The following is a 129,238-nucleotide window of genomic DNA, read 5'->3' as shown; positions in this document are numbered from 1 at the left end:
GTTAAGATATTGCATAATCTCAAAAGAGATTTTGAACTTTTCAGCATTGTTGAGACTGTTAAAGACTATTAGTTGCCTGTATTTCTTTGTCTAGGGTGGGACCCTATGATGTTTTTCCCTTCATATCAACATGCCTGTTGATACTGCTGCTGTTCCAACCCGGTTTCTGCAACCATTTCTAGGAAGGACAGTTTCACTGCAGACTTCCAGCTCTCACAATCTTTCTGCCCCTTCTCCCTGGGTGTTCCTGAGCCACAGATGCAGGGGAGCTGATGCAGGTGCATTCATCGGGGCTGGGCTCTGCAGAGTCCATCTGTTGATCTATGCATTGTGTCTCCATTCGCTGTGAAGAGGTTTTGATGGGTGGCAGCTGCATGAGCCGGTGGCCTGAGGATAGGATTAGAAAGTGGCATCTACTGTCCCCACTTGGCTGGGTATTCTCCTCCCTGTGTCTCTCATAGGTCTGAGATAACATGGTCCTGTAGGAAGTTCTGGGTTTGGGGTTTGTCAGTGTGCTAATTTATCCTTAGAAAATACAAGAGGTAAGTGCTAAGGATGTAGCTCAATGGTAGAGTGCTTGTCTGGCATGCATAAGGCTCTGGGTTGAATTCCTAGCAACACACACACACACACACACACACACACACATTCACACCACACACACCACACACACAAGCCAGGTGGTGGTGGCGTACACCTTTAATCCCAGCACTCGGGAGGCAGAGGCAGGAAGATCTCTGAGTTCGAGGCCAGCCTGGTCTACCGAGCGAGTTTCCAGGACAGCCTCCAAAACAATACAGAGAAACCCTGCCTGGAAAAACCAAAAATAAATAAATAAATAAAAAAGATGACAATACAGGAGTGATTCATCTGCCTCTCATTAGTGTCAGTGGATAGTGGATTCATGATGACAGCCTGGTCCTTCCAATTGCTCTTTCACAATCTGATTTTTTCCACAACTTTTTTTTTTGGCAGATCTCTTTGTATTTCTTTTGAGGCAAGGTCTCGTGCTGACATTATGGGTGAGTGCTACCACACCAGACTAGAAATTTTGACCCTTGGGAAAGAAAGAATCAAATATGGGTATAATTTTGACTATCAGGTTAATTGGAAGAGGGGAGCAGTCATGTTGAGGGACCCCACATGAAAGCGTGAAAGAGCTACAAGAGAGCACTTGCTTACCCAGGATGTGAGAGCACTTGCTTACCCAGGATGTGAGAGCACTTGCTTACCCAGGATGTGAGAGCACTTGCTTACCCAGGATGTGAGAGCACTTGCTTACCCAGGATGTGAGAGGCCTGAGCTCAATGCCTAGACCTCCCCATGAATAAGAGATGGGGTAACAGTAGAGAAAAACGGACTAGTGCTGGGGCTGGTTTGAGGTGTCCTTATTCAGGGGACTCCCCTGTCCTCATGCTGAGCCCTGCATAGCTCAGGCCTTGTAGACAGACTGGTGTGAGTTTGAATCCAGGTCAACCTTTTCATTAGTGCTGGTGAGTTTTAGTACAAGACCTGTCTGGATGTCTTCATCAGTGCTGAGGGAGTGGATTGAGCTGGTCAGGAGTATGGCAAGGGCCTGGTAACTTTTGGTGCTCAACGGGAGCCTTTGACCAAGAGTCTACTGCCCAGCCCAAGGCCAGTGCTGGAATGTTATATGTTCATCCCAGGCAGTAGATGGACAGCGGGTGGGTCTCAGCCCTTCCCTATGCAGCCTGACTTCTCAACTGGAACCCCTGGCATAGTCGAGAGACCCCTGCAATCTCTGGTGCAATCAGCAGGAGCTGGCTCAAACTCACCGAACTGTTGGGGGATCCAGGCGTGACAAAGCCTGAGCAGGCTGCCTTTTAAGGACTTGGGGCCTTCTGAGTTCTTTGGGGACAGGGATGGGTGATTCCAGGATTCCTCCTTCACAAGGAATGAAGCACGTGTGTGATGATTGAATGTTGGAAGATCTGACTTCCCTCTGCCCTCAGTGGGAGAGAAACAGTTTACCCTGGAGAGCAATCTGTCTGAGTGGGGTGAGGAGGGTGTGTTGGGCATCTGCATGAATTCACAGCTGATCCAGGATCTTGGGAGTAGTGGGGAGACTACCAAATGCTCCAAGCCCCACTTCCAGACTGTTTCTCCTGAGCTGGCCCAGTCAGCCCGTCTGTCTTTGCTGCAGCAGCCCAGGCAAGCCAATTGAAGCCCCCAGTAGGACGCCTGGGGTGAGGGGGCAGCTCTCGGCCCCAGACTCCCAACTACATTCCCACAAGGCTAGTGCTGGCTCTCCTGCCAGTGATCTGTGCCGATTCCTTTGGCTGGAGAGCCCTGCGGAAACCTCCACCTGGCCTTGAGAGACTAGCCAGCCTGGCCTTAGCCAGGTCCTCCTCTTAGGGAGACACTTGGCTCCGTTCAGCCCAGCCCACACACCTGCTTGAGGCTTCCAAGTTTGTTTTTTTAATCCATGTCACATTACCTGTGCCTGCTTCTTGTTTTGTTGACTTCGGAGCTGTTTCTGTTTGCTCTGGCTAAGCCTACAAACAGCCTCGGGATGAGATCTTTGAACTCCCAAGTGTGAGAGCCTAAAAGGCTAGTGAGGAGGTGGGGAGGGAAAGAAGGGAGGGAGAGATGCTAGTCCAGGCTCCTCAGTCAGGGGAGCACTATTGTTCATCCCCCCCCACCCCAGGGCCTAGGGGCAGGGATGGGTGGGGAGACTTTCCCAGCCTCAGTACTGGCATGTCTTAACCTGTCACATTGCTAATTTGTTTTTGAAGCCCAGCCCCAGAACGCTAACATTTCACATTTCCAAAAGGCTGAACACATTGTTCGGCAGAGAACAAATCCTCTGGTGATTGCTACCTGCTTGTAGCCCCTAAATCCTTCAACTAAATGACTCAAGGGATGCCACTGTCCACCATGGAGGCTCAAGGACTCACTCTTCCTAATTTCCCGTGTGCCAGTCACAGCTGGACAGGACTGCATGGCGACCTGAAGGGATTAGCGCCTCTCTAGTTTTTAGAGTGGAAACTGCTGACAGCCACTGTGTGACAGCCTGGAGTAGTCCATACTTCCTGCTTCCTGGCCCACACTCTTTGCCCCACTTTCAGATCACAAAGCAAGACAGGAAGGCAGAACCAGGCCCCAGGCACTAGGGCAGGGGCCAGCCGATCCACTCGTGGTATTTGCACATAGCGCAAGCCAGTGCAGAAATCTGGCTCCAAGCCGTGGAGCATGGGCAACCTGAGGCTCTCTCTGTATCCCCACAGAACAGACAGTCTCTGCAGAGGGGTAAGGTGGAGCACTGACGTGTGTGCCCTCTCGTGGACAGGGTGCAGGGGCCACCACAACCGCAGCTGGGGGCTCAAGGAATAAACAGGAAAGATGCCATCCTTACCACAGACTTAGGCGTTCAGCTGTGCCAACTGGGTGGGCCCTTTGAGAAATAAGCTATCATTGGCGCTCCCCTCCCCCCATTACTCCCTGCCACCACCCAGGCTCCTTCCCCTCTTTCAGTGAAATACCCACACCCCTGCCATGTACTCAGGGAGGTATCATTTGCCCACCCACAATGCCTCTTTCTTACCTACCCCTCCCAGCTGGGGCCACACTGCTGCGTGCGTGCGCGGTGATACCCTGTGTGTATACAAACATAGGTGGGCAACACAATGTATCTGTCCACAGAGAGGAGCACGGATGCTCCTCCACAGACCTTTGTCCCTTCCTGAGCAGGGTCCTTTTAGGGTAAGACATGAGTCACCTGCTAGTTTTTGTGACCTGCTGAACTGTCGAGACAGGAAGTTCCAAGCTCAGTGCGACACCCCCAGTCCTCTGCCTCCACATCTCCAGCCAGGTCTCCTAGGAGAAAGGCACCTCTCTCTTCTTTAAAGGTCTTTTTTTATTCTTTAATTTCACACATGTAAACAAAGGCACTCTGTTCTTTTAAAGCATGCATCTGATAGTTAAGGTGTAGCTCCGTGGTATAGCACAAGTTCAGTGTGTACAAGGTCCTAGATTCAGTCCCCAGTGTACAAACACCCACACCAGGGAGGAGCAGCTAAGTTATTCGTCACTATGCCTCAGGAACTGTCATCCAACTTTTGCTCAACTCAAGTGCTCCGGAGGAAACACCCTCAGGATAAAACATCCCACAAGCAACAGGAGAGGAAGGTTTTAGTTCACGATTCTCTCATAGTCCATCACCACAGAGAGGTTATGGCGTCAGTAGCCAGAGGTGCTGATCACACCATATCCACAGGCAAGAGTAGACAGAAAGGAGCCCACGTTGGCTCGCTTGCCTGGACTTAGTTTATCCTCTTCCGTAGTTCAAGACACCAAGTCTAGGGAACTGTGCAACCCACACTGGATGGCGTCTTCCCATATCAGTTAAAGCACCCAAGACAGTTCCTCACGGACCAACCTGATGTAGACAATTCCAGGAGATTCTATTGTGTCAAGTTGTCAGACTTTACCACCACACTGGCCGTGGTAAGTACCCTTACACATTTCCTGTGGCTCTCCCTTCTTGCACTAATTTAGTCCCTCATAGTCTGTCCACAGAAATACAATCTTCACACAGTTGTTAACAAAACCTTTCAAACAAAGATGAGATGAGTTCATCTATTCCTCCCTCAGTTCTTCACGGCTTCAGAATGCTGACTGTCTCCTTACCTGCTCACAAGCCCCCTTCAGGATGCTGACTGTCTCCTTACCCTGCACACAAGCCCCTTTCAGGATGCTGACTGTCTCCTTACCTGCTCACAAGCCCCTCCACGTCCGTCCATCTCCACGCACAGTCCTAACACTTCCCGTGGTTACCTTGAACAACCCTGCTTCCCCTTACACTCTTTTCTAGAGCCCTTTGCCTCATAGTGAATGCTTTTAGTACAGACATGTACAGATGTTTGTGTTGAAATTTTGCTGGCATGAAGAATATAAAATTGTGAGCGAGGTGGTGGTGGCTCACGCCTTTAATCCCAGCACTCTGGAGGCAGAGGCAGGTGGATCTCTGTGAGTTCCAGGCCAGCCTGGTAGAGCGAGTTCCAGGACAGCTAGAGCTGTTACACAAAGAGACCTTGTCTCGAAAAACAAAAACAAAAAATAAAACAACAACAACAACAAGAACACACACATATACTCGTGCATAATTTACAAGAATGCTAAAATATCCAGTGTAGTTTAAGGGTTTAGAGTCAATTGCTTTGCGGATACCAGTTGGTGGTGAGTAACTGTAACTCCAACACTCGGGAGCAGGATCACAAGTTTGCGGCTGCCTGGGCCACATGATGAGGTCCACCAGCCTGGACTTCATAACAAGACCCTAGACAAAAACAAACAAACAAACAAACAACAAAAGCAATACTCTATAGAATACTTTCTTTAATTTTTGCTAGCCCTTGTTTCTGCAGCCAACCTCTGGTTTGACATAATCAAACTAGGAACAAATGCTGGATTATAGTAAATCCGACAATTACTCATGACACCAGTTGAGCGTAGTTCAGTGAATACAATGAATACAGGGTGATACCTTCATCGACATGAAAGTAAGAGAAAAACAATTTAAGAAAGGCCTGTTGAAACTTAAAAAATTACTCAATGATGTGACTTTTTTTTTACATTTATTCTTATCTGTATACATGTGCCATGGTGTCTGCGGGTCAGAGGACAAACTTTTGGTAGCCCATTTTATCATTTGAGTTCCTGGGACTGAATGAAGGTAGTTAGATTTGGCAACAGGCACCTTTAAACTGAGCCATTTTGCTAGCCTATAATTTTTTTCTGTGACGTGTGTGTGTGTGTGTGTGTGTGTGTGTGTGTGTGATTTGTGCTACAACACACTTGTGGAGGTCAGAGAACAATTCGTTGGAGTCACTTCTTTCTTCCATCATTTGGGACCCAGGAATCAGCCTCAAGCTGTCTGACTTGACAACAAGCACCTTTTGGCTCTTTGGGGAATTTATTTTTTTTAAGATGGGATTTGTTATGTAATGCTGGCTGGTCTGGAACTTGCTAAGTAAAGCAAACTGGCCTTGAACATGTAGCTAGGTCATCCTGCCTCTGCCTCCTGAGTGCTAGAATTACAGCTGTGTGCCTCCATACCTGGAAAATCTCTTTATCTGTGTGTGTGTGTGTGTGTGTGTGTGTGTGTGTGTGTGTGTCTTTTTAAATCAGGGTCTCATGTAGCTCAGACCAGCCTCAAACTTACTATGTAACCATGGCTGGCATTAAGTTCCTGATCCACCCACCTCTACCTCCCAAGTGCTAGCTAGGTACCACCATGTCCAGATCCTCTTTTTTATTTTGGACTGGAGATAGGGTTGGTATTGATGTGTGTCATACATGTGGCAGTCAGTCAGAGAACAGCTTTGGGGGTCATTTCTCTCCTCCCATCTTTACATGGATTCCAGGAGTAAAAATCAACCGGTTTATCAGGATTGTACAGCAAGAACTGTCATTGCCCGGTGAGCCACTGAGCCATCCTGCCAGCCCATTTCTTTTATTGTATTCCTTTGTGTGTCTGTGTGGTATTAAGGACTCAACCTAGGGCTTAATTCATGCTGGATAAACAAGTTCCCTGCCACAAGGCGATCGTCCTAGCCCACTTTTTATTTTATTTCGAGACTAGGTCTCACCACATTGCCCAGGTTGGCCTTGTACTCACTCTGCAGTTCAAGCTGGTCTTAAGCTATCAATCCTCCTGTCTCAGCCTCCCGGGTACCTAGGATCACAGACCTGTGTCAACAGGCCCAGCTAAAAGCCTTTCTTAGCTTGGAGGCTGGATTTGGCCTGGGGGTGTAGCTTGACAGGCCCTGGACCTCAGCCAGTTAAGCTCTGTCATGTAGTGATAATAGGTTTCACCTTGGCCTTTTCCAGATGCCAATGTGATATCACTGAACAAAGAGTTGGAGAGAGAGGAGCAGCCGTGCTCAATTAAGTGCTCTCTCCCCCTTGAAGATACAGTAGATGTCAGTGCTTTGAAGAGCACAGATAATTAATAACAAAGTGTAGTAATAGTTAGCAAGTGACTATATATCACCTTTGTTTTTTAAATAATTTAGTTAATTATATGTTTGCATAAGTTAACTTTTTAAAGTATGATATAAGCAGTCTTGCAGAGTCCCTGCAAGTGTAACAGGTGGCCTCCTTTGAGCTGGCTGGTGTGTCTCATGGCTCTCCCTGGTAAACGCCAACCAGCTCTTCCAGCTCAGGAACCACAGATCCTGCCTCCCCTGGAATGGGTGTGATGCCTTTTGTGGGTTCCTATAGCTGTATGGGCTTCCTTGCTGTGCAGTCAGGGCTATTTCCATTGTTTCTTTGTCAGCTTTCTTTTGGAGGAAGGATGGACACGAGGACCCCCAGTTTGCCCAGGAATGTGCACAGGAAATGTATTGTGGCAGAAACCCTTGATAAACATGTACAGTGACTTGGGGGCAGAAAGATGGGATCTGAGATTAGGAAGGTAAGGTGGGGAGAGGGATTTATCCCACGGCAGTCAGATGGCCCTCAGTTATTGTGAGGGCCTTCCTGCAGGTGGGACTCGTCAGTCTGTTGGCACCCTCAAGTGCCACTGTGCCCCCACGTCCAGGCACCCCCCTTCCACTCCATTCAGCTCATGTCACACCTGTGTTTTCTCTCAGCTCTGAAGGACCCGAGCAGAAACACCTGTGAGGAGTCGCCAGGCTTCATATTTGGATTGTCATAGCCAAACATGGGCGAACCAAGGCTCTCCCCACGCCATAGAGGAACACCCAGATATGGCCTGGGTGTTTGCCTTGGCCGTGAGCTCCCCAAGTCCTAGCTGAGACCACAGTTGTCCCCAGTCACCTCCCCTACTTCAAAGTCTCTGGGGCAGGGCTGGCTGCTGTGGCTTTCTCCTTCTCTCCTCAGGAGCAGCACAAATAAGGAGACCGCTGGCTCACGCTCCCTGATCTGCCATTACCTGACTTCCCTGTCACCTGACATGAATCCCTCTGCCTTTCCTTCCCTCAAGCAATGACCTCACAAGGGGGCTGTCTTGGCCGCCCAGCTCTTCCCCTACCCCATGCATGGCAGAGATGTGACCCAGCCCAGCCCAGCGTCTGTCTCCACAGTTCTTGGAGGCTATCACCTAATGAGAGCAGCCAGTCTGCAGGAGCCCTTCTCCACTCCTTGACCTTTAACGGGTTCCGCCTCTGCCTCCACTCCCTGTGACTAGTACGCACACCCCACCCTACAGCCCAGGCTCCCCTGTCCACCTGTCCAGACTTGCCTTCTATCCTGCTACCCAGTCCTGTGCCCAACCCAGGCCGTCCCCCGTGGTAGACTGTCTCACTTAAATCAGAAGACAGAAGACTCTGAAGGGAGCACTTCCGTTTGTTGCCTCCGTGGCAGACATCTCTTCCCCAGTTGGCCAGTTTTATGAAGGCCTCTGAGGCCTGGTTCTATTAGGCAAAATAATGATCTGAGAGTTGGCTCTGATCTCTGAGATTTGGTGGCAGGACCAAGCCACATCCCACAGAGCTCCTACCTCTGCCCAGAAAGACCTTCCTCCCACAGCCAGGAGACTCAAGGGGCTCCCCTGATGATCTCCAGTGCCACAGCTGCTGGGATATGGCCCTGCACTGGAGGACACCCTTGCCCGGCAGTGCTTGGGGAGGCTGGATCCTAGTGGGCAGGAAAACAGAGCAGGGCACCTAGCAATCAGGCGTCTTAGCACCAGCATGCTAAGCACGGAGGGAGGGGTCGCCCACGTAGCCTGGGGGCGGGACTGCAGCAACCCCAGAGAACTAGAAACCACTACAACCGCTGATGAATCCGCTGGACTCGGGTTGATCCTCAGCACCATGACCAAAGTGTGTGCGCGCCCAGGTGTCGTGGGGGAGCTGACTAAAAATTAGTCTATCCCTATTTGTCATCGCAGACAGCAATTTAAAACCATATCAGAGATAAGATATACAAATGGGGCGGACCACTCCCACTGTCTCACTCGCCTTCCGCTTAGCCTGTAGTCAAGCCCGTTTCAGTCCATCAACCCCACGCTGTTTCTTTTCTGTTTGGTCGGTTCTGGGTTCTGAGACAGGGTCTCAAGTAGACCAGGTTGGTCTCAAACTCCATACGTAATTGAGAATGATCTTGAACTGATCTTCCTGCCTCCACTTTCCCAAGTGCGGGGAGTGGGTATGGACACCACATTTGACACCTAGTTCTTTTCTCATTTTTCATTTTTGATTCACATTAAACACCTCGTACTGTGACCCTGGAATTCGAAAAGCAGCCTGACTGCCTGCAGCTCACATGCAGACTCTGCTTCTGCTCTGCCTCCGGTTCTGCAGGATCCAACACCTACGGATGGAGCTGTGCTGGTGGTCCACCTCTGCGGTCTTCACGCTACGCACACTCGGGACCCAGGCAGGAATTTTGGCTTCTAGTGTGAGGTCATCCTGAGCTACCGAAAAAGCAAAACAAGATGAAACATACATTTCCACTTCACATGTATGTCCACATTACCTGTATGCCCGTTCTTAGCTCCTTAGGAAGTGCTAACAGTTTTTTATTGCTTTCCACGGCTGAGGATTAAGCCGGGTCTCTCGCAAGCTAAGTAAGTGCAGCTGTATCCCCTGTCCCAGGCAGTGCTCACCTACTGTCCTTCCTGTTGTCACTCATCCGGTCATTCAAGAGCAGTGCAGGGCCTCCCAGATGCTGAGAGTTGGGTGCCTGTAGGAGAGGGGTCCGCCTCAGCCTAGGACGGGCCTACTGGGCACACCCGGAAGCTGTTGCATAAACAAGGAGTTGCAATAAGGACAAGCACAGGGCCTATGGGAGTTTCCAGTGGGTACTGACCCAAACGTGGGGTGGCAGACATAAAGGGCACTTTCCTGGGAGAGGGAGCATACACTCTAACAGCCGTTAAGACGAAGTCGGACAGGCAAGGGGGTGGGCACAGAAAAAGGGCGGGTCTCCCGTTGCTGAGAGTGGTGGGGAGCCTCTAAAGGTCTAAGAGTAGACTTAACCTTATAAACACTTCTAAAGCATGGCTGCGGCTCCCTCACATATCGGGCATGCACAGCGAGTGGAGCAGAGGAACCAGCTGATGAGAGAGAGGCAGCTTGAAGATGAGGGAGGAGGGTGACTGCAGCATGGTGATGGACTGACTGTGCGCCTGCAGGGACAAGAGGACACCCCTGAGAGACTGGCTGGACGGTCCCGTGATTGGTGGCTTCCCTAACCCTAACCCTAACCCTAACCCTAACCCTAACCCTAACCCTAACCCTAACATAACCTAACCTAACCCTAACCCTAACCATAACCCTAATCTAACCCTAACCCTAACCTAACCTAACCATAACCCTAACCTAACCTAACCCTAACCCAAACCTACCTAACCCTAACCATAACCTAACCCTAACCCTAACCCTAACCCTAATCTAACCCTAACCCTAACCTAACCTAACCATAACCCTAACCTAACCTAACCCTAACCCAAACCTAACCTAACCCTAACCCTAACCTAACCCTAACCCTAACCCTAACCCTAACCCTAACCAAACTCTAACCCTAAGCCTAACCCTAACCTAAACCTAACCTAACCCTAACCCTAACCCCTAACCTTAACCCTAGCCCTAACCCTAACCTAACCCTAACCCTAACCTAACTCTAACCCTATCCTTAACCCTAACCCCAACCCTAACAGGAACAAAGGAAGAGTGTGCTTCATGATTGGGTCTCACAGTCACATCTGGTGTGACTCTCTCAAGTTCATCAAACTGTTTCAAGAGTCAACAGTTAGGCAGGTGCAGGTTGGGGTTTGGAGATTAAGGTAGCCCCCAAAACAGTCTGTACAGTGAAATATTACTCTAAAAGCTTAAGGAGTCAGTTGTGGTACCTCACCAACCCCACAGGCTGAGACAGGAGAATCTTCACAAGTTTAAGGTTATCCCTGGTTATATAGTGAGTTGCAGGTCGTCCTGGGCAATGTAGCAAATCCCAAGATAGCATTTATAAACAGTGAAACACTGCACTTTGGTGGGAAACAGGCAAAGATCCTGTCCTCATGGGATTTACAGTCCAGTAAAACAGAAGATAATGAGGGACGGAATTATAAAACACTGACACCTTTACATAAAGAATCATTTTTACCTCTGTTTGGGAAGGCATAGCCTTTTTATTATAAATGTAATGATGCCCATCAAAGGAAATGAGAACTGTAAGAAGTTACTCATACAATGCTTGCATTCCTGTTCATTCATTAGTTTACCCACTCTTGACATCACCAAAAATAATTCCCTATAAGCCTGCGTGTATAATGCCTTTTTCACTTGACACATGACATGTCTCTAGAACAACAGTTAACTCTTCAGACCCAAGATCTGAGTAACCAAGATGCAACATAATTTGTGTAATATAGTCTACTTCATACACTGAATATTTCATTTACTTTCAATTTTTTTCTTTCTTTCTTTATTTTTTTTTTGAGACAGGGTTTGTCTGTGTAGCCCTGACTGTCCTGGAACTAGCTCTGTAGACCAGGCTGGTCTCAAACTCACAGAGATCCCCTGCCTCAGCCTCCTGAGTGCTGGGATTAAAGGTGTGCACCGCCACCACTTGGCTGCTTTCAACTTTTCAATGTAGCATTTCTTTTTTTCTTTCTTTCTTTTTTTTGGGGGGGGCGGGCATTATTTTGAGACAGGGTTTCTCTATGCATGCCTGGCTGTCATGGAACTCACTCTGTAGACCAGGCTGACATTTATAAATATGCATTTGTGAATTTAAATATTAAAAGTAACATGATGATGTAATCATGAAAAATTGCAACTGGCAAAGGCTTTGTCCACCCCTCTAAGCATTTTCCCAAGGACAAGTTCTCAGAAATAAAGTGGACGGAATAAGTCACATGGGAATATCCAGGTTAATTTAGACCCTATACTTACTTCTTGGACACATCGGTTTCAAGGTATGAGGTCTGACTCTGCTTCCCATTCTTCAGATGTCCCTGATGCCTTCCAGCTCCCTGGGAAACAGAAAGATGAAGTCAAGTGGCAATGTTACAAGCTGAGGTGTTCTTTGCCCCAATTATGAGAAAGTGCTCTGCTTGTTCTGTGAGTAACCAACTTTTGCTTTACCTCCGATGAGTAATTGGAAAGAGGCTTCCCAACTCCAGAGCTTTGTCAGGGTCATCTGTGCCAGATCATTTAAAAAGACCCTCAAAGACTCCAAACTGGAAAAAGATAAAGACACGTGACAAAACAAGACAAACTGATAGCCGCAGGATTTCAAGTTTGAGGCCAGCCAGAGGACCATAGCGAGAGAGGGCTACTTACTGTGACTCTGGTTCAGAGAGGGGAAAAAATAATTTCAGAGCCATGTTGGGCAGAGGCAACTGCCAAGTGCAGTAGCTGAAGGAAGGATTCAGGGTTCCTGGCAGAGAACCCAGAGCCCAGACAGCCCATGGTAGACATTAAACCTCTTCGCCAGGACACATTGCAAGGGCAAGGACCTGAAAGGTCTGGTCAGCGGCTCAGAGGTGGGCACGCTATGTGGCATTTAGGGACCTGGGTGAGGAGCCAAGATCAAGGAGGAGGCAGAGATGGTTCAGTGAAGGTAAACTAACAGCAGGGTGGAGACGGGTGGTGGCAGTCCAGGGGACTTAGAGGTGACGCGGCCTGAAGCGGGCGGTTGAGAGCGGAAGACTATGCTGGGGAATGTATGACAAGGACGGGCGATGACAATAGGTGACAGAAGGAATGGGAGTGGAGCTGACAAGTGACAGCAGCAGGGTGGAGGCAGTGAGGGATGCCAGGGTTGACTGAGTTAGTAACCACCGTGGGCACAGGGCCCGAGAAGGCAGGACCGTGATGGGAACTAGGTCATGTGACTACCTGGGCATGAAAGGAGCAGGGACTGTGATGCAGGGATGACGCAGGGTGACAAGTAAGTGACAGGATCAAAAAGGAGTGACGGCCATCAAGGTGCCCAGGGTGACTGGAAATGAGCGTGGCAATGATGTGTATGCTGATGGAGTACTAGAGATACTCATCCTCCCCCTCCCCTGGACCTGTTCTGACACTGGCACTCTTTCCTAGGCCTCGGGTCCTGTGACTCAGTACCATCTATCAGCTATGTCACCGATAAGATCTCCAGGCGCAGCCACAGCCACGAGGGCAGGCGGAGTGCTCGCCCCGGCTGTGCCCAGGCCCTTGGAGGGATTCAGGCACGGAACCTCACCCTCCCGTCTAGGTCCAGATCCACCTAAGCGACGTCCGACCGAGGTCCTCTTCTGTTCAGGCAGCGCAGCTTTTGCCACATTCCTGTCTATTCTTCCAGGCCTCGTCCCAGCTCACCCTGATAGACGCTTTCTGCCTTTCAAAAGCTTTCTTATGATCACTAGGAGAAAGAAGAGGGGGTGGGGGGAGGGAGGGAGGGAGGGAAGGAGGGAAGGTGGGCTTTGGGGGTGAAGTCTGAATAACTTCATCTGTTCGTCCCAACGATTGAGCCCCTTGTAGCATACTGAGGGTTGGTTTTTTTATAGCCAGGCCCTGTTTCCCCACAAGGCTGCATCTGGAGGGATAGACTCTTAAATGCAGCTGCACCGGGAGTGTGTCATTTACCTGTAATTGAAGGACAAAGCTACTCTTTATTGGATTTTGACACAAGGTCTCGTTCAACAGCTATGGCTGGCCTAGAGTTGCCTGTGTAGAGCAGACTGGCCTCGAACAAACCTGCAGCAGGTGTCCCGCCTCATCTCAAGCACTGAGATTACAGGCGTGAGCCACCACGTGCAGCAAACTGCTTCTTAAACCTGGAAGAGAATGACAGAGACCTCAAACCATGCTCCCTCGGCTTGGGCAAAGGAAGGGATGGTGGGCCACCCCTGCAAATTCAGCCCTGGAAAGGCAGAGGCAGGAGTTGCCGTGGTTGGGGCTGAAGAGATGGCTCCCCAGTTACAAGCACCGACTGCTTTTCCAGAGGACTCAGGTTCAATTCCCAGCACCCAGATGGCAGCTCATTACTGCCTGTAACTCCAATTTCAGGATTTCAGGGGGTCCACACCTTCACACAGACATACGTGTAGGCAAAACATGGATGCACATGAAATAAAAATAGTAAATTAGAGCTGGGCAGTGGAGGTGGTGCACGTCTTTAATCCCAACACTCGGGAGGCAGAGGCAGGCAGATCTCTGTGTGTTCGAGGCCAGCCTGGTCTAAAAAGCTATGTAGAGAAACCCTGTCTTGAAAAACCAGCATAAAAAAATAAATAGCTTTTAAAACCAGAGTTGCCATGGTCATGGTGTCTCTTCACAGCAATAGAAACCTTAATGAAGACGATCTTAATCCTCATTTTATTTTTTATTTTACATACACAGGTGTTTTCCTTTCGTGTATAACTGTGAACCATACATGTGCCTGTTGTTCATGGAAGCCGGAAGAGCACATAGGAACCCTGGAACTGGGGAGTAGCATACAGATGGCTGTGAGCTGCCATGTGGGTGCTGGGAACCAAACCTGGGTCCTCTAGGAAGACAGTCAGTGCTCTTAACCACCGAACATTTCTCCAGCCTAAACCTTCCAGGTCCTTGTCACAGACAAATCCCTCCTGAGGCTGCTCAGTCACCTTGCCCCCTTCCCTTAATCTAAGCATGTTAGAATCCCAGAAAAGAATTGGAGATTAAGCCAAAAGGAAGTTAGGAGTCAGATCATCTCATGGAACACCCTTGTGGTGCTAAAGGGAAACTGAGGCAGAGTGGTGGTAGAATTTCCCCTGAGTCTTAAAGACCCAAGGGGTCCTGACACTCAGGCCCTCACCATATAACATTCATCTGCTCTCTGTCCCCAATGAACTGGTCCTCGACAGCCCCTTCCACCTCACCAGCTGGGTGAAGGATGAAAGCTCACTAAGTCACACAAGGAGGCTTAGGCTTCCTTCAACCTCTGCAGCCCGGATTCCGGCAGCCTGGCCTCCCTTCTTTCCAGTCTCAGCTGGTGTTCTGAGCTCAGGCAACACTGAGTCTTTGCAAGTCTTCCAGGGCACCTGCTCTGTGTGCAGGCCCTGACGCAAGCTGTCACCACTTGGAATAGCCTCAGCGGTTTCCTTCTCCACCTTCAGATCCCTCCGCACGATCTGGGAGAAGAGCGAGTTTCATGGCAGGGGTTTTTGGGCCTATATTTAATTGAATGCTAAACTGTCTTTTCTTTCCAACTTTATTTAGAAAACCAAATCCAGGTTCCAGGGTCCCTGTCCCCTCCCCACACCCTCCCTTTAACTGTTTTGTTTTGAAACACTGAACTGTAAGGAGTTTGCCAGCTTCCAGCTGATTGCAGCTCGTGTCAGTAGGAACAAAGTTATTTAAAAAAATAATAATTGTATGGTCTAGTCTTCAACAATAATAAAGTCTGTGAGGGTAAAAAAGAGTGAGGGTAAAAAAGAGAGAAAATAATGTAAAAGTTTTAATATTTTCAAAGCTATTTAGTTGAAAACAGACAAAATTGAGGTGGATACAGTGAGAACTGAATGTTGTGAAAAGGGGTAGTGGATAAGGTTGGGAGGTGTTTAACTAAAGCCATGAACGCACTTCAAGCCTCCAAAGAAGAAACAGAGAAGTCTTTTTTTGTTTTTGTTTTTGTTTATTGAGACAGGGTTTCTCTGTGTAGCTTTGGAGGCTGTCCTGGAACTAGCTCTGTAGACCAGGCTGGTCTCAAACTCATAAAGATCTGTCTGCCTCTGCTTTCTGGGTGCTGGAATTGAAGGCAGGAGCTTTCACCGCCCAGCCAGAGATGCATTATTTTAAAGTTTTATTTCATATGTACTGGTGAATGTATATATGGGTCTGCATGTATATAACTGCAATTCCTGCATGCCTGGTGTCTGTGGAGGCCAGAAGAGGGTGTTGGGTTCCCTGGAACTAAAGTTACAATGGCTCTGCCCCTGTGTGGGTGCTGGGAATTGAACCTGGGTTCTCCGGGTAAACAGGAAGGGCCCTTAACCACTGAGCCCTCTCTTCAGCCCCTACTTTTCTTGGTTTGTTTGTTTGCTTTGAGAAAAGGGTCTCTCTGTGTAACCCTGGCTGTCCTGGAACTCTGTAGACCAGGCTGGCCTCGAACTCACAGAGATCTGCCTGCCTCTGCCTCCTGAGTGCTGGGCTTAAAGGCGTGCACCACCACTGCCCATCTTAGAAGCACTGAGTGACCTCCTCAGAGCTAAGTGTGACAGTCATGATCATATAGGATAATTTCTAAGACATTTCATTGGTTTCAGCCCTACTTAAGTAAGACCTCAAGTCTCAGGACTTCTTATAAAATAATTAGTTTGGGGGCTGGAGAGATCCGTGGTTAAGAGTACTAGAGTCCCAGATCCCCAGTGGCGACTCACAACGATCTGTACTGCGGTTCCAGGGGACTCTTCTCCTCTTCTGACTTGCCTGGCCATCAGACATGTGCATGGTACTCACACAGACATTCAAGCACACACACAGACATTCAAGCACACACACACACACACACACACACACACACACACGTACACAAGACAATTGATAGATACATTTTAAAAATAATTGCCCATTTATTTAGATTCTGTAAAAATATTTTGTAATTGTTAAAATAATTTTCTGACAAGAAAGGAAGGAGAGAGGGAGGGGGAGGGAGGGAGAAGGGAGGGAGGGAGGGAGGGAGAAGGGAGGGAGGGAGGGAGGAGGATTGGCTCTGTAGACTCTTCCCATCATCTAGTCTGAGCTGGCTTCCAACTTGCTGTCCTTTCCCAAGTGCTGAGACTGCAGATGTGTGGGCCACACCCAACTTTAAACATTTTGAGCAAACACTCTTTTTTCGCAATCTCTTTCTTTTTAAGGCCATTGTTATTTATGTGTGCATGTATGCCACACATGTGCAGGCGCTTTCCAGAGGTCAGAGAAGGCGCTCGATCCCCTGGAGCTAGATGCTGTGAGCCAGGTGCTGGGAACCACACTCGGGTCCTCGGGCAGAACAACAAGCCCTTTTAATTGCTGGACCACCTCCCTAGCCCTGAGCAAAGAGTCAACGGCACCTGCAGAGACAGTCTCCTCCCCCTACCCCAGTACTGAAGGTTGACTTCAGGGCCTTGAGGAGCTAGGCAAGTATTCTACCACCAGTGACATGTCCAGCTCTCCCAGTGTCCTCTGGCTGGTTCCGTCTTCAGTCCACTAAATAAAATTGACACTCAGGTGGCTCTCACGTCCCTTTCCTAACCCTGCTCAGCTTCCATCTGGAAACCCATTTTGTCTAGAGGGAGCTGACGGACATCTCTTGGGGCCAGAAGGAGGCATGGTATTTAGACTAATCCAACCAGGTCAGGCCATCGTGTGCCTCTGAGTTAGGCATGTGGCCAAGCTGGTCCAATCCGAGCACAGTTGGAGAGTTTGCCAAAACAACTGTGACAGAGATGGGCCCTGCGACATTAAAGGAAGATGGTAGCCTGAGAACTACCACCAGCTGCCATGAAAACTTAGCATGAGGCTGGCAGCATGGAAGGTGTTGTAATTTAAAAAGCAATGAGAGAGAAAAAGACACCGTTTGACAGAGCCCACATAGAGGGTTTTGTTTTGTTTTAATTAGGGGAAAGGGAATGGGAAATGGGGGGAGGAGAGGGAGAAAACTGGCCTCTGTAGACAGGAGAAACAGAAGAAAGAAACAGAGAGAGGTGCGGGGGAATAGACAGACAGAGAGAGAGAGAGAGAGAGAAACAGAGAGAAAGAGAGGGAGGGAGCAAGGTCGCCTTTTAAAGGGGACATGGTGAATATGCAGAGGTGATGCTCTTAGTGGCTGCAGCTGAGGGTGTATCCTGTCAGGACCCCAAGGGCAGGCCAGTACAGGTACCTGAATACTAACAGAAAGAAAAGGCAGAGACAGGAACAGGTGGATGCTGGATTTGCGGTTTTGATCTAGATTTCTCAGTTCTCTTAGCTGACTGTCATTATTACCTAAGGCATGCTGGATTGGATGTCTTTTTGCATCCAGCAGTTGCTAGATATCCTGCTAGATATTGTTGTATGTATCTTGCCCATCATTATCACCAATCCTGATATTTATCATAGTCTGACATTAAAGGATACTTGAGCTAGAGATGTAACTCAGTGGCAGAGTGCATACCTAGCCTGCATAAGGCCCTGAATTTCATCCTCAGCAACACACACACACTCACACACACACTCACACACACACTCACACACACACACACACACATACACACACACACACACATGCTTGGCCTGGTGATATACACTTGTAATACTAGCATTGGAGAAGTAGAAGCAGGAAAATAGGGAATTCAAGGTCAGCCTTGGCTACATAAAGAGTTCAAGACCAACCCGGGCTACATGAAACCCTGTCCCCAATCCAAAAACATAATGTCTGAAGAATGAATAAACGGATGAATTAGTCCTACTCTCTGCCAGAAAGGCCAATGGGGACGGGGCAGCACGATGGCTCGGGGTGTAAAAGTCTGAAGACCTGCATTTGATACCTGGAATCCATGGTGGAAAGAGAGAACTAACTCCAGAATTGTCCTTTGACCTCCATTTGTAGCACGTGTATAGACACACACACACACACACACACTAATAATAATAAGACTGAAAAAAAAGCCTGGCGGTAGTGTAGCATGCCTTTAATCCCAGCACTGGGAAGGCAGAGGCAGGCAGATCTCTGTGAGTTCGAGACCAGCCTGGTCTACAAGAGTTAGTTCCAGGACAGCCTCCAAAACAATACAGAGAAACCCTGTCTCGAGGAAAAAAAAAACTGAAAAAAAAAATAGGGGGCTGGAGAGATTGCTCAGTGGTTAGGGGCACTGACTACTCTTCCAGAGAACCTGGGCTCAATTCCCAGCACCCACATGAGAGCTCCCAAGTGTCTGTAACTCCAGTTCCAGGGTACCCAATACCCTCACACAGACATACATACAGGAAAAACACTAATGCACATAAAATAAAAATAAATATTATTTTAAAAACTGAAAAAATAAAAAGGGTCACACATGAGGGGGCACACCTTGGAGCCAAGCAAGCACTTAGGAGGCAGAGGCAAGCGATCTCCATGAGTTTAAGGCCAGCTTGGTGTATGTAGTGAGCTCCAGGACAACCAGAGCTTCATAATGAGACTTTGTCTCAAAATAAAAAATAAAATAACAAGCCGGGCGGTGGTGGCGCACGCCTTTGATCCCAGAACTCGGGAGGCAGAGGCAGGCGGATCTCTGTGAGTTCAAGGCCAGCCTGGTCTACAGAGTGAGTTCCAGGACAGCCTCCAAAGCCACAGAGAAACCTTGTCTCAAAAAACCAAGAATAAATAAATTAATTAATAAATTAATTAATTAATTAAATAACAAGTCTTACATCTTCTTTCCTAGCTAGGCCCCAAGGCACTCTTTTTGCATTCACCCAAGTCAGCGTTGCTGGGAGGAGTCTCTCAGAAATCATATACCCTTGGGATTAGGAGGCACTCAGACCTGGACTGGCCACTGCCCACTTAGCAGCTGCATGCAGTCCTCTGTGTTCTGAGGCTCACCTTTCTGCTCTGTGGAATGGAAGCAAGGGTACAAACAGGTGACTTCAGACTGTGCCTGCCTAGGACTCTACACTTCGGTGTGACAGGGCAGTAGCTCTTCCTGTTGAAAGTTGAGGATTTAGTCAACCCTGCTATTTGCTTATCCAGCAAGTGTCTACTGATAGTTTCTGTGTACCCCACCCAGACAGTGAGACTCAGACTCCAGAAGCTAGGTGTGGCAGTAGAACCTATAATCCCAGCACCTGGGAGGTTGAGGCAGGAGGCTCTCAGATTCAAGGCCAGTTTGGGCTACATAGTGAGGCTATTTCAAATGAAAGAAAGTCAGTCATTCTGGCCCTTTCTCTCTTGCTCTGAAGATCTTAATTGTAATGTCAAAATCTAAAGACTTCCCCAATGCCACTTCTTTTTGTTTTTAATAAGTATTTGTTTTTCTTTTATGTGTACAAGTATTTTCCCTGCAGGCGTGAAAATACATCATATGTGTGCAGTAATGACAGAGGCCAGTAGGGGGCAATGGTTCTCCTGGAACTGGGATTATACAGCAGGTTGTGAGTTCTGGGAATCCAACCCGGCTCCGTGGAAGAGCAACAGTGAGTGCTCTTTAGCTGTGAGCCATCTCCCCAACTCACCAAAGTCCTCTGCGACTTAGCCACAGTGTCACACCCCTCCTCTCTTCTTGCTCCACACTTCCAGACACTCTCAGTCACAAATGGGTGGCTTTGGGTTCCCTACAGGGAGGAGTGTGGGTGTGTATTTGAGTGTGAGCGAACCTAGGAGTCTCTACACGTGCTTAAGCATGAATGTAAGGACGTCAGTGTGCAAACCTATGAGTGTGGGCATGTAAGGGTGTTGGTGTACCTGAGTGTGTTGCCGCAATCTGTCTGAATCTGAGTATGGGAACGAGTAAGCGTGATTACCCAGTGATCTTCACAAGATTGAAGCCCCTGGAAGTGGGAAGGCATGCGGCTCTGCTCCCTCCTGAGGATGTATAAATTGGGACTTTTCTTTGGTGCTGTTGCCACCTATGAGTTTCCCGTGCTCCTTCAAGTAAACCAATAATTAAATAAACTCCAGCAGACCCAGCTTGGCTTGGGTGGAATTGTTTCTTTGGTCTGTCCTTGGCTCTGTCCTTTGATCTGTCACTTGTTCATGTCCCCCCAGGAAAAGTCACACAACACTGAGTTGATGTCAGGGTGCTGCAGCTGGTCTTGGTGGCGCACGCCTTTAATCCCAGCACCCAGGAGGCAGAGGCAGGCAGATCTCTGTGAGTTCGAGGCCAGCCTGGTCTACAGAGTGAGTTCCAAGATAGCCACAGATAGTCGGATAAACTGTGTCTCAAAAAAAAATGGAAAAGAAAGAAAGGAAAAAAGAAAGAAGAAAGAAAAGAAAATAGATGGGCCAAGTGTAAAGAATGAGCATTGGGAAGGGTTGAGGAGTGTAAATGCATCAGGGTGAACATATACACACTCCCAGTTCTTCATTAGTCCCAGGAGATACATTGTCTCCTGCATGTGGACACACACACACACACACACACACACACACACACACACACACACACACACACGACTCACGACTCCAAGGGCTGAAGGTGTTGCAAGCTATCCCTTTGTCTGATAAAAGGATGACTTTGTCCATGGGTCAGGGGTCAGACTACTCTTCCCAGCCCTGACAGGAAACCAGGGATCTCTCTGCTAAAGGTTACCTCTATAAGGAAGGAGCAGCCATAGTCTGGGAACTGCAGCTTTGCTTCAGGCCTGACACCTCCTCCCCTACCTCAGCAGGTTTCCAGGCCAGGCTTGGCAGTAGCCTGACCTGAGAAGCAGAGGAAGGTGTAGCTTGACATTCCAGGTGCCTCCTCACCTATGGGGGGGGGCGCATTTCCATAGAGACAAGCGGTGAACTATAACCAGATGATTATCAGGCCTCCAGAGTCCTCTCCCTCCCTAACCTCTCCCAGCCAACCTCATCAGCTCTGAGCAGTAAAGAAGCAAAATGAGAGCTCAGCACAGATCACAGGAGCCTTCTCACAACGTGGCTCCTGTGGGTGATAGCAGGAGTGAGGTGCTTACACACACACACACACACACACACACACACACACACACAAGGCCCTGGCTTCCTTTCCTAGCACCACTGAGAGGGGCGGGGGAACAGGGACCGAGGGAGGGAGACTCGTGCAAGTGTATTAAGGCTGTACCCAAAAGGCTTCTTCAGAGCAGGGGATTGAATTCAGAAAAGTTGGTCTAGGTTTCCCACCCAGAGAATCCTGAAGGTGGGGAAAAGTCCCACTCATCCCTTCTTCTACACCCTCTCTCGCGCTGAGCTAGCGCTTTGACAAGGATAGTGAATGTGTGCAACTAGGGGACTGGAGATTTCAGGTTAGACCATTCTCATGCAAGCTCCTGGTGCTGGAGGAATGGGTGTCTCACGTCCAAGCCCAGCTGCATTGTCCCTTTTTAGTAAAGTGGAAGAGGGATGTCATTACCCATTACCGTCATCGCCCCTCTGGCATTGTCCCTTGTCCCAGTGCGGTGTGTGTTAACTCAATTCATCCTCAGCTCATGCAGCCTAAGGATGTAGTAGGTACCATGAGGGTCTCCATTTTACAGATGGAGAGCCGAACCAAAGACAGGGATTCATCAGAAGCACATAGGATCCTTACTGGCCTTCATTAAGAATGAAGGGCAGCAACCATTGGCCCTCATTCAGACGGAGCAAGATGGGCAACATTGTAGAACTTGGAGGATGGATTCTTGGAACAGGCACAAATACTTCCTCTCTCACCCTCCTTGCCCTCTTACTTCCTAGATATGCCTCCTACTTGCCAAAGTCAGCTGGAAAGAACTGGTGACGTAGTCACGGGTGTTAGAGCAGAGATTGGAGCCAGGCTAACAAAGCCTCCTGCCCCTGTCCTGTTGCTGGCAAGGGGGTTGCCTTGCAATCCTAGAGATCTAGATGTCTGGATTGGGGTCTGCTCTTCTGCTACGTGATCCAAAGAGACTTTCAGGACCAGTTCTTGCTTTCTTCAGAGAGTAGGCAGGTGCTCCTTTGACGCTGCCCTGAAGCAACATGCCTAAACCGGTCTCCATTTCGGCTGCTACCCTGAGGCCTGAGGCCTTAGCTCCAGGGAATGCGGACCCTCCATGGGTCCCTGAGGGGGTCCCTCCCAGACACTGGGCAGACACTCAGCATCTCTGTGCCTCGTTTCTTCACGCTTTCCCCTCCCCGGGACAGCTCAGGTGCTTTCCTGAAACACAGGCCCCTTCCTCCCTTCCTCCGCCAGGGACTCCAAGCCTCCTCTAGCCTTTAGGGCCATGGTTCTCAACCTTCCTAATGCTGCAACCCTTTAATACAGTTCCTCGTGTGGTGGTGACCCCCCGACCATAAAATTATTTTGTTGCTACTTCATAACTGTAATTTTGCCACTATTATGAATTGTAATGTAAATGTCTGACATGCAGCTACAAAGGGGTCATGACTCTCATGTTGAGAACTACTGCTCTAGGGCCTCTATGCTGGGTGGAGTAGGCCCTTTCCTTGTCTTCCCACCCCACCCAACTCTACCTCACCCAAGTTTCTCCAAGCTTAGGGATGCCCCACCCAGCTTTTTCAGAAAAAAAAAAAAAAAAAAAACAAGCAGAGTTAGCAGCAAGCCAGCACTCATTACCAGGAATTAAGAAGACATGCCCTGGAGCACAGATGGTTGTCTACCGTCGCTTGCACTTAGAGATATTCACCAAGTACACAGAGAAACGGACCCGAGTACATGCAATGATGCCTCTTCAGAGGTACACGAAGAAGTAGGCACCAGTCGGTGGTGGCGCACGCCTTTAGTCCCAGCACTCGGGAGGCAGAGGCAGGTGGATCTCTGTGAGTTCGAGGCCAGCCTGGTCTACAGAGCGAGTTCCAGGACAGCCTTCAAAACAATACAGAGAAACCCTGTCTCGAAGAAAGAAAAGAAAAAAAAAAAAAGAAGTAGGCACAGAGAGCCAAAGATAAAGAAAGCCAGAGACAAACAGCCTGGCTTGGAGAGAGAAATGCAGGCCCACAAGAAGTCCTGAGGAAGCGCCTTTGCTTGTGTGCACAGACACAGAACCAAGTACCCAGACAGCAGCCAAACTCAAGGTTCAGGGAGCAGATTGGAGCAAATCAGTGCTTTAAGAAATTTGGCATCCCTGGCGGTGGTGGCGCTCACCTTAAATCCCAGCTCTCAGGAGGCAGAGGCAAGAAGATCTGTATAAGTTCAAGACCAGCCTGGTGTGCAGACCAGCCAGGGCTACACAGAGAAACCTTGTCTCAGAAAAAGAAAAGAAGATGGCTTCTTTAAAGGGGCATGTGGAAAGGTCTTGACCCACAGAAGAAGAGCCCTCTGCAAACCCTGAGATATGGCTGCTCTCCCATGGGCCAACTCTCCCAATTCTCCCTAGCTTCCCTGAAAATAAATTCTGTGAAACAGAAGAGAAACTTTCTTATAAGAAGTAGAGCATTTTCCTTCCAGAATTTGCTAGTATCCATGAGTGGCGTATTCATGGGGAGTTCCTTGCCTGCAGGGCTCGCAAGGTGACTGACTGCCTCACTCATGTTCCTACTCATCGGTCCTGGCTTTTACCCGGGTCTGACAGCCCATCCAACACGTGCTCTCTTACCCACCTCGGCCTTGCACATGGTGTACCGGTCTTGCCTCTCATACCCATCCCAAGAGCCTTGTAGCACCTGGCCATAGAAGAGCAAGTCACCACCTGCTTCCTCCTCCCCGCCTCAATAGATTCATGAGTGTGGAAGGGATCTCAGGCGAAAGATGTTTGTTGAATTCAATGACCGATACAAAACAGCTCCCAGCATCCTTTCTGCCCCTACTTTCCCAGCCCATCCTGGTACTCTGCAAGGAAAGTCATGACGGGCCATTTGCTGAGTATTTCCTTATTTCTGGCCACTGTTAAGCCCACTTATATTTTTAGTTACATTATTGTTGCAAGTGTGTATGTATGTGTCAACAGGCCAGGTGCAAGTGTGGAGCTCAGGGGACAGCTCCAGAGGATTTGGTACTTCCTTGCACCTTTTGGGTTCCAGAGACGGGACTGACCTTGTCGGGTTTGATGGCAGGTGCCTTTCACCTGCTGAGCTGCCGAGTCAGCCTACGTTAAGCCATTTCCTATTGTTTGCTCCTTTTATTAACCCCAGTGTCACAGATGAGGAAACTAAGGTCTAGAGAAAGAACACACACACTAGAGAGGCCTGTGACAGGCAGGTGTGGATCCCAGGTTCCATTATCTTCTAGTCCCGGCACCTGAAGACCCTGTCACCCCCTGGCTTGCTGGTGGGATTTGAAAGGAAGGACGGTGGGGCAGGGTCATGGACGGGAGGGGTAACCAAGGAGGACTGCTGTGGATGTTGAGTGAGTGGCCTGGTATGCTGAGTGAAACTCAGTAGGCACCTTCTCCTCCCGAGGTTTACCAGCCTTCCCCTCAGGCCTGGGAATGGGACACTCCCTTTGGCTCAGGTCGCTCCAGCGTTCCACACATGCCTCTCGTTGGGGACAAGGAAAGGATAGAGATCGTGGAGAAATCGTCTTCTACCTGTTCCCGGGCCACAGTCCTAGCTGTGGGGTCTAAATCCTTTCTGGGCCTGAGTCTCGTCTGTGAAGAGGGCAGGGAGCAAGAACACCACAATTGTGCAGGCCCAAGAGCTTCTGGCTCCTACAGGATCAACTCTGCAGGGAGGCTTCCCTCATATTCCTGGTGAAATTTAAGTCAGATAGGTAAGGAAGCCAGAAATGAGGCGTACTTCCTGGGTCCAGGTGTGCCAGGCTAGTCACACAACCTGTGCCTTGCTGGGCTCGGACATGTCCCGGACTAGTGAGGCAGAAGGGGATTCGAGTAAGAACAGCAGAGGTTCTTGGTTCAGGCACGTGACTTTGGACTGGACGATGAAGTGGAAAAGCTCAGGGCCCCAGAAAGTAGCCAGGGCTGGGCCAGGACAGGGACAGGTTCTAGAGAACCTGGGTGCAGATGGAAGACTTGGAGCATTCTCAGATGCAGTGAGGACCAGGCAAAGAGCCCTGCTCTCAGGAACGTAGCCCTGAGGAACCTGTGTTGCAGAAAGCCTGCTAAGAGTCTGGATGGAGCTTAAGCAGCTGCAGAGGACAGTAGAGGTCCCCAGGCTGATCGGCCTCTTCCAGCCACAGGGGACTTACACTCTCAGTTCTCTGGGCAGTTCTGCCTCCTGGGGAGGGGGAAGAGATGGAAGAATTTGGAAGAGGGTGGGAGCTAGGGATCATTGAATAGAAGCTGAGATTTGACTCTAACGTAGACAGACACCTGGGAGTTTGTGGTCAAGTAACACCAAAGGTCAAATACTAGTTCCAGAAAAATAGCACGTTCTGATGTGGGGAGCATATGATTGATGCCAGCAGGGGATCTCTGTAAGTTCAAGGCCAGCCTGGTTTACCGAGTGAGTCCCAGGACAGCCAGAGTTACATAGACTCTGTCTCAAAACAAACAAGGAAAACAAGCAGAAAGGCACAGCTCCTGTTTTATGCATACATTTTATTCTTTTTTATATAAAAGGCAACAGTACATTGTTGATTTGAGGGTTAAAGGAAGGAAAAACCCCCTTTAAAAAGGAGTCTCCCTATCCCTAAGACTGTAACTGTAACATATATGTACGTATATATTTATATATTAAAAAAAACAGAAAATATGAAACTTACAGTATGGACTTCATCCCCACCCCAATGCCAATCTTATGACAGAAACACATTACTCAGTTCCTACTCAGGGGTCACAGCTCCAAATGTGAGCTATGCCCCTCTTACCCTTCCCCCCTCCCAAAGCCTAGAAACCCACTGTAAAAAAAGAGCAGACACACACATGCTCAGGAGCACACATCTGGGTCCACGTCACGTGGAGCCCTTGAAGTCGCTCACTCCCTTCCCCCGGGCTCCCTTGAACTGCTAGGGTCTGTTTTGAAAACTTGGTCCCTTGCCCTGAATGCCTGGAAGACAGCGCGCACGCACGCAGGTACACACTGCACACTTTTTTTCCTTTTGGGAAACAAAAGGATGTTTGGTCCTGCTTACTATCCTACCTTGGCTTAAGGGTGGGGACCTAAAGTCTTTTTGGGCAGAGTTCAGTAGGAATTCTGGAAGGGCCATCCAGCAGGGGAAGGTACAGGGAGAGTCTTAGCCTGTGAGAGGCATCACAAGGGGGCTTTCAGGGAGTGGCCCCCACAGTCAGCGGACACTCCAGAGAGTGGAGTGGGGATGGCGGGTGGCCACTCAGACCTGTTCCTTGGGCTTCAAGTGCGCCAGTTTCACGTTCTCCGCCTCAGTGGAGGGTGGGGCCTGCTCCAGGTGGCAGCCAATCATGAGCTGGTACACGAAGACACCCGCAATGGAGCCGAGGAGCGGAGAGACGATGGGCACCCACCACCAGTGCCGGCCGGTCCTGGAGGGCAGATACGGGTGATCAGGGGCGCGTAGGCAGGGCAGAGGAAAGGGGAGCTAAGCCGAGCTGCAGCTATACTCACGTGAAGACTTCAGAGCCCCAGCCAGCCAGAGCCGTGAAAAGACGTGGGCCAAAGTCACGGGCAGGGTTGACAGCGTAGCCAGAATTGAAGCCCATGGAGGTTCCAATGACCAGGACCACAAGGCCCACCGTGAAGGCTTCCAGGCCGCGGGGGACAGGGTTGTTATAGGGGTCAACAATGGCCAGAACACACACGATGAGGGAGGCCGTGCCTATGAACTGGAGAACGAAGAGAACAAGATGAGGGACAGCTCCTTCCCCACACTCCCACCCTTCCCTTCCCCTGCCTAGCCCTGACTGGTCCTAGGATGCTTGCAGGCACAGCAATCCAGTGAGAAGTCCCATGCTTTATATAGGACCTGCCTCCATGTTCTGAGCTTGGGGTCCCCACAAATTGAGAAATCCTGCTACAATCAAGGAGTGTTGTCCGATGTCCAAAACAAGTCTGTCACTCTGAATTCCCCTCAAATGTCCCCAATCCATACCTGATCAAAGAAGCCATTGACCATGTCCAAGTGTCCAGAGGGATAGGTGGCAAAGATGCCAGCTGTGCCATTGGGGCCGGAGACGATAAGCTCATTGTTGGCAAAGGCCCAGATTGCATCTGGTAACAGATTAGACCTATTGTGAGTAAAGGCAGCGCCTCCCCTCGAAGACCTGCCCTCCCCACCCTGCCAGGGGTCATGGGTAAGCGTATTACTCTGGAGGCCCAGGGTGGGGAGGACCTGGGACTCTGTTGTTGCCCAACTTGTTTCTTTCCCTCTGAGCCCCCAACCTGGGCCTGCATGTTGATGAGTCATGAGCCCTGGGCCCGGGCAGGCCTCAGCTGTCATCCACAGGACTGGTGCCAAGTGCTTGAAGGGGGAGAGTGAAGTGGGGGAGGGCAGGATGGGGAACGCTTACCGTAGTACAGCCCAAAAACGATCCCGGCCCCCAAGAAGGCCCCCAGCGTCTGTGCCAGCGTGTAGATGGGCAGCTTGATCCAGGGCTCACGTGCCAGGAAGCACATGGCGAAGGTCACAGCGGGGTTCAAGTGGGCTCCTGAGGAGAGGGGATGGAAACATCAGCTATTGCCCAATACCATGGGGAGGCCAGGGCTCCCGTGTGCTCCTCCCTCCTGGGGTGCAGGAAGGTTTTCTTGGCCTGCATGGCAGTTGGACTATGTCACAAACTGACTGATAATCTATGATTCCAAGATGAGTCAAAGGTTCTGTCAAGTGTCAAATCTCTTCCACCCTTGTCTCCAGGACTTGGGGATGTCCCTCCGTCTCTGCTCTCTAGCCAGAGTCGTTGGCAATGCCAGCAGGGGCTGAGGCTGAGGCTGAGGACTTACCAGACACTTGGCCGGCCACCAGGATGGCAAGGGTGACAGCAAAACCAAAAGCCAGGTTGATGGTGAGGAAGCCACCATGGGTGCCCCGGCTGAGCACCACCTGAGCCACGGAGCCACAGCCGAACATCTGTGACAGAGAACAGGACAAATGAGAGCCAGCAGCACCTGCCACCGCAGAGGACTGAAAGTCCTTCCTAGAGTGTAGCCCAAACCCTTCCTCCTGCAGTCTCAAGCCCTTCACCTACATGTGTACCATCTTTTTTGTTTTTTCTTTTTTGGTTTTTCGGGGCAGGGTTTCTCTGTATTGCTTTGGAGGCTGTCCTGGAACTTGCTCTGTAGACCAGACCTGGAACTCACAGAGATCCGCCTGCCTCTGCCTCACAAAAGTGAGGGTGAGGCCGGGCGTTGGTGGCGCATGCCTTTAATCCCAGAACTTGGGACGCAGAAGCAGGTGGATCGCTGTGAGTTCAAGGCCAGCCTGGTCTACAGAGCGAGTTCCAGGACAGCCTCCAAAACAATACAGAGAAGCCCTGTCTCGAAAAACAAAAACAAAAAAACAAAAAAAAAAGTGAGGGTGAATCTGCTCCTGAGTCTGGCCCTCATCACGTTCCAGCCTTACTGTCCTGGATCTCCTCAGCACCCCCCAGGCCAGTCTTCCTCTTCCTTCGCCAGCCCTCTGCCTCAGGATTCCCACTCAGACTGGAGCGTCCTAAATACGAGGCTTTAAGAGGCTTTCCTCTGACACCAGTGAGGTGTGTTCTAACCTTCCTTCTGGGGTACAGGGACTAAAAGGGACTAGGGTCCCTCAAGTTCGGCATGTACAGGACGGGATATGTGTCCAAAAAGGAAAATACTCTCCGCCAGCTGTAAAGGGCTGTAGTCCTGAGTCTGTAGTATCCCTCAAAGCTCCTGCAGCCCAGCCGGAGACTCCTTCCTCATTTCTCACTAAGTGCTCTGCTGAGCTGGACCTGATCCCGGCACTCAGGAGGCAGAGGCAGGCCAGGGCAGCGATGCAGGGCAAAGGTGTACAGTCAAGACAAGCAAAGGCCAGGGACTGGAAGGGTCAGGGTGGACGCCTGTGGAGGTCGGGGACACTGCCCAGCCAGACCCTGGCCTGAGCTCTTTGCCTGCCTGAGGCCCAGACCGGGCTTCATGCCAAAGAGGCCTTGAAGGAGGAGCCATCAAAGCCAGTTCCACCACCCTGGGGCTAATCTTCCTCTTCCTTCTCCACCCCTACCACCCCACCACACCTCAGCTAGCCCCTCACCCCATCCAACTACATACCTTGGAGAGGGGGGCTTTTCCCTTCCCCAAAGACAATCTGGATTCTGACACTGCAAGGTTCTGGGTGTCCTCAACATCAGTACACAAGCAAGCCCTCAGCCATCAAGGTATCCCCTAGATCAGACCTCCAGACACCCTGGCTCTGCATTTCACAGACACCTGATCCCTCACATCACCCTGAGCCTGAGAACCTTCACCACAGTTCCAGCACCCTCTTTTTGGGGTCCACGATAAGCCAAATGAATGATCCTGGGGCTCAGGGAAGGAGGCCCTCAGTGAAGTGGAAGACACCTCCCCTGCCCTTGTTGCTCCAAAGCAGGTGGCTGGACTCCCAAATCAAGATAGAGAACAGTGGAGAAGGGTGATAGGCCCCCTCCACTCCCTTTTTGGCACAGGGGAGAGAAAGAATGGGGACAACTGATAGGCCACTGGTCTATGAAGTCAGAGGCAAGTTTGGGACCTGTTCTCTCTGTGAGGCCTCCCGCCACCCCCTCTTGTCATTTAACTGATGTGTATTACTTAGGACTCAGGGGCGCTGGAACTCAAGTAACCCACCCATTGTAATGGGGCAGTGGTGGCTCACACCTTTAATCGCAGCACTCGGGAGGCAGAGGCAGCGGATCTCTGTGAGTTCGAGGCCAGCCTGGTCTACAAGTGTGAGTTCCAGGACAGCCTCAACCTCCAAAGCCACAGAGAAACCCTGCCTTGAAAAACCAAAAGAGAGAGACAGAGAGAGAGAGAGAGAGAGAGAGAGAGAGAGAGAGAGAGAGAGAGAGAGAGAGAGAGAGAGAGAGAGAAGCAGGGGAAACAAATGTAAGGAAACCGGCATCAATGGCTGAAAAAAATCAGAGTAACTGGGACAGGAAATGAACATAACTGCCTGTCAGACCAAGAAATAAGTACACCCAGAGTTATCCAGAACTACTCAGAGCAAAACCGCAGAAGCCTCAGCAAGGAGGCTCTGGAGGACCATGAGTAACTGACAGCAGAGGAAGGATCAAAAGACCACAGTCTTCAGCAAAGGCTGGCAGCAGATGAGCAGGAGGGAAACATTTAGAGACACACAACATTTGGAGGCCTCCGTTCCACAATCACCTGGCTTCCATTTCTACCAGTTTTGCTGCTTGCAGCGCAGGAGACCTGCGCCCTCTGCCCCCACCTGTGGTGACCTGTCCTCACTACTGCAACTTTTGGACTTCTGAGGTTTAATTATTCATTTGTGGCCAGACACCCAAGACCCAAATAACCTAATACGGGGTCCGTTTGCCTTCACTGTGCCCTGAGGCTGGGGCTCGGGGAAGCTGGAAGACTGGGAACTAAGAGAAAGGGCTGAAGGTCCCTAACGGTAGGGGTGACCCTTCTGACAGCCGGTGGTCTGGATCTCCAGTGGAAAGGTAAAGAAGCTGGGTCTCTCGCTGAGTAACACGTTCGTCCTCGAGTCCGGGCTGTCAGGAACTGAGTTAGAACTGGGAATCCCAGATGAGGGCTCTGGAGGTCAGCTTGACCCTGAGGGCTAAGCCTGGAGAGCAGAGCGGAGCTGGGAGATTGGTCCGGTCTGCCTTGAAAAACTGTCCCTGCGGTGAATAAGGAGTCGGGGAGCGCGGGAACTGGAAAGGGAAAGGGCTCGTTCACTTCCCGGCACTCACCACAAGGATGAGGGTCCCCAGGCACTCCGCCAGCGCCTGGCGAAGCAACCTGTAGCGGATATGGAGCATCTCCCCGCAACGGTTCACCAACTCCTTCTGTCGACCCATGGCAAGGCAAGCAGCGACGCGGTAGGGCGTGGGGGCGACAAGCGGCTAGCGGCGGGCACCGAGAGCGGTGGCCCGGAGCCTAGGTGGCGCCCTTTATATGCACGGGAGAGCGGCCCCGCCCGCGGAGCCTCACCGCAGAGCCCTGCCGGGGCGGAGTGCGGCCACCGCCCACCGCCCACCGCCCACCGCCCAGCCTAAGGGCACTGGTGGGGTGACCCGAGCTGGTGAGGAAGGTCCCCAGGAGTTTTAAGGGTGGGTTGACTCTGGAGGGCACTTAATGGAGGGAGTCAGTGTAGGTGAGGACAAAAGTACTGTGAAAAGAGACCGGAGCAAAAAAAAAAAAAATTCTCCTGTGTTCACAGTGAATCTTGTGGGCATCGTCTCACGCTAGGGGTGGAACCTGTCATCATGGAGAGGAACCAGCTTGCTACAAGATGACCGGACAGAGCAGGTCCTCCATCAGGCGGCTGAAGAGGAGGCTATTGGCCCCAAGTGGGAAGAGTCCTCCCCGATAGGCACATCCGTGCGCTGAGTTCCTTCTTGCGCTCTAGGAACATGTCACTTGTTGAATGTGTTGGTCGACTATGACCATAGCTGTGTCAACACGGCATATGTCCTGTGTGCCTGATCTACCTTCGCTGTGCACATGCTGGCTGGGGTACCCGAGCTTTCTCTTGTCGGGCATGCTGCACTATACCCATGGCTCCTGAGGCTGAGCGGCAGTTGTCCCGACATGTCACATCATCATGCCAGCAGGGTGAATTCCAGCTGGTTTTTAACTCCTTTCCCCACCTGGCTGACCTACCATCGAAGTGAATCTATCCTTTTAAGTAATTAAACTGGGGGCCAGGCAATGGCTCAGCAGGAAGAGTGTTTACCATGGTAGCTTAATAATCTGAGTTCAATCCCTAAAATCACATGGAGGCAGGAGAGAATCCCACACATTCCTAGTGGTGCATGTGCCTAAACATACATCATAGTTTTTCTGGAGACAGGGTCTTACTGTGTAGCCCCGACTGACCAAGAACTCACAGAGATCTGCCTGCCTCTGCCTCTCAGGTGCTGTGATTAAAAGCGTGAATAAGAACATCTGGCACAATTAATTAATTTTTTACAATTCATTAATTTTTCAAAGAGATTAAACTGAGTCAGGTATCATGGCACATACCTGCAACCCCAGCACTCAGGAGACTGAGTTAGGAAAACTGTGGCTTTAGAATCAGTTTCGGCTTCATAATAAGACACTATCTCAAAAAGAGTTCACCAGTGCCGGGCGGTGGTGGCGCACGCCTTTAATCCCAGCACTCGGGAGGCAGAGGCAGGCGGATCTCTGTGAGTTCGAGGCCAGCATGGTCTACAAGAGCTAGTTCCAGGACAGCCTCCAAAGCCACAGAGAAACCCTGTCTCGAAAAAGCCAAAAAAAAAAAAAAGAGTTCACCAGCTACTCAGGAGGACTGACAGGAAGTTTACTAGTTCAAGGCATGTCTCCCTCCCTCCCCCACCCTACTCCCCAGACAGGGTTTCTCTATATAACAACCCTAGCTGTCCCGAAACTCAGGCTGTAACCAGGATGGTCTTAAACTCACAGAGATCCTCCTGCCTCTGCTTCCTGAGTGCTGGGATTAAAGGCATGCACCACCACCATCCGGCCAAGGCATGTCTGCCTTAAAGGCCAGCCTGGACAACTTATTAACAGCCTGTCTCAAAACCAGTGTGGAGGTGGGAGACCTGGAGAGATGGCTCAGTGGTTAAGAGTGACCTATTCTTACAGATGACCAGCACCCACACCAGGCCGCTCATGACCAACAACTCCAGGAGAGCCTATCTGTGTCTCTGGCCTCTGTGGGCTCCTTCACTCAAGTGGGCAAACCCACATACAGACACACAATTAAAAATAATAAAAATAGCCAGGCGCTGGTGGCGCACAACTTTAATCCCAGCACTCGGGAGACAGAGGCAGGCGGATTTCTGTTGAGTTGGAGACCAGCCTAATATACAAGAGCTAGTTCAGGCCATCCTCCAAAGCCACAAAGAAACCCTGTCTCGAAAAACCAAAACAATAATAATAAATAAATAAATAAAAATCTCTGAGTTTGAAGCCAATCTGGTTTATAGCCTGAGTTCCAGGACAACCAGGACTGACTATTCATACACACACACACACACACACAAAACCCAACAAAATAAAAAATAAGATGATGGTGCTGGAATTTTATTCTAGCACTCAGGAAGTAGAAGTAACTAGATCTCTGTGAGTTTCAGGACAGCCTGGTCTACATAGTGAGACCCTGTCTCAACCCCCTGCCCAAAAAAAGGGAGACTATGTCTCAAAAATCTAAAATATGGGGAGAGAGAGATTACATCACACAAGCTGTAAGAATGCCTGATCCACCAGTCAGGGGAACATCAGGCAATATTGCTCTCAGTGCTGCCTGCCTGCTTTTTCTTTCTTCATTTTCCTCCAGTGCTCAGGCTTACAGCTCAGGGCCTGCAGCACAGCATGCTGAGCCTGTATTCTGCTATTGAGCCCCACCCCCACCCTGAGCTGCATTTATTTACCTGTTTACCTTGGGTTGGTTTGTTTGGTTGGTTGACTGGTTTGTTTGTTTTTGAGACAAAGTCACTCAAACTGTAATTCAAACTGGCCCTGAACTCACTAGGTAGCCCAGTGCTGGCCTCCAGCTCTTGACAACCTCTTGCCTAAACCTCTCAAGTGCTGCTGGGGTTATAGGCATGAACCACTCTCCCAAGTTTCATTTAACGATTGGAAAACTGGGCTGAGGGTTTAGTTCAATGGTAAAATACTTACCTAGCATGCCCAAGGTCTTGAGTTTGATCCCTGGTATCAAAAAGATAAATCAATCAACTAATCAACTAGAAACAGATTTAGTGGACTGAGAGTCTGTACATTTATTGCCAGGGGAGACCAAAGAAACTACATTTTTCAGGGCTTAATCTGGGTGAGCTGAAGTCCCTGGGGACTTGTCCTCTGAAGAATGGCTGTCCTTGAGTGAGGCATACCTATAAACCCAGCACTTAGAGGTGGAGGCAAGAGGATCAGGAGTTCTAGGTCATTCTTGGCTTCATATCGAGTTTGAGCACGTGCTGGGCTACAAGAGACCTTTGCTCAAAAAAAAAACGAGAGCAGTGAGATGACTCAGCTGGAGAAGGTGCCTTCCTCCAGGCCTGGTGAGCCGAGTTCAACTCCAGCGACCCACGTGGTGGAAGGAAGAGAACCAACCCTATAGGTTGCCCTCTGGCCCTCACACATGCACTGAGGTATGTGTCCTGCCCCCATAAATGTAAGAGCAAAAATACCAAGAGAAAGAAAAAGTCAGACACAATGGTGTGGAGAGCACTTTTAATCCCAGCTCTTGGAAGGCAACTGCAGGCAGATTTCTGTGAAATTGAGATCAGCCTATACACCAAGTTCCACCTACCTCAACAGGAAAAGAGCAAAGGTGTTGGAGAGAAAATCCTACTGTTGAGGATTAGCAATGCATAAGGTAGATTCACAAATGCTCAGGCACATAGCTGCATTTATATGTACACGCATACATGCACACATACAGCTTGTAGTTACATTCTTACCTACAGACACTTCACTTTGCTTAAGGGATTTCATTTGCATAGAACCTGCCCATAGGCTCACAGGTATATGCAACCACTACATAAAGCTTCTCATAGTCCTTGGCCCAAAGAGAGGCCCCTTTCCCAGACACCCCCTCCCCTCTGGGCTGGGAGGCTCCACAGTGAATCAGGCAGCCATCACCGAGTGCCTGCCTGCTGGCCCTGTTGCCAGCCTGTGACTCAAGGCAGAACACAAGACTCCTGGTGCCAGAACTCCAACTGTGGTTTATGGGAGTGGGGACCACCTCCTGCCAGGATGCCCACAGTTCTCCACCCTTCTTGTGCTTCTAGGCCTCTCATTGCCTGGGGTAGAGCTGCAAAGATGGCAGAGGGCAGGGATTCCTCAACACAATAGGAGACGAGATTCTGGCAGAGTGGTGCATGCCTTAATCCCAGCACTTGGGAGGATCTCTGAGTCTGAGGCCAGCCTGATGTACGTAGCATGCTCCAGGACAGCCAGGACTACATAGAGAGATAATGCCTTAGAGAGAGAGAGAGAGAGAGAGAGAGAGAGAGAGAGAGAGAGAGAGAGAGAGAGAGAGAGAGAGAGAGAGAGAGAACTCAGTCCACAGCACCCCATCCCCTCCTTGCCCATCCTAAGCCTGCTGCTAGCAGAGCCTGGCCTACAACCAGAGCAAAAGAGAAAAGCAGGTGCACACATGTGTGTTGGTGTGTGTGTGTGTGTGTGTGTGTGTGTATTTGTATAATGGATATATATCCCAGAGCCATGAGAGCCCCAGAACATGAATTTGTACCCAGCTCACATAGGAGGGCCTGAGGGAGGGGGTAAAAGTATGTCTTCTTATTCTCCTAGAGCTCCATTTACTTCTATGTAGGAAGTTCTACACACTCACTGTATGCCTGTGTATGGATGTGCCTGTCTAGAAGCCTGGGGCTGCAGATCAATATGGAGCATCTTTGTCTCAAGGCCAGGACCTTGAGGTCCTAATTCCCCCTTGTCTTCTCAACCAGGATCAGCAAATAGAACTAAGATGCCATGTAATTCCACCAAACTCATCTGTATCCGTGACCATGGTATACACTCATATCCAAACATAGGCCCATTGGAATGGCTAGGGTCAGAATTACGACAGTATGGATGGGTAGACCTTCCTACTCCTTAATGGGTGAAGGAGGAGCCGGGCGTTGGTGGCGCATGCCTTTAATCCCAGCACTCGAGAGGCAGAGGCAGGCGGATCTCTGTGAGTTCGAGACCAGCCTGGTCTACCGAGCGAGTTCCAGGACAGCCTCCAAAAGCCACAGAGAAACCCTGTCTCGAAAAACCAAAAAAAAAAAAAAAAAAAATGGGTGAAGGAGGACCCTACTTGAAGGAGAGGAAGGGCACCTTCCAAAGGCCCCTTATTCCTGTCAGCTCCTATGCACCTGGGATAGAGAGGATGAAGGATGCCTGTCCACAAGTACCAGGCTGGCCTGAGGGTGGAGTAGAAGGGGGGGGTCCCTCATTCACTGCTGAGTAACTCCGGGGCACCATTTTCAGTATAGTTAATGTGATTGGTACCCCCTGGTACAAAAGCAGAAGACAGTCACAGAGAAGAGACACCTTGATAAAGTCCCATCCCTCTGAGTCATCACACAGCTTACCTGGAGCCCTCGGGGCTCCCTCTGGTACTTTGGGAAAGAGAGCCAAGATCGAGGGCAAGTAGCCAGCCAGCTCTGAGGAGGAAAGGAGGAAGTGAGGCCTCTTCCTTGGGCATCTTGAGCAAGGCCTATGTCTCACCCAAGCAAGAGGTTGAGTTAGGGACAGGGCCTGGATGCCCATCCTACTGTGGGAGGCCATGACTCCTTCAAGGTCAGAGCTGGAGGAGGAGTGGGTCCCCAGCCTAGGGATGGGCTGAAAGATGCAAGTTGCAGCCTGCTGGACCAGAGGCTGGCTGGGGCCCTCCAGGGGGAAGGATGATACATCTTTCATTTCCTGCCCCCCACCCCAATTTTTTTGATCTGAATGAGAGCAACCCAGGGCCTGGAGAGACGGCTCAATGGTTAAGAGTGTTAGCCTGTTTTCCACAGGACTTGAGTTCTGTTCTCAGCACGCACATTAGGCAGGTGTCTCTCAACAACTTGAGCTCCAGCTCCAAAGGGTCCTACACCTTTTCATGGTCTCCCTGGCAGGGCACCAGCACTCACATACATATATACATATGCATGGATACACTTGCATGTAAAAAATAAAGTGTGTTTGTTTTTCTCTTGGCATGGTGACATCCCAGCTATTCCGGACAGGGAGGCAGGAGGATCATTTGAGTGCAGCAGTTCTGATCTGTAGTGCACTATGCTGTGTCCTCACTAAGTTCAGTGACCTCTTGGGAGCAGGGGACCACCAGGGTGCCTCAGGAGGAGGGAACTGGCCCAGGTCCAAGACAGAGCAGGTCAAAATAAGTGTTTGGTTTTTTCCCTCCCTTCCTTCCTTTCCTTCCTTCCTTCATCCCTCCCCTCCTCTTTCCCTCCCTCCCTTCCTTTCTCTTTTGAGACAGGGTCTCACTATGTAACCCTGGCTGTTCTGGTGAAGACTGGCCTTGAACTCACCTGCCTCTGCCTCCTGAGTACATACACCACCACGTCTAGCTTCAATAGATTTATATTTACTCACTCTCTATGTATATGGGTGTATGTCTGTGTACCACTTGTGTGCCTGTTTGCCCTGAGCCCCTAAAATAAGTCTTTAAAAATATATTTATTTGGCTGGGCGTTGGTGGCGCACGCCTTTAAGCCCAGCACTCGGGAGGCAGAGGCAGGCGGATCTCTGTGAGTTCGAGACCAGCCTGGACTACCAAGCGAGTTCCAGGACAGCCTCCAAAGCCACAAAGAAACCCTGTCTCGAAAAAAAAAAATATTTATTTAACTGGGCAGTGGTGACGCATGTCTTTAATCCCAACACTCAGGAGGCAGAGGCAGATGGATCTCTGTGAGTTGCAGGCCAACCTGGTCTGTAGAGTGAGTTCCAGGACAACCAGGGCTATACAGTGAAACTCTTTTCATAAAACCAAAAAAAATTTTTTTATTTTAATTTTGGGCTGGAGAGATGGCTCAGCAGTTGAAAGTACTGACTGTTCTTCCAGATGACCCAGGTTCAAGTCCCAAAACCCACATAAAATTAACAATTGTCTACAATTACAGTTCTAGGGGATCTGGAACCCTCAAACACACATATATGCAGGCAAAACATCAATGCACATAAAACAAAAACAAATAAATCTTTTTGTTTTGTTTTGTGATGGGGAAGTCCTGTGTATCTATCAATAAAGCACTGTTGGCCAATAGGGAAGCAAGATAGGTGGGACTAGGAGTCCAGGAGGACTCTGGGTGGGAGAAACACATGAAGTCACCATGTAGCCACATAGGGGTAAGAAGTCCAATACTTAGAAATACTTAGAATAACAATTATGGGGTAAATACTTAAGTCAGAGCTAGCCAGTAAGAAACAAGCAAGGCCAACAGCTTCATAATTAATATAGCATCTTGTGTGTTATTTGGGGACTACAACGTGGCAGAGCCCAGGCGACTGGTTGGGAAAAACCAAAGCAGCTGGCAAGGAAAAGGCTTCTCTCTACAGTTTTGTTTGTTTTTCCAGATAGGGTTCCTTTGTGTAGCCTTGGCTATCCTAGAACTCGCTCTGTAGACCAGGTTGGCCTTGAACTCACAGAGATCCCCCTGTCTCTAGGACCTCAGTAAGAGTCAGATAGTACTAAGAAAGTAAGAAGATTATTTCAGGCTTAGTATGCCACATTGTCATCAAGGATCACGCCCAAAAACTGGATCTTTAGCCACATGTGCTCATGTGTGAACATCCATGTACATCCAGGTGCATGCTTAGACATGTGTCAGTATTTATGAGGATCTATGTGTGCATATTGTATCCATGGGCATATTTGAGTGTGTCCTTGCCTGGATCTGGTCTGGTGTTTAGAAAGCCTCAAAAGACAGGTGAGGTGGAATCTGTTGAAAGTTCTGGAGAAACTGCTGAACATTTTGCCCTACCTCATGCCAGCCACTGAGGAAAGAAGGGTTAATATATGGAGCTGCCATACCAGGCCACCACTGGGAGCAAGCCAGGGATGTCTGGAGGGCTCCAGCTTGCCTCTTAGAACCAGATTCCTGAAGGCCCGCTTTCTGATTTCCCCTCTTCCTTCTCACTGACAGAAAAGCCAAGAGGGCTCTTCCAGAAGAGGAGGTCAAGACCAGCAGTGAAGAAGATAGGAATACTAATACCCTTCCTACATCTAAACTAAAGAGAATTGGCTCAGTCCCCATCCCTGTGGCCAGGAAATGAAGGATTGGACTATTTGGTGGGCTTCCTGCAGAAGAACGCATGGGCTTCTAGGTGAGAGATAATGAATGGTCGCCTGTCGAGCGAGAGAGAGCAGCCATGGAGAAGCTAGAAAGGGAGATAGGTGGTTTGAGAAGCACTTTGGGACTTACACTGCAACCCTGGATGTCATTCGGGCACAAGGATGTATTGAGCTGGGCTTATTTAAGCTCCCAGGCTCTGAGGGTGTGAGACTAATGCAGCTGGAAGGTGGGGAGCAGGAAAGCCAGAAGGCCGAGCCTGGACCTCTGGCAGATGTTCCACCCATCAGAACAGTGGTTAATGGAAGTTTGCACAGGGAGGTTGGAAGAAGAGGGACTGAAGCCAGGAGGCCTAGGAAGAACCATAAAGAAAAAGAGGTCAGATGCATGGAAATGGCTTGGGGAATGGAGGATTCACAAGGCAGAATGAGGAGGGCAGGTGGGCAGGAGTGGAAAGGAGTTGGACCTGAGATCTGAACCTGGGACCAGATAGACCGCGGTCTATGAAGGAGCTCAAACAGTAGGTGCATTCATAGGGACTTCGCAAAAGGAAATATGTGACATGCCGAAAGGCTACCCATGTGCTGCATGAGTCCCAGTCACTCTCTCCTCATCCCAGCCCATCGCTAATTACAAGGTAGCAGCCTCCTGCCTAAAGGGAGAGGAGTCACAGGGAGGGCTCTAGGGAAGGGACAGGGTGTATCAGGAGACTCTGCAGTTAGGAGTTCTTCTAAGGGCCTCCAGATCCGGGGTCAGTGGGCTGAGAAGTTTGGAGATCACAGTGGGCATATTGTGGAGGGAAGATTAGAGAAAGACCAGGATGCCATGTCTGCATATAGAACAGGGGGTTGGATCTCAGTGCTGCCCTTGAGTCAAGGCCCAGTCGACTTCAATTCTTGGGAACTTCAAGTTCTGTCTTGCTTTTGAGGAGCAGAAGTTTGGGCCTGAGCTGGGGTGCAGCCGAATACTCGTGTTCCCGTCCCGTCCCTTGTCCCTGCCCCTCTAGGTCTTGGCTATAACAGCTGCACTCCAGGGCCTGGAAGGGAGCACTAGCAAGCCAGAAGAGAAGTGGGTCAGGGGTTTCCCTCCTTGTCCTTGCAGGTCTGGACAGACCTACAGCCCAGGCCTGTCTCTCCTTTATCTCCGTCACCCCATCTCCTCTCCTCACCCCTTGACCCAAAGGGCAGGCTCAGCACAGCCAGAGCAGCTTATAGCCTCCCCGCAACTCCATGTCTCCCTGGACAAGCTCCTACATGGCTGAACCTCATAGAAACCAGAAAAACCGTGTTCCCCACCCTCCTCTCAAAAGTCGAGGAGCAAGAGGATGTCTCCCTCTGTAACGCCCCTTTACTTGGTCCCACTTAGTTCCCTGGGGCAACCCAAGGGTAATGGGCAGAATGGCCTTTCCCGTGAAGAGTATGGATGACTCAGGCCCCCAAGCTTCCCCTCTCCCTTATCACTCAACTGGATTAACCCTGACTCACAAGTACCGGATGTGGACGGGTGACATGTATGTATACTGGGGAGAGGCTAATTAGCCCAAATCTGACTCCAGGACTCCACTGAGTGTAGCCTGATTCACAGACCCCTGGGTTTGGGGAACACTACTTTTTCTTCCAAAGTAAGGAGCTGGGTGGAGGAAAACAGGGGCTTCAGCTAAGATTCGAACCGAGAAAAGTTGACCGTATTGTGGCCAGGGAGGTGGAAACTGACTTCAGAATTCACCACATTGAACAAAAGAAGATTCAAAGATCAGAACTTTGAAAGTCTGAACATCCCCTCTCCTAAAGGGAACAGTTTTTCTCAAAGCCACGGGAAAAAGTCCAGGATTCCCGCATTCTAACTTGTTACTTTTTCTTTCTCCTGACCTGAACTCCAAAACTCTGTGAACTGAGACCCAAACGGCCAAGCAAGTGTCACCCTGTACTGTCGTAAAGAGCCAGGGTAGCCATCTCTTTTCTTGCCTCCTGGAGATCTGAGGAAAACAGGTTGGAGCTGCCATGTGAGGGATTTAAATGAAAGCTTAGGCTTCCCGCCCCGGGTCAGGCAAGGGCAGTGTGCATGGAGTGGTGTGGCTCGTTGGGTTTCTGAGATCTTAGCCTCTTGTTTTTTTTGCCACTTGGGCATGCAGAGGGCCCTCAACAAAGCCATGGTTGTATGCCTTATTATAGATGACAGGAGTGAGCCACGTCAAAAGAAGGCCCAACCCCTGATGGGCTCTGGTACCTATGCCTCCTAGGGCCACCTGCTAAGGACCTGCTTCTGACGGCGCACACTGCCCACCCCTTCCTCCAGCTGGATTTGTACAAGGGCCTGAAGGTTTTGCCCAGCCAATCCTGGCTTTCCTTAGAGCCGCAGAGGAACTGTCCCAGAAACAGGCCAAGGGCAAAAGGGGCGGAGACAAGGCAACAGCAAGCTTAGCGCATGAGCTACCTGGCTTTGTAAGGGGAGTTACAGCACAGACGCTTCTTCACAAATGACTACAGAACACAGGTGTAGACTCCAACCAACTCAATTCCCTGTGCTAATGTCAAGCCCGGGCTGAGCTGTCTAAAGACAGGTGGAACAGGGTAATGTCCACAAAGACAAAACTATAAGCGAGAGTGCTTTCCTTTCTGTGGTTTCTCATCACGATGGAGCTCACTGGTCATGCATTCAAGTTCCTGTATAACTGGTAACACTCAGCACTCAGCCTGATTCAGAAAGGAGCTAAAATACTTTCTTTTTTTTTGGGGGGGGGGGGAGTTCAAGACAGGGTTTCTTTGTAGACCAGGCTGGCCTCCAACTCACAGAGATGGACCTGCCTTTGCCTCCCAAGTGCTGGGATTAATTAAAGGTGTGAGTCACTGGCCAAGTACCTCCTTTATAGGGCTGGTATGATTATATAACCAAATTCTACACATAAAATATGAAAGTCAAGCCAAGCATTACATACACCCATAATCCCAGCACTTGGGAAGTAGAAGACTCAGGAATTCAACACCAGACTCACCTATACAATGAGTTCAAGGCCAACCTGGGCTATAGAGGACCCTGTCTCAAAAAACTAAGAAAAGGTATGGAAGCCAACACCTGGCAGTTAACAGTGTCATATATGTATGTTGTTGTTTAAGACCCATTTGTCTATGTATATGGATCTGATAATGCTTTGTCCGCATTATCAGAAGAGGGAGGGCATCCTATCCCACGGGACTAGTTACAGATGGTTGTGAGCCACCATGCGGATGCTGGGAATTGAACTCAGGACCTCTGGAAGAGCAGCCAGTGCTCCTCAACCTCTGTTTTTCATTTGTTTGTTGGAGATAGGGTTTCTCTGTGTAACCTTGGCTGTCCTAGAACTCATTCTGTGTAGACCAGGCTGGCATGAATAAACTCAAGACGTCCGCCTGCCTCTGCCTCCCGAGTGCTGGGATTAAAGGCGTGCGCCACCAACGCCCGGCTCGAAGTTAGCCTTAGGCTAGCTTTCTCTCACCACCACCACCACCTCACCTGCTCTAGGCATAGTCCACAAGTTCTGACGCCTTGTGGCCTTCTGGTGGTGCCTGGTTTCCACCTGCTTGGGCTAGGTGCTCCTTTTAAATCTATCGTCTCCTCCCAAAGTCCCATTCTAGGTGCCAAGAGGAGCACCAAGTCATCCGAGTTCAGCGTGTTCTCTGTCCTCACGGAGCTTTCTCACAGAGCAGGCGAAAACCACAAGAAAAGACAAGTCAGGTGCCCAGAGAGCAAAAAGACAATAGGAGGTGCGCACTGGTATACATGCCTGCCAAGTAAACTCCACAAGGAGCAACTGCATTCCCACTTCACAAGAGGGAAGAAGCATCTCAGGCTGGGGTGAGGGCAGAGACTAGGAGGGGCGCTATTTGAGCTGAGTCTAAAAAAATAAACCAGCCAGGATTAGGGGAGAAAAGCAGGGAGTGGCTGCCAGAAAGGGGTGTGGACCAGGCTGAGGCTACATCCGGCCTCCCTCAGAGCTCCTGCAGTGAGGTGTGTAGTGCAGTAATGGGGACTAGAGGCAGCCGCAGAGGATGGCAGGACTCACACTGAGAGGCTGGGCAGCAGTACCCAGTGCTTCACGTGCCTCCTCTGGGCTGGGGGGTCCCCTTAACTCCATACACCCAAGTGCTGTCTGGTCTACGGCTTTCTCCGCTGCTGGATGCTGAGAGGCGACAGCACTCACACAAGGAGGCACTGCGCTTGTTCAATGGGCTCTATTCATACACACACCCCTTCCCACTGTTCGGTGCTGGTACCTCGACCCTCAGTGAGGGCCGCAACTTCTTTGGGTCCTATCTAAAGGACACACTGCATACTATCTGGGCACGTATGTCCTGCCAGTGCAAGGAGGACCTGGCCTCTACACCAGGCAGGTACAGGCTCTGCACTGTTTTGGGAAGATGAAGACGAAGAGAAAAACAAAACTGAGGCAAACAGTTGAGGCTGACTCAGGGCTCATAGGCACATGGGTCTCGTGGATTCAGTTCAGTTTGAGCTGGCTCCTCCTCTTCTGCCGAATTCCATTGGTCAGGTCTAGGGGACACAGGACACCATGGCCCCTGCCCCAGGGCTAAAGCACCAGACAGAAAAGTCTGGCAGGGCTTTCTCCGGGGATGATCAGTGTGTTCCGGTCAGTGGGCGTCCATACTGCTGCCCACCGACATGCTGCTCCAGAGGTCACAGTCCCATGGTGCACCCACTGCTTGTCAAAGTTGGAATCACACAGTCCACCTCTCGCTTCGAGCCTCTACAGACTGCACCAGGCCCTCACCCAACACAGCAAAGTCCTCCAAGATTGCTTCTACGTTGGGCACCATCACAAGCTCCCCACCTCGAGACACCACCATGTGTCCCTTTATGCTGGAGGCCTGAAGAATCAGAGAATAAATTTGAGTTGAAGTGTCACAAAGGCACACACTGAGATGCAAGGCTGGTGGCAGTGCAGACCCAGGGCCACACAGAAAGGCACACCCAGAGAATCACATGTACACACTCAGCAACACATGACAGTTACCAGTCAGCATACCTTAAAGGGCTGGGGCTGGAAGCTGGTGGGCTTCCAGAGGACACCGATCACCTCCCCACCATGCTGGTCATAGAAGAAAAGAGCCAGATCTCCAAAGGCCTCCTAGAAAGGGGCAGAACACAGCAAGATTACAACAGGCACCTAGGGCCTCTTCCAAGGCTTTAACTCCACTGACCACTCCCCAGGCCAGCCAGCCCTTCAGAACTTACCCTGAGCTGGGCCAGATAGAGCTGAGGGGGATCATAGCCTAGGACAGGCATCAGCGATGAAGGCCCTGGCTCACTGAGCAGACCACGACAGAAGGAAGCAGCCGGAGGGTCCACAGCCTGACGGTGCCGGGGAATGTGGCGGGGGGTCAGGTGAAGTAGTACATCGTACATGTCGAGGGGTGGCCGGAACACCGTCTAAGGAAGTCTGAAAGTTACCCTTCCACACACCTCGTTCCCGTGAGCCCACAGACGAAAGCAGCCAGGACAACCTTGAGCCCAGAAGCAAAAGGATGCCCAGGATTCCCACCAGGCTCCACCACTGCCAGGCACCATGGTGGCTTCAGAGCCTGCTCTGTACTGTCTCACCAAACAGCAACTGGGTACCCAGAGAAGCCCTTAAACTGCGGACTTGCAGCCCTAGGAGTTACCCTGAGTCTGATGCTTACCCTAATGTCCCCAGGGCCCCGGGGATCCATCAGCTGCTTCTCTAGGACGGGGAGGGCCTCAGCAGCCAGGATCACAAGCTGCTGAAGGATCTGGGACACAAAAGTCACAAGATTGACCATACTTCTCCTAGCAGAGGCTGGGCCTTTCTTCTTAGTATAAATGAATTTAGAGACAGGTATGGGGTTAAACCTGGGCAGAAGGTCTATCCTGCGTCCACACAGAGCTTCTGCGGTCCTGGGGGGTCATGATGACCATGACTGGGAGTTGTGCCCGAGCTGCCAGGAAACTACGTCGAATTTCTACCTGGTCCTCAGCTAGAGATGACAGGAGATGCTACATCAGCCTCCCAAGACCGTTACTGCACCCCAGGTCCTCCCGCTGTGTAACCAGCAACTGCCCATCACAGGGATTTTCCAATGCCCCTCTCACAAAGGACAAAGGTTACAAAGGGGACACCACATGGGCCTTAACTGGGTGGGGTGTTAACCTCCCAGCTTCAGCCCACAGGCAGATTTTTCCACTGCTTGTCACCCCCAGACTAGTCTCCGGCTCGCACAAGCTGAGGCCTGCCCAAGGCCCCCCTCATCCTACATTCTCACACACACCTGGAGAATTAGGAACCCGACACCCTGCTCTCTGCTGAGACCCAGAGCTCCTAAGATTACAATGGGAAATCAACAATCCCACCCGCAAGGTGTGGGTACCTAGTCTAACTTCCTGCCCCTCCCCCGCACAAGACCTCTCACCTAGTACACAAGAAACCTTCCTCTCCCCTCTCCACAGTCCCTGGTGACTTGCTGGCCATGCCAGTCCATTTTGTCATGGACCACCGTAAGGGCAAAGCTCTCTAAGCAAGCCCTGACACAGGCCTCTTCCTCCTGACAACTCTCTTCCCTAAGACAGTTAAGCTGAGACCTCTGGGATGCGGAGGCTTCCTGACAGAGTTCCGGGGAGACCTTGCCTGCCTTACTGTGCCATCTATAAAGGGGAGTTCCTCCAGTGGTCTGACCTGAGTCTGACCACCTACCCGTCAGTTCACTGTTGAGGTTGACAATGAGAGGGTTGTTCTTCCAATCAAAGGTAGATACCAGGTAAAGAAACCGAAGGAAGCCAACCTGCGGGGAGCTGAGAAGACAGAATGAGGAAGAATCTGAGGCCTGATGTCCCCACCAAGCTTCCCATAATCCCTTAGTGCAGCTTGTGTGAGGTCTAGGTGACTGAGAATGTCCTCTATCAGGTGCACAGCCACCCTCCCCCATTTAGAGTAAGGACTGCATCAGGAATTCAGCTTCCCTAGGTAAGGGAGTGTTGGAGGAATTACCTGGGAGGGGTGAAGGGCTCAGCGTGCAGGAAGAGGGCAGCAGCCAGCAGATCCAGGCTCTCATCAGTGAAACCCTCACCCAAGAGCTGGGCACGTACCCACCGCTTGGCCAGGCGAGCCACACCTGAGAAGGCGGGGTGCTGCTGCTGGAGTCTGGGAGAGGAGGGGATGGTAGTGAGACCCAGGAACTCTGTCAGAGCCCCAGTGTGTCAGCCTCACCGCCAGTGTCATTCAACCTCTGCCCAACACTGGCCTCCGTGCTAATGTGTCACAGGTGTGCACGCACGCACGCTCTCACACACACACACACACACACACACACACACACACACACACACACGCACGCACGCACGCACGCACGCATGCACGCACGCACGCTTTCCTAGCAAATACCCGGGAGGCTGCTACTAATGTTATCACCATTTCACAAATGAGACATTGTTCCCTAGCCTCTCAGACAGCCTGTTAGCCAGGAGAGCAGAATGGAGGCAGGAGAAGCCCCACATCCAAGAAGAGCTTATGCATGTAGCCTTACCCATGCAGGGCACTGGTGAGCAGGGGCAACAGCTTGGTGTCTCTCTCAAGGCGGAGGGAAGCAGGTGTGTCTCTCATAGAGATCATCCCCTCAGGACTCCGCACCTCCCTCAGGATCTGTGGCTCCCGTTGGTAGGCCACTCGAATTCGGAACACAAACCCATCCTGTGGGAAGACGTGGCACAGGAAGTGATGTCAACACTTGGCGGTGCTCTGCTGCCTACCTCCCTGGGCCCCCAGCACACTATCCCCTCATGCGCCCTGGCATCCCTGGAGCCCATTCTTCGTGACTTCCCACCCTGCATCAGCCTGACCTTGAGGACGTCAGTGTGTGTGGCCGTGGCACGGCACTGCAGCCCATGCTGCTCTGTCAACACTTCTGCCAGGCGCAGCTGGAAGGCAGCTCGGACTCGCTTCACGGCTTCCGCATCCTGAGGCCACTGCCCGCTGCCCTCCAGGTGACAAACCACTGAAGAATAAAAGGAGTGACAGACCTAATACTGCAGCCTGCTGCCCTTCCCACTCCCTCCCAAAAACCCTCTTACCGGTCATAGGCTCCACGTAGGCTGGGCAGGGCTTATCCGGCCGGGGTAACAGTGAGGCCCGCTCTTGGAGATGCTTATAAAAGGAATAGGCAGGCCGAACGGGGGCCGGAGGGAACACCTGTAGAAGAAGCGAGGATGGTAATGTTAACATGGGGGACAGCCCAGACACAGGAGGTAAGAGGGAGGAAAACTGAGTGTGGAAAGGACGCCACACCTTACCTCGGTATAGCGCAGCACTGGGTGAGCTCCCTGGACGGCAGACACAGTGAGCGGGAGACCCTCCAGTCCCCACAGCAGGCGGCTGAGGTCATCATAGCAACGCACCGCCAATGCCAGGGCCTCTTCACCTGTGTTGGAGATCTGATGAAGAGAAGACACTCAGGAAGAAGTCTAGGTCTTACAAAAGCCCAGCACCACCTAGGATCCTGCCATGACTCAGGCAACTGAAGGACCAGTGCACCCCCTGCTGGACACAAGATGAAGCCTCGCTGTGGTGGAAAGGGTTCTTCCCAGTCTTGCCAGGTTACTGACAATCACTGGCTTAGATCCCATTTCTTACCTCTTTTGGGCCTTGGATCAATGCATTGAGGAAACCACCCACGTAGTGGACACACGTATCTGGGATGTCAGCATGGCTGAAGAACACAGAATAAGGTCATCAGGAACTATGCCCATCAAAATAGCTACCCTGACCACAGCAGCCTCTGGCATGAAGACCTAACACTCACAGTGCCAGGAGGTGGGTGACCACTTGTTGAGGAATAAGGTGCTTCTCAGACATAGAGGCTGCCTCCCAGACCACAGCTTCCCGGATGGCTCCATCCTGGAAACGTCTAAGTTCTGAGCGGGATCCCCAGAACTGACGGAAGTCAGCAGCCTGGGGAGCAGAGGATGGGGGGAAAGATCAGGAAAGACAGACTTGAGTTGGGGTGTAGTTCAGAGGCCTCGCCCAATAACACGCTCACAGCCCTAAGCTCAATTCTAAGCACTGAAGTAAAAACGCAGGCCGACCCGCCCACGCCTTCCCACCGGCAGGCTGGGGTTCCACACCTCAGGCTGGTCAGCCTCAGGACCAAGATCAAGAACACTGGTCAGTCCCTCAGGCCGGAGGAGCAATCCCAGGGTCAGGGTCCCAGAGTCCTTATGCTTCGGTGGCTCTTTGTTGATATCCCACTGTAGGGTATAAAAAGTCTGTCATCAAACCCCAAAGTCCCCCAGCCTGGTCTGGAAACTAACCAGCTGGGCAGCTTGTCTTTTGTGTCCCTTGGGACCCCACGAACTCCCCCGTTTAACATGGTCTCACCTCTGGGACTGGGGGCCGAGAGTGAGCCAGCAGGTGCAGTCGGGTCCCCAGACCCTGCTCCAAAATCGTGGTTAGCGGGCCCAAAGCTGCTGCAACATAGTCCCCACCATTGTCCTGCAGCTCTGGCCAAAGCTTTAGCCGGTGACAGGCTGCCTGCAGACGACTCAGTGGGCGGAGACTGGAGGGCAGAGGACAAAGAGGACCAATCAGGACCCACCAGGTTCTTGACGCCTCCTCCCTAATGACCCAGGCCCAAACTCACTGGACAATGTGGTCGAAAGCCCGTATCATGGGTTTGGGTGTCATCAACAGCAGCTGGAATCCATCGTCAGCTTTGCTGTCCAGCAAGGCCATGGACAGCTGTGCCTCGTGCTGCACCTGGGCCACGGGGTAACGGAGGGAGCACAGCTGTAACCCCCAGTGGCTGAAAGGGTCACATCTGACCTCACCTCTCTGGAGAGGTGTGTGAGGCTCCGATACCGACAAAGCGAGGGTCTGAGCTGGGACCTCAGGAGGATGCAGGGACAGAGCCCATCGGTACCTGGTGGTAAGTGGAAGCTGTGACATCAGCACAGAAGTTGAGGCGGCCTGTAGAGTCCAGGAACACAACTGGGAAAACTCGGTGGAAGTCAGCCAGCACGGGCTGGGAGGAAGAGAGAGGCCAATCAGGGCTGAACTTTACCTCCAGGCCTCCTGGCACAGACCTGCCCTTCCCCAACTCACCAAGGAGGGATCTGAACTGAGAGATAAGCTGATTCCATTGACCGTCAGATCTGTAGTGGCTAGAGTGAACCAGAGAACGTAGGTGTGTTAGAAGGTTCCTCGTGGGATCCAGCCACAGTGACAACCTCCCTCCCTCAGACTGGGTGGCTACACCTGCATGTCTCAGATCCAGTTTTGTCATCTGTCTGGTGACAGGGAACTAAAGGAGCTCTGACAGAATGAGAGGAACCCCGGCATTAGCGGAACCCCCGGCCTTTCCAGTCTAGCTGCCTTACCCAGAAACTGCAAGACACTTCTCAGGACCTGGTAGCCGCTCATGGTAGCATGGATCTTGCGCTTAGACACGAGGAAGGCAACCAGCATGGAGATAAGGAACCCATTAAATCCACCCAGACCCTGAAAGAAACACGACAGAACTGAGTTCAGAAGCACCCACCACAATGGAGTTAGGAGACGGGGCACCTCCAACTCACCTTGTCCAGCTCGCGCTGCCTCAGCCAAACCTTCAGAAGTGCTATCCCATCCTTCAGCCCCTGGGCAGAGCCCAGCACAGTCGCCAGCAGCTGCGTTTGAGAGTCAAGAGCTGTATCCTGCAGGATCCATGTGTTATAGTGGGGTGTCGGGGGCTCTGGGCTAGCTGTCGAGGAAAAAGAAATTGAGGCCGCGAGCAACGAAGCCTGCACCACACCCCTGTCCCCCACCACATCTCAACACCAGTGTCCACTCACCGCTCTCTGGAGCACCCTGTCCTCGGTACCAGGCAGATCGCACATTGTTCTTGGTTGGCAGCAGGCGGCAAGGGCGGAAGAAATCTACAGGCGGGCACGGGTGCAGGCGTACAGTAACCAAGCGCTCATCCTTCCCTGGGGGGAGGAAAGGGACACCGATGTTCTACAACTCCTGGAACCAGAGGGAACCCCTTACAGCCCCCTCATACCTGGGGGCCCATGACTTCCCACCTCAGAATCTGGGACCAGTGCCTCTCACCGTGGCCTTGAGGCTTCTATTTCTACTCCCCCTCCAGGTTTGCCATCCTGGACTGTGCACTAAACCCAGTGTGTGACTCCCACCATGTGGCCGCAGCAGCAGCGAGGGCTTCAGGTGGCAGCCGTTGGTGTAAGAGAAGCGAACGCTGCCAAAGAAGGGCTCCCGGGCCAGGTGGTAAGCTAAGTGAGCGAGGTAAAGGGCTCGCTTGCGGAAGTATCGCTGGTTCAGCCCGTCTTTGTCCTGTAAGATTTCCTGGAGGAGTCGGGGAAGAAGAGGGAAGTCAGACACACAAGAGCTTACAGGCTACGGGCTAGGTTGAAGTCCCAGGGCTTCTTCTCTGACTCAGGAGTGCCTAAACCAACAGGGGCAACACATCCAATTTCCAGACAGCGCAAAGTCCCAAAAGGACAGTAACTGGCCCAAGGGTCCGTCCAGCTACCCTTAGAGCCCTTTATATCCCCCAAGCCACGGGCCTTACCCTGGGCATGGTCAGGGCCACATCCACGTTGATATCTGGTCGGATGCAAGTACCCAGAAGGTAGCTGCCTACAACAGTGATCTGGGACGGAGGCAGGAAGCGGAAGGAACCCTTCACAGCGTAGGGAACTTGGTGGAGGGGCACTCGAACCCCAGCTGGGAGCCATGACTGGTCAGTGAGCTGTAAGAACAGAGAGGAAACACATGGATTCTACTGCCTTCCTCACAAACCCCCGAACTCTATAGACAACACACACACCAGTATGTTAAAAACAAAACTCTCAATCTTCCATAGATACCTTCTCCAGGAAGACAACGTGTCTGACAAAAACATTTAAACCACCATGATTGACTTTTTTTTTTTTTTTTTTTGAGACAGGGTTTCTCTGTGTAGCTTTGGAGCCTGTCCTGGCACTTGCTCTGTAGACCAGGCTGGCTTTGAACTCACAGAGATCCACCTGCCTCTGCCTCCCGAGAGCTGGGATTAAAGGCATGCATCATCAATGCCCAGTCATAATTGACTTCTTTTTTTTGTTTTTTGTTTTTCGAGACAGGGTTTCTCTGTGGCTTTGGAGGCTGTCCTGGAACTAGCTCTTGTAGACCAGGCTAGCCTCGAACTCACAGAGATCCGCCTGCCTCTGCCTCCCAAGTGCTGGGATTAAAGGCGTGCGCCACCAACGCCCGGCTCATAATTGACTTCTAATATTACTCATTTTTCAGATCAGTAATGGTGACACACACCTATAATCCCAGCATTTGGAAAGGCAGGAAGATCACAAGTTCAAGATCACCCTTGACTATACAGTAATCAAGTTCAAAACCAGCCTAGACTATACCAGACCCTGTCCCAATAAATAACTACATAAAATAAAACGTCCATATTTGGTTGAATGTTAAGGTTCACAACCACAATCCCAGCACCCACGAGGCTGAAGTAGGAGGACTGCCACCAGTCTGAAGACTACATGGGTTACAGAGTTAAGACCCCATGTTGGGCTGGAGAGATGGCTCAGAGGTTAAGGGCACTGGCTGCTCTTCCAGAGGTTCTGAGTTCAATTCTCAGCAACCACATGATGGCTCACAACCATCTGTAATGAGATCTGGTGACCTCTTCTGGTGTGCAAGCATATACGCAGGCAGAATACTATATACATAATAAATGAATAAATTAAAAAAAAAAGACCCCATGTTAAAAAACAAAATCTGGTCAGGTGGTAGTGGCATATGCCTTTAATCCCAGCACTCATGAGGTAGAAATAGGTGGATCTCTATGAGTTCAAGGCCAGCCTGCTGTACAGAGCCAGGACAGCCTCCAAAGCTACAGAGAAACCCTGTCTCAAAAAAACAAAACGTCTCAAAAACCCAAAAACCAAACCAAAACAAAAAACAACAACAACAACAAAATGTGGCTCAGGCCCTCAATCTCAGTGCTTGGGAGTTGTAGCAGGACTGTTAGGGGTTCAAGGCCGGACAGGGATACATGAGACCCTGTTCAAACAAGCTCCTATAAAATTTGTGCAAGGCATACATACGGCTGTGGAGTGATTAGCACACCGATGGCTGGTGACCTACTTCAGTTTCCTTGCAGTGAGAATGACCTCGCCAGCGCCCCACGCTCTTGGGAGGGCAGCAAAGTGTGTCAGATGCCTTGCTGTTCCCTGGCCACCAGCTCACCTCGGCTTCGGGGACAGAGGGCACTCTCTGGATCCGCAGGCTGACCTCCTTCAGGAAAGCGTCAATCCTCTCTTTCTTCTTCTCTGAGAGCCTCACTTCCTTCAGCAACTCCTCTACCTGTAAGAGAGGGAAAGGGGAGGCTGTCAGCCTCGGGACCCCCAGGAAGCCCCTCCAACCTATGCCCTGGTCACCCAAGCACCTGCAAACGAAGCAAGCTGGAGTGGAACAAGATTTCAGTCTCGCGCAGGCGATTCAGCTCCTCATTTGTGGGCTCCTTGTACAGCTCCTCCCGGCTGAGCTTCACGGGCTGCAGGAGGCCGTCTGCAGGACGCTCGGCTTTTGCTCGCTTTCTTGAAGTCGCCTTCTCCTTGCTGACGCCTTCTAGGGCAAGTCCCGAAACCTACGGCCAGAGCGGGAAAAGCCAACATGAAATCGTGGGTATCTACATCAGTTGGCTACAGGCTGTGTGTGGGTAAAGGCTTCATCTGCTCGAGTTCCCCCCTTCCAGTGTGAAGTTTCCGCACCCCATAAGCTTCTCCAATGACACAGCAACCCAAATCAGCCCAAATCAAACGGATTTGGAAAAGGCCCACGTTTAATGATAGAGCACACTCCTGGATGGCCTTCCAACCCCCAGAGTTGACAGGAAAGAGAGACTGGAAACCCACACGTCTATTTGCTGGGGGCGGGGGCAGTTTAAATACCCTGTGGGACTGGTCTTGAGCACCTCTGGGGGAGGGGTCATCATTTGTCGGTCTTTCTGAGATGCAGCAGGATTTGGAGGGATAGGGGAAGGGGGCCTGGGTAGAACCTCCATCACTAACATCCCAGTCTTTTTGGGTATATGGATTCCAGTTCGTGTCTGGCTTCTTCCGGCTAACAAGGGATGATGTGGGGACAAAGTCAGAAATTGATGGGTTCCCACTCTGCAGGAGGTGTGGGTGGAGAAAGCAGGTTGCTGGAGAAAAATAGATCATTAACACCTGTCCTAATTGTACTGACAAAGGTGACTGTGTCAGGAAGGAAAACAGATAGGCCCTTTATTGTGACATCCTGGAAAACCGGACAGTAGAGGGTCCCAGCAGCTGGACTGACCAAGTATCCTAAAGAGGTGTGGAAAGGTGGTACCAGTACAGACGCCCCGCAGCTAATGCAGGGGCTGGCTTTATCTGGAGGACCCTCTGTGGGCTCGCCTTGGCCCAGGCAGGAAGGCCATCTGGGAACGTTGCATGCATGAAACGTTGGTTTTCTTCTAATTTGGTTTGATCTGGATTGCTGCATCAGCGGAGAAGCTTATCAGGGTGCGGAAACTTTTCACAGAGGGCGTCAGATTTTATAAAACTCGGGATGTCCGACACCGGGGTGAGTCTGACAGCACGAACCTGCAGTCCTGCTTGGACCTGGCCGAGTCAGTTTACTGCTCACCGCCGTAAGAAGTGCCCAAAAGTCTTCCTGTTTCTAGATACCACAAATCTTAGCTGAGACAGGCTTGGGGCTGTTTAAGTATCATCTCCACTCCTGCTCTATTCAGATCTTGTTAGGCCAAGCTTCCCTAAAAATCTTTCCCAATGATCTAGGTTGGAAAATAGTGGAAACACGGTTCCTCCAGAATGGGCCGCCCTGAAGTCCCTCACAAGCTAGCTGTCAGGCCTGACTATCTCAGGCACTGTAGCCAAGACAGCACATTTTGAGACTCTCTTCCACCTTCTGAGATCAACGAACCTCTGGCTCCCCAGCTGCTCCGCGTAGCTGCTCTCCGGCGGGGGCCGGCCCCATCTCCACTGCAGGTCCCTCTCCCGCACTCGGGATTCAAGCCGGATCTACCGCGTAGCTCCCCACGTGGACCGAAAAGCCAACTCCTGGGCTCAAACCCCTATCACAGGCTCCACCCACTGCGGGACCATTGGGCTAGCGCACGCTGTCTCGCTCACTATTGGTCAGATGTTCGCAGGGGTCCCGCCCATTGTGGGAGGGACCAAAGGAGGCCCTAGGATTTACAGCCTCTTCGGGCACCAGACCGGAAGCGCGTGTGAGTCCTGCTGGTCGCGTTCTTTCCTCACTTCCCTCTCGGGAAGGGAAGGGTGGAGCTTGCCTTGACTTCCGGTGGTTTTTATTTCTGGTGGGTTTTTTTTTTTTTGTCTGTTTATGCTGGTAGTTCTCAGCATCTAACTTATCAGTCTATGAGCAAGTCATGTGATTTCTGCTTCTAAAATATATCTTGAATTTGTTTTTCTGTTTAGTTCAAGTAGCTAGAATTCTAACATAGCTTCTCTCCAGCTTTTCCTTCTTAAAATATAAGTTTTTCAAACACTGAAAGTTTAAACCCAGAATCATCGTAAGAATGAATCCCTAAATACTTTTCATCTCCATTCAGTGTTAATATTTCGCCAAATTTACTTTACCTTTATTTACATATTATTTTACAAAACCACTTAGAACTGGGCATGAAGGCTCATCCTAGTAATCCTCTTCACAATGCTGAACCTGAGTTACTATGATGGAAACTCACAATAACACTATGGCATCTACTTTTAAAGCCCTCTGATCAGCCAGGCGTTGGTGGAGCACGCCTTTAATCCCAGCACTTGGGAGGCAGAGTTCGAGACCAGCCTGGTCTACCGAATGAGTTCCAGGACAGGCTCCAAAACAATACAGAGAAACCCTGCCTCGAGGAAAAAAAAAAAGCCCTCTGATCTAGGTGATGCATATAGTATTAATCCTAGCACTTAGGAGGCAGAGGCAGGCCAGTCTCTTTGAGCTCAAGACCCAGCTGGGAGTTTCAGACCAGCCATTGCTATATAATGATACCCTGTCCCAGTAAATACAATAAATTGGGCACGGTGACACATATCTTTAATCCCAGTACTCCAGTGGAGTAAAAGAAGTCCTCAGATCTCTGAGTCCAAGGGCAGTGTAGTCTATACAGGGAGTTTCGGGACAGCCAGGACTACATTCTAAGATAACTAAATAAGATAGAGCAGAGGGGAATAACAGAAAAGAACGGGAGTCAAGAGTTGGCACCTTAGGACATACCAGACCACAAAGTAGGTAAAAGCACCTGCCACGATGTCCTGGGGACCACACGGTGGAAGGAGAGAATGGTTCCTACAAGTAGTCTCTGATCTCCACATTCATTCGTGTGGTGTGTGTGTGTGTGTGTTTGTGTGTGTGTGTGTGTGTGTGTGTATGATTAAGGGAGGAAAAAAGAACTTTGGAAAGCAACAACGAAAAGATCGCCCTTGAGACATGGCTGCTTAGGGATTGGAAGCACTTGCTACTCATGCAGACCTGGTTTGGTTCCCAGAACCCACGAAGCACTGAGGCTTACAACTGTTGCCTATAACTCTAGTTCTAGGAAAGCAGTGCCCGCCTTTGGCACCAGGCCCTCCCATGGTACACATACCTACATACAAATACATCTTTTTATTTTTTAAAGATTTATTTATTAAGTATTCTGCTTGCATATCAGAAAAGGACACCAGATCTCATTACAGATGGTTGTGAGCCACCACGTAGTTGCTGGGAATTGAACTCAGGACCTCTGAAAGAGCAGTCAGTGCTCTTAACCTCTGAGCCATCTCTCCAGCCCCTTTTTATTTTTGACACTGTCTCACTCTGTACCCCTAGCTGCCCTGGAACCCACAAAGATCCACCTGCTTCTGCCTCCTGACTGCTGAGATTAGAGACATGGGCCATGCAAGTAATTTGATTACATATATATATATATATATTCTTCCACATATATCTGTGTACCATGTATGTACAGTGCTAGTGGAGGCCAGATGAGCTCATTGGATCCCCTGCAACTGGAGTAGCGGATGGTTGTGAGTCAGCATGTAGATGCTGGAAATTGAGCCAGGCCCTCTAGAAATGTGGCCAGAGCTCTTAGTTCCCGAGCTGTCGTTTCAGTTTTGAAAGTAAATCTTCTAGGTTTATTTTTGTGTATGCATGTGTTTGTGCCTGGGGCAGTTTCTGGGCACCACGTGTGTGCAGGAGCCCCTGGAGACCTAGGAGGGTATTGGATCCCTTGAAGTGGAGTTACAGGCAGTTGCAAGACCCAGTGTGGGTGCTGGGAAAGAGCCCAGCCACTCTCCAAAGCATTAAGTGCTTTCAATCCCTGATGCATCTCTCCAAAGCAGTAAGTGCTTTCAATCCCTGATGCATCTCTCCAAAGCAGTAAGTGCTTTCAATCCCTGATGCACCTCTCCAGACACCTATAAGGAAATCTTGAAGAACAAAATAAAAGAAGCATGTGCCTGAACTTTGTGATAGAGTTTGTATTTCCAGTCAGGAGGTCCTGAGTTAAAATTATCCAAAAAAAATGATAGACATATAAGAAATGTCACCTGAATTTGGTGTCCAGGAGATAGTTTCATAAATCTTGACCATAAGCCAGAAACCTGCAAGAATGTTCTTGCCTTTCTATTTCACAAGTTAGCCCCCCCTTTTTTTTTTTTTGTTTTGTTTTATGAGACAGGGTTTCTCTGTATTGTTTTGGAGGCTGTCGGACCAGCCCGGCCTCGAACTCAGAGATCCGCCTGCCTCTGCCCCCCCCCAGTGCTAGGATTAAAGGATTAAAGGCGTGCGCCACCACTGCCCGGCAAGTTAGTTCCTTTTACCCAGTTATATATAACTTCACAAATTCTTTCCACCTCTTCCTGTTCTCATTTGTAACTGTGTCTTTTCCTACCTACTTTTTTGTTTCTTTTTGAGATAGGGATCTTTCTTCACTGCCTGACTGGTCTTCCATCTTAGACTTATAGACCTAAGAAGGGCTCCTGCCTCAGCCCCTTCAAGTATCTGGAACTATAGGCATTACCACTATATCTGGTATTTTTATTGTTCCCCACCCCCAGATAGGCACTCACTATGAAGCCTTGGCTGGTCTAGAACTTGCTACAAAGACCAGGCTGCTCTGTTGTCATTTACTCATTCATTCATTCATTTCATTCATCCTTTCATTCATTTAAAATGCAAGGCTTCTAGCATAGTAGGCAAGCACCTTGTTTGGGTGTGTGTGTATTTGCTGTTCTTTTTTGTGACAAGGATGGTCTCAAATGTGTTGTGGCGATAAGGATGACCTGGAACTCCTAACCTTGCCTCTGTCTCCCAGGTGCCATCACATAATGGCACAAATCAATTGTTTATGTTTTGTCTGTTTTTAATTTTTCCCGTTTATTCTGTGCCATGACACACATGTGGAGGACTTGCAGGAGTTGGTTCTCTCCTTCCATCAGGCTTGCTGGTGAGCCAGTGCCTTAAGATGACTCTTGTTTCCAGGCAGTGGTGGTGCACACCTTTTTTGTAAAGATTTATTTATATTGTTCATACAGTGTTCTGGCATACAGGCCAGAAGAGGGTATGAGATCTCTTTATAGATGGTTGTTAGCCACCATGTGGTTGCTGGGAATTGAACTCAGGACCTCTGGAAGACTAGCCAGTGCTCTTAACCTCTGAGCCATCTCTCCAGCCCAGTGGTGCACACCTTTAATCCCAGCACTTGGGAGGCAGAGGCAGGCAGATCTCAGTGAGTTCTGAGGCCATCCTGGTCTACACAGTGAGCTCCAGGACAGCCAGGATTGTTACACAGAGAAACCCTGTCTTAAAAAACAAAAAGATGACTTATTTCCTTGCTTCCTTCTTCCCTTTCCTGTTGAGTAATCCAGAATGACCTTAAACTCAGTGTGTCGCTGAGACTGTCCATGAGTTTTTTATCTTTCCTGTCTCCCTCTTTCAAGTGTTAGGATTATAGATACCTGACACCATGCCCAGGAAATCTCTGTCTTATTCATTGTTGTATTTCTGGCAATTAGCACGAGGCCTGTCATGCAAGAAGCATTCACTACATATTAGTTGGATGAAAGAATGGATGAATGGCTTTCTCGAGAGCATCTTGATGGCTGAGAGGAAGAAGTAAACAACCTCAACTGTGTGGGTGGTGCTGTGATGTGCACAGATTGCTGTCAACGTATCACACTAAGAACATTACAGCAAGGCAGTTAATAGCAGTCCACTGAAGTGGGGTGGTTGAAGCTGGGTGTCATGGGGCACACCTGTAATCCTAGCACTGTGGAGACTGAAGCAGGAGAATCTTGAGTTCAAGGACAACCTGTGCTACACAGCAAGAAGACCCCATTGTAAAGGGAAGTCTTCCAGCCAGCCTGGTTCTAGAGCCGCATCAGTCCCAAATAAACACACAGGAAGCTATATTAATTATGAAGTGTTGGCTAGCTCTGACTTAAGTAATTACCCCATAATTGTTAATCTAAGTATGTCTCTTACCAGAGAAGTTCCCGGGCTTCCTACCCCATGGCGTTACATATTGACTCCCTGTGTTTCTCCTTCCCAGAGTCCTCCTGGACTCCTAGTCCCACCTATCTTGGTTCCCTATTGGCCAACAGTGCTTTATTGACATATACACTTGACTTCCCCCATCACCCCATCCCCTCCAAAAAAAAATTCTCGAAGTGGGGTAATTGAGGCTAACTTGAGGTTCTGCCATTTGCTCATTGAGTGACCTTGGGTTGCTTGTTATTCAACCTCTTTATTTTTTTATTTTTATTTTTTTTGTTTTTTGTTTTTTCGAGACAGGGTTTCTCTGTGGCTTTGGAGGCTGTCCTGGAACTCACTTTGTAGACCAGCCTGGCCTCGGACTCACAGAGATCCACCTGCCTCTGCCTCCCGAGTGCTGCGATCAAAGGCGTGCGCCACCACTGCCTGGCTAGACACATTCCTAACCCAATTTTTGTTGTTGTTGCTGTTTATGAATACAGTTGAAGAGGGCACCAGATCTCATTATGGATGGTTGTGTGCCACCATGTGACTGCTGGAAACTGAACTCAGGACCGCTGGAAGAGCATGCAATGTTCTTACACCATCTCTTCAGCCGCCCTAACCCAATCTTTTAAATCAGAATTGGCACATGGGAAATGTGCTGTACACAGGCAATCCCATAACTTGATAAGTAGAAGCATGAAGGACAGCCTCAACTACACAGCAAGTTTAAAGTCAGCCTGTGATACTCAGCCCTTATCTAAAAGAAAAAAGATCACAGTTAAATTTTCTAAAAGGGACACATCAGCACAAACTTTTAATTCCAACACGTAGGCAGAGGTGGAGGCAGGAGACTCCATCTAGTTCAAGGCCACTCTCAACTCCACAGCTAGTTCAAGGCCAGCCAGGGATACTGCAGACTGTTTTAAATTTTTAAATATCGCAAATGAAATGCTTCTTCTGTTTAGATTATGCCTGCTCTCATTTGGGGAAAAAAAAGTTAATGAACTCTACAGAAGTCCCCTGCTTGTCACATACCAGGTGATGCCTTAGGTTGTGAGTTGGTATTTTGGTTTCTCCACCACAAGAGGGCACCAATCAATCAATTCAAGTCGGCTTCTGCCATTATGAAAGGGAGACTGTTGTTGTTTCTGCCACTCATGCTGGGATGTTTGTTTCTCAGTACCAGACCATGAACCTAGGGCCTTACAAGGTGTACAAATGCTCTACCACTGAGCTATATTTTCCCAGACTTTTTTATTTTGAGATAGGGCCAACTTTCCTAGACTGACCTTGAATTGATCTATAGCTGACTTTGTACTTGGGTCCCCCTCTACCTCTATCTCTTCCATCTCCCTGCATTTCTAGGTCTGTCAGCTTTTATTTCAGAACCTAATATGTGAAAAACATTAGAAAAAGTGATTATGAATTTTCTTGCCTTGAATACCTACTATGTGCCAGAGACAGAGTAGCCATGGAGGTGAAAGGTGGGGTCCAATGTGTTATTTTATGATACTGATTATCTTCTTGACTCTCTCTCCTCCCTCTGTCTGTCTGTCTGTCTGTCTGTATGTATGTATGTGTACACAGAATCTAGCTGTGTAGCCCTGGTTAACCTGGTACTTACCAGATCGCTCCAATTCAAGGTAATCCTCTTTTTTTAGTCACCCAAATGCTGGACCTCCTGCTTCAGCCTTACCAGTCAGCGCTGAAATTATAGATTATGCCACCAAGTCTTAAGTATTTGAAGACAAATACTTAAGTGGCTTGAGCTACAAGGAAAGAACCTGCCTCAAAAAGCAAAAAAAAAAAAATGGTTGAAATGGTAAAGACACTCACTGCTAAGCCTTGATGACTGGAGTTCTTTTTTATTTTTTTAATTGTTCGTTATGTATAAAGTGTTCTGTTTGCATGTATTCCTGCAGGGGCCTCAGATCTCATTACAGATGGCTGTGAGCCATCATGTGGTTGCTGGGAATTGAACTCAGGACCTCTGGAAGACCAGCCAGTCTCTTAACCACTGAGTCAACTCTCCAGCCCCTGGTTGTTTGAGACAGAGCTTCTCTGTATTGTTTTGGATTGGGATGAGTGCAGTTCTATCCCATGAGATCCACACAGTGAAAAGAGAGAACCTTTTCCTATTCCTACAAGTGGTTCTCTGACTTCCACACTCCACTCTGGTGTTGTATTTGGTCCCCCACACAAAACAAATAAATGCAATAATAATAAAGCAACAAAAAATCCAAATACCAAGTTTCTTCTTTGTATCAGATGTGGTGCTTTCCTTGAGATACAGACATGAATAAGAAACAGTTGCAGTTTACTGAAAGATAATGTCTTGACTGGCTGGAATAAAACAGGAGCTAGCTTGGTGGGGCTGCACTTCTATACTTACAATGGAGAGACTTGAGAACAAAATCCATGAAGCCCAGAAGATGCCGGCCTTCTAACTGAGGGCCATACCCGGAGTAGATACACAGTGTATGAGTTTGTGAGTTGACCTGAGCCCAGGATTGCGGTGTATGTTTCAATGGATAAGGCTAAGGATCTATAATCCTATAGGTCAGGGTGGGGCTACGGTGACAGTGTGTGGTTGAAATGCTTTGAAGATGATCTTTCTGACTATTTGTCTACTCACAGATGTGCTATTAAAGGTGTCAACATCATCTCTCAGGTTTCTAGGTCAGCAATCTTCTTCTTAAATTGAATAGTGGAGGAAAGGAAGCTAGACCTGGACATATGTCGTCATTTTGAGAGGAAAGGATGCTTTAATTAGGATAGTCTCCTTCCTTGAGGGGAGTTCTAATTCTAGTGGTTGAACTTGGTCATGACCAAGACAGGATTGGGAGTCTACCAATTATCCTTTAAAAATGTTTTGGGACAGAGTCTTTTTTTTTTTTTTTTTTTTTTGAGGCAGGGTTTTTCTATGGCTTTGGAGGCTGTCCTAGAACTAGACCAGGCTGGCCTCGAACTCACAGAGATCTGCCTGCCTCTGCCTCCGTAGTGCTGGGATTAAAGGTGTGTGCCACCGCACTCGGGAGGCAGAGGAAGGCGGATCTCTGTGAGTTCGAGGCCAGCCTGGTCTACAGAGTGAGTTCCAGGACAGCCTCCAAAACAATACAGAGAAATCCTGTCTCGAAAAACAAAAATACAAACAAAAACAAAACAAATCTTAGGCCAGCTCCAGCTACTGAGTTCTAAGTCAGCCTAGGCTATACAGCAAGAACATGCCCTGCCTATAAATAAATAAATGGCTCATTAAGTAGATTCTTGCACAGTGACTTCCTTCCAAACGACACAGTAATGAAAGGGTGGGGAAGCAGAGTGACTTTACAGTGGAGAGACTTGACATACTACCTTAGCCAGGTGACCAAGGTCAACATCAACAAGGCTACTAATCATGTTGTTCTATTCCGTGTCCTTTGTATGATGTCATGCAAATGGTATTTAACTCTGTGATCATTCCCTTTAGCAAAACAAAACAAAACAGTCCTGCTTATGATAAAAACATCACAAATCCCAATTTTTAGGGATTGTCAACTAAATACTTGATCTAGGTAAGTGGGGCAGGCTACCCTATAATCAAGCATTCTGGAGACTGAGGCAGAAACTGCTAGTTGAAATCAGCCTGGGTTACCTAGTAAAATCCCATCCCCCAAAAAGTAAAACAGAGGATCAGCAAGACATAGCTCAGTGGGTAAAGGTACTTGGTGCCAAGCTTGAGGGCTTAGTTTGATACCCAGGACTCACATGATGGTGGGAGAGAATCCACTCCAGAGAGTTGTCCTCTGACCTCCATGAATACCCTGTAAAACAATAAATAAATAAAAGGGGACTCCTGTTTGAAAAAGAAAGAAAACAAAGAAGCAAAATGGCTGAGGGCTATATCTCAGATGTAGAGGCTTCCTTAGCTTGGAGGCTGTCTTAGGGTTACCATTGCTGCTTCCTTAGCTTGGAGGCTGTCTTAGTTAGGGATCCACTGCTCTGTTCTTAGCTTGGAGGATGTGTGAGTTAGGGTTACTATTGCTGTGTTGAAACACTATGACCAAAAGCAATTTAGGGAAGAAAGGGATTGTTTCACTCTCAGTTCCATATGACAGTTCATAGTCAAAGGCAGTGAGGACAGGAACTCACACAGGACAGGAACCTGGAGGCAGGAGCTGATGTAGAGGCCATGGAAGGGGCTCACTGACTTGTTCAGCATGGCTAGCTCAGTTTACTTTCTTACAGATCTTAGGACCACCATCCCAGGGTGGGCATCATCCACCTTGGGCTGGGCCCTCCTCCATGAATGAAGAAAACACCCGATAGCTGGATCTTACAGAGGTTTTTCTCAGTTGAGATTCCCTCCTTCTGGATGACTCTAGTTTGTGTCAAATGGACATAAACTAGCCAGGACAGTTTTAATCTTCAGCACCACCATAAGAAATAAATATTAAAAATAGGGCTGGAGAGATGACTCAGTCATCAAAAGTACTGGTTGCTCTTTGAGAAGACCTGGTTCAAGTGCTTACACTACACCCACATGGCAGCTCACAACTGCAATCTCTCCACAGCGGCAGTCCAGGAGAGCTGACCCCCTTATGATTTCTGAGGGCAGCAGGGATGCACATGTTGAACAGACATACATGCAGATAAATCACTCATGCATATCAAATAAATAAAAATTTAAAAAGCAAAACCCAATATATATAATTTTGGTTTTTCGAGAAAGGTTTTCTCTGTGGCTTTGGAGGCTGTTCTGGATCTAGCTCTTGTAGACCAGGCTGGTCTCAAACTCACAGAGATCCGACTGCCTCTGCCTCCCCAGTGCTGGGAGAAACCCAATATTCTTAAAAATTGTTTTTTGATCATTCCTTTTTATTTTTAATATCAGCCTATATTTGACTTGCATGTATGTGTGAGGGTGTTGAATCCCTGGAACTGGAGTTACAGACAATTGTAAGCTGCCATGTGGGTGCTGGGAATTGAACCAGTGTCCTCTGGAAGGGCAGCCAGTGCTCTTTATCTCTGAGCCATCTCTTCAACCCCCCCCATATTATTATTTATTTGTTTGTTTATTTCATGTGCATTGCTGTTTTTGCTGGCATGTATGTATAAGGATATCAGGACTTGGAGTTACAGACGGTTGTGATCTGCCATGTGGGTGCTGGGAATTTTCCCTGGTCTTCTGGAAGAACAGTCTGTCCTTCTAACCAATGAGCCATCTCTCCAGTCCCTGTTCCCAATATTCTTTAAAAGTGTCAAAGTCATCAAAAGGAAGAAAAGTCTAAGAAACTGTACTAGTTAAGAATGGATGGGATGCAGAAATAGAAAAATGACACTAATCTTTGAGTTCGAGATCAGCCTGGTCTACAGATACGGAATAAGTTCTAGGACACCCAGGGCTACACAGAGAAACCCTATCTCAAACTGTGCCCCCCCCCCTCAAAAAAAGAAAAAGAAAAATGACATTGGTAAAAACAAAGACAATGCGAGCTGGGCGTTGGTGGTGCACGCCTTTAATCCCAGCACTCGGGAGGCAGAGGCAGGCGGATCTCTGTGAGTTCGAGGCCAGGCTGGACCGACAGCCTCCAAAACAGAGAAACCCTGTCTCGTAAAACCAAAAAAAAAAAAAAAAAAAACAAAGACAATGCGAATAAAACTTGAGCTTCATTGCTAGCAATGCATCACTGTTTCTTTGGTACAGGTTAGTTGTTGTGAGTGCACTTCTTGTGGCAGCTGACTAGACCGCACCTGGGTGCAGCACTTAGAGCATTTGTGACAGATCATCTTGTCCTAGATATGCCTCTGGATGAGCTGTCTCTATGATGCCACCACACAGGTGCAGGGAACTCTCTGGATATTGTAGTCTGACCAGGTGTGGACATGCATGCTCCAGCTGCTTCCTAGGGAACGTCAGTGCAGCTGGTTGTGCCAGATGCCTTCTTTATCTTGGATTTTGTCCCTGAGAATGGTGTCACCAGGCTCGACCTCTAGGGTGATGATCCCTTTCCACAGGTCTTCATGAGCTGCATGTTGGGGTCTGCCACTAGGCCACTGTTTAAAGGGAAAGGGTGGCAGAACTGGAAAATTTGGGGCTTAATAAAACTTTATTATAAGTTGCCAGGTGTGCTGGGCTGTGGTGGCCAGCTTGGTCTACAGAGCAAGTTATTGAAAAACAAACAAAAAAGAAACCCTGTCTTGAAAAACACCCATACATACGCATCTTTAAGCCCAGCACCCGGGAGGCACAGGCAGGTGGATCTCTGTGAGTTCAAGGCCAGCCTGGTGTACAGAGCTAGTTCCAGGACAGTCTTCAAACCTACAGAGAAAATCTGTCCCTCCCCCCCAAAAAAAAGGACTTGGGTTTCTCTGTGTAGCCCTAGGATTCACCAAGATCCACCAGTCTGTGTCTTCCAAGTGGTGGGATTAGAGGTGTGTGTTTGTGTGGGTGTTTTACCTATGTGTATCTCTGCGTACCGTGTGAATACAGTGCCCATGGGGTGAGAAAAGGGTGTTGAATCCCTTGTAAGTGGAGTGGGTGCTGGGAACTGAATCCAGGTCCTTTGCAAGAACAGCAAGTACCCTTCTTAACCGATGAACCATTTCTCCAAAAAGTTTCTTGCTCTTTTTAAAAAGATTTAACTTATTTTTTTTGTGGTTTTTGAGACAGGGTTTCTCTGTGGCTTTGGAGACTGTCCTGGAACTAGCTCTTGTAGACTAGGCTGGTCTTGAACTCACAAGGATCTGCCTGCCTCTGCCTCCTGAGTACTGGGATTAAAGGCGGGAGCCACCAATGCCCTACTATATTTAACTTTATTCTATGTGTTGGTATAAAGGTATCAGAACCCCTGGAAGTGGAGTTACAGAGAGGTGTGAGCTGCTATGTGGGTGCTGAGAATTGAACTCTGTCCTCTGGAAGAATAGTCAGTGCTCTTAACTGCTGAGCCATCTCTTCAGCCCCTCCCTTTTTATATTAAGAATTACGTGTACATGTGTATGTCTATGTAGATAAATACATGTTGAGTGTGGTGACTGTAGAGGCCAAGATCATCAGATTCCTTGGAGCTGGAGCTGTATGTGGTTGTGAGCTATCTGATGTGAGTGCTGGGAACTGAACTCAGGTCCTCTGGAAGAGAGGTACTCACTTTTAACCACTAAATAATCTTGCCAGCCCCCAGGCTTGAATATACGAAGGCATCCCTTCCCACACATACATCTAAAGAAGTTAAACAATTTTTACATCATTTATTTTTTTATTTTTTGTTTTTTTCGAGACAGGGTTTCTCTGTATTGTTTTGGAGGCTGTCCTGGAACTTGCTCTGTAGACCAGGCTGGCCTCGAACTCACAGAGATCCACCTGCCTCTGCCTCCCGAGTGCTGGGATTAAAGGCGTGCGCCACCAACGCCCGGCTACATCATTTATTTGGTGTGTGCCATTGCAAGCACTGAGTGTAGGTCAGAGGTCAACTTGTGGGACTCCTCCGTAGTTCCCATTACCCGCTGAGGCTTCTCACAGGCTCCTTGTTTTTGAGACAGAGTCTTGTAGCCCAGAACTGATCCTCTTGATTCTATTCCCAGAGTGCTGGGATTATAGGTGAGTAGTAGTACCATGGGTTTTAAGACAGATTCTTCTATAAGTCAGTCACGGCTAGAATTTGAAATGATCCAGCTTTAGCCTCCAGAATCTTGGGATGTCAGGCATGTAGTCAGTGGTCAGTATTGTTTTATAAATCACAATAATTGCCTTATACTATGGAAGATGTCATAGTAGGGAAGCTGGGTGCTTCCTACTTTACTGTCTCTATAAATCTGAAACTTTTGCAAAAATAAAGTCGTATTAGCTGTAGATTAAATTTAACCATTACAATTGTTAGGTGTAATTAATCTTTTACAGAAACTGATCAAACAAGGAGTTGGAATGCAGCTTTCTGAACCCAAAATGGTATGTTTGAAACCTGTCTCAGTGTTCTGGTTTCTGTTTTTTTCAGACAGGGCTTCTCTACACAGCTCTGACTGTCCCGGAACTTGCTACGTAGACTAGGCGGGCCTTGAACTCAAATCAATCTGCCTATCAAAGGCGTGAGTCACCATGCCCAGCAGTGATCCTGGTTTGTTCTGTAACAAACAATCCTTGAGTACCCTAACCCCAGGGACGGAAGACCATGTCTCTCTATCTCTCTTCAGCCATGCCAAGTCCAGGAGATCAAGCAGAAAGGATCTGTAGGAGGCAAAAGTTTTTAGACATAGGGTCTCACTATGTGGCGCTGACTGGCAAGGAACTACCAATTCCTTGACCAGGTTGGCCTCACACTGACCCTTCTGCTTTTGTCTCCCCCTTCCTTTCCGAGCTCAAACCAGGCCAACCTCAGTGTTTTGCAATCAGGTACTGTAAGGTATAAGCAGCACTCTTCCCCAAATCTCAAGAGGACCTGGAATCAGGTTCAGCATTAGTTTTTTAGTCTTTCCACACACCCTTCTCCCGGTAAAAGGAGCGGGAGCTAGCTTATCTGCTTTTCTCTAGTTCTCCTTGGGGAGCCTGCCTTCCCTAAGGTGGGCGACTTGCCTAGGGGCTCCATCAGCGAGAGACGCCGCTTATTCTGGCATCTACTAAGTGTGAGGACCACAGGCTGGTGTCGCTGAGAGGAGCCCTCAGGGGTCCAGGGTTCCACACAGGAAGCCTGCCGAGGCCAGGGACTCCCAGGGCGAGAGCGCCGAGAGCCTTAGGACCTGAGGTTCCTTCCGGGGCACGCCTCTGGAACCGCGGCGTCCCGCCGCACAACCGTCACTTAGGGCCCAAAGCGATCCTCGGCGGCCCGCCCTTGATCCCCACCGCCGCTTGGCTCTTTGAGGGTGGGGGACACGCGCGGGCGTCACAAAGCGCCGCCACCGTGGGGCCCGGCGGGGGGAGAAGCTGGCAGGCGGGAGCCGGAGCCGAGCCGAGCGGGGAGGGCGGGGGAAGGAGGGGCGCGCGCACGCGCACCGGGCCGCTGCCGCCGCGAGCCGCCCCGCTCCCGGCGCGCGCCCCTCCTCCTCTCCCTCCCCTCCCTCCCTCCCTCTCTCCCTCCCTCCCTCCCTCCTCCTCTGCTCTGTCGCTCCCGCGGCGCGAGGCGCTCTCGCTCTTCTCCTCCGCCCCTCCCCCCGCGCAGCCGCCGCCGCCGCCGCCGCCGCCGTCCCGAGACCCCGGCGCACGGCGCGCCCTCCCTCGTGCGCCCCTCCGGCCCCCGCGGAGAACGAGAGGGCGAGCGAGCACGGCGCTCCCGGCCCAGCCCGGCCCCCCTGTCCTCACCGTCGCCTGCCCTCCGCCGCCTTCCCTCGCTTCCACCTCCACTCCCCCCCCCCAAGCAGAGGCCCCCTCCGGGGGGGGGAGGCCCGGCGGCGGGAGCGGATTCCCCCAACTCCCTCAGGCCCTCCCCCCGCCCGGCCCGAGCGTGAGGAGGGCCCGGGCCGGTCCGCGTCGAGAGCGAGGAGGACCCCGGGCGGGCCCCGCGGGCCGTCTGGGGCCTGATCCGGCCCCGCCAGGCGTGCGAAGTCAGGGGCCCGGCCCGAGGGCGAGCGGAGGGGAGGGGCCTGGTCCGGCCCGGCGGGTGCGCGAGGACTGGGGCCGCGGCCCCGCACGGCCGCCGCCGCGATGGCCCAGCAGCAGATGACCAGCTCGCAGAAAGCCTTGATGCTTGAGCTGAAATCCCTGCAGGAGGAACCCGTGGAGGGCTTCCGGATCACCCTGGTGGATGAGTCCGACCTCTACAACTGGGAGGTGGCCATCTTCGGACCCCCTAACACCCTCTACGAAGGCGGCTACTTCAAGGTACCCCACCCGTTCCCGGACCGGCTCCCCGGGCGCCCGCTGTCCGCCGCGGGCCGGGAGCCTGAGCGCGGGGGAGCCGAGGGGGCCCCTCACCTCGCAGCCCCCTCCCCCATCCGTGGAGGCAGGAAGGCCTTGCTCACCAAGTGCCTTTTCTTTGTCATGGGGCGGGGGCGGGAGGCCAGGCTGCACCGGGAAATAGGAAAGCCTCTGTGGTTGGGGTAGTGGCTACCGGGAAGGAGGCTGCCTTTGTTTTGTTTCTCCAGCTGAGGGTGTGTGGAAATAGAGATGGTCTATCTTCTTTTTCTCGACCCATCCGAGCCTTCTCTGCGCAGGCTGGAACTGCCCCAGAGGGCAGGGTGACCTGCACTTAGTGGACTGGACTTTTCTCTTTTTTGGGGGGGAGTGTGGGGGAGGGACATTAGCCTGTCATCCCCGATGTTGCTAGTGCCCTGGAGGATTTGTTGGTCTTGGGTAGGAGTAGTCCAACTTTTGGTTCCAGTAGGTGGTAATAAGGAAGAGAGCGTGACGGGGGGGGGGTTGGCCATAAAAGAGAGGGTGGTAAGCTGGCGTTGTCTTGCTCTTCTGCTTGAGGAGACTTTAATTTAGCCCTCCTTCCTGCCCTCATTCTCCATTTACTTCATAGTTTTCCCTGCTTTCAAAATGCCCTTTGTCCTTTCCTAGCAAGTTTACTAGCACCCCCCCCCCACACCGTGTACAAACATTCACAAAGGGTGGAACGTGTCCGTCAGAGAGATTGATAGTTTCCCACTTTAGGGAGAGGAAATTGAAAGCTTTTGCTTAGGTGGTTAGCTTCTACAAATGGGGTCGTCCCACAAATGAGAAGCATCCGAGGTGAGAGGGTTTCCTCGCCGTGGAGTGGCTCCTTAGGCAGCCACCATATAGACATTGTTTCCATTGTTTTTCATGCGTTATTCCTGAATTCAGTGCTTGGAGACACTGAGGTTTTGTTTTGTCTTGATTGGACTAAAGCGTTTTTTTGGAGGTGGAATCACCGAGTGAAGATGGAGTAGGGGGTTTAGAGACAGAAAATGAGTGTTTAGGAATCCATTTATTTCTTTATCTTTAATTCCAGAATTAAGTAAAATAGGGCAGTGAGTCAATTTTAGTTTGTTTTGAAGGGAGGAGTTATCTTGGCACAAGTTTTAAACGAATATCTTAGTCATGTAGTTGTGATGTGTATTTTTAGGATTACCCAATTACTTAACTCTTACTTTCTATCGTTCAAAAGCCTCAATTTCAGGCCTTAAACTGGGTCAACTTTGTTGAAAATAGGATTGATAGGGAATGTTCAACATTCATGCATGTGACAGTTGCTGAATACTTAGTAAAAGGACATTTTTAGAATATTATGTAAGAGTGGTATCCTTACCAACTGTTAGCTTTGTCTTTTGTGGTCAGTATACACTGTACTTTTTAGATGCAGGTGCTTAAAATTACTAAGTAAAGGCTCAAGTTATTAGTGACAGATTGGAAAGGGTATTATTGTGTCCATGCTGAGGTGTGTCATGTACTGTCAAATATAAGCATTTCTTTTGTAGATATTAGAAGTATTACACAAAGTGGAGTTCATATGATAACTTTCCTAGAAAATACTTTGAAAGCAAACTCCTGGTTAATTTTAAAGGATACAGTTTGTTTGTTTGCTTCTTGTTTTCCTTGAGACAGGGTTTCTCTTTGTAGCCCTGGCTGTCCTGGAAAGCTCTCTGTAGACCAGACTGGTCTTGAACTCATAGAGATCCACTTGCTTTTACCTCCTGAGTGCTGGGATTAAAGGCCTGTACCACCATGCCTGGCTTAAGGATACAGTTTAATTTCCAAAAATTACTGGAATATTACTGGAACAACCAGTAATTATGGTAAATGGATTGTAGTTAATCTCCCTCTATTGAAATTTTGTTTTTAAAAAAAAACTATGAAAGAAAGTAAATACTTCTGTTTACTAATAGGGAACAGAGTGTGTCGCTCTTGATTTGGAATTGATAATATAGAGATATTTCCTGTAGCATATACTAATTTAAAGTAAAGACTTTGGGCTGGGAATATAGCTCAGTGGTAGAGTACTTGCTTAGCATGCATGAAGTCCTGATTTTAAATTCCAACAACAACAACAACAACACCACACACACACACACACACAGCAGAATAAATTATATAGCTTCAGTCTTGGTGACAAGATTGGTTTGGGGACTACCAGGGGGTACCTCAGTGGTAGAGGACTTATCTAGCATGGTTAAAGCCCTGGGTTTCATCTCCAGTACTGCCCAAACCCAGACATGTCCCTGAAATCCCAGCAGTCAGGAAGCAAAGGTAGGAGTTATACAAGCAAGTTAGAGGCCAGTATAGTCTACATAGTAAGTTCTAGTCCAACCGCGGGAGGAGAGAAAGAAAAAGGGCTTTATTTCCTATTTAATGTGTTTTTTTGTTTTTCAAGACAAGGTTTCTCTTGTGTAGCTCTTGCTATCCTGAATCTAGCTCTGTAGACAAGGCTGGCTTCAAACTCAGAAATCCACTTGTCTTTGCCTCATGAGTGCTGGGATTAAAGTCATGTGTCACCAAGCTCAGTTCCTGTTCCCCCTTGTAAACTTTCTTTTATGTGTATCTGTTTTGCATGTGCATGTTTGTGTATGTGTGCGTGCTTGCTTACTTGCTTGGTGTTTTAGGAGTTCAGAAGAGGGCATTGGATCCCCTGAAACTGGAGTTACAAATGGTTGTCAGCTACCTTGTGGGTGCTAGGAATTGAACCTGGGTCCTCTGTAAGAGCAGCAGATGTTCTTAACCACTGAACTAACTCTTCAGCCCCTGTTTAAAATTTTTGGAGGGTGGTTTTCGAAACAGGGTTCCTCTGTAGCTGTCCTAGAACTCTTTGTAGACCAGGTTTGCCTCAAACTTAAGTGCTCTGTCTGCCAATGAGTGTTGGAGTTAAAGATATGCTCTACCATGTTCAGTTTAAATTTCTTAATATTAGGATATGTGTGGCCTTTTTTTTTTCTGTCCTAATTAAATTTGTGTGTGTGTGATGTGTTTGTGAATATGGGTGAGCACAAGCCATGGCTTGTTTGTAGAGCTCCGAGGACAGCTTTTGGGTGTAGTTTTCTCCTTCTACCTTTGTGTGGGATCTAGGAATTAAACTCACATTTACAGGCTTGTATGGCAAAGAGGTTTACCTGCTGATCCATCTTGTCTGCCCTGTACTAATTTTTTGATGCTGGAGTTTGAACCTAGGGTTTCTCAAAGTCTGCCATTGAAGCTTTGTCCTCAGCATTTTTATCTGTAGTTTTGTTTAAGAAAAATGATACCCATTCCCCACCCCTGTCCAAAACTCCTTACTCCCATGGTTCAAGTGTAGTGTCAGTGTCTGCCTGTGCTACAGGATGAGACCCGCCCTGGTAATGTAGTTTATGACGTCCAGGAGCATGCTCTGCCTCATGCTGACTTCCACCTCACACTCCTCTTCTCAGGCCTCTGAGCTGTCAGGGTAACAGGTTTGTGCTACCCTTTTCTTTCTTTTTCCTTTCTTGGTTTTTTGAGACAGGGTTTCTCTGTATTGTTTTGGAGGTTCTCCTGGAACTCACTCTGTAGACCAGGATGGTCTCGAACTCACAGAGATCCACCTGCCTCTGCCTCCTGAGTGCTGGGATTAAAGGCGTGTGCCAACAATGCCCAGCCTCTCAGATTGTTTTTTTGGGGGGGGAGGGTGATATTGAAACAGGATTTCTACAAAGTCCCCAATGTCCTAGAACTCAGTATGTAGACCAGACTGACCTTGAACTCAATGCACCTGCCAAATGGCAAGATTAAAGGCGGTTGCCATCACTCATGGCTCTCAGAAATTCTTTAATATTAAAATTTTTTTTATTTTTATGTGTCTTGGTGTTTTGCCTATATGTATGTCTGTGTAACATGTGCATACCTGGTATATGGAAGACAGAAGAGGTCACCAGATACCCTGTAACTGGTGTTACAGATGGTTATGACCTGGTATGTGGGTGCTGGGACTTGAACCCTGGTCCTTTGGAAGAATCATCTGCACCTCCTAGTTTTTTCTTTACAGCCAGAGCTATATAGAGGAACCTGAACTCAAAAAAACAAGATAATTATTGTTTACTTTTAATTTGTGTGTATATGTGAGTGTTTGTGTGTATGTGTGTCATCATGTGGCCTGGTGTTTGAGGAGGCCAGAAGAGGACATTGGATCTCCTGGAGCTAGAGTCACAGATGGTTGGGAGCCCCTAAGTGAGTGCTAGGAACTGGATCTGGTTTCTCCTCAAGAGCAGCCAATGAATGGTCTTAAAGCTGAGCCGGCTCTCCGGGTCATGTTTTACCTTTTTGTTGTTTTGAAACAGGGTTTCAGCCGGGCGTTGGTGGCGCACGCCTTTAATCCCAGCACTTACAAGGCAGAGGCAGACGGATCTCTGAGTTCGAGGCTAGCCTGGTCTACAGAGTGAGATCCAGGACAACCTCCAAAGCATTACAGAGAAATCCTGTCTCAAAAAAACCAAACCAAAACAAAAAACGAAACAGGGTTTCTCTGTGTAGCCCTGGCTGGCCTTGAACTCACAAAGATCTGCTTGCCTCTGCTTCCTGAGATCTGGAATTAAAGGCGTGCACCACCACCTGGCTGCTTTTTTTTTTTTCCTCATGTAAGTGCCCTGCTTTTTTATGAGGGGGAGTGTTGAGACAGGTTTTCTCCATAGGTTTGGATACTGTCCTGGAACTCTCTTTGAAGACCAAGCTGGCCTCCAACTCACAGAGATCCGCCTGCCTCTGCCTTGTAAGTGCTGGAATTAAAGGTGTGTGCTGTTACCACCACCTGGCAAGTGCCCTACTTTTGTGTATGTCTACATGCCACAGATGTGCCTGGTGCCCGAAGAGATCTGAAGATGTCCACCTGTGAGCTACCATCGAGCCCTGAATCTTACATTTAGGTGTATCTGTATGCTAACATGATCCATGGTGCACAGAGTTAATTCTGTGCTTTTGCAATGTGGGTACCAGAGATGGAGCTCAGTTCATCAGACTTGGTAGCAAATGATGTTTTTTACCTGTTGAGCCAGATCTTTGGCCAAGTATGAAAACTTTTTTTCTTGAGACAAGGTTTTCTCTGTGTACCTTTGAACCCTGTCTCTTGTAGATCAGGCTGGTTTCAAACTCATAGAGATCTGCCTGCCTCTGTCCCCCAAGTGCTGGAATTAAAGGTGTGCGCCACTGCTGCTCAGCTCCAAAGCTCTTAACAGGTTTTTTTTTTCAGTCTTTTTGAGAAATGTTCACTGGCATTTTCTGCTGTTCTTCTTATTATGTTACCTGATTAGTTCCTCCTCAGAGAAAGGTAAATTTGTGATCATCATTACTACTATTTTTTTAAAGATTTATTTAATTATTATATATACAGTAATCTGTCTGCCTGTCTGCCTCCAGGCCAGAAGAGGGTACCAGATATCATTATAGATGGTTGTGAGCCACCATGTGGTTGCTGGGAATTGAACTCAGGACCTCTGAAAGAGCAGTCAGTGTTCTTAACCTCTGAGCCATCTCTCCAGCCCTATTACTACTATTTTTAAGTTTTAGTGCTTTTGTTTTAAAAAAAGGTTTTTGTTTTTTTTAGAGACAGGGTTTCTCTGTCTTGTTTTGGAGGCTGTGCTCGAACTCTCTCTGTAGACTAGACTGGCCTCGAACTCACAGAGATCCGCCTGCCTCTGCCTCTACAGTTTTTAGTGTGTCCCTCTACAGTTGCAGTTAAAAGTTGGCACAGGATGGCTCAGCTGGTTGAGGGTGCTTGCTGCCAAGACTGAGGACCTGTGTATGTTAGGTACCCTACCACTGAGTTCCAGTTCCAGCTGAAGCTACTCTTGGTTCCTTGTGACCTAAGTTGAAGAGGTCACTTAATAAACACAGTAAGTGGTGAACTGGCATGGAAGCTACATGAAGACTACAATACTGTATTTTACGGGATCTTATCTCCAGCTCTGAGGGCAGCCTCCTCTTCTCTCTTGCTGTGGCTCTTTCTTCCTCAGGAAAGTTTCATTTGTTTTTTTAAGAAACACTTCACGCCTGGCGTTGGTGGTGCGCACCTTTAACTCCGGAGGCAGAGGCAGGCGGATCTCTGTGAGTTTGAGGCCAGCCTGGTCTGCAGATCGAGTTCCAGGACAGTCTCCAAAGCCACAGAGAAACCCTGCCTTGAAAAACAAACAAAAAAACACTGCACTTAGCCAGGTGTTGGTGACACAGGCCTTTAATCCCAGCACTCGGGAGGCAGAGGCAGGTGGATCTCTGTGAGTTTGAGACCAGCGTGATCTACAAGAGCGAGTTCCAGGGCAATCTCCAAAGCCACAGAGAAACCCTGTCTCGAGGGGGAAAAAAAAACCAAAAAAAAAAAAAAAAAAACGCTTTACTGGGGAGGCAGAGGCCAGCCTGGGATTCACAGGGAAACCCTTGGGAGGGCATGCTTTCTTGCTGAGGACATACTTCAGTGACAGAGGTCTTACCTAGCTACACTCCATGGGTTCAGTCTTCACTTCTGCAAAAACAAATTTTCCAATTTTCTTTATAGTTAGTAGGCATGGTAGCTCACACCTATAATCTCAGTATAGAGGAGGCTGAAGCAGGATTGTCATAAGGTTTTGAATTACTGAGGCCAGTCTGTACTCTACTGATAGTTGAGAGAGACCCTGTCTCTCTTTCAAAATAACAGTTTTTTTTCTAGTGAGCAAAGCTTGCCAGTAGTGTGCAAGTCTGTATAAACTCTTCAGGGTGTGGGCTCTTTGCTCTATTTATTTCTTGTTTTATTTATGTATTTTTATGTAGATGGATATGTTGTCATGTATATGGAAAAAGGCATTGGATCCTGTAGGACTACAAGTATAGACAGTTGTAAGCCACCATGTGGGTGCAGGGAATTGAATTCAGTCAGTGCTCTAAACTGCTGAGCCATCTCTCCAGCCTGTGTTAATTCATATGTGTGCACCTTGAGGTCAGAGGACAACTTTTGGATTCATTTGTCTCCCCCCACCTTGGGGATCAAACTCAGGTCCTTAGGGTTAGAGGGGAGTGTCTTTGCTTGCTGAGCCATCTTACCAGCTTCTTGTTTGAGTTGTTTTTGTTTTGTTTGTTTTTGTTGTTTTGTCTTTTCAGACATGGTTTCTCTGTGTAACCTTGGCTGTCCTGGAACGTGCTCTGTATACTAGGCTGGCCTCGAACTCACAGAGATCTGCTTGCCTCTTCCAAGTGCTGGGACTAAAGATTTGCAACACCACTGCCCATCTAGCAAGTTGTTTGATTTTTTTGGAAACAGTATTTCCTGTACCCATGTTAGATTTTAAGTGAATTCCTGTTCTTGCCTTCACGTTGTTACCACACTTGGCTTTTGCGATTGTGAGCTGTTTATGAAATGCTACTCAGCCAGAAATTAGCAGTTTAATTCTATTTCTCTCCTCCCCTCTCCCCCACCAGACAGGGTCTGTATATAGCCCTGGCTGTCCTGAAATTTACTATGTAGAACCAGCTGGCCTAGAACTCATAGAGATCAGCCTGCTTCTGCCTCTGGAATTCTGCAAATAAAGTCCTGTCACCACACTTGAAATCTTTTTTGTTTTTCTGGGAGAGGGGTCTTACTATGTTATCCAGGCTGACCTCAAACTTCTGGGCTGAGCTGAGACCAGCTTTGTTACTTTCTCTTACTTTTTGAGTGCTCTCTTCTCTCTCCTCATCCCCCTTCCCCTCCCCTCCTCTCTTTTCTCTTTGAACTCACTCTGTAGACCAGGCTGACCTTGAATTTACAGAGATCCACCTACCACTACCTACCAAGTGCTGTGATTAAAGGTGTGCACCACCACTGCCTGGTTCACTTTAATTTTTTATTTTTATTTTTTAACAAACTCAGGTGGTTGATTTAAAATTTCAGTCTTATTTGGACTGTGAAGTTCCTTTGGTTACATTTTTTTTTTCTCCTAGGAAGAAATTAGATTTTATTTTAGAGTTTGCTTTCTGTGACATTTTATCTAGTTGCTGGGTTGTCTAATTTAGAGCTCAGGCTCCTAATGACTGAAGGTTTGGCTAAACAACAAAAGAAGATGATTGTAATCTTGATAATATAGTCAATATAGCAAATTAGCATCTTTGTACATAGGGGCAAGGCTAAGAATTCTACAACAGTGATAATGAGGGACATTAGCAAAACCTGCTGGCAATAACAACCCTTGACTTCTGTGTTCCCATGAAGATAAAGATTGTTTAACCTCATTTGGAGAATCCAAGGAACAAAACTTGTACAATATTAGAAATTAAAAGCCAGGAGTGGTGGCACATGCCTTTAATCTCAGCACTCAGGAGGTAGAGGCAGGCAGATTCTAACTGAGTTTGAGGCCAGCCTGGTCTACAAAGTGAGTACCAGGATAGCAAGGGCTGTTACACAGAGAAACACTGTCTTGAAAAACAAAAAAAGTTAAGATCTACCAGACAAATATATTTTGCTTTTTTGAGACCAAGTTTTACTATGTAGTAAAATTAAAAAAAAAATCAATAAAGAAGTTCCCAAGAGAGATAGAATGTTGCCTGCTAGTGTTTTCTGCTCTTGGATAGTGGAATTACAAACATCAGGAGTTCCGGGATCTCTTTAACAGCAACGTGAGTTCAAGCCAGCCTGAGTTCAGACCCTCTGTTTCAAAACAAACAAAAACCACTAAAACAGCCGTGTGTGTGTGTGTGTGTGTGTGTGTGGGGGGGGGACACGGTGGGGGAGTGGGGGTGGGGGTGGGGGTGTGGCGCACGCCTTTAATCCCAGCAGAGGCAGGCGGATCTCTGGAGTTGGAGACCAGCCTGGTCTACAAGAGCTAGTTCCAGGACAGCCTCCAAAGCCACAGAAAAACCCTGTCTCAAAAACAAAAAATAAATAAAAAAACCAAAACACAAAATACTTAAGGTACATACTTAGAATGAGTAAAACAGAGCTAACCTTCAAAGAAATTCACTCTGTAGACCAGGCTGGCTTCCAGAGATCTGCCTGCTTCTGTTTCCTGAGTGCCAGGATTAAATGCTTGAGCCACCACTGCCTGGCTGTTTTCATATCTTCTGGGTGTTTACCTAGGAATAGAATTCTAATTCATATGATAAATCTGTTTACTATTTGAGGAATTATTAGATTGCTAGACAAACAGTAGCTCTACCCTGTTCCATTCCTATTCTTTGAGAGTCCTAATTTCTCCATAGTCTAACTATGTATCCACTGTGAAAGAAAAATTAAGATCTGGAGTGGTTGCATGCTCACCTTTAATACCAAATTTGGAGGCAAAGCTAGGTTTTGGGAGCTTGAGGCCTTCCTCATTTACTGTAGTGAGTCCCAGGCCAGCCAAGGTTACACAATGACACTTTGTTCCCCAAAAAAAGGGGGGGTACTGGCAGGATGACTCAGTGGGTAAGGCTGCTTGCCCCTGACCCTGAAGATTGTGTGTTTAATATCCAGGACCTACATAGTAGGAGAGAACCAACTCCTGCAAATTGTTCTGACTTATACACATGAGTGCACACACGCAAAAATATTTCTTTTAATTACATGTAGGTATGTGTGTCTGCATGTATATTCACTTGTGAGTACAGGTGCTCAGAAAGGCCAGAGGCATCAGATCCCCTGGATCTGGAGTTACAGACATCTGGGAGCTGTCCTCTGTAAGATCAGAGCAGCAGTGCCCTTAACTGCTGAGCTATCTTATCTCTCCCGACCTAAAAAATTAATTTGTAACAGTTGAATGTATGTAACAGCTGAGATGCTACCTTCAATTTCATGAAATTCACTAGTGGCTTGGTTATACTTATATTTTGTTTAAACCAAATAATTTCATTGTAGTACTAATGCATTGAGACTGCTATCTTAAGGTTGGTAGTTACAAAGTAATCATGGAAAGTTGGAGTCCTAACCCTGTAAACAGCTAAAACTTGTCTCTTTCTCCTCCATTTTTTTTTGGTTTTTCGAGACAGGGTTTCTCTGTGTCTTTGGAGGCTGTCCTGGAACTAGCTCTTTTTTTTTTTTAACCTTTCAAAAATTACATTAATGTTTAACATGCATTCAAATAATAGTGAATCTCCAAGTTATCTTTGTGTAGCCTTGGCTGTTCTGGAACTCTTGTAGACCAGGCTGCCCTGGTCTATAAATTTTTATTTTCCAAAGAAATTTACTCCATACATCCTTAGAATGTATCCTTTGTAATTAAATATTTTAGATTTTAGAAGTATAGCCCAATACAGAGGTGTGTATCCCATTCAGGGTACTGGAAAACTGAGGGAGTAGAGGCATATAAATTTAGGAGTTCAGTCTAATCTAGGCAACATACACACAGCCTATTTCAAAAAGGAAAATAGAGTAATGCCCCCCTCCCTTTTGTTTTTCCAGACAGGGTTTCTGTGTAAGAAAAAGCCCTAGTCAGCCTGGAACTCATTCTGTAGACCAGGCTGGCCTCAAACTCACAGAAAGAGATCCACCTGCCTTGCCTCCCCAGTGCTGGGATTAAAGGCTTCTGCCATCACCGCCCAGCACCTACAACAACTGTTCAGCTTTGATCTAAACTATTATTAGTTTTTATCTATTAGAAATTAATACAAATAGATTTCTATAGGTCAGTATGTTTACATCTGGAAATTTGGGTAGTATATGTAATGATTTCATAAAAATAATTGAAGCAAATTCTGAAGAATATTTAGATTTTCTTTATTTTTTTCCTGAGCGATAGCTAGTGTCTGAATTTGGAAGCATTAAATACCAGTATCTTTCAGTTTAATACCTTTTTATATAGAAACTAGATTAGTAGAACAAGGCAGGTTTCATTAAGTTTGGCCAAGGTTTTCCAATATTTGGTACTTTCCATAAATTCAAGTATTGGAGGAGATGATGAAATTGTTGTCATGGGGATCATTAAATGCATTTTAGATGGGGCTTAGGGCAGTGTTTGTTTTGTTTTGTGTGTGTGTGTGGTTTTTTTTTTTTTTTTTTTTTTTTGGTTTTAGGAGACAGGGTTTCTCTGTATTGTTTTGGAGGCTATCAGTCTAGCCCAGCCTCGAACTCACAGAGATCCGCCTACCTCTGCCTCCTGAGTGCTGGGATTAAAGGCGTGCTCCACTACCGCCCGGTTTAGGGCAGTGTTTGTTAAGCATATGATGAAGGACTAAATTACTTAAAAATTATTTTTGGAAACTTGAAAATAATAGTTGAAAAATATGTTAATATAGGGGTGCATGCCTGTAATCCCAGCCCAGGATCATATAGTGAAGTAGTGGAGTCTGCATATTATTTATATGAAATGCTATTTCTCTGTCCTTTGTCTCTGTTTTTCTCTATTAAATGAGGCTGAGTTCAAGGCTTGATAGGACTACATAGCAAGACCCTATCTCCAAAACTCACAGATTTGTTAGCTTACATTTTTTTCAGAATCTTCTAGGTTAGACAAGATCTGGTGGAAATGTAGGTGTAATTCTAATTTTCCTTTTCTTTGTTAGTGTGGGGGCCATAATGTGCATCCAAAGACAGGTCTCTGGAGTCAGTTCTCTCCTGTCCTGGCACTGAACTCAGACCATCTTGCTAGTGTGGCAAATGCTTTTCACCTGCTGAGCCATCTTGGCTGCCCACCCACAAGTTATGGGAGAAAGTGACAATTGTCTTATTTTTCTTTTTTGAGACAGGGTTTCTCTGTGTAGCCCTGGTTGATCTGGAACTTTCTCTATAGATCAGGCTGGAGCACTATAGGATGGTCTTGAGTTCACAGAGACCTGCCTATGCCTAGCAAATACTGGGATTAAAGTTGTATGGTGCTACACCCAATTTATTATTTGTTTTTGTGAGATGGGGGTCTTATTGTAGGTGAGGATGACCTTGAACTCCTGATCCTGCCTTAACAGGTTTTTTTTGAGACAGGGTTTCTTTGTATTGTTTCAGAGCCTGTCATGGAACTCTCTCGATAGACCAGGCTGGTCTCAAACCCACAGAGATCCACCTGCCTCTGCCTTCTGAGTGCTGGGATTAAAGGTGTGCTCACCACTGCCCAGCATTCTCCTAGATTTTTTAAAAGTTAGATTCTGTGAATCTAATTTCTTGAGTCTCTGTGGGTTGATTTTTAGAGTCTAAGTAACCTTAATAGGTGATAAAACTCTTCAGTGCCACTTGAAACTATTGATATTTATTTCTAGTGGAGCTAGTGACTAAGAATTCTATATTTTATTGATCATTTGAATTTTATTGTGCTAGAATGAAAAAAGGGGTTATAGCTTGGTGGAATGTTTTATTCTCATGTTGAAATACCTGTTCAAAAAAACTTCTAATGTGTGTGTGTATATGTGTATGCTGGGATTACTGGCTCTAAAATGGTATCTTGAGCCAGGTGTAGAGGCAGGTACTAAGGCAGGAGGATGTGGAATTGAAGGTAAGTCCGAGCAACACAGTGTCCTCAAACCTCTCAGCAAAATTAGCTGGGAGGCAGTGTCATAGATGTGGTTTAAAATATAGGTACTATTTCTGGGCAGTGGTGTCACATGTCCAATCTCAGCACTCTAGAGGCAGAAACAGGTGAATCTCTGAGTTTGAGGACAGCCTGGTTCCACAGAAAAACCCTGTCTTGAAAAACCAAAACCCAAAACAAAAACAAAAGAGATAAGGATATTAAAGCCCTTTATTTTCTGTTCAGGATCTACATTTTGATGATGGTGTTTTAACTCCTTGCAAGCCTTCATTTCCTTTGTCAAATGAAGGTTGAAAGGTATGTTGTTAAAATGAATTATCATATAGAAGTTTTAGAATGATTCTGCTGTTATTAAAAGAAGCACATGTGGAGCTGAGCGGTGGTAGCGATGCCTTTAATCCCAGCACTTGGGAGGCAGAGGCAGGCGGATCTCTGTGCGTTCCAGGCCATCCTGGTCTACAGAGAGTTCTAGGACAGCCTCCAAAGCCACAGAGAAACCCTGTCTAGAAAAACAACAAAAAAGAAGAAGCACACACATGTGTTTGTTGCTTTTCATGTTTGCTAAATAGTGTTAAGAGTGATACTTTTTAATATAAATATTTTAATTTAAATAATACTTAAGTTGAAAATCTTTATGTATGTATTTCCATGTCTCTGTCCTGTGAGAGGGTATTTGTTACTGTTATTTGCAAATAAAACATACAAACGTAAATGTATTCATGCTTTTGTCCATTCTAATTACTGTTTTTTTTTGTTTTCCTGGGTGCCATCATAATTTTAAGGTATAGCCATGCCTTATTTTGTAATGAAACCTTTTTTTGTGAGCCTAGCAGTGGTGGCACATACTTTTACTTCCTGCATTGGGGAGGCAGAGGCAAGCAGATTGAGACCAGCCTGGTTTACAGAGTCAGTAGCACAGCTAGGGCCACACAAAGAAACCCTGTCTTGAAAACAAAACAACTTTTTTTGTTGTTGTAGAAGATGATCATGAGAAATGCTGTCTACTTCAACTATGCAGCATATCCTTCTGCCTTTTGTTTTTGTTTTTGTTTTTTGTTTTTTTGTTTTTTTTTGGTTTTTTGAGACAGGGTTTCTCTGTATTGTTTTGGAGGCTGTTCTGGAACTCGCTCTGTAGACCAGGCTAGCCTCGAACTCAGAGAGATCCACCTGCCTCTGCCTCCCAAGTGCTGGGATTAAAGGTGTGCGCCACCATCGTCTGGCTGCCTTTTGTTTTTTAAAAAGTTTATTTGTGTGTGTTTTCAAAAGTGTATGTGCAAGATGTGGGAATGTGCATACATGCTGTGGTGCATGCGTGGAGCACAGAGGACATCTTTACAGAATATTTAACCGTGTGTGTGTCTGTGTGTGTGTGTGTCTGTGTGTGTGTGTGTGTCTGTGTGTGTGTCTGTCTGGCTAGAGGATACTTGGATGTGATCCTAAGGAACTATCCACCTTCTTTGAAACAGATTTCCTTGACTTAGAACTCACCAGTTTGGGTAGACTGCTGTGATCCCCAGGGAATCTTCCTGTCTTTGTGTCCTTGGTGCTGGAAGTACAAGTACATGTCACAACTCCTGGCTTTTTATGTGGGTGTTGGGGTTCAAACTCAGGTCCCCATGCTAGCAAAGCAAGACCTTCACTGACTGAGTCATCCCCTACTCCACCTCCTCCCAAATTGCTAACCATTTTTTGTGGTGCTGGGAATGGAACCCAGGACCTCTTCTCATTCAACAAGAGTGCTACCAGTGAGTAATAAGTCCAGCCCTTAAAGAGCTTTTTAAAACATTTATTTGGGTGTGTGTATAGACTTGTGGAAGTCAGAGTACAATTTGCAGAAGTTAGTTCTCTCCTTCCATGGTGGACATGCCAGGGATTGAACTCAGATTGTCAGGCTAGCACAAAGAGTTTATTTTTTTATGTTAGACATTTATTTATGTATGAGCATTTACTTTGATCCCATTCAGTCCTCTGTTGGTAATATATTTGGGTTTCCATGTTTTAACTATTATCAATTTTGATTCTGTGAACATTTCATTTGTTATTGGCGATGGTATCCAGAGCTGCATGTTCTAGTTAAAATTTCTATTACTGAGCTAATTCCTATATTCTGATTTATATTGGCAAGTGTACACAACCATGTAGCTGCCACCACAAATTGTAGGGCATCTATCATTCTAAAACTTACTTGATGCTGCTTTTCTGATCATTCCTACCCCTACATTATCCCAGGCAATCACTTTAAATTTTAATTAAAAGTTATTGTATGTATATCTACTCAATATCTAGAATCCTGCAAGGTTAAAAAAAGAAGAAGAAAAAGAATAAACATGCAACTCAAAGGAAAATAGTAAAAAAAAAAAACCTAGAAAATTGAAATGGAATACCTCATAAAAATTTCATCATGAGCTGGGTGTTGGTGGCACACGCCTTTAATCCCAGCACTCAGGAGGCAGAGGCAGGAGGATCTCTGAGTTCGAGACCAGCCTGGTCTACCGAGCAAATTCTAGGACAGGCTCCAAAACAATACAGAGAAACCCTGTTTCTAAAACAAACAAACAAACAAAAATTTCATCACGAAATTAAAATGAAAACGAAAGGGCTGGAGAGATGGCTTAGTGGTTAAGAGCACTGACAGCTTTCCAGAGGACCCAGGTTCAATTCCCAGCACCCACATGGTGCTCAAAACTGTAACTCGTTTCAGGGGATCTGGCACCCTCACATAGATGTACATGCAGGCAAAGCATCAATCCCATAAAAAAACTTTTTTTTAAAGATGAAAATGAAGCCGCAACCAACTGGACAGCCATGAGCCAGTAGTGAATAATTACTGTTTAGTTCCAACACCTGGCAAAGAAACCTTTTTTAGGATGGTTAGCTTTTGGTGAGGACAGTTGCTGAGCAAATTGAGAATGTTGACAATAGCATCAGTATAGTTAAGAAATTCAAATGATTTCAGGTAGTTTCCTTGGCTCTAGATGAGTCAGCACATGCTACTGACACTGCTCAGTTGATGTTTACTTGTGGGTACAGAGTTTGAAGCTATGGAGGATTTAGTTTGTATAAGGGCTAGGGATGTAGCTTATTTTGTCATAGTGTTTGCCTGAAACCAAAACAAAAAAGAATTTGTATGAATGCCTGTTTGGTAGAACCCGGGTCAGGAATTCAGTACAACACAAAAGTGTAACCTGCTAAGACACATACATCATAACGGGATGTGATAAAAATACATGTAGAACAGAAGAGGGCAAATTAACAAATTGGTGAACCTGTGCAATATAATGAATGCTTCAAGCGTATGATTATTCATTCCATTATTAGCAGATACTTTAAGAGCAGGAAATATTTGAATCAGTCATGTTAATGGTCCAGTAATGATGAGAAGGTAATTTCATTCCCAAAGAATGTCCTGATGTCCCTATATATAGCGATTCAGTGGCACGACAGTGGCTGATACTTCAGCTTGGACGAGTAACTCACTGCTATCTCAGATGGGCCTCGAATTCATGGTAATTCTCTTATCTTAACTACCCAATTGCTGGACTACAGGTGTGAGTCACTATGCCTAGTTTATTCTAATTTTTGCTTTTAAAGCCCAGTACCAAAACAGCTGAAGAATGGCTAAGACATTTTTTTCTTTTAAAATGTGTGAGTCTGGCCGGGTGTTGGTGGCGCACGCCTTTAATCCCAGCACTCAGGAGGCAGAGACAGGCGGATCACTGTGAGTTCGAGACCAGCCTGGTCTACCGAGTGAGTTCCAGGACAGCCTCCAAAACAACACAGAGAAACCCTGTCTCGAAAAACCAAAAAAAAAAAAAAAAAAAAAAAAAAAAAAAAAGTGTGAGTCTGAGCATGTGCAAGCTTAGCAGTTGTGTATGTGTGCCATGGTGGCATTTGAAGGTTCTCGGACAAGTTTCTGGGGTCGGTGCCTTCTGCTTTGTTGTCAGGGTCTCTCCTGTTTGTGCTGCTGCTCTGTCTATAGCTAGCTGTAGGGTAGTGCCTGCCTATGGTGGCCAGAGGACAGTTTTGAGTGTTGCTCCTCAGTTACTCTTCACCTGTTTTATCTTTACTAGAAGAAGAGAAAGAGAAGCCAACACATAATTATCTTTCAGGAAATGAGGTTTGTTAGAAAGGACCTCAAGGCTACTCTTAACACTTAAAAAGTGGGAAAGCATTAGGAGTCTGCCAGACTTGGTGGCACACACTTCTTTAATTCTAGCAGAGCCAGGTGGATCTCTGAGTTTGAGGCCAGCCTGGTCTACACAGTGAGTTCCAGGACAGCCAGGGCTACAGAGAGAAACTCTGTCTCTACCCCCCTCAAAAAAAAAAAAAAAAAGAAGAAACAAATAAAATTGTCTTAGAGAACTACAAAGATAATAGCTTCTGTTCATTTCACTAGCATTTGCCCTCTCCTATGTTAAAATGGGAAAAACATCTTATTTGTGGGGTGTGTGTGTGTAATTTTTATATAAATAATATGCAGACTCACTTAAAGGTGACTCTGTATAAGTTTCTAAGACTTTGTATTTTCTTTATAATAAGGTTCTGATGATAACTCAGGGTTATTTTAGTAATGACTGAGTAAATACATAAAATATTTTAGAAGCATTCCCAGCACATGCCTAGTGAATGAAAGCTGCTTGCTTTTCTTGTATACATGTGGTATTGTGTGTGTGTGTGTGTGTGTGTGGTAGATCTGCATGTGTCTCTGTGGGTAAGCTCTCTTGTGCATACTTGTGTGGAGGCCAGGGGTAGAAGGTGGATGTCCTCTTCTATTGCTCTCTACCTTATTTTACTGACACTTGAGTCGGCCATTTCAGCTACGCTGGTTAGCTAGGATGACCCCCAGAATCATCCTGGTCCTGGCTTATCCCCAATCCCCTCACAAGCATTACAGATGTGTATCTTCATGCTCTGCCTTTATGTAGTGCTGGGAATCCCAATGCATGTCCACATGTTTGCACAGCAAGCACTTTAACCCACTGAGTCATCTGTACATTCCCTACTATCATACAATTTGGACAGAAACTTGGTGAGATCTCACTAATGTAGTTCTATAAATGGGATGAAGAGTAGAATTAAGGCTTGTAGGGAGTCTGAAAGACTAGCTCATGGTTACACAGATTAGTTTGCATTCCAGGTTCTGTAGCTTACTAAATTTGTATGCCCCTGATTCTCAAAGTACCTACTTGAATGTTCAGCTGTGGAGGTCTGTTAGACAGGTCTTTGGTAAGAGGTCCATAAAGATCCTTGTGAGGAGAAGAGTACAGCCTTCAGGAAGAGGTGTAATGGTCATGGCTAATAACCCGAATAAGCATGAAAAGACTGGGGGGGACAGATAGATAGTGCCGGGCTTTAAGTTGAGGGCCTTATATATGCTAGCCAAGTGCTCAGCCACTGAGCTGTGTGCACTTTGCCCAGTGGATTTTCAGGAGAAAAATGAGATTCTGGGCACACTCTAGTATCTGTGCTTGAGGAATGAGATTGGAATCTATTAATCTGTTTAAGATTGCACCAACGTTGAGGATCTGGACTTTTAATGAAATCAGACTTGGCTGTCAGAATTAGGTATGTTTAAAGTGGCAGTCGGGCAAGGAGAATTGCTAGAGAGTGGTAACAAAAGTGTCATTGGTTGCTTTATTAGTCCTATGTATACTAAACCAGCTTACCCTTATAATTAGCCGAACTGCTGGACTCATGGCTTAGATGCCCTTTGCAATACTAAGTGTCATTATGTCCTGGTGGCTGGTGACTTAACTGACCTACTTGTCTGGATCCCTTAACTCTGGCTTTAAATTTAAAATTTGACCTCCCCTCCAAATCCTGCCAATCTAGGTTGCTCACTGTCTCCACTTAAGAAACAACCACTGACCAGGAGCAACATCTTTCAGTTCCTGGAGAATGCAGTCTTTATCTCCAACCTAAAACCACACATGGAGGGAGTACTAGCCTGAGATCAGTCATGTTTCAGTTCTTAAAATAAGTTTTAAAATGATTGTTTCTAGCATTGAGATCATAATCCTACTTTTCAGTTCATGGCTCCCCCTCTGAGACTCTGAAGCAGTAGAGAAGGAACCAAGGGCCTGAGGCTTTCGGTCTCTTGAACTGTACCTGCAGCCCCGTTTTAAGGTTCATTACATTGGCTTTAGGCCTTCTTTTATTGCTTGGTCCTCATGCATTTATTTCTTTTTCTCTTGCTACTCCTTGGGCAACAACTCTAATAGATTATATTTTTGTTAGGCACTTTAATTCTTAAAGAATTAAACACTTTGAGACAAGTTCAAAGAATTTTTTTGGGGGTCATTTGAAGGTATCTGATGTTTCATTGTTACTCTGAATATTTTAGTGTATACCCTACAAGCAAGGGTATTCTTACATTCAGAATTATTATTAACAATCAAGAAACTGAAATGAAGCTGGTTGTGTCAATTCACGAATGCTTGGGAAGCTGAAGCACAGGGGTTGTTGGGAGATTGGGGTTAGCTTGGGATACAGAACAATACTTCTGTTCCTCCTCCTACCCAAAAGAGAAATTAAGGTTGAGACATAAGTACCATTTAATACTCAGATCACATTAACTTTGCCCAATCTTCTGGTAACAGAAAGATGCACTGGAGCCTTTTCCTGCTTCTGGCTGTCTTGTCTGTAGGACCTTTGAGCATGGTAGCATTCTTAGTCTTGACCTAGACTTTCATGATTTGATGTTTGGTCATTACAATTCATGTATTTTGTAGACCATCTTTCAGTTAGTTGTGGAATTTCTTATGTCCTTTAAGGTGGCATATCACTTCACATGTCTCATTAGTGGTAATATCTACTTTGGTCACCAAAGTATCTGCCAAACTTCTCCAGTACAGTTGCTTTTCTGTGTAATTCATAAGGTGTAAAATTGTATACTCTCAGGGCAGTGGTGGCAAACACCATTAACCCAGCAGAGGCAGAGACAGGTGGATCTGTGAGTTCAAGGCAGCCTGGTCTACAATGCTAGTTTCAGGACAGTGAAAGATACACAAAAAAACTGTCTTGGAAAACAAACAACCTAACAAAAAATTCTATTTCTATTCAGTTCTCCTTTTTGCCCTCATCTCCACCTCTCCTCTCCTACTCACCTGTCCTCCCTCTTTTGAGAGTGGGCTTCATGTAGCCCAGGCTAACCTCAAACTCTTATTCTTTCTGCCTCCACCTAACAAATGCTGGGATTCTGAGCATGAACCACACATACCTTATTGAACTTTCTATTTTTTATTTTTTTTAGTTTTTAATTTTGAGATGGGTCTCACTTTATGGCTCATTCTGTGAAAACTGTTTTGTAGCCCAGTCCAGCCTTGAATTTCAGATACTCCTGCCTCAGTCGTCCAAGTGCTGGACTACAGCACTTAACTTTTTATTTGCTTATTACATTCTCTGGAATTTCATTTCCTATTTTTTTCAAGACAGGGTTTCTCTGTGTAACGTCCTTGGCTATCCTGGAACTCACTTTGTAGACCAGGCTGGCCTTAAACTCACAGAGCTCTGCCTGCCTCTGCCTTCCAGGCACCGGGAATAAAGCTGTGTGTCACCTTGCCTGGCTCTCATTTCCTGTCTTTTTTTTTTTTTTTTTTTTTTTTTTTTGGTTTTTCGAGACAGGGTTTCTCTGTGGCTTTGGAGGCTGTCCTGGAACTAGCTCTTGTAGACCAGGCTGGCCTCGAACTCACAGAGATCCGCCTGCCTCTGCCTCCCAAGTGCTGGGATTAAAGGCATGCGCCACCAACGCCCGGCTCATTTCCTGTTTTTAAAAAGTCTGTTTTATGTATGAGTGTTTTGGTGCTTGTATGTACCATGTGTGTGCCTGGTGCCTGCAGAGCCAGAAAAGGGTGTTGTGTCCCCTGGAACTGGAGATAAAGGTGGTTGCAGCTACTATATGTGGGTGCTAGGAACCAGAGCTAGGTCCTTGGCAAGAGCAGTGAGCAGCATTCTTAGCCACTGAGCCTCTCTAGCCTGCATTGCTTGCCTTTCAAATAGGTAAACAAAAATTCTTTGAGATAGAGTTTCATTGTGTTGCTCAGGCTGGCCTTGAACTCACCATCTTGCCCCAGCCTCTTAAGTTATTAGCTGGATTATCGATTTGATAGTCTGTTAAATGAATAAATAGTAATGATGAATATACTAGAGATGTCTAGGGTTTCAATGCTTCATCTTTAGAGCCCTCTTTGCCTGCCCCCAAATCAGGTCTCCCCTGTAGTGCAGGGTGGCTTAAACTCAGTTTTGTCACCTCAGCTTCTGATTGCTATGACTATAATAAGAATGTACCCATTCAGTTTTATTGCATGCACATTACACTGGCATAAATGATCATGTTTACTTTTATTTTGTGTTAACATATGACTTAAGTCCAGAATGTCATATTCTAGAATGGTCGTTATATAGTTGGTGATATGTAAGTTCCACCTTTCTGTGATAAGTGGTATTAAACAAGTTGCACAAAATGTGAGCTGTTATTTCTGCCTTGGAGTTTCAGGAAATCCTTGTGATCCGATCTGATTTTGGAGATAGTTTGCCGCCATCTAGTGGCCGTGGTCTAACTCAGTATAAAAATGTTAATGGAGACAAATCTAGCTGGCTAAGACTTCTAGGCATTGGCAGCGATTTTATGTGAAGTTTGTTGATGCCAGGTTCTTTGTCACAATCCTGGAGGATTGGGCCAGGAAAATACTGAAGATGAAAAAGGCCTTTTCTCTTCCTCTTGCTTTCGAAGACAGATTTTGTTTCCAGGCGTTGACTTTGTGAGAAGTGAGAATTGGAGTGAAGGCAGGTAGAAGTGTTAACTATTCAGCTAGAGAGTTTACTTTGTATTTAAAAATTGGGAGGCTGGGGGCCTTGGAGAGATGGCTCAGGGTTAAGAGCACTTGGCTTTTGAAGAGGACCTTGGTTCAGTTCCCAGCACCATGTGGAGGCTCACAACCACGTGTAACTCCCAATTCCATTCCGGAACACTTGGCTGTAACAACAGTTACAGAGGATATGACACCCTCTTTTGGCTTTCATAGCTACCAGGCATCAGGTGCATACATAAACATTCAGGAGAATTGCTTACATACATTAATTGAATAAATATATAAAATATTATAAATATATAAATATGTATTATAAATATATAAAGCATGGGGGAGAGGGAGCAGGGAGAAAGAGAGGGGAAGAAGAGGAGGGGAGAGGAGGACATGGGGGAGCAGGAAGATTGAGTAGGGGGAAGAATAGAGGAGAGCAGGATGAGAGATACCATAATAGAGGGAGCCATTCTAGGTTTGAGGAGAGATCTGGCACTAGTGAGATGACACCAACTAACAATCTAAGCAGTAGCGGAGAGGCTACCTTAAATGACCTCCCCTGAAAATGAGATTGACAACTACCTTATATGCCATCCTAGAGCCTTCATCCAATGGCTGATGGAAGCAGAGGCAGACACCCACAGCTAAACACTGCACTGAACTCCTGGAACCCAGTTGCAGAGAGGGAGGAGTGATGAGCAAAGGGGGGTAAGACTTGGCGGGTGAAACCCACAGAAACAGCTGGCCTGAACAAGGAGGAGCTCATGGACCCCAGACTGATGACTGAGAGGCCAGCATGGGACTGATCCAGACCCCCTGAACGTGGGTGTCAGTGAGGAGGCCTCAGTATTCTTTGGGAGCCCATTCCACATGGAGGGATGCTGTCTCCACCTGGACACATGGGGGAGGGCCTAGGCCCTGCCCCGGATCATATGACAGACTTTCTAGATCCCCCATAAAGGACCTCACCCTCCTTGGAGAGTGGAGTGGGGATTGAGGGAGGGGCTGGGAGAGGGTTGAAGGAGCAGGAGGGGAAGGCAGGGAGAGGGACCTGGGATTGACATGTGAAGCAAACTTGTTTCTAATTTAAATTAAATTAAAAAAAAAAAAAGGGATCTGAGGATATAGCTTAATGGTAGAGCACTTGCCCAGCATGTATGAAACCTTTGGGTAAATCTCCAATACCACTCCAAAATTAATTTATTTCTTCAAATTAGCATATGAATGGTGTGTGCATGAGTGTGTGTGTGTGTGTGTGTGTGTGTGTGTGTGTGTGTGTGTTGTACTGGGACTCTACCCCAGGATTTCACATGTACCAAATGCTCAAACTACAGACAAATTACAGGTGTGTGTCACTGTCACCAACTTGGAAGACAGCATTTAAAAAATATTTATGTATGTATTTTATGAGTATGAGTGCTTTATCTGCATGCTAGAAGAGGACATTGACCCTGTTATTGGTGGTTGGGAGCTGCTATGTAGTTGCTGCGAATTGAACTCAGGACCTCAGAGAGAGAGAGAGAGGGAGAGGGAGAGGAAGGAGAGGGAGAGGAGAGGAGACTGGGATTGAACTCTGCACATGCGAGGCAAATGCTGTGCTAATGAACTATGCTTTCAGTGTTTTAAAAAGCACTTTAACACTTTTTTAAAGATTATTTCTTTTACCTGTGGTTCTGTGTGCCTGAGTGTGTGTGTATGTGCATCACATGTACACAGGTGCTCATGGAGGCCAGAATAGGGCATAAGGTGTCCTGGACCTTGAGTTGTGGATGATTCTGAGCCTCCTGGGTGTGAGTGCTAGGAACCAAGTTCTCTGTCAGAACAGCACTTGCTCACTTTGTTTTGAGTCAAGGTCTCTCTCTACCCAGGCTGGCCTTAATGTAGCAGGCTTTCTCCTGCTGCCAAGCAAGTCATGCCAGGAGACTTATTACTAGTTATGAATGTTCAGCCTTAGTTTAGGCTTGTTCTGGCTAGCTTTTTAATTTAAATTAACCTATTTCTCTTCATCTATGTTTTGCCTCAGGGTGTTTAACCTTTTACTCCTTGTGTATGTCCTACTTCCCTGCTTCCTCTGTGCCTGGCTGGCTGGCGGCTGCCTGGCCCTGGGCATCTCTCTTTTTGCCCTCTTCTTCCTACTTATTCTCTCTGCCCACCAGCCCCCACCTATCCCTCTGCTGCCTAGCTATTGGCCATTCAGCTTTTTATTAGACCAATCAGGTGCCTTGCTTAGGCAGGCAAGGTGAAACAACAACACATCTTTACATAGTTAAACAAATGCAGCATAAACAGATGTAACACACCTTTACATAGTTACAGTAACATTCCACAACATAAACAAATGCAACACATCTTTGCTTATTTAAACAAATATTTCACAACAGGTCTTGAATTTTTTTTTTAAATTATGTATAGGCCTAGTGTTGTTGGTGAATATCCTTAATCCCAGCCCTAGGGAGGGGGAGGCAGAGGGATCTCTGTGACTTCAAGGCCAGTCTGGTCTTTGGAGCTAGTTCCAGGCCAGGTAAGGATACACAAAGAAACCCTGTTTCAAAATGCCAAAATTATGTATTTGTGGTGAGTATATGCATAGGGGTGCCAGTGCCATGGAGGCTAAAGGTGTTGAACCCCCTGGAGCTGGGGTTATGGGTGATTATGAGCTGCCTGACAATGCTGGAAAACAAACTTGAATTCTCTACAAGAGAATTTCACTTTTTATTTTATTTATTTATTTGTTTTTATTTTTGCTTTTCAAGACCGCTTTATTCCATGGATCCCTGGCTGTTCTGGAATTCACTCCATAGATCAGGCTGGCCCTGAACTCAAGGTTGCTCTTCCTCAGCTTCCCTGATTATGGTTTACAGGTGTGTTCTACTAAGGCAGTTATTTTAAGAACGCAGATAGCACATATGCTATGGTGGCATAAGTCTTTAGTTGCAGCATTCTGAGGTAGAGGCAGGAGGACCTCTTGAGTTCCAGGCCAGCCTGGTCTATGTTGTTTTGCTGAATGTTTGCTCTCACCAATATTCCAGACTGTTACTAATGTTTACCTTGAACCAAGGGGTGATAGAGTAGCAGGGCAGTGGTGGCGCATGCTTTTAATCCCAGCACTCGAAAACAGAGGCAGGTGGATCTCTGTGAGTTCGAGGCCAGCCTGGTCTACAGAGCAAGCTCCGGGACAGCTCCAAAACAATACAGAGAAACCCTGTCTAGAAAAACAAACAACAAACAAAAAAGAGTGATGGAGGAACAATCAGCTGACCCTGTATCTTCCTTCTTCCCAGATCAAGAAGGACTGCATCTCTCTAAGCCTCTCCCTACTACTTCCTGTGCCCTCTCCCATCTCAGTCCTCCAGAGCCTCGTTGACTCCATCCTCTGATTTAAAGTAAACTTTATTGGCAGTCTGGGTGTGTTATTGTCAACAAGTATCCTGAAAAATGTAGAGACCCTGTCTCAAAAAACTAAATATAAATGCTTTTTAAGAAGCTACATTTTTCATTTTTTAAACAATTTGTGTGGATATGCATGTGCATATGCATGACTATGATATACAAGTGTGGGTCAGAGAACAATGATGGAAATTAATGAATCGGTTCCAGGAGTTGAATCAGGTCACCAGGCTTGGTGGCAGGGACCTTTTTCTACCAAGCAATCCATTGATGGAGTGGGGGGTTGGAGGGTGAGGGTCTGGAGAGTTGACACAGTGGTTAAGAGCACTTGTACTTGTAGAGGACCCACAACATCTGTGACTAGTCCTAGACTATCTGGTCATGTGTGTGGTGCCCTGACAGAGCAGGCAGAGGGGGGCAAGTGCATTTATTTCATCCTGGTCCTCAGTGTGAGTTCCAGGCCAGGTAAGACTAAGTAGTGAGACCCTGTCTTAAAAGAAAGCAGATGTTTTCCCAGAGCAGACACACCCAGATGTTGGCGGACCCTTTATATTTAAAAATTTAAGGCTCACTGCTCAGACTCACTTTAGAATATTTGTCCTGCCTCTTAGTTTCAGACTCTTAAAAACATCCTGACTTTGTTTTTGGTGTTTGTTGTTGCTTTGAGGCAGGGTCTCACTCTGTAGCCCAGACTGTCGTGGAATTTTCTGTGTAGTTCAGGCTGGCCCCAGACTTGTGCCCCCTCCCTCAAGTGCTGGGATTTAGGTGTATGTAACCATATCCAGTGACAATACCTTGTTAAAGGTACACACAAATGTAATTCATGTGAAGTATTAAAATGGACTCAAAACTTTCTAAGACTGGGGTGGACTCTTGGTACTAGTTTCTTCCTTTATTACATCCTTCTTTGGAAATTATACTGGAACTGTGATTTTGTTTCCATTAAGTAGCTAAAGGTAAAAGTTTAGGTCTTTGTGTAACACTAGGATCTTTGAGACCGCTTTTTAGGCCACTCTACTGAATGGTTTTTGGATTCAGATAAGTACCATTTGGTTGTCTAAATCTTGACTTAATATTGAGCACATAATTTTTGAGGCTTTGTAAGTCCCTCCCTCCCTCCCTCCCTCTCTCCCTCCCCCCCCCCACCATGGCTGTCCTGAACTCAAAATTTGTTTCATTGGAAATAAAAGCCTTTTTCCTCTGACATCTTAGCCTTTGGTATAACTCTGAATTGCATTACCTTCCTCTTTTGTCTGATAACTTAAGGTTCTTTGCCCTCACTGTCCATTATGTAGCCCTGTGTGGCCGTGAAGTTGGGGGAATCATTCTGTTCCTGATTCTAAAATGCTGGGATTGTAGCATATACCATCATGCCCAGCCAGTTCTCTTTTTTTGCAGAGCTAGGGTTAGAACACAGGACCTTGTGCCAGAGTCACCCTCATCCCGTCTTCTGACATCAAGTACCTTTTTGGAAGGTGATGATCCCACGTGATAGTGGGTAGGCATATATTCTGTACCTTCATTCTCTGCAGCTCCAGTTAAAAGCATTGGCAGCAACAGCCTTTTCATTTGTTCCTTCTTGAATTTACATGTATTGGAAATCAGAATAATAACAAATATGTAGTTATATAACATCAGGTTTCTAGATTTTGCTTGTCTGATATAGGATTTTCTTTTTGGGGATAGTATGGTAAAAAAGAACATTTATTACCTTGTTACATTTAACATCTATTCTTCAGTAATTAGGTAATGTTAGGTAACAGGTTCTAATTTAATCCTTTGCCAGTTTAATGAGAATTTCTTTTCTGTATCCTAGAAAATGCTACTTTTCTAATGAGATGGTGTATTTGAACTTTATTACTATTGGAATGTAATACATAGATTGGTAAACGGTTGTTATATTTACTGTTTCTTTGGATAAATTTTGAAGAGTTAGAGATTTCTTGTTTTTTCTCTTTTGCCACTGCTACTATTTTCTGGTTAATCTAATTCTCTTCGATTGTCATTCCTAACTCCTGCCTGGGAGTCTGGGTCTAGAGTCTGATTCTAGTCAGGTACACAGGGTAGTGTGTGGGCATGCCACTGTTTGTTCTTTTCTTACTGTGGTAGACTTGATGTGCATTTCCTTTTGCCTGGCGACTTTTTTTCTGTGCACTCATTAATTCCCACTGGCATACACGAGGAAAATTACATTAAAAAATTGCTGGTGCACTGTGTGAAGAGGTTCTTCCCATGTGCCTTTTTCAAATTTTCAGCCTATGAACAGGCTGGTAAGTAGTGGACTTCATTCTTCTTTTTGGCTCCTTCATTCAGGTACTTTGCTGTAAGTGGCTTTTTGTACTTATGTCTTACATTATAACATTATTTTCTTTATAGTGTTTGCTTTCTTTTGTCAGGATTATTCTATGTAGCCTGAGCTGGCCTTGACTTTGGCAATCCTCCTGTTTGGCCTCCCAATTGTTGGGATTACAAGTGTGTACCAATGTGCCAAGTTTGTTTTTGAGATAGGATGTTATTTCATTTCCTTGACTTCCTCTGAACTCTCCATCCTTCTTTTCCACCCCCAAAATACTGTTATTGTGGGCATGTGCCAGTACAGCCACCTGGTTCATAGGCTTAAGTGTTTAAATATTTTGCTTCTGTTGTTATTTTTAAATACCTTATTCTTTCTGGATTTTAGTATTCTTACTTTCACCTTTTGGTACTTTATTAGCTTATAGAATTTTAGTTGACTTTTTGGTGTTGGTTTGTGTCCAGCTACTCTGCTGAATTATTTCTATCAAATGTGTGATGTATATATATGAAAAAAACCAGACATTTTACTTCTCATTAATTTGATTGCCATTATTTCTTGTTTGAGTGCTTTGGCTAAAGTTTCTTCTGGAGATATGTTGTAAGACAAGGGTAACAGTTTTTGGTTTTGTTCTTTTTTGGGGAAGTGGGGGTGGAATCTATTTAATGATCCTTTCCTCATTGGAGGCAGAGGGTCTCTGTGAGTTCAACACCAGCCAGGGCTGCATAGTGAGACACTGCTACAAAAACAAAACAGAAAGGAACTAACCTTTTCCACTGAATTAAAGAAATGTGACTCTGGACATGTGGGTATGTGTCTAAACACACATCTCTTACTTGCTTATCCTTATCCTTATAGCAGTCTTAATTACTGTGAAGTCTTGAAACAAAATATATATTGAGACTTATTATTGTTTCTCTTTTGTTTTATTGTTTGGTTAGTTTTTGAGACAGATAGTCATGGCTGTCCTGCAACTTGCTCTGTAGACCATGCTGGCCTCAAATTCATAGAGATGTGCTTCTTTGTGCCTCCTGAGTGCTGGGACTAAAGGTGTGTTTGTTTCTTATTTCAAAATAGTTTTGGCTTTTCTTTGTCTTTTGTATTTTCATGTGAAGTTCTTGTGTAACAGATGATCAGACAGGAGAGCTTTGAACATGCTAAGTAGCCACCAGACTACATCCCCACTAATTCATTTAAGTTTTAATATCAGTTTGTTAGTTGACTTTGCACTGTGTATGTATGTAATTTTATATGTGTGCAGTATATCTGTGCACCATGTGCATTCAGTGCATTCAGGCCAGAAGAGGGTATTGCACTGTCTGGGATGGTTCTGAGTTACTTTGTGATGTTAGGAATAGAACCTGGGTCCTCTGGAAGATCAGCTAGGGATTTTTTAACTGCTGAGCCGTCTCTCCAGCCTTCTTTGCTTGGGTTTTTTTCTTCTTACAGGTGTTGGGATTAAGTACACCCCCATGCCCATTGGGTATTGAACACACCAGTGCATGCTGGAGTGTGTGGGCATGAATGTGAGTGAGTGGGATTTCTGCATTGGAAAATGGACTTTTTAATGATAGTTGCTCAATCTGTATGGCTTTGTTTTTGTTTTTGTTTTGTTTTTCTAGAGAGGGTTTCTCTGTAGCTTTGAAGGCTGTCCTGAAACTCACTCAGTAGATCAGGCTGACCTCAAACTCACAAAGATCTGCCTGCCTCTGCCTCCTGACTGCTGGGATATAAGGTGTGTGCCCCCACCACCCGGCCAATCTATGTGTTTTATTTATCTCTGCATTTATTTAGGTCTTTATTTTAGAGACAGAGAGATTTGATATGTAGTTTAGACTTACTTTTTCTGTCTTAGTCTTTTGTGATAGGATTTCAGGCATTTGCTACCTCACTCATTTAAAAAATTTACCAGCAAGCATGATTGTGCATGCCTTTAACCCCAGCAGATGAAAAGGCAGGTGGATTTCTGTGAGTTCAAGCTCAACCTTGTTTACATAGGAAGAACCCAGGACTACATAGAGAGACTATGTCTAAAAAAACAAACAAAAAATTTCTCCTGGTGGCTGGAGAGATGGAGCAGTGGTTAAGAGCACTTGACTGCTATTACAAAGGCCCTGAGTTTGATTTCCAGCAACCACTTGGTGGCTCACAACCATCCCTAATGAGATCAGATCCCTTCTTCTGGTGTGCATGCAGACAGAGCACTCATACACATAAAATACATGAATAAATAAGTCTTTTAAAACATTTACCCATGACTGTTTGATAATCTCCATCATAAAATCCAAGTTATCCCTGTAGATTTATTCCTAGGCTTTAGGATTCCCATTCTGCAATGAGGGTGACCTTGAATTATGGATCCTCCTGCTTTAATCTCCTGTGTATTGGGATTAGGTAGGACATCAAGCCCACTGTGTGTGCACACACATGCACATTTGGGAGTGCATGTCCATGTGTGTGGGCACAAATTCTAGTATGTATATGTGTGTGTGAAGGTCAGAGGTCATGTCATGTCAGATGTCCTCTTTAATCCTGGCCACAGCCATATTACCTAGAATATGTCCAGGCTTACCTTAATTACCCTCCACCAAAATAATTGTTCCTAAAATAAAATAGGTATTTTTTACACTTACCTTGTTTTTAGCGATTTTACTAATTATTCATTTTGATATTCTTTTGAGTCTTGTACATTTTATAACATTCGTTTATGTGTGTTTCTGGTTCATTTGAGATAAGGGTCTTGTTTTGTAGCCCAGGCTGGCCTGGCCTGGTGCTCTAGATACTCCTGTCTCTTGCTTCTTGAGTGCCAAGATTACAGGCTCGTGCCACTGCACGTGGTTAATTATAGTCTTTGGAGTGTGGGAGTATGACGTGTCAGTTCTAGTGCCTTTTAGAAAAGAGTATCATTAAAAGATAATACTGGCATTTTTACATCATAAAATACATATTTTGTAACTGAAGTATATAGTTTTGCCAGACTCAGTAATTTTTGTACAGACTTTTGAAAGCAGGGGTTGCTTCCAATATTGCTGTTGAGATATTTTACAAGTGTTTTTTTTCTTTTCTTTTCTTTTCTTTTTTTTTTTTTTTTTTTTTTTTTTTTGGTTTTTCGAGACAGGGTTTCTGTATTGTTTTGGAGGCTGTCCTGGAACTTGCTCTGTAGACCAGGCTGGCCTCGAACTCACAGAGATCCGCCTGCCTCTGCCTCCCGAGTGCTGGGATTAAAGGCGTGCGCCACCAACGCCCGACATATTTTTCTTTATGTATCAAAACAAAAACAACCCCCCCAAAATCTAACAACCCCCCCAAAAAACTTTCAATTCTCTTGCTTCTGCCTCCCTAGTGTCAGGAATATAGTTATGCCTACCTTCTTAATGGAATGAAAAACCTTGTTATTGCATTTTAATTTGTATGTTATGGTTCTTGTGTGGAGGTCAGAGGACAACATGCAGGAATTGATTTTCTTGTATATCACTTGTGTCCTGGGATGGACCTTAGGTTGTCAGACTTGGTGGCAAGTGTGAGTAACCAGTAAGTCACCTCCCTGACCCTCCGGAATCTTACAAATTTCACAAAGATACTCCCTTTGGATCTTTTCCCCTTCCAGCTGTTGTTTTGCTTTAGCAGAAAATGCATTACTGTGATAATTTTCATTTTTACTTTTTTTTTTTCCCTTCTGAGACAGGGTCTCTTTAAGTAGTTGTAGAACTATATAGACCAGGCGGGCCTCGAACTCACAGAGAATTGCCTGCCTCTGCCATGCTTGGCTTTTACTTTGTTTTTAATCTTCAACTATAATGAATGTTAAGTTTCCTAGATTGTTCTTTTAATGAAAACTTTCTCCTCTTTACAATTTCATTTTTAAAAATCTTTTAAATTTCTTACTTAATAATTTGTATGTGTACAGATATTTTGCCTGTATGTCTGACTGTGCACCACAATGTATGCAATGCAGTGCCACAGAGGCCAGAAGAAGCCGTTGGATCCCCTGGTACTAGAATTACAGACAATTGTAAATTGCCATGTAGTTGCTGGGAATCAAACCTGGATTGTGGGAGAGTAGCCAGTGCTGTCAACTAACTGCAGAACCATCTTCCCAGCCCCTAATTGCATTTTGTTTGTTTGTTCATTTCATTCATTCATTCATTTTGGTTTTTCTAGACAAGGTTTCTTTGTGTAGCACTGGCTGTCCTGGTACTAGCTGGTAGACCAGGCTGGCCTCAAGATCTACATACCTGTGCCTCCCAAGTGCTGGATTAAAAGCAAGAGCCACTTTACCTAAAGTTTTTGTTTTAAGTGTGTATATACACATGTGTTTGTTTTATACTTTGATACATATATATAATATTATATATATTTATTTTATAAATAAATTGAAGCTTAGTGAGGAATGTGCTGCACACCTCTTGAAAGGCACAGACAGGTAGATCTTTGTGAGTTCCAGGCTAGCCAGAGCTACTATGATGCCCTGTCTTTTAAAAAAAAAAAAAACGAGAGATTTAAATAATAGGACTAATAAATTGTGTCAGTGCCCAAACAGCCTCTGTTCCATTGTTTTACCATTTTTCTTCTTGTTTCTATTGCTGTGAAAAGACACCGTGGCCATGCAACTCTTATAAAGGAAGACATTTAATTGAAGTGGCAGATTACAGCTCAGAGGTTCATCCCAATATCATCATGGTGGGAGCATGATCAGAAGTCAGCAGGAAGGGTACTCAGTGTCACATGGGGTGGGGAGTGAGGGGTAAAGCCCACCCCGCAGTGACACGCTTCCTCCGACAAGGTCTCACCTAATAGCACCACTCCCTTTGGGGGCCATTTTCTTGCCAACCACCCCATTCCTACCTCTTCTCCCCTTACTTTGATGGAAATGGTTTGAGACACGTAATGCTTTCCTTTAGGATTTTAAACACCCATTATTTATTTATTTTTTATTTTATGTGTATGAGACTGGAGTAATGGGCAGTTGTGGACTTCCATGGAGGTGCTGGGAATCGAGCTCAGATCCTCTGCCAAGAAAATGCTCTTAACCATGGGGCCATTTCTTCTCTTTCCCCAATAGTAAAATTTAAAAAAAATTTAAAATCTTTTGTAAATTTAGCTAGGATTTTAATTTCAAACGATTGATTGTTCCCCTCAACCGTCTCTCTGTATTTTATGTCTTACATAATTATATTTTTAATTATTATTTTATATACTACATATAAAGTGTAATTTTTAAGTTATTTATGTATGTGCTTGTGTGCATGCATGTCACAATGCATGCATGCAGTCAAAGGACAACTTAATGAGAGTTGGTTCTCTCCTGCCATGTGGACTCAGACATAGGTTGTCAGGTTTGGTGGCAATTGCCTTTACCCATTGAACCATCTGACTGATACAGTTTTCATTTAACATTTAATGTGCTCGTTGTATTTGCTAGCTTGCCTAGTGACTTTAACCTCATTTTCTAAAGTCTGTTCTCTTTCATGTGTGGCCAATGAATTCAGATTAATGTATGCTAATAATTGTATAGAGATAGCTTTCATTTACTTGGGATTTGTATAGCGAGTTTGTGTGTGTTAGGGAATGCCTTTAACATTACAGCATGGCCTTAGGCTTCACTTCCTGATTGCACAGGGAGCAGTGTGGGCTCTCTGGTCTTTGTTAGGCATGCACATGTACATACACAAGACCCACGGCAAAGACATGGTCTTCTCACAGCCTAGTTTCTCCTTTCAAGTGGTTTTGGGTTTTGTTGATATGTATGTGTGTGTTTCTTCTCTCTGCCTAGGGTACTTCTGAACTTAAATAATTTTAGGCCATTGTTTTCAACAAAAGCTGTAAGTGGAACTGTTTGCATGATGTCCCTCCTTCAAATCAGATGCAATAGACATCTCTCTGCAAGTGGAGTTTTTTAGACACAACTTGAAATAACCACAGTTCTTAGGGGTGGGAGGTGGGATGTCATAGGGTTAGCAAGTTTCAGTTCTCTCGGTGCCTGCCAGCTTGCTGACTTGTACTCCCCTACCCATATCCAACCCTCCCTGTGTTTGTAGGGTGAATCTGTAAAATACTTGTTTTAAGCTTTCAGCATCAGCAGGTTGAACTAGATTGAGTTAAACCATGACACTTGTTCTTACAAAGCCCTGCCACTTTTGTGAGTAGCCTCTGAAAATGATGCACACTTTTGGTCTTTTAACTTTTTTCTTTTTTGACAGTGTCATGAGGCAGGTGCCTTCTTTTTAGGATTGGGGGAGTAGGGAAAGAGCATTTGTTCAATGAAAAGAACCACTGACAGGAAATGACATCAGAATGTCAACGTTATTGTTGCTGAGTGAGGAAAGAATATTTGCATTGTCAATAAAAAGGAAAAGTATATTTGTTCTGTTATTTATTAGGAAACCATATTGCTTTGCTTGCCACAAAAGTAGTGGTAGCCGAGGATGAGGACTAGCTCAGTTGAAGCTGCACATCTGGGTCTGTGGGGCCCTCTGCATGGGGACAGCACAGCCCCAGTATCTGGCACATCTTACCTTTCATTCCTGTAATATCTGCGAATCTGGGTAATTTAACAAAGACATAAATACTGGATGACATACTAAAAGAGCATTCTAATAACCCAGTACTGTAGAAGACTTCTCAGTAGCCTGATTCTTAGAAACAAAATTTGTTTCTTTGGTATACAATAGTGTGAATTATTAGGCAAATGAATAACTTGTCTCATTTATTAGCATTATCTTTTTTTTTTCTTTCCAGGCACATATTAAATTTCCTATTGACTACCCTTATTCACCACCTACCTTCAGATTCTTGACCAAAATGTGGCACCCCAACATTTATGAGGTAAGAAACATCTGTCATAACTTTCTCTGTGGACTTTTCAGATTAGGTCTTTAAAAAGAGACTAGGGATTTACCAGTCAAGACCCCGAGTTTGATGTCACACTACACAAAAAAGTAGTTTGGGCTGGAGGGTGTAGTTTAGTGGTAGAGCATTTGTGCACAAGAATCTAGGTTCAGTCACAACACCAAACCCGCCCCCCCTAAAATAGACTATATCTCAGTAAATTGTGTTTTTCTGTAATCACAGAGAAATATTCATGATTTCATACTTACTCTATATCTATAGTCTCTGGTTTAACTATTTAAAATCAAGGGTACTTTTATTATATAGTAATTATATTCCAGTTAAAGATTGAAGCGTTAGTAAGACTTTGCAGCTCATTGCTAAGATTATAATGCACACATGTTAACATTTGCATTTAAAAAATCTAGTAAAGTCATATAAATTTATTTGTGTACCTATCCTCTAACTTTACAGCAAGGTCACCTGTTGCTATGGTTAGAGACTCAGCTTTGGGGGGAGGATTTATCCTACTACATTTGGACTGGCCTCCTTGCAGGAGTTAACCGCTGTGCATTTGAGAGCCTCTTGGAGTAAATCCAAGGTGAGGTTCTGTTGGACAAGTCAGTGTGCCTGCAGGGAGCTTTTCTAGTAGAACTGTTGGTTGAAACATGAAAAAACATATTTAGCTTTGGGCTAAATTATGACAATACTGGAGTAATGCATTAGCCTAGTAGAACAGCCTTCTTATTTTTCACAGTTGCCTTTTCTTTTTTATTTATGCTTATTTCAGACCAGCTCTCGTAGTGTATCCAATTTGTAGCCTCCCAAGTGGGGTTCCAGACATGCACAGTTTTTGTTTTCTTCCACACAGGCAAACATGATGAAAAGGTGATGCGTGCTGTCCTACCTCCTACCTCCTCCTCTTCTAGTGTTTAACATAATCATGGTGTTAAGAACAGCAGTGGGGCTGGCGAGATGGCTCAGTGAGTGAAGGAGCTTACCGCCAAGCCTGGCAGCGTTCTAGAACTCACACTGGTGGAAGCAGAGAACTGAGTCTAAAGTTGTTCTCTGGTCTCTACACATACCATGGCACTTTCAGCCCCCTTCCCAATAAATAATACATGTCAACAAAAACAGTCCAAGATGGAGTCAGCATTGTGGCACATACCTGTAATCCCAAGTAGAGGCAGGTGGATCTCTGAGTTCAAGGACAGCCAGGGCTATGCAGAGAAAACCTCTTTCAAAGTAAATCCCCCCCTCAGAAAAGAACTAGTTTACTAGTTATTGCTCAAAAGATGTAAACTTTACTGTAGTATTTGTGAATTTAATTATCTAAAAAACACCATGTTTGTGAAACTAGTAAAGATGAAGGAGAAACTTGTAGACTAAAAGAATTAGTTCGGACAGTTAAGAGAGCATAAGCCTGGTGGTGGTGGCGGCACACATTTTTAATGCCAACACTCAGGGGTTAGAGACAGGCAGATCTCTGTGAGTTTAAGGCCAGCCTGCTCTACAGAGTGAGTTCCAAACAGACAGGCAGCCAGGACTTTACACAGAGAAACCCTGCCCCCCCCCCCAAATTAAAAAGTACATAAGATCTAAGTTGAGTTTCTGTCATTTTTGTTTGGCTCTCGAAACCTACTATAACTCTAGCTCCTGGGAGCTGACACATCTAGCCTCTGCAGGAATCTACAGGAATCTTCATGGATATACCCACCCCTGCATATATGCAATTGAAAATAAAACCTTTAAATAAAAAATTAATTTAATATGGATTTTCCATCAGCAATGGAGCCAGTTCTGGAACTCGCTCTGTAGACCAGACTGGCCTTGAACTCACAGAGATTCATCTGCCTCTGCCTCCCGAGTGCTGCTGGGACTAAAGGCGGGCACCTCTACTGCCCAGCTAGCAGGTTTTCCTGTTACATGGTTTAGTGCACTCAGAAGTATACAACTAGAATCCTGTTGTTTCATAAACACTATTGTATTCATACAAATGATTACAAACCTGACAGATAGGATGACTCAAGTAAAACATTACTGTTGGTTACTCCTACCAGCAAATTTAAAGGATATGGGAGATGGGCTGGAGAGATGGCTCAGCTATGAAAGGCTAGGCTCACAACCAAAAATAAAAGTATGCGGGAGAGCCTGGTGCCATGACAATAGCTACAGTCTAACCCTAGAGAGGCTGAGCCCAGGAGCTAAAGGCCAGCCTGGGGCTAAAACAAGCCAGGCAGATGCTGGATTGATAGTGGTTACATATAATTTTTAGAAATTATATTTGAATCCTGGAACTGGCAAGATAATTTTTTTTTGTTTACTTTCCCACTTTTTTCTACTTTCTCACTGCTTTCCTTCCCTCCTCATCTGCCCCCTTGCTGACGTGTCCAGTGTTGCCAGTGTGGGTTTGAACGTTCTCGTGCTTGTAGGATGTGATACATGACTGCCCCGCTTGTGTAGTGTTTGGTAATAAAGCCATGGTTAGGCAGTGACTTCAGCAGCCAAGTGGGTTAGAGATCGAAACAAGTGGAGGCACATCTCTTTTCATTAGTGGACTAACTTGAGTTACTTTCTTTTCTAGTGGATAGAATTATCTATCTTGTAAAACTTACAATTTCTCTGAATATTAGCTTTAATGATTTATCCTAATTAAGAATCAACTGGCGCCAGGCCTTTAATCCCAGCACTCGGGAGCACTCGGGAGGCAGAGGCAGGCGGATCTATGTGAGTTCGAGGCCAGGCTGGACCGACAGCCTCCAAAACAATACAGAGAAACCCTGTCTCGTAAAAACCAAAAAAAAAAAAAAAAAAAAAAAAAAAAGAATCAACTGGTAAAGCTAAGATAATACATTAGGTTTTATCGTACAGATTATATATTATGGTCTTATGATCTTTCAATCTTGAGATTGTTTACTATCTCATTGTTATTAAACATGTAAAATTTAAATACAGAATCTAAAAAATTTAAGGTTTGGTGTAAAAATATGCTTTGCTTTCATTGTCCAAATATTTTAGGCACATTTAAAGCCATTTAGATCAGGTTTTGTTTTTTGTTTTTTGTTAAATTGGGCTTTTGAGATAAGATCTTGCCATGTAGTTCAGATTAGCTTCCAACATGTCATCTTCTTCCTCACCTTCCCAAGTATTGGGATTGTAGGCAGAAACTGGATGCCCAGTTATAATCAGTAGATTTGACAAAAATGACTCGATGCTCATTGAGTGCCATCCTTGCTATGATTCTGCTGTGGTGATGAAATACCACAACTTCAGGAGGAAAAGGTTGTCTGGCTTGCATATTCTAGATCACTGTCTACCAAGGGAAGCTGAGGCAGTGGACAGACAGAGTCTGCCTCCTGGTTTGCTCAGCCTGCTGTCCTGCACAGCTCAGGACCCTGCACAGGGGTGGTCCTACCCACATCCATGTCAGTGGGTGATCAAGAAAACCCCAAATGTGTGTCTGCAGACGAGTGTAATGTGTATTTTCTCAATCAGGGTTCCCTCTTCTCAGATGATCCTAGTCTGTGTCAAATTGGCATAAACATTAGCACAAGTGGGAAGTAACAAACTCAGTCATAGTTGGATTCGCATAAACAACAACAAAAAAGTGATTTTTGATTCCTACTAATAAAAACCTGTTCAAAAACTACTGAAAAATATACTGAAGAGGCAGAGGCAGGAGGATTCCTGTGTTTGAGGCCAGCTTGGTCTGTAAAGTTCTTTACAGAATTAACCTAATTGAAAAGTAATCAGAGTTAGCACCAAGTGTGTACTGAAGAGGCCAAAGCAGGAGAATTACCAAAGCCCAGGGTCTGAGGCCAGACTGGGCAGCAGTGGGTTGAGAACCTGATAGTGAGCTGAAATACACACCAGACACAGTGCGACTTCACACCAACACAGTGTAGCTGTGTGTGCGCAACAGAAAACAAGAACTTGTAAGACTGAAAAAACTGGAATTGCCCCACTCTGCTGGTAACTCACAAGATGGTGCAGTGCTGTTAGAGAAAAGGCCCATGGACGTTGAACACATGCCTCAGCCTAACCCCACAATTCCAGTCCAAGGGAAAAGAAGCACGTACTCAGCGGGGATAAGCACACAGGTGTAGAGAGCTGCACTGTTGACATACAACCCCATTGTCCAACAGAAACTCAGCACAAACTCCATCCAGGAGTTGGCATAGTTTTCAAGCACCTACTACAAGGTAGAGGGAACGCTGAGACAGTGAACTAAGTGAAAGAAGTTAGAAAAAGGTTGCATATTGTATGCTTCCATTTATAGTAAAGGTTCAGAGTATTAAAGGTACTAAATCTAAAAGCAAGTGTCTAAAGACTGGGGGATGAAGTGATGGGAAACCCAGTAAGTAGTATAGCATGAATAATAAAAACCCAGAGACAGATATTGGGGTTTAAGCTGAAGATCAGAAAAGCAAAGCAGCCACACACTAGAAAGTTCTTAACTATGAAATGTACAGACTGAAAAAAGGCAATCCTGCCTCCATGAATCCTCAGACTGAATGCCGCATGAGACCCTGAGCTCCTGTCTTACATGCCTCTGGGATTAAGGGTGTACACAACCACCATTAAGCCTCTATGGCTAACTAGTGTGGCTGCTAGGATTAAAGGTGTGTGCCACCACTGTCTGGCCCCTATGGCTGTGGCTAGCTTTACAGTCTGATCTTCAGGCAAGCTTTATCATCACAAAGTAGAGTTTTAAACAGATGAGATAGAAACTTGACAGCTACTTAAAGGACAGTGCTTTGAATGCACTAAAAACCACTGGATTGTGGGTTTTTTTTTTGGGGGTGGTGTTGGGGTGAAACCAAGGGCCTAAGGCGTGCTAATACTGAGTTACACTTCTAGCCAAAGTTTTCCCTGGCATTTTGTTAACCTTTTGCTTGCTTGTTTGTTTGAGTTTATTTGAAACAGTATTACTTTTATAGCCTTGAAACTAGGCTAGCCATGAATTTAGAGATATCCAACTGCTTCTGTTTTCCAAGTTTTGGGGTTATAGATGTGTGCTACCATGCCCAACCCAATTATTCATATTAAAAGCTTGAATTTAGGCCGGGCAGTGATAGTGCATGCCTTTAGTCCCAGCATTAGGGAGGCAGAGGCAGGCAGGCCAGCCTGGTCTACAAAAGCTAGTTCTAGGACAGTCTCCAAAGCCACGGAGAAACCCTGCCTCGAAAAACCAAAAAAAAAAAAAAAGCTTGAATTTAGGCCTTTATCCCAGCACTTGGGAGGCAGAGGCAATTGTCACTTACTTTGTACCCTTTGACCTGTTGTGAGTTTTGCAGTTAATCATTGTCCACTGCAGAGAGGAGCTTTTCTGACTGGAGCTGACGACAGCACCAGGCTTCAGACGGAGCCATGATTATCTGGGAAGCAGCTTCCTTATGAGAACTTAGAACTGCCTCAGCCACAGGCTCTTGGCCAGCAGACAATCTGTTTGTCTATTCCTGGGACTGGAGAAATGTTTATCAATTAAGAGCATGTACTGTTCTTCCAGAAGACCTGGATTCAGTTCCTAGCACTCAGCCTGGTAGCTCACAACCATCTGTAACTCCAGCCCTAGGGGATGGTAGATCCTCTTATGGCTTCTGTGGGCACTGCACACATGTCATGCACAGATACACATGAAGACAAACAATTAAAAATGAAATCTTTATACAGAAACGCGTGCGCACGCGCACACACACAGGCACACACACATATTGTGTATATATGTTCTTGAGTGTGGGTGCCAGCAGAAGACAAAAGAGGGTGCCAGGTTCCCCTGGAACTGGAGCTACAAGTGGTTGTGAGCTGCCTGATGTGGGTGCTGAGAACTGATCTTGGGTCCTATGAAAAAGCCATATCTTCCTATTACTATTTTTCTTAACTATTTGATTGCTGGGTGTGGTGATTCATGGCTTTAATCCCTGTACTTGGCAGGCAAAGGCAGGCAGATATATGTGAGTTTGAGGATAGCCTGTTCTACATAGCAAGCTCCAGTCCATCCAGGGCTACATAGTGATACCCTATACCCCCCAAAATTAGTTGTATTATATATTTTTAAATGTGTGTATGAGATTATAGCATTAGTTATAACATTTCCCCTTGTCTTTCTTCACTCCACACCTTCCCATATGCCCTTCCTTTCTCTTTCAATTTCATAGCCTCTTTTTTCATTAATTGTTGATATATACATATATCATATAAGTATGTTTATACATGTATATATTCCTAAATACATAGATACAACCTGCTCAGCCTGTGTAATGTTACTTGTTTGTATGGTTTCAAGGCTGACCATTTGGTGTGCTCTTCGCTGGGTAGAGGTGAGGCCTTTGAACCTCAGTGGCTTCTTGCCTGGCAGAGTTCCTTAGATTTGGTCTGTTAGTAATTTTTCAAGGTCTTTCATGTTCTGATTTTCTTTTAGTTGATATATGAATGTAGCAATTCCTCAATCTTGTCTTTAATCACTGATATTGAGCCTTCTGCTTTGTGATGTTTTAGTGAATGATTTTTTTTAAGTTTTATTTTATGTGGATTGGTGTTTTGCCTGAATGTATGTCTGTGTGAGGGTCAGATCTTGGAGTTACAGAGTTATGAGCCACCATGTGAGTAGTGCTGGGAATTGAACCACAGCCTTCTGGAAGAGCAGTCAGTGCTCTTAACTACAGAGTCATCTCTCCAGCCTCTAGTGAATGATTTAAAATTTTTTCTTTTTCACAATTTCCTCCCACTCGCCACACCTTAATCTCTGCTAAAGTTCTTGCCCAAGTTCCTGGATTTCTCATCCAAATTTTTAAAAAATTCTTCGAGAATTTTGTATGTGCTTTATCACATTTACATCCCTTCTTCCCTGTCCACTCAACTCTTCTTTTCTCTGCTCTCACTCCTTCCCTCCTACCCCAGCTGCTCTCCTCTCTCCTAAAAGCTCTTCATACCGGGGCTGGAGGTGTGTCTCAGGGTTAAGAGCACTGGCAACCTTCAGAGGACTGGGGTTCAGTTCCCAGCACCCACAAGGCAGCTCATAGCTGTTTGTAACTCCAGTTGCAGGGGATCTGACATCCTCACACCAATGCACACAAAATGAAGTTAAATAAATTATTAAAAACAAAACAAAAAAAACTCTTGCCAGGTGGTGGTGGTGGTGGTGGTGGTGGTAGTAGTGGTGGTGGTGGTGGTGGCGGTGGCGGCGCACGCCTTTAATCTCAGCACTTGGGAGGTGGATCTCTGTGAGTTCGAGACCACCCTGGTCTAAACAGCTAGTTCCAGGACAGCCTCCAAAGCCACAGAGAAACCCTGTCTTGAAAAACAAAAAACAAAAACAATATGTAACCAGTATGTATTGCCCAAATTATGTGTGGTCTCTCACTGGAGGGTGGTCATCTTCCCAGGGCCTGCAGTCTTAGAGGAACCTTTCTCAGCAGCTAACAATTGCTTGTTCCACAGCTGGGGTGAGGGGGTGGGACTGTGTTCCCAGCTTTCCTCTCCATGTTATTTGGTCTGGCTTGGGCTTGTACAGGACTTGTGCACACTATCACAACTGCTGAAGTTCGTAACTGCTCTGCTGTGCAAAGATGTTTCTTTGTAGTCGTTCCTCCTCTGGCTCCTGACACTGTTGCCGTCCTCTCTTACAATCGTGTTCTTTAGGGATGAGCCCTCTGCAGTCTCTTACTCTCTGCTCTGTTGTCAGTTGTGGGTCTCAGTGTTAATTACCATCTGCTGCAGTACGATAAGGGCTTCTCAGCTAAGGGCTGAGGGACGTAAAGGAGCACAGGAGGCAGTCAGGACGTGAGGTCCTCAGGCAGGTTACAGGGTTTATCCATGTTTTGATTATGTCTAAAGCGTTATTGATCTTTTTTAAACCCAGATCTTTCACTGGGTGGTGGTGGCGCACGCCTTTAATCCCGGTGCTCGGGAGGTGGTGGTGCACACCTTTAATCCCGGTGCTCGGGAGGTGGTGGTGCATGCCTTTAATCCCGGTGCTCGGGAGGTGGTGGTGCATGCCTTTAATCCCGGTGCTCGGGAGGCAAAGGCAGGTGGATCTCTGTGAGTTCAAGGCTAGTCTGGTCTATAAGAGCTAGTTAACTTGGAAGCAACCTAGATGTCCCTCACCCGAAGAGTGGATAGAGAAAATGTGGTACATCTACACAATGGAGTACTATTCAGCAGAAAAAAATAATGGAATCATGAGATTTGCAGGCAAATGGATGACACTAGAAGAAACCATCCTGAGTGAGGTAACGCAGTCACAAAAAGAGAAACATGGCATGTACTCTCTCATATATGGATTTTAGACATAGATCTGGGGAGTGCCAGCCTACAATCCTATGGCCAGAGAGTCTGGGAAACAGAAACTTCATTTAGTGGCTGCTTAAGTACTGAGCTGAACTCAAGAAAGCCAGTAACAGAGAGGGAGGACTGATGATCAAAGGGATTAAGACTGGGTTGGTTTAACCCCCAGAAACAGCTGACCAGACAAAGGTTAACTCTTGAATCCCAGGCATCAGCCTGGGAATCCAGCATGGGACTGATCAATACCCCCTGAATTTGGGTGTCAATGAGGAGGCCTAGGGAACCTATTTAGCCTTGGGCAGCAGATCAGTACCCATCCCAAGAATACACAGGGACTTTGGACTCCCATAGAACAATGTGAGGTGCACTCTCACCCTGAACTCTTGGGGAAGGGTCTAGGCCCTGCCCTATATGAAATGACAGACTATGGACACCCCCATGGAGGGCCTCACCCTCCCTGGGGGAATGAGGGGATAACGGGGGGGGGGGTTGGGGGGATGGCATGGGAGGAGGGGAGGGAATGGGAGCGGGACCTGGAACTGACTTGTGAAGCAACCTCGTTTCTTATCTAAATTTAAACTGGAAAAAAAAGAAAGTTATTTGAATGCATGTTAAACATTAATGTAATTTTTGAAAGGTTAAAAAAAAAAAAAAGAGCTAGTTCCAGGACAGCCTCCAAAGCTACAAAGAAACCCTGTCTCAAAAAACAAAAACAAACAAAAAAACTCTCTTTGAATTCTTTTCTATTTCAACCATTTTGGTATCTTTGTATTTCCTCTTGAAAAGTTGTGCATTCCCCTGAGCTATCTCCCTGGCCCAAGAATAGTTTCTAGTATAGTGAACAATAGTTTCTAGGATAGCCAACACATTGATTTAACTGTCAGAATTAGTCAGCTGAGCTTAGTTTAGATGATCCTAATTTTGTTGGCAACATCCAGAGAATAATAATCGGGAGCCAACTAAACATGTATGTCCTTCTCTCCATAAGACCTTATCAGGGTATTGACTTTAGCCACATCAATGTCACAGAGCTTCTTCACACCTGTTTGGTCTCTTGCTTGTTGGCCTTGACCTACATAGCAAGCACAAATGTGTTGTCTTATATTGTCTTCATTGCTGACTCGGTGGTCAGGGGCAATCAGATGATGGTTAGTGGTCAAGCTTGTCTCTCCTGGGTATTTGGGCTGCCTTCAGGGTTTGGGCCACTGGAAGGCGGGTGGCATGTAAGTCTTCTTTTTGTGACCGTGGCCGCCTTCCAGCACTGCTTTCTTGGTTTTCAAGACCTTTGCTTTGGCTGCAGCTTTAGGAGGGGCAGGAGCTTCCTTTGCTTTTGGCACCGTGTTGGCAAAGGATTGAATTTGCTTTCGTGCTCCATCACGCTGTGGCAGTTTGTTAGAATAATAATAAAACAAAAAGAAGTACCAGGAATATCTTACTGTATCATGTGTTTATCTTTTATTTTAGTTATCTTTTGTGTGTGGGTGCACATGTGTAATTGGACTGAGGCAAGAGGTCAGTCTTGGGTGTCATTTCTCAACATCTCTCCCTGGACCTGGAGCCCATAGACTCTGCTGGGCGGCTAGGGAGTCCAGGGAAGCATCTCTACTGAGGTTATAAGCATATTCCAATTCTACCACACCTGGCTCTTACATGGTACCGGGGATCCAATTCAGGTGCAACAAATACTGCCATCTAAGCTATTTTCCCAGCTCCTTCTCTAATGTTTATGATGCTGATTTATTTCTCTAGACAGAAACATGTCTAAATTTCCTTTAGATTTATAGAATTTTACTCATTATTAGAGATCCATGTAAATGCTTCCACTACAAAAAAGCCTCTTGTTTTTTTCCCCTATTCTACACAAATAATAGTTCTTTATTACTATGATCTATCTTTTACCTTTCTGTGGTATCCAGTTACAATATAGTTTTAGAATATACCATTTGATACTTATTTTCCTAAAATTTTATTCTCTTAAAAATAATTTGTTTTTGTCAGGCATGTTCACATGCCTTTAATCCTAGCACTAGGGAGGCAGAGGCAGGTGGATCTCTGAGTTAGAGGCCAACCTGGTCTACAGAGTGAGTTCCAGGATAGCCAGGGCTACACAGAAACCCTGTTTCAAAACAAGAGGGAAAAAAAGGGTGGGGTGGTAGTGGGAGATAGAAACACATAAATGACTGTTTAACTTAACCTATTCTTTCCTTTTCTATTGAATGTGTGTCCTTTTATATAACGCTGTATGGTGTATGTAGGGCAGTCTTTGTGATGTATTTGAAGTAATCTGAATGTACTTGTTGGATTAGATCTTATGTTTATGCAACAAGCTATAATAATTACAGCAGTTAGATTGTAACCATATATTCAAGAATTACCATGTTTGTTTGCTTATGAAGCGTGGTGCTGCAGGCAGAACATGGAGACTGGCCCAGATGTTTTTGTTTTATTTTCTTTAAGAAAGGGTACTACTTCTGTGTAGCCCTGGATGATCTGGAACTTGATACATACACATACATACATACATACATACATACATACATACATACATACATACATACATCTATGTATGTATGTAGATCAGGCTACCTCAAACTTGGAGTGATCCTCCTGCCTCTGGTCTCATTGAATGCCAAGATTATTGTAGGCATGTGCCACCAAACCTGGATGTTTACATTATTTAATTCTTCAACTTTGAATTTGAACATGGAGAATTGTTTTTGCCATAATAAAAAGAAACATTCTTTTATCTCTTAGCAAAAACTTATGTGCCTCATTCACTGCATGCATGCTTGTTTGTTGTTTGTTTTATTAAAGATAGGTTCTAACTGCGCAGCCTTAGCTGGTTTGGAATTTGTTGTGTAGACCAGGCTGGCCTCAAACTCATATATTTGCCTGCCTCTGCCCACCAAGTACTGAGATTAAAGGTGGAGAGGATCACACCAGGCCTTTATCACAGGGTGTGTGTGTGTGTGTGTGTGTGTGTGTGTGTGTGTACACACCTACGTCTGTAGCAACCGGGTGTGACTGTGTGGCCCATGCTGACTTTATACTTTTGCCTTAGTCTGAGTCTGAGGTTATGGGTGCTGACTTGAGTTTTTACACATTTACTGAATGTCGTATTTTTGTCTTGTAGAATGGAGATGTGTGCATTTCAATTCTTCATCCGCCTGTAGATGACCCACAGAGTGGAGAACTGCCCTCTGAAAGGTGGAATCCTACTCAGAATGTGAGGTAAGGTGGTTATATAAGAAATAATACTTACTGTGTTTTTTTCTGCTTCTTTCCACTCTGTGTGTGTGTGTGTGTGTGTGTGTGTGTGTCTGTCTGTCTGTCTGTCTGTCTATCATTCAGACATTGTTACTGTGTTGCCAAGATTGGCCTCAAACTCCTGGGCTCAAATAAACCTATTACTTCAACCTCCCAAACAGGACTATAGACACTTGCTACTCGAGTCTTGTTTGGGGTGTGTAGGGTGTAACATTTTGTTTGAAGCTGTGCAAAGAATCTTTCCTGTGTTTGATACCTTTCTAGCTAGAGCATGAAGATGTGTTGTAAGGGTTTTGCTTCAAATGGGTATCTTGGTGATTAGATGGCCAAGAAATGGTACAAAAACCAGAAATTTATTAGGGGGTGGGGTGAGAGACCACCTCTGAGCTTAGATGAGAGAGGCATGATTGGGCTGTGATGGCACAGGCTGGGGAGGCATGGAACATTCACAGAGGGAAATAGGAGACAGTGGTGACAGTGGGTCACATTGGTCTTAGTGGTACTCATTGAAGGCGGGGCATGGGTTGGGCAGTACCTGGTCTGGAATGTGGGTGATTCTTGGTTGACTACCAAGTGTGCCTGCATCACTTTGAAGTGAGCAGTGATGGTTGGGATTCTCACTTACCCCCAATGGGTTCTTATTATTACATTAAACTTTACTCTTCCGTAGACCCCATAACTCGTGTGTTTAAATAGTTTATTTTTTGTTATTTTTTTACATGTATGTATTGATTTAGGGGTGTGTATGTGTGTCATAGCTTGAGTGTTGAGATCAGAGGTCAGAGCTTGTAGAAGTCAGTTTTCTCTTCCTATCATGTAGATTCCAAGTACCCAGCTCTGCTAATCAGGCTTGACAGCAACCTCCTTACTTACTAACCCTCTTGTGGACCTCACCTGGCTGTTAGGCATGCCCAACTAGTTAGAATTTTGGTGAAGTAAGAAATATACTTTTGGCCAAGTGTGGTGGTGCACACCTGTAATTCCAGCACTCAGGAGGCAGAGGCAGGAAGATCTCTGAGTTTCAGACCAGCTTGGTTTGCATAGTACACAATCTCTCTGTGTAACCCAGTCTGGCTGTGAACTACTGTGATAGTCCTGCCTTAGGTATTAGCCATTATATTTGATAAGAAATAGACTTAACTATGGTATACCAAAGCTTTGTGTTTTTAATATTCAAGGTATTCGGTTTTTTTAGTAATTAATACTGTAGTCATTAGAGGAACCCTTAACATTTCTGGTTCTCTTATCTAAAAGCCCAGGGTAACACATTTATTAGTTGATGGAAACTATAAGTAGATGGACAAGGAGAGCTGCCGGAATGCTCAACTGCAGTTCACTAAAGAGCTTCTGGGGTGGGGGATGGGGTCAATTGTGAAATGACATTTTGCTATATTTTAGCAAAGAAATAAATTTCTTCCTCCTCCTCCTCCTCCTCCTTCTTCTTTTCCTTGTTTTTTGTTTTTTGAGACAGTGTTTTTTCTGTAGCATTGGAGGCTGTCCTGGAACTCTCTTTTAAGAACAGGCTGGCCTCGAACTCACAGAGATCCACCTGCCTCTCCCTCGCGAGTGCTGGAATTAAAGGCATGTGCCACCACCGCCTGGCAAGAAATACATTTCTTAATTCCTCAAATATCTTTCATTTGCCTATGGGGAGAATAGATACTAGCTGCCTATATACATAACAAGATACTTTATGTAATATCAAATTTAATACTAAATACATAAAAATAAGAATTAATTTAAACAACTTAGCTAAAATGCACCCTACTTGTTTTGAGAATAACCTATAGCAAATGCTGCACATAGGAGCTGTTTCTTTTTTGTGTGTGTTTTTGAGCAGAGTTTCTTTGTGTAAACCACCCAGAGTCAGAGTGGAGAGAAGGATGAGCTCTTTCTCCTAACACAGAGTGTCTGGCTGCTTTATGCAGCCTTGTTTGTTTTGGTGGTCTCTGAGCCATACCTTTTGGGCAAGCTCAGGTGTACAGCATTTGCTTTGTAACTTTCCACCTGCTCAGACCGCACATCCCTGTGCCCCACGTAGTTGGTGTGGGTCACTTCATTCAACAGAAGCTCTTCTCTGGGTGTCACACAGGAAGACTTTTGTACCTCATCTGCTTGGTTGTCTTTGAGATTAAAGTCAGGAAAGTGTCACCTCATGACTTACAACAGTAGGGAATGCTTTTCTTCTTTTTGTTTCTGTTATTTGTAGAGGCAGCGTTGTTGTTGTTTTTAAACAAGGTTTTACTGTGGAGCTCAATTGACCTCAATGGAGTCTTCCTGCCTCTCTCTCCCTAGTGCTGGGATTATAGTCTTGCACCATCACATATAGCTTGTGAAGGGGATTCTAAAGATAGATGGTGAGTTGCAGGTCTGTTTAAGGGTTACTTACGATACTGCATGTCTCACTGAGTAACTCTGACTGGCCTGAAGCTTGCTCTGTAGATCAGGTTTGCCTTGCATTTGCCGACCTCTGCCTCTGCCTCCCAAATGCTCAGCACACTGATGACACTGGAACACTGACTCTTGATATATAAGGCAGATAGGTGATCTTTTCTCTCACACCACTTTGATGCTAACTTTTCAGGGTTCTGTAGCTTGTCTGACTCGGGACTGGACTGAATCCAGCTTTAGGGTTGCTGTAGCAGGCCTGCAGCAAACTAGCATGGGAACTCCATGTCATCAGCTACAGCTGCTGCATGGCACTGGCATCGTATTCTCATGTGGTGGGGCTTCTTGTGCTCAGATCTGGACTATTCAGTACATTAGTGGGCATACGGTACAGTTGTGTGTAAGGGTCCTTTGTTACCTAAAGAATATAAAACCTTTAAGAGCTGACCCTGTACAGTTATAAGAGTTGACTAGAGCAATAAGCAAGAAAAAGTTCAGTTGTTGTCCACTAAAGTCTGATGCTTTTGCCATCCCTGAAGGGCAGGTAGCTAGCCTCCTTTCTGGAAGAAATCCAGAAACTCACCGGGCGTTGGTGATGAATGGTCCTTATGTCTCTTTCTAGTGGGAGAAACAACCTACCCTAGTTCTTGTTTTGGCCATAACTAAACTGAGACCATGGAGTTTGTCACACCCTGAGATGTGTGAAAAGAACTACTTGTTATCTCTCCTGTTTCCTATAGGGTAGGAAAGTGCTCTTGGTGGAGCCAAATGGATGGACCTAATCCAGCAGCCATAGTTACATATAGAGTTTATTCTATCTAGTCTTTTCTATAACCCACCAGAAAGGCAAAAAGCCAGGTCTGTTAGCATTTGCTGACAGAATAGGCACAGCTAAGGAGGAAAGTTACAGTTTCTCTTGTCCTAGGATTCTTTTAAACCCTACTTGTGGCAGGGAGCTTTTATTTGTTCCTTTGGTTTTTGTATATTGAGTACCAATCACAATTACCATTGCTTTTTTTTTTGCAAGTAGATATTTTATATATTTAAATTTGCTTCTTATTGAAAGTCAGGGTCTTTTGTAGTTAGTTCAGCTCAGCTAGGAGACTGCTATGTAGCTCTGGCTAGCTTGGAACTTAGAGCTCCTGATCCCACTGCCTTTTCCTTCCAGCTGCTTGGTGTGTGCCAGAGTGTGTCCCCAGAGCCCACAAGGACAGGTGGAAAAAGAGGATTGACTTCACAAAGTTGTCCCCCCGCCCCCCCCCGTCCCATATGCCATAGCATGCATGCAAACACACATACTTCTTGCAGTCATAAATTTTCTAAATTACTTTTTTGCTTACTTACCTTGGACAAGCCCCTAGATTTGATCTCCAGAAGCATGCCCACTTGCCCCCTCTCCAATCTTAGTTTTGTTATTTTTGAGACAAGGTTTTTCTGCATAGCCCTGGCTATCCTGTAACTCACTATGTAGGTCAGGGTGGCGGTTGATTTGAGTCTTAGTTTTTAAACTTTGTACTTTTGTGTATTTAACTTGGAAATCATTGTTTTTGCATCCTGTCCTAGGAATACATTATCAACTACAGTTCTAGCATTTCTCAGCAGGAATTATTAAAATGTCTTAGTTGCTTTAGCAGCATAAAGAAAAATTGCTTGTAGTATGTGAACCAGTTAAGTTACTGTATTTTTGCCACGTGTTGCCCTGTTTTCCCAGTTGGAACTGGATTCTTTGCTCAGATGTTCTTTTTTTATAAATCTATCAAGACAGGGTTTCTCTGTATTGCTTTGGAGGCTGTAGACCAGCCTGGTCTACAGAGTGAGTTCCAGGACAGCCTCCAAAGCCACAGAGAAACCCTGTCTCGAAAAACAAGCAAACAAAAAAGAATGAACTTTTTGCTTCACAAATGCTGTCTGGATGAATATATGTAGACTGGGGAGGGGGAAAAAGCTAGGCTGACTCTGTCTGCCTGTCTATCTGTCTATCTTTCTTGGAGCTAAGGTCTCACTGTGTAGTTTTGGCTGGCTTGGGTCTTGCTGTGTTCCTTAAACTCACAAAGATCTGTTTGTCTCTGCCTGAAAGTCTGCTGCCAGGCGTTGGTGGCGCACGCCTTTAATCCCAGCACTCGGGAGGCAGAGGCAGGCAGATCTCTGTGAGTTCGAGACCAGCCTGGTCTACAGAGTGAGTTCCAGGACAGCTTCTAAAACAATACAGAGAAACCCTGTCTCGAAAAACCAAAAGGAAGGAAGGAAAGAAAGAAAGAGAGACAGTCTACTATACCATGCCCAGGTGTTCTGAGAGACAGGGAGAGAGGAAGTGTGTATGTGTGTGGTATTTTAACTAGGGGATAGTTTTCATTGAAAATTGCTTTGTATGATTCAGAACAGTCATGACAGAAGCTTTGTCCTTACTCCTGTTAGGAAAAAGACTTCATCGACTCAAACATCTCGTTCCCTGCTTCCTTCCTTTGTAATTTTTTCTTTGGCTTATTTGTTTGAGGCGGGGTCTCACTCTGTCGCTCAGGCCTACCTACCTCTGCCTCAGGAGTGCTGAAATGACAGACTAGTACCGCCCTGCCTAGACACGTGACTGATGAAAATCAATCCATTTTATTTTTAGTTGTGCGTTTGTGCATCTTGGGGTGTGTGTGTGTGTGTTTGTGCATCTGTCCAAGTGTGTGTGTTGGTGCGTCTGTCTGAAGAGGCCCTCGGCTTCAGATCCCCAGGAGCTGGAGTTAACAGGCAGTTTCAAGCAGCCTGAGGTGGTAGCACCACATACCAAACTCAGGTCCCCTGCAAAATAGTGGGCACACTCTCCACCCCCAAAACAAATGGAAGAATTACTTTTTTAAAATATTCATTCTTTTCTCATATACTACATCCCAACTGCAGCTTCCCCTCCTTCTGCTCCTCCCGTTCCCTGCCATCCTCCCCACCATACCTGTTTCCCAGAAAAGAGCAAGAGTCCCAGGAACATCAACCAAACGCTGCACAAGATAAAATACGAATAGGCATAAACCCTCGTATCAGTGCTGGGTGCAGCAACCTAGTAGGAGGAAAAGGGTCCCAAGAGCAGACAAGAGTCAGACACCCCCAACTCCCACTGTCAGGGATCATACAAAAACATGCAGCTAGTAATCATGACATACATGCAGGACCTGGTGCAGACTGATTCAGACTCTGTGGTTGCCACTTCATCCTCCATGAGCCCTGCGTGGTTGATTCTGCAGAGCTGTGATCTCCAGTGTTTTGTTTTTTGTTTTTTGTTTTTTTTGAGACTGGCTGTCTGGCTGAACCTGAAGGCCACCGACTGAAATAGAAGGAGAAAGTTTCAGGGATCTGGGATTGCAGGCGCATATTGCCATGCTTGGCTCTTCTGTCCGGGTTCTAGGGATTAACGTTGGGTCTTCATGCTTGCATGGCCTGTGCTTTACCCACTGGGCCGTTTCCTCTGCTCCAAGAGCATCACTCATTTTATTATTATTATTATTATTATGAATACCACATCCTGCCTCTATGTATGTCTGCAAGCCAGAAGAGGGCACCAGATCTCATTATGGATGGTTGTGAGCCACCATGTGGTTGCTGGGCATTGAACTCAGGACCTCTGTTTTTGATCCCTCTGGCTCTCACAATTCTTCTCTCCTTCTTCTGTGGGATTCGTTGAGCTCCAAGGGGAGAGACCTGATGGACACCTCCAACCTGGACTCTCTCCATCTAATGTTTGGCTATGGGTCTGTGTATCTGATCATATCAGCTGCCACAGGAACCTCTCTGATGAAGACTGAGTTAGGTACTGACTTATGAATTGAGCAGAGTAACATTAGGAGTCATTTTACCGACTTCTTTTCTTTTTTCTTTTTTTTCCTAGTCATGTTTAGTTTTATTCTAGTTCTCTGGGCTATCCAGCCTCAGGTTCCTGCTCATCTAGGCAGTGTTGGGCATGGGCTCCCTCTTGTAATGTGGGCCTTGTAGGCAGGGTAGATTGTAGGCCAAAGGTTTCATGTCAGGGTTGGTATCCAAGTCCCCCCGCTAGAATCCTTGCCTGGTTACAGAAGATGGCTGGTTCAAGCTCCATTATTGAGTCTTCAGATATTCTAAGGAGTTTCCACACCACCCCCTAAATGCCCCACAATTGCAGTCACCTCTCCCGCCATCTCTTCCCCTCATCTGATCCCTCTATTCCCCCTGCCTTCCCACACCCAGTCAGTCCACCTGCAAAAATCTATTTCCCTTTCCCAGGAAGATTTATGCCCCTCCCACCAGGCCCTCCTTGTTACTTAGCCTCTCTGGGTCTGTGGATTGTATCATTAACCTTTACTTCACAACTAATATCCACTTATAAGTGAGTACATACCATGTTTGTCTTTCTGGGTCTAGGTTACTTCACTTAGGATGACTTTTCCTGGTTCTATTCATTTTCCTGCAAATTTCATGTCATTTTTTAAACAGTTGAGTAATGCTACATTGTGTAAATGTACCACATTTCCTGTACTCATTTTTCAGTTGAGGGACATCTAGGTTGTTTCTAGTTTCTGGTCAGTACTCATTTTTTTGTTTGTTTGTTTTTTATTTTTTGGTTTTTCGAGACAGTTTCTCTGTGGCTTTGGAGGCTGTCCCGGAACTCACTTTGTAGACCAGGCTGGCCTCGAACTCACAGAGATCCGCCTGCCTCTGCCTCCCGAGTGCTGGGATTAAAGGTGTGCGCCACCAACGCCCGGCTCTGGTCAGTACTCATTAAAGCCCATATAAACATAGTTGAGCAAGAGTCCTTGTGGTAGAATGGGGTGTCCTATACATATATGTCCAGGAGTGGTATAGCTGGGTCTTGAGATAGAGTGAGGCAGATTAATTTTCTGAGGAAGCACCATTGGTTTCTTTAATAGCTGTACAAGTTTGCACTCTCACCAGCGATGGAGGAGTGTTCCTCTCTGCCACATCGTCTCCAGCACCAGCTAGTGGTGTTGATCCTAGCCATTCTGACAGGTGTAAGAGAGAATCTCAAAGGAGTTTTGATTTGCGTTCACCTGATGGCTAAGGATGTTGAACATTTCTTTTTTTTTTTTTTTTTTTTTTTTTTTGGTTTTTCGAGACAGGGTTTCTCTGTGGCTTTGGAGGCTGTAGACCAGGCTGGCCTGGAACTCAGAGATCCGCCCGCCTCTGCCTTCCGAGTGCTGGGATTAAAGGCGTGCGCCACCAACGCCCGGCGAACATTTCTTTTAAGTGTTTCTCGACCATTTAAGATTCCAATGTTGGGAATTCTCTGTTTAGTTTTCAGTTGGATTATTTATAGGTTTATTGATGTCTCGTTTCTTGAATACACACACACACACACACACACACACACACACACACACACACACACACACACTCTTAGTCCTGTCAGATGTGGAGTTGGCAAAAATATTGTACCATTCTGTAGCCTGCCATTTTGTCCTGTTTTATGAGGTTTTAAGTTTTTAAAATTTTTTTATTTTTTGTCGTCTTTTTCCTTCCCAATTTGTATTCTCTTGACTTCATTCAGTTGGCTTTTGACCTAGCTAAGAATTCAAATACAATATTGAATAGAGAGTGGACATGCTTGTCTTGTTCCTGATTTTACTGGCATTTCTTTGAGTTCTCTCCATTTAATTTGATATTGGCTGTTGGCTTGCTGTATATTACTCTTTATTATATTTAAGTATGTCTTTTGTATCGCTGACCCTTTATCATGAAGGGGTGTTGAATTTTGTCAAAGACTTTTCAGCATCTAATGAGATGAACATGTGCTTTTTTCCCCCCCAAATTTTGTTTATATGTTAGATTTGTTGAACCATCTATATGGTGGATTTGTTGAACCATCTCTGCATCTCTGGGATGAAACCTACTTGGTCATGCTGGATGATCTTTTTTATGTGTTCTTGGATTTGGTTTATTAGGTGTTTTTGTTTTTGTTTTTTTTCCTGAGACAGGGTTTCTTTGTGTAGCCTCGACTGTTCTTAAAACTCACTTTGTAGACCAGGCTGGTCGTGAACTCACAGAGATCCACCTGCCTCTGTTTCCTGATTGCTGGGATTAAAGTTATGCACCACCAGTGCCCAGCTTTTTGGTGTGGGGGCTATTATTTTATTGAATATTTTTGCATCTATGTTCAAAAGGGAAATTGGTCTGTAATTCTTTTTCTTTCTTAAATCTTTGTGTGGTTTGGGTATCAGGGTGACTGTGACCTCATAAAATAAATTTCACAATGCTCCTTTTGTTTCTATTTTGTGGAATAATTTGAGGAGTGTTGGTATTAGCTCTTTTTTGAAAGTCTGGTAGAATTCTGTACTAAAAACATCTGGCCATGGGCTTTTTTGGTTAGGAAATTCTTAATGACTGCATCTATTTCCTTAGGGGTTATAGGTCTGTTTAAGTTTTTTTTTTCTGTTTATCTGATCATGATTTAATTTACCTGAGTGGTATCTATCGAGAAAATTATCCATTTATTTTAGATTTTCCAATTTTGTGGAGTACATGTTATGTCTCCCTCGTGTTCCTGATATTGTTAATCTGGATGCTCTCCAGATTGGATAAGGGTTTGACTATCTTAATGATTTCCTAAAAGAACTAACTCTTTGTTTCATTGATTCTTTTATTGTTCTGTTTTATTGATTTCAACCCTTGATTTGATTATTTTCTGGCATTTCCTCCTCTTGGGTGAGCTTGCTTTTTTTTTTTTTTTTTTTTTTTTGTTCTAGAGCTTTTAGGTGTGCTGTTAAGTTGCTTGTGTGAGATTTCCCCAAATTCTTCGTGTTGGCTCTTAGTGCTATGAATTTTCCTCTTAGTCCCATAAGTTTGGGTATGCTGTGCTTTCCATTTTCGTTGAATTCTAGGAAGTCTTTCATTTATTTCTGCCTTGACAGTTTTCATTCAGTAGAGAGATGTTGAGTTTCCATGAGTTTGTAGGCTTTCTCTTGTTTCCTGTTCTTGAAATCTAGATTTAATACATGGTGGTCTGATAGGATGCAAGAGGTTATTTCAACTTTCTTGTATCTGTTGATATTTGCTCTATGTGGTCAGTTTTGGAGAAGGTCCCATGAGATTCTAGGAAGAAGCTATGTTCTTTTGTGGAATGTTCTGTAGATATGTTAAGTCCTTTTGATTTATAGCCTCAGCTTGCGCCAGTTTCTGTCTAGTTTCCAGCTGGGTGACCTAGAGTCTTGTCTGAAGCCTCCCACTGCCAGTGTCTGGTGGCTAGTGTGTGGTGTGGGCTTTAGAGACGTTTCATTTACAAGTTTGGTTGTACCAGGCTTTTTCTTTTGGGCCATCAACCAGCTCCCAAATCATGACATGGAGACGAATTATTAGTTTTCAGTTCTCGGCCTAGCTTAGGCTCGCTTCTGACTAGCTCTTTCAACTAAAATTAAACGGTTTTTCTTTATCCACCTTTTGCCTCAGGACTTTTTACCTTTTTTTCTTTCTATCTTACTTTCCTGCTGTTTCTATGGCTGGCTGGCCCTAAGCATCTCTCTTTCTCCCTATCTTCTCCTCCTTCCTCACTTTCCTACTTTTTTCTTTTCTTTTCTTTTCTTTTTTTTTTTTGGTTTTTCGAGACAGGGTTTCTCTGTATTGCTTTGGACCCTGTCCTGGAACTCGCTCTGTAGACCAGGCTGGCCTCGAACTCACAGAGATCCACCTTACTCTGCCTCCCGAGTGCTGGATTAAAGGTGTGCACTACCAACGCCCAGCTACTTTTTCTATTCTCTCTGTCTGCCAGCCTCACCGGTCCCTAGCTATTGGCCATTCAGCTCTTTATTGGACCAGTCAGGTGCCTTGGCGGGGAAGGTGAAATAGCAACATTTTCTTTGCATAATTAAACAAATATAGCATAAGCAAATGTAACACATCTTTATATAGTTAAATATTTCACAACAGTGGGCACCCTTGCATTTGGGACATTGATATTAAGATTGAAAGGTCATCTTGATGGGTTTTTCCTTTGGTGAGTATGAAGTGTCCCTCTCTATCTCTTATTTTGAAGTTCATTTTGTTAGTTATTAGAATGGCTACACTAGCTTGCTTCTTAAGTCCATTTGCTTGGAAAATCTTTTCCCAACTCTTTCTTCTGAGGTAATGTCTATATTTCACATTGAGGTGTGTTTCTTGGATGCAGCAGAAGTATGGATTTTGTTTTTTAATCCGTTCTGTTAGTCTGTGTCTTTTTGCTGGGGAATTGAGTCATTGATATTGATACTGAGATATATCAATGATCAGTGATTGTTAGTTCCTGTTTCTTTGTTAGTGCATGCTTGACTTTGCTGGTGGGAAATGATTTCCTATGTTTTCATGGGTATAGTTAATCTTGTGTTGGAGTTTTCCTTCTAGTACCTTCTGAAGGGCTGAATTTGTGGATAGATAGTTTAAATTTGACTTATCATGGAATATCTTGTTTTTTTCATCTGTGGTGATTGAAAGTTTTACTGGATATAGTGGTCTGGGCTGGCATCTGTGGTCCCTTAGAGGAGTCTACAGGACATCTGCCCTTCTGGCTTTTAGAGTCTCCATTGAGAAGTTGGGCGTAATTCTTACAGGGTTGCTTTTATATGTTACTTGGTCTTTTTCCCTTACAGCTTTTAATATCATTTCTTTGTTGTGTATATTTACTGTTTTGATCATTATGCGATGAGGAGACTTTATCTTGTCCATCTATTTGTTGTTCTGTATGCGTCTTGTACCTTTATAGGCATGTATTTAGGTTAAGAAGCTTTACTTATATTATCTTGTTGAAAATATTTTCTGGGCCTTTGAGCTCAGATTCTTCTCCTCCTATTCCTGTTATTCTTAGGTTTGGTCTTTGCACAGTGTCCCAGATTTCCTGAGTTTTTTTTCCCCGAGACAGGGTTTCTCTGTGGCTTTGGAGGTTGTCCTGGAACTTGCTCTGTTAGATCAGGCTGGCCTGGAACTCACAGAGATCCACCTGCCTATGCCTCCCAAGTGCTGGGATTAAAGGCTTGAGCCACCAACACCCAACTCCTGAATGTTTTATGTCAGGAATTTCTTATATTTAACACTTCCTTTGACATATCTCATTTCTTCTATCGAATCTTCAATGCCTGAGATTTTCTTCCATCTCTTGTATTTTGTTGATGAAACTTGCCTTATAGTTCCTGTTTACTTTACCTAGAATTTTCATTCTTGAATTCCCTCAGTTTGTGTTTTTCTTATTGCTTTGATTTGAACTGTTTTGTTTCCTTCAACTCTATGTTGTTTTGTGTGTGTATGTGTGATTTTTTTTTAAGGAATTCATTTATTTCCTCTTTTTTTTTTTTTTCTTTATTTTTGTTTTTGAGACAGGGTTTCTCTGTATTGTTTTGGAGGCTGTCCTGGAACTCGCTTGGTAGTCCAGGCTGGTCTCGAATTTACAGAGATCTGCCTGCCTCTGCCTCCCAAGTGCTGGGATTAAAGGCCTGCGCCACCACTGCCTGGCTGTATTTCTTTTTTTTTTTTTTAAGTTACTCTTTTTCTTGGTTTCTTTACGGGATCTATTCATTTCCTCTTTAAGGATCTCTGCCATTTTCATAAAACTAGTTTTAAGAACGTTTTCTTGCACTTAAGCTGTTGGAATACTCATGGCCCTCTGTGGTAGGATAGCTGGGTTCTGTGGTACCATATTGCCTTGGCTGTTACTGTGCTCTTGTTCTGGCATCTAGGCTCTTTGGTTTGGGGTGATACAGGTTTAGGTGCCGATTTCTGAGTTTGTCTTTGTTGGATGGGTGTTTTATTCCTTGGTTTCTGTTTCCCTTCTGGTCTGTGTAGCCTGTGGTTGAGCGGGGGGGGGGGGGGAAGAGGTGTCTCCCCCTGAGTTGGGGTCTGGTGGTCTGATCCAGGAGGGTGTCTCTGCTTGGACTGGGCTGGGACAAGGGGATGATGATGAGGGGCATGTTGTCGAGGTTTGGGGGCACTGAGAGTCGGGGAGGTCTGCTGTCAGGCTGTCTACCTGGCGTTTTGGCAGCTAGAGTAAATTTACTGTGGGTGTATGTCTGGCATCTAAGAAAAATACGAGGACAGCTTGTTGGTCCTCCTATTGTCATGTTCATTCCTGCTATCAGAGTCGGGTCATCAGGCTTGGTGGCAAATCACTTTTACCTGCTGAACCATCTCACCAGCCCCCCCAAGCAAAACTTTTCATAAGCTTCAGATTTGTATCAGATAGTTTAAGGGAGAAAGCCTTTAAAAGTGTAATTTCTTTAAAAGCTGTACTTTGTGTTCTGAGCTCTTCCAGTGTCTTGCATATCCTTGGGGCAAAAAGAGAAGTTGTGGCTGGGTAAGCGAACTCCAGTCCTCACTCAGGGTCCCAGCACTCCCTGTGTAGATGAGGCCTTAGCAGAGACCAGCCAGACTTGTCACATCTGCAGCCCTCCTCAAAAACAGAAACAGCTGTCCTTGTGAACATGGCTTCTCATGGTGGATTCTTGTCTCCTTTTCAGGACTATCCTCTTAAGTGTAATCTCACTGCTTAATGAGCCCAACACCTTTTCCCCAGCCAATGTGGATGCTTCAGTTATGTTCAGGAAATGGAGGGACAGTAAAGGAAAAGACAAGGAGTACGCCGAGATTATTAGGTGAGTCAGACCATGTGCACTGGAACTCTGTTCACAACCAAACTTCAGTATCTTGTTACTTTAAAACAATGTCTCAGATTTATGGAGTAGGAACTTAATGGACTTAGCTATCAAAAGAGAATCCACTACAGAAACAAAAACACAGCAAAAAAGAAAGCAGTGCAAACTCTGGGGGGCTCGTTTGTCTTGGGGTAGGCCACTTTAAACCAGGCTGGCCTTGAACACAGAGATGTAGCCTCTGCCTCTGCAGTACTGGGATCATAGTGTACAGCACTGTGACCTGCTTGTTTCCAGTGGTAATTAATGTTAACGGTGAAGGTATAGAAGCTACAGGGACATGCGTGGCAGAGCCTGGCAACAAAGGAAGTTTCCAGGGAGCGGTGTTTTCAGTTTTCCAGTCCCCCACCCATCCCGATGACTTTGGAAAGAAACTATCGTACACTTAATAGTCAGCATCTGCTGGGCAGCTACTGCTCTGCCATTCCATCACCAAGTAATGAAACACTGAGGCGCACAGGCATCTGTTCTAGTGACTGTACCTTCCAGTAGGAAGCAAGCACAGGGGAGGCCATAGCATGTGTGAAGGAGGTAGAATGTTTGCTACATGCCCTTGGTTTGATTCCTGGCACCCCCTTCAAGCCTGAGTTCAGGAACCACATAAAAAGCCAGTAGTGCATATGCACCTGCATCCCTGAGCCCTTACCAGAGATGGGTAATTTTCAAATGCTGTGGGTTATACTAACCTCACCCATGCAGTGGTGAATAAGGCTGGAGTGTTAATTAAACAAGGACCCTCCACACATAAGCTGGTACCTGGGGGTGAGAGCCTGGTGTGGTGCAGGCTAGGCTGGCCTTTCCATCTGGAGTTTGCAGTGAGTGATGAGAATCTTGACCAAAGTCATTTACAAAGTCTGTCTTCAAAACAGATGCTTAATTCAAGTATGATGGCTTTTGCTCATATTCCCAGCATGAGGAGACTTAAGGCCAGTGTGGGTTATGAAACCCTCACAAAACACAACAAAAGCAGACTTCCACAAACATTCTGTCATCCCATTCTTCAGGAAACAGGTCTCGGCGACTAAGGCTGAAGCAGAGAAGGACGGAGTGAAGGTCCCCACAACCCTGGCAGAATACTGCATCAAAACTAAAGTGCCTTCCAATGACAACAGCTCAGATTTGCTTTATGACGACTTGTATGACGACGACATTGATGATGAAGATGAGGAGGAAGAAGATGCCGACTGTTATGATGATGATGATTCTGGGAACGAGGAATCGTGACATGGTCCTTCAGGACCCTGTACTGCCCTGACGTCTCAGGCCAAAGGGAGGGAGCAAGTGGGGATCTATGGTGGCCCCTCAGCGAAGACTTTACTCATGGGGTGGGACACACACAGCTCCTGCTGACTGCCCTGCGGATCTCAGTTTGCTCCTTTTTATGGACTTTTACTGGAGAGAAAGCACCCCCACAGAATGTCTGAGTTCTCGAATTCTTCACCCTTCCATCACTGTATTGATTCTTTTTAAACAGACACCACCGCCCTGAAACTCCCACCTCACTTCATCTCTGCAGAATGTCCACAGCAAAACACGTTTGTTTGTTTGTTTGTAGATTCTTGAAGAATTAGTCTCTTTAAGACATCAATGTGTTTAAAGCTGGGAACCCACTGGGAGTCCACAAGTGCTGCATATATTGGGTAGCAAAAGGAAACGGGGGGGGGGGGGGAACATAAAACCAAAAAAAAAAAACAAAAAACAAAACAAAACCCACAAAACAAACTTCAAAAAAAAAAAAAGAAAGAAAAAAAAAAAAGCCAATTTGCCAAGGGTTAGCTGCTCCTTCCATTAGTGCGTGTGCGTTGGTTCAGCCCCGTGTGGTGACTTTGTTCCTTTCCCTTCCTGAGGCTGGGATGCGGTGGGCAGCAGGGACTTCCTTCCTCTTGCTAAGCCTGATGAATGTGCTGCTTCTGCCTCTATGACATCATCCCAACATGGAGGCTACAGCTACTCTGAGGAGAGAAATCAGATTTTGTTTTTTGGAATCGATTGGGATCTAAAGCCTGAAATAAATATTCATACTTTACATAGAACTGAGCACTCGGTTGCTATTTATTTTAAAGGTAGGACAAGTGGGGGGAGTGGAGGTTAGTGTGTGTGGATTTTAATTATGGAAATGAAAGTTATACCAGCTTTGGTTGATGCTGCTGAGGGGAATAGTGAAAATTACTTGTGGCCACTGTTGGGAGAGGAAACGTCTCAGATACTCACCTGAGGTTTATTTTTGTTAAGTAAGTAGCCACTTTTAATTATTCAGTATGAATCCTAGGCGCATG

General features: G+C 46.3%; 3 protein-coding genes across 4 annotated transcripts; 1 reads left to right on the top strand and 2 right to left on the bottom strand.

Annotated features, from left to right (window-relative positions):
• Positions 1 to 26,013: 26,013 nt before the first annotated feature.
• On the bottom strand, positions 26,014 to 31,461 carry Aqp3 (aquaporin 3 (Gill blood group)). Its single transcript, XM_005078855.3, has 6 exons — positions 31,278 to 31,461; positions 28,348 to 28,474; positions 27,918 to 28,055; positions 27,500 to 27,618; positions 27,016 to 27,233; positions 26,014 to 26,933 (listed from the first exon to the last, which is right to left on the bottom strand). The coding sequence occupies exons 1-6, from the start codon at positions 31,383 to 31,385 to the stop codon at positions 26,765 to 26,767; spliced, it is 879 nt and encodes a 292-aa protein (XP_005078912.1). The 5' UTR covers positions 31,386 to 31,461; the 3' UTR covers positions 26,014 to 26,764.
• Positions 31,462 to 43,512: 12,051 nt separating this feature from the next.
• Positions 43,513 to 54,432, bottom strand: Nol6 (nucleolar protein 6). The gene is made up of 26 exons (XM_040740089.1): positions 54,283 to 54,432; positions 52,760 to 52,960; positions 52,561 to 52,677; positions 50,888 to 51,067; positions 50,493 to 50,661; positions 50,151 to 50,285; positions 49,896 to 50,059; positions 49,698 to 49,818; positions 49,423 to 49,481; positions 49,241 to 49,342; positions 48,962 to 49,077; positions 48,700 to 48,877; positions 48,447 to 48,569; positions 48,125 to 48,273; positions 47,956 to 48,031; positions 47,616 to 47,756; positions 47,397 to 47,514; positions 47,166 to 47,320; positions 46,853 to 47,016; positions 46,318 to 46,470; positions 46,024 to 46,121; positions 45,186 to 45,310; positions 44,996 to 45,085; positions 44,550 to 44,744; positions 44,341 to 44,442; positions 43,513 to 44,182 (listed from the first exon to the last, which is right to left on the bottom strand). Exons 1-26 carry the CDS (start codon positions 54,334 to 54,336, stop codon positions 44,033 to 44,035), a joined length of 3,435 nt encoding a protein of 1,144 aa, XP_040596023.1. The 5' UTR covers positions 54,337 to 54,432; the 3' UTR covers positions 43,513 to 44,032.
• Positions 54,433 to 67,987: 13,555 nt separating this feature from the next.
• On the top strand, positions 67,988 to 128,995 carry Ube2r2 (ubiquitin conjugating enzyme E2 R2). 2 transcript variants are annotated; one of them, XM_005078854.4, is made up of 5 exons: positions 67,990 to 68,623; positions 102,298 to 102,384; positions 113,807 to 113,904; positions 126,771 to 126,905; positions 127,967 to 128,995. In XM_005078854.4, the coding sequence occupies exons 1-5, from the start codon at positions 68,447 to 68,449 to the stop codon at positions 128,184 to 128,186; spliced, it is 717 nt and encodes a 238-aa protein (XP_005078911.1). In that variant the 5' UTR covers positions 67,990 to 68,446; the 3' UTR covers positions 128,187 to 128,995. The 2 variants fall into 2 exon arrangements, with proteins under 2 accessions (XP_040596014.1, XP_005078911.1); XM_040740080.1 differs by lacking the exon at positions 102,298 to 102,384 and having other exon boundaries at positions 67,988 to 68,623.
• Positions 128,996 to 129,238: the final 243 nt, after the last annotated feature.

Source organism: Mesocricetus auratus, unplaced genomic scaffold (genome assembly GCF_017639785.1).
Source record: "Mesocricetus auratus isolate SY011 unplaced genomic scaffold, BCM_Maur_2.0 Super-Scaffold_6730, whole genome shotgun sequence".
In the NCBI taxonomy this organism is placed as follows: domain Eukaryota; kingdom Metazoa; phylum Chordata; class Mammalia; order Rodentia; family Cricetidae; genus Mesocricetus; species Mesocricetus auratus.
This window is presented reverse-complemented; position numbering and strand designations above follow the sequence as displayed.

What these genes read in the sequence shown, in the direction of transcription:
- Nol6 (XM_040740089.1), bottom strand. Translation starts at nt 54,336, where the DNA reads ATGGGGCCGGCCCCCGCCGGAGAGCAGCTACGCGGAGCAGCTGGGGAG. An exon ending in TGGCCCTGACCATGCCCAGG is followed by an intron (nt 50,662 to 50,887) that starts GTAAGGCCCGTG and finishes CGACTCCTCCAG; the next exon opens with GAAATCTTACAGGACAAAGA. An exon ending in GTCACCCACCTCCTGGCACT is followed by an intron (nt 48,032 to 48,124) that starts GTGAGTGTTAGG and finishes TGTGTTCTTCAG; the next exon opens with CCATGCTGACATCCCAGATA.
- Ube2r2 (XM_005078854.4), top strand. Translation starts at nt 68,447, where the DNA reads ATGGCCCAGCAGCAGATGACCAGCTCGCAGAAAGCCTTGATGCTTGAG. An exon ending in AATCCTACTCAGAATGTGAG is followed by an intron (nt 113,905 to 126,770) that starts GTAAGGTGGTTA and finishes TCTCCTTTTCAG; the next exon opens with GACTATCCTCTTAAGTGTAA. An exon ending in GAGTACGCCGAGATTATTAG is followed by an intron (nt 126,906 to 127,966) that starts GTGAGTCAGACC and finishes CCCATTCTTCAG; the next exon opens with GAAACAGGTCTCGGCGACTA.
- Aqp3 (XM_005078855.3), bottom strand. Translation starts at nt 31,385, where the DNA reads ATGGGTCGACAGAAGGAGTTGGTGAACCGTTGCGGGGAGATGCTCCAT. An exon ending in GGTGGCCGGCCAAGTGTCTG is followed by an intron (nt 28,056 to 28,347) that starts GTAAGTCCTCAG and finishes CCCTCTCCTCAG; the next exon opens with GAGCCCACTTGAACCCCGCT. An exon ending in TGGGGCTCTGAAGTCTTCAC is followed by an intron (nt 26,934 to 27,015) that starts GTGAGTATAGCT and finishes TCTGCCCTCCAG; the next exon opens with GACCGGCCGGCACTGGTGGT.